The following is a 144,179-nucleotide window of genomic DNA, read 5'->3' as shown; positions in this document are numbered from 1 at the left end:
TTCCCACTGGAGAGGCCGGCAGCATAGTGCTGAACGGGTCTCTGCGCATGCGCCAATCTGTCAGTGCCGAGATTGGCGCATAGGTAGTGGCCCTGTCTGCTGGCTTCCCAATTGCTAGCCAGCTCGATCAGTGGCCAGCCCTGTGACCCCTGCATCACTGCCCCCCGCTTCCCCCACACCCATGGCCTGATCGCTGGACCCCTGAAAATTCCCAGGCCAGCCCTGAACCCCACTCCCGGCCCACCCTTATCTCCAGCCCACTCCCCGATTCTCCCACCCACGACAGTGCCAATTCCACCCACCCCCTGCAGTCCCTACACCCCCTCCCCGACGCTGCCCCAGCAGACTGACCCCCCCCTCCTCCAGCCGGCCCCAATCACTAGCTTCCCTCCTTGCCCCTCACCGATCCCGACTGCAGAGTGGCAGCAAGACTCCCCATCCCCACAGATTGCCCCGCCCCCATAGGCACTGCCACATGCCCGATGGGCAGTGCCAAGGTGCCCCCTGGGCATTGGTGCTTTGCCCCTTGGGCAGTGCCAGGGGGCCCAGGCTGGCACTGCCAAGGTGCCAATGCCCAGGGGGCAACCCCCCCCCCCCACTACGTAACCCTCTGGGCAGCCCTGATTCCCCCCCTTCACTCCAGTGGGGTTTAGCCACTTGTTCCCTGTTAGTGAGGTGCTCATTCAGAAACCACAGGCCTCACATGTCGTAGACCAGAAATCAGAGACTGTATTAACTGTAATCTGTAAAAGTGTACTATCTTTATCTGTATCCAATCTTTGTGTATGTGTGTGTGAAACCAAGTGTCTGATTCTGCGTTAATTTGGGTAAATACACAAGAATAAATAACCTTCTTTATTTTGAATGCACAAGAGCTTGCTGCTGAATCATTGAATTGGAATACACACTGCAATGGTGAGAAAAGGCTCATTTCTTTCCAGACTAAACATACTGATCACAGACAGTGAAAGAGTAAACACAGTCTATCCATGATATTTGTCAATTAAGAATCTATCCAACAGCCTTAAAAATATTCAATGACCTAGCCTCCACTGCTCTCTGGGGAAGAGAATTCCACAGATTAACAACCCTCTGCAGGAAAACTATTCTCCATATCTTCATCTTAAATGAGAGACATCTTAATTTTAAACTGTGTCCCCGTTGCTCTAGTCTCTCTCATAAGGTGAAGCATCCACTCTATCAAGTTCCCTCAAAACCTTATATCTTTTAATAAGACCACCTCTCATTCTTTTAAACTCCAATGGACACAGGACCAATCTGTATCCTTGTTAGATAAATGGTTCAATCCAGCAATAAGCCAGTTAGTGTTCTCTGAACTTCTATATCAATTTTCAAAGGAGACAAAAACTGTACATGAAACACCAGATATGGTCTCACCAATGCCCTGTACAGCTATAGTAAAGCTTCCCGACTTGTATTCTATTTCCCTTGCCATATATACCAATCTACATTTGCCTTTCTAATTATTTGCTGTATCTGCATACTAACATTTGGGATTCGTGTATCAAGATCCCTCTATATCTCAAAGTTCTGCAATCTCTCTCAATTTGAATCATGTACAGCTTTTCCATTTTTCCTGCCATAGTGGCAAGTGCATATTTTCCCAAGTTATAGTGATAGAGTCATAGAGGTTTACAGTATGGAAACAGGCCCTTTGGGCCAACTTGTCCATGTCACCCAGTTTTTACCGTTAACCTAGTCCAAATTGCCCGCGTTTGGCCCATATCCCTCTATACCCATCTTACCCATGTAACTGTTTAAATGTTTTTTAAAAGACAAAATTGTACCCGCCTCTACTACTTCCTCTGGCAGCTTGTTCCAGACACTCACCACCCTCTGAGTGAAAAATCTGCCCTCTGGACCCTTTTGTATCTCTCCCCTCTCACCTTAAACCTATGCCCTTTAGTTTTAGATTCCCCTACCTTTGGGAAAAGATGTTGACTATTTAACAGATCTATGCCCCTCATTATTTTATAGATATTTATAAGATCATCCCTAAGCCTCCTACACTGCAGAAAAAAAGTCCCAGTCTATCCAGCCTCTCCTTATAATTCAAACCATCAAGTCCCAGTAGCATCCTAGTAAATCTTTTCTGCACTCGTTCTAATTTAATAATATCCGTTCTATAATAGGATGATCAGAATTGTACACAGTATTCCAAGTGTGACCGTACTAATATCTTGTACAACTTCAACATGACGTCCCAACTCCTGTGTCCAATGTTCTGACCAATGAAACCAAGCATGCTGAATGCCTTCTTCACCATTCTGTCCACCTGTGACTCCACTTTCAAGGAGCTGTTAAATGTTTGTCCACTCACTTTCCTTACCTATATCCCTTTACACAATCCTTATGTCCTCTTCAGAACTTAGTCTCCTACCTATCATCATGCCATCAGTAAGCTTAGCAATAATATATTTGGTCCCTTCATCCAAGTCATTCATTTAAATAGTTCAAGCCTGCACTAATCCATGTGGCACTCCATGAGTTAGAGCTTGCCAACCTGAAAATGACCCATTTACCCTATTCTCTGTTTCCTGTTAGCCATCCTCTATGAGTCTAATATATCATTCCCTATGTCATGAGTTCTTATTTTGTGTAGTAACCTTTGATATGACACCTTATCAAATGCATTTTAGAGATCCAAGTACATCACAGCTGCAGTTTCCCCTTTATCTACTTTGCCTGTTATTTTCTCGAAGAACTCTAGTAAATTAGTCAAACATGACTTTCTAGGGTACAGACTAGCAACAGATGGAGTAAAGCCTACACACAACAACATCAAAGCTATTCATGTGCACCTGATAACTGTGGAGGAGTTGGTATTGTTCCTTGATGCTACCAACTTTTATCACAAATTTGTTTCTAAGTACACAGAGATCATGAACCTCTTCAGAAGTTACTGTGCAACGATGCACAATAGGGATCCACAATTGCACAGCAAACAGCATTTGTCATTTCAATCCACATGCGGAAATGTCTGTCACAACAGATGCATCAGAAAATGTGATTGGGGATGTATTCTCAAAGCATGTTGAAGTACCAACAACAAATCACTATCATGTTGCATCTGTTGTCAGAAAATTAATGTAAGTATTCTAGTGGAGAACAAGGAATTCTTGTGAACATTGGCACATGTATCTCTACAATAGGAAGTTTACTCTCCGTAGTGCTCACCAAGTGCTGACCACATAGTGAGCCTCGTCAGGATCTGGTCATTGACCTCTATGTATCTACAGATGCTCAGATTGTCTTCATCAGCATGATTTTGAGGTTAAGTAACTCACAAGTTCACACAACCGAGTGGCTACATGCTTAACCGCATTATTGGCACAGACAATGTTAACGATAGTGATACAATTTGTGACATTGAAGATCCCACCATTGCAGTGATTTAACATGCAACCTCAGATTTTGTTACACAAGAGGAGTTGAAGGCAGAATTGACAGTTGACAGTGTACTGCAGAAAGTAAGCCAGTACCTAAAAACCAGATGGCCACATTAAATAGAGGAAGAACCTATGAAAGGCATAGATAGGGTGAACGGTGGGAAGCTTTTTCCCAGGTCAATGGTGACGTTCACGAGGGGTCATAGGTTCAAGGTGAGGGGGGGGAGGTTTAACACGGATATCAGAAGGACATATTTTACACAGAGGGTGGTGGGGGCCTGGAATGCGCTGCCGGGCAAGGTGGTGGAGGCGGACACACTGGGAACGTTTAAGACTTATCTAGATAGCCACATGAATGGAGTGGGAATGGAGGGATACAAAAGAATGGTCTAGTTTGGACCAGGGAGCGGCGCGGGCTTGGAGGGCCGAAGGGCCTGTTCCTGTGCTGTATTGTTCTTTGTTCTTTGGCCTTGTACTCTAGAATAGGCAATGAGTTTGCATTGTTTGATGACATCTGTGGCGGACGGGGAACTCGAGTGATTACTCTGAAAGTGCTACAGCATTATGTATTGCATCTTGTCCATGACAGACAGCCCGGTGTCATTAAGAGGAAACACTGATCCTGTGAAGCAGTCTGGTGGCTGGCAATAGATCATCACATAGCAGAGTTTGTTAGAAACTGTGTATCTTGTATACTCAGTGAATAATCAGTTAAACTGTGCCCCGCACCTCTACAGCTGACCCCATGGCCAACAAAACCATGGCAACAACTCCAAGTAGGTATTTCTGTAGAAGTGCGAGCAGGCCCTAGCAATCAATGTTCTTTTGCTTGTCGTTCATGATCTACAAAACAAATTGCTGGAAATCGCTACAACAAATTCCATTACCACCACTTCAGTCTCTGACATTCTAGACAAATTGTTTATAAAATGCAGTCTGCCAGAGACTATCATTACAGACAGACTGTAGGCAGTAATAAAAACTGAAAAGCGGGTCTGCCAGCATGTGTGGGGAGAGAAACAGAATTAACATTTCGAGTCTGTATGATTTAACTTTGTTTTGAGCTTTTCGAGCATCTTCTGTTTCTATTTCAGGTTTCCACCATCCACAGTATTTTGCTTTTATTTTAGACTACAGACTGCAGTTTGTTTTCAGTCTGTCCATGGAGGTCTTAGCAAGGTACAGAATTCATCACCACGTGTGCAACCCACAATCAGTATCGTTGGATGATTCAGCAGAGTGATTAAGAAGAGTCTGTCAGGGAGGAAATGTTTGAACTATTCATTCAAACCCCACTTCACACATATCGATCCATCCCACTCCCACACTTGCTGAGCAAAATGACACTGGCCGAACTTATGCTGATTCTTAAGCCATCACTGCTATCCAACAAAAATGTCAAAGTGAAAACAGAAGAAACCACAAGGTAGGCAAAAGCATACTTCGACAACCAAACTTGCGCAGGGAAACCATGAATTGAAGTGGGAGGTTGGGTTCACATCAGACAGTCTAAACTTGCATCATCTCTATCAGGACAAACGCAGCTCAAATGATTACTCAGTGTCAGCACTTATCTGTTGGATGACAACAGAAAATAGAAAGCAAAACACAAGCAGACTCCAGGAAATTAGAGATGCACGCGATAAAGAAACATCTATAATTATGGATGACTTTAATCTGTATGTAGACTGGGCAAATCAATTTGGTCACAATACTGTAGAGAAGGAATTCCTAGTGTGTATATGGGATGGCTTTCTAGACCAATAATTGAGGAACCAATGAGAGAACAGGCTATCATAGACTGGTTATTGTTTAATGAGAAAGGATTAGTTGGCAATCTAGTTGTGCGAGATCCCTTGGAGATGAGCGACAATAATATGACAGAATTTTTCATCAAGATGAAGAGTGATGTAGTTGATTCTAAAACAAGGGTCCTGAATAAAAGAGACTATGATGGCATGAGGCATGATTTGCCAAGACGGATTAGGAAATGTTATTTAAAGGGATGACAGTGGCTAGGTAATGGCAAGCATTCAAAGGTCACATCGATGAACTGCAACAGTTATTTATGCCTGTTTACGCAAAAGTAAAATGGGGAAAGGTGGCCAAACCATGGTTTACAAAGGAAATTCGAGATAGTATTAGATCCAAGGAAGAGGCATACAAATTGGCCAGAAAAAAAAGCAGACCTGAAGGTTGGGAGCAGTTATGAAATTCCCTGCCCCCGAGACAGGTTCCCAACTATCCGCAGTCTCACTCTGTACTGGCACCAGCAAGATGATCATAGAATGAAGCCTTGAAACGAGAAACCAGGAACAATTAGCCCGCGCCGCTCCCTGGTCCAAACTAGACCACTCTTTTGTATCCCTCCATTCCCACTCCGTTCATATAGCTGTCTAGATAAGTCTTAAACGTTCCCAGTGTGTCCGCCTCCACCACCTTGCCCGGCAACACATTCCAGGCCCCCACGACCCTCTGTGTGAAATATGTCCTTCTGATATCTGTGTTAAACCTCCCCCCCTTCACCTTGAACCTATGACCCCTCGTGAACGTCACCACCGACCCGGGGAAAAGCTTCCCACCGTTCACCCTATCTATGCCTTTCATAATTTTATACACCTCTATTAAGTCTCCCCTCATCCTCCGTCTTTCCAAGGAGAACAACCCCAGTTTCCCCAATCTCTCCTCATAACCAAGCCCCTCCATACCAGGCAACATCCTGGTAAACCTCCTCTGTACTCTCTCCAAAGCCTCCACGTCCTTCTGGTAGTGTGGCGACCAGAACTGGACGCAGTATTCCAAATGCGGCCGAACCAACGTTCTATACATCTGCAACATCAGACCCCAACTTTTATACTCTAATGTAGGGTTGATGAGGGGGAGCCAGTGGATGTGGTTTATTTGGACTTTCAGAAGGCTTTCGACAAAGTCCCACATTAGAGATTAGGGTGTAAAATTAAAGTGCATGGGATTGGGGGTAATGTATTGAGATGGATAGAAAACTGGTTGGCAGACAGGAAACAAAGAATAGGAACAAACGGGTCTTTTTCCGAATGGCAGGCAGTGAATAATGGGGTACCGCAGGGATCAGTACTCGGACCCCAGTTATTCACAAACTATATTAATGATTTAGATGAGGGAACTAAATGTAATATCTCCAAATTTGCAGATGACACAAAGCTGGGTGGAAAGGTGAGCTGTGAAGCGGATGCAGAGATGCTTCAGTGTAATTTGGACAAGCTGAGTGAGTGGGCAAATTCATGGGAGATGCAGTATAATGTGGGTAAATGTGAGGTCACCCACTTTGGTAGTGTGATAAACCCCATGAGTTCCACAGGGAATGTCTAATTGATCTCCCTGTAGGGTTGGTTGAATACAAGTTCCCTTGGTAACAGGCAATGGCGTGGTCAGGTAGAACTTGTCGCCTAAGCCCTTTATAAGGCAGACACCTGGAAGGATCAGTAGAACTGTGAACCATCTGGGACTTATATATACAAATCACAGAGTAGTGGCTTTATTTTGTGTTTAATAATAAATACCATTCCTTTCCAGTTGGGCTTCCTGAGTTATTGCAAGTAACAAAAACAGGAAGACAGATTATCATCTGAACGACTACATATTAAGAGAGGGGAAAATGCAATGAGATCTGGGTGTCTTTGTTGACCAATTGTTGAAGGTAATCATGTAGGTGCTGCAGGCAGCGAAGAAGGCAAGTGGTATGTTGACCTTCATAGTGAGAGGATTCAAGTATAGGAGCAGGAATGTCTTGCTGGATTATATAAGGCCTTGGTGAGGCCACACCTGGAATATTGTGTGCAATTTTGGTCTCCTTATCTGAGGAAGGATGTTCTTGTATAGAGGGAGAGCAGAGAAGGTTTACCAGACTGATTCCTAGGATGGTGGGACTGACATATGAGGAGAGATTGAGTTGCTTAGGATGATATTTGCTAAAGGAGGAATTTTATAGAAACCTGTAAAATTCTGACAAGACTAGAGAAGGTAGTTGGATGTTCCAGATAGTGGGGTAATCTGGAACTAGGGGTCCTGGTCTAAGGATATGTGGTAAACCTTTTAGGACTGAGATGGAGAGAAATTTCTTCACCCAGATAGTGATAAGCCTGTGGAATTCGCTATCACAGAAAACAGTTGAGGTCAAAATATTGTGGCTGGAATTTTCTGGCCATTCACGTCCCAGTGCCACTACAAGCAAGGATGGAGAATTTGACGCTCAGCCAAATCTCCATCTACGGGACCAGAGAAACTCTCTGGCACAAATGGCTGGAAAATTCCAGCTTGTATGTTTTCAAGAAGGAGTTGGATATAGCTCTTGTGGCGAAGGGGATCAAAGGATATGGGGAAAGGTGGGATCAGGCTATTGAGTTGGATGATCAGCCATGATCATAATGAATGGTTGAGCAGGTTCAAAGGGCTGAATAGCCTACTTCTGCTCCTATTTTCTATCTTTCTATCTCTGAATAGCTCTGAGACATAAAGCACGATATGGACATGTGAATCAATATTAAATAATCCTCTACCGTACTACACTTGTGGGGAGGGAAATAATCTGACTGCAGCAAATCTAAGTTAAACTTTCTCCCCTAATCCAATCTCTTCTGCAATCACATCATATTAAAATAATCATATTCTAAACTTAATTTCCCTACAACCTTCATATCAGTTATTTATCACCGCATCATACTTCCTAAACACATAGAAAATTACATTCTCAGTCCAATAATTCTTTCCCACAATTTCCACTGTGTCTGCCATGCCTCAGGAATGTTCCTGATAGATAACTAGCTTTATTTCTCAATATTGCAATACAGCGAAAGCAAATCAGCAATTTTTCACTGACGCTAATGCAATGAAACTGAGTAAGCAGATTGCAACATTCAAAATTCACCAAGTAGCCCTATTCCCTCCTTATCATTCTGCAGCAATCATTGGCCAGGGCTGCTGTTTCAAGTTGCATACCCTGCTCAGAACATGTTGTTTCCCTATATGAACTCCACTCCCATCGCTCTACCAGCCTAGAACAGCATTGGAGACACAGTGATGTGTTCCTGCTAACAGGAGCATATGTTTTAAGCAGGTTGTACCTGGTTGATCAGCTGCTTCTCATCTTCATTTCTTACGAGCAGTGGATTCACAATATTGATCATGCTGATTTGCCTGTCTTATACTGAGTGAACCTCCATACATTATAAAGGTGTTGCATCTGCACTCCACGTAATTTAGATCGAGTAGTTGATTTCTTGTGGCATTGTACACAATCAATCAAGACCGAGGGGTGATTTTAGACTTTAGTCAAAACGGATGATAACAACTTGGCAACTTCAACCCTGGAAAAGATTCATCATTGAAAGTTTTATGTTTGAATTTGAATTTCACCCTCCACATGTGCAGCTTACAGGTTATTGTTCACACTCTTCACTTCAATAATTGTGGTAGTATCCTCGTTGTTCAGTTATAAGTGACTTCATCGTTTTCTGTGGGTCCCCTTAAACTAAAGAGTTCAATGTGGGATTGACATGGACGTTCACAGAACTGGCAGTTGATATTGTTGGTGCTTGGGGGAATCTCTGCAGCTGCATCATCTCTGGCCTTCCTCTGGACATGTAGGATGTTGTGAGTTTGGCTTGGACAGTCCTCGAAACATGCTGTGCCAAATTTCAGTGCTTATCTCCATGTGGGCCAGTTAACTGCAGTGATTTCCCAAGGGAAGTGATCTGCGATGCTGAAGTTTGTAAAGGTATTTTTTAGGGTGCCCATGAATGGAATTTTACTGGCTCATTCGCCCATTGATGAGTGGAGCAAGGCAGTAAAAGCATGTGAGAAATCAGGATCACGTCCGAATTCTCGGCTCTCACGATTTCACGAGAGCCAAATTTATGGCAAGGTCAGCCAGAAATGGGCGAGAGGTTGAATAATTTATTTAAATATATTGAAATTCCGATTTTCATATGTTTAATGAGCCTGGTGCTCAATAGTCCGGGCTCACTTGCCTTTGTAGCCTCGCCGGGAGAGGTTCTTTCCAGTGAAGAAAACACTTGCTCTCCATGAACGGGGAACAGTCCTGTTGGCCTCGTTGGTAGAACCAGACGCCATTAAGGCACTGCCACCCTGGCACCTGGGAAATGCCCAGAGGGCACCTTTAACTGCCCACCAGCAGTGCCAGAGGGTGGGGCCTATGGGGCGGGCTTATGGGGGGAGAGGAGCTTGCTGCACACTCTGCAACGGGATCAGATCGGGGTGGGGGGCCCGATAAGTTTGGGCGGCGGGGATTAGATATCCATACGTTGTGGGACTTGTGGTCAGCTGTGGGTCACTGAACTGTGGGGGGGAGGCGGGGGGAGGATGGTGAGTTTGTTTCAGGCTGCTTGCAGTAGCAGGGGCCTGACAGCTCTCTTTCTGTCTCTCAGACCCCTGGTGCTGCTATTGAGCATGTGCAGAATCAGGGAGTGCAGCTCAGATGCTGGAAGAGCAAGATAATTATTCATTTTAGCAATGTAGTGTTTACTTAAACAAGAGCTCATGGATTTTTGTTCATAGCTGAAGGTTTCCCCTGGGGTTTTGATTAGGTTAATCGACAGTGTTATGTGATAATGTGGTTAATGGGAGGAGCTGAGTATATAACAGAAAAACAGCTTTCAATTCTGGCTGGGGTTTGTGAGCTGCTCTGAAACTCAAAATCTCTCTGAAAGCTTCAAGATGAATTATACCCTTACAGCCAGTATATTTATGATTGCTAACTGTATTTAAAGTGGAATTTTAAGACTGGAAGAGAATGTTCCTTATTTGGAACTGTGCAGTAGCTCCCTCTATAGACTGGCTGAAGAATTAAGCCCAGCCCACTTCCTACAGCAGCTAGAAACTGTCTAAACCATTTTTTGAATGATGAAGTGCATAAGATTGGGTGTGAAAACTCACCCAAAAAATGGATCAGAAACTCTCCCATTTTCATGCTAGCTGGACACTTAAGGCGGTATTTTACTACCTCACTCGAGTGAGACCAGAAATTTCTGCCCAAAGTCAACAGACATTTCCATTGTCCACCCCTCGCCCACTCCAGTTCTGTGGCAGTAGAATTCGGACATTAGAGTCAATCTCATAAAATTCCGCCCCGTATATCTTTTGTCATTTTCCCTGAGATAATTCCCTGTAGATCTGCTTGGGGAATTCTATAATAATCCATGTGGGAGACAAGGTCTGTCCATCTGCTAGGGCCCTGGACCAGAATCCCAAATTACATTAGAAAGCCAGACTAGACACTGACAATCTTCCTACTTTGGCTTAAATGTGAGGATTGGATGCTTCATTCCAGGAGTAATTCCGTTGACAGATTAGGGAAGTTTTTAAATCTCTAACAAAATGAAGCACCTTAACTCTTAACAGTTGAACAATAGTTAATAAATGAAAAGAAACAACTTTAATTTCTAACTTATTACTTTCAGTTCCAAATAAGGAACATTCTCTTCCAGTCTTAAAATTCCACTTTATATACAGTTAGCAACTATAAATATACTGGTTGTAAGGGTATAGTTCGTCTTGAAGCTTTCAGAGAGATTTTGAGTTTCAGAGCAGCTCACAGACCTGTCTTTAAACAAACTCCAGCCAGAACTTAAAGCTGTTTCTCTGTTATGTACCCAGCTCCTCCCATTAACCACATTATCACATAACCCTGTTGATCAACCTCATGAAAACCCAAGGGGAAACCTTCATCTGTGAACAAAAATCCATGAGCTCACTCTAAAGTAAACACTACATAGCTAAAATGAATAATTACCTTGCTCTTCCAGCATCTGAGCTGCACTCCCTCCAGACATACTGACTGCCTGTAGAAAAAACTGAATTTTAAAACATGCCCCTTAAACACAAACATATACATATATTACTATTATCACACCATCTAAATTAAATTTTTTGAAAGGTAGGTACAATGATAGTTTGAAATAGTGGAAGGATTTGCACACTCATTTACACTTTAATAGGCTACAGCGTGAAATACCTTTCATGATTGTAAATCTTCATCAGAATCATGAGTTTCTTCTTCTGTGTGGATTTAACTAAAACCACAGTAATCACTTTCTCCCCTCCTTAAGATGCTGAATACCTTACTGTGCATGTCCAGCACACTGCTTTAATTACACTTAGAATCATTTTTGCTGCAAATATTTTCAGAATCTAACAAATGGGCCAATGTTTAATTGACCAAAAGGCAGATTTACACCTTGCCCTATTTTTCTTATCTAGTTCCCCCTGTCCAGCTCAGATCATTCTCATGCTTGGTAGTTTTTTATATTTGATCAAATTCTCATACTCTGCCTATTTCTGTTGATGTACAAATCCTATTTGTCCAAAGTATTACAGAGATGGAAAATTTAAACTGATGCTGATTCTCAAATATATCCTGGCAGAAACACCAGCATTGAAATGTGGATTGCTCTCTGTGCTGGAATCAGATAGTACTATAAAACTTTTGGTTGGTGTACATCTGTTACATCCCATAAAATAGGTGTGTGTGGTCAGCGAATGAAGGAAATAGAGGGAAAGGCCTTTCTGCAGGCATTCTCTTACATTCCTGTTTCTGCAAGACTTCCTCTGACTAAGAATACAGGGAGTAGCCTAGGTCGCTGACATGGTCGGGACATTATGTTAATAAGGGATATCGAAGCACTGTGGCCTTGCCTGATGTTTAGGTTCATGAAGCCTCCTGTAATTTGCAACAATTTACAAGTTATTTTTTGCCAGCTAGTGTCTCCTATTTGTTGAAATCTATCAAACAGACCAGGTTTCTGGCGAATCCACACAGGTAGAGCCAAGCTCACTTGATATAAGGAATACATATTTTTTCCCCATTGGACATCATACTTTGAATCATAATGCCTTAATAACAAGACAGAATGGTGGCAGAGAAGGAAGTAAATCCTGCACTCCGCTCCCATCACCTCATGGGACACACTGCCCCTTGTGTTCAAAGATCTACAGGTCAAGGTTCGACCAGTTCAGTCACATGGGGACCCTTGGCTGAAACTCACAACCCTGAGTAGATGTCATCCTCGAATTAAGGACTAGCTGCCACCACTGCCAACGGCAATGATTTTTCTCCAGTGAACCCCAGTTCAGAAAACCTAAGCATAATGTGGCATGAGCAATGGCTGAGCGGTATTGTTAGAGTTTAATCAGTTAAAACTGAACAATAGGGCACTGTTCAGCTTGCCCAGCCACGATCACTGTATCAGTGCAGCTTTATCTGGAGCCAAATGGGAAGAATCCCAACTCTTAGATTTGCACTCACAATAACGAGCCAGGCCAGTTGGTCATTTATTAATCATGAGAAAGAAAGATTTGCACCTTTCATAACTTAAGGTTGTCCCAAAACACTTTACAGCCAATTAAGTATTTATGAAGTGTAGTCACTGCTGTAAGGTAGCCTACCAGCAGGCAATGTGAACACAGCAACTCCCACAAACAGCAATGTGCTAATAGAACCATAGAATCGCTACAGTGCGGAAAGAGGCCATCCAGCCCATCGAGCCTGCACCAACTCTGAAAGAGCATCCCACCCTCAGTCTTTGGAGTGGGACCTGAACACATAACAATTTTGACTCAGAGTATGATGAACTCTGCCAAAGCTGACATTAATAGTTTCCTGGGATATTGTGCATTTACTTGGCTTGGATATCGGTTAATCAAATGGGAGCTCTTTCAGTTCCAATCCCCACCTTCATGTGTATGATTTGAAAAGTTCCCAAGTGTGGTGGTGAAATTGATGCTCAGAGGGAGTACAGTACAGAATGGGTGATAGAGAATCTCTCTGTGCTTCCCATTGGAGCTGGGCAGATGTAAAATGGGCCACAGATTTGCACCTCCCTCGAAGAACACTTTCACCCCAAGAAAGTGGTTTAAAGTGGAACTGGCAGGTTTTGGTGTTCCTATTTATCTGCTGGTCACAGATTTGGAAGGTGCTGTTGATAGAGCCTTAGAGAGTTGCTGCAATGCATCTTGTATATTGTGCACAGTGTGTGTTGGTAGTGGAGGGTGAGAATGTTAAAGGTGGTGAATGGGGTGCTTTGTCTTGGATGGTGTCAAGCTTCTTGAGTGTTGTTGGAGCTTTACTCATCCAGGTAAGGAGAGAGTATTCCATCACACTCCTGATTTTGCCTTGCAGATGGTGAACAGGCTTTTTCAAGAGATGAGTTACTCGCCACAGAATTCCCAGCCTCTGACTTGCTCTTGAAGTCACATTATTTACATGGCTAGTCCAGTTTAGTTTCTGGTCAATAGTAACACACAGGATGCTGATAGTGAGGGATTCAACAATGGTAATGCCATTAAATATCAAAGGGAGGTGGTTGGATTTACTCTTGTTGGAGGTGGTCATTGGCTGACACTTGTGTGGCACAAATGTTCCTTGCCACTTATCAGCCCAAGCCTGAGTGTTGTCCCATTGGTCTTGCTCCATATGGGCACAGAGTGCTTCAGTCTCTGAGGAGCTGTGAATGGTACTGAGGAGCTGTGAATATTGTGCATTCATCAGTGAACATCCCCCCCCTTCAGACCTTATGATGGAGGGAAGGTCACTGATGAAATAGCTGAAGATGATTGGGCCCAGGACACTACCCTGAGAAACTCCTTCAGTGATACAGGGGCTGGAATTGACCTCCAACAATCACATCCATCTTCTTTTGTGCCAGATATGACTCCAACCAGTAGAGAGCTCTCCCCCCCCCCCCCCCCCCACCGATTCCCATTGACTCCTTAATGCCATACTCGGTCAGATGTCGCCTTGATGTGTAGGGTAGTCACTATCTCAGTTCCTGACTAATGAGATCAGGAACTGAGTGACTCTGACAGAACCCAAACTGAGCATCAGTGAGCAGGTTATTGCTGAGTAAATGTCAGTTAATAGCACCGTTGATGACCCCTTTCATCAGTTTACTGATGATCGAGAGTAGGTTGATGGAGTGGAAGTTGGCAGTGTTGGATGTGTCCTGCTTATTGTGTGCAGGACATATCTGGGCAGTCTCCCACATTGCTGGATAGATGCCAGTGTGTAGCTGTACAACTTGGCTAAGTGTACAGCTAGTTCTGGAGTATAAGTCTTCAGTGCTATTATCGGAATTTTTCAAGGCCCAAAGCCTCTGCTGTTCCCGGTGCCTTCAGATATTTCTTGATATCTTGTGGAGTGAAATGAATTGGCTGAATACTGGCATCTGTGATGGCTGAGAGGAGGCTGGGATGGATCACCTACTCGACATTTCTGGTTGAAGATTGTTATGAATACTTCAGCCTTTCCTTCTGCACTGATGGTCTGGATTCCTCCATCATTGAGGATGGGGATATTTGTAGAGCCTCCTCCTCCAGTGGGTTATTAAATTGTCCACCACCATTCATGGCTGGATGTGGCAGGGCTGCAGAGTTTAGATCTGATTTGTTGGTTGAGGGATATCTTAACTCTGTCTATCGCATACTGATTTCACTACTTGGCTCATGAGTTGTAGCTTCACCAGGTTGACACTTTATTTTTAGGTATGCCTGGTGCTGTAGCTGGCATGCCCTCCTGCACTTTAGGACCCGACCACTTTGGCCTATGGTGCTACAAAGCCACTCTTGGTGATGGACATTGTACTCTGGGTGGGGGACTTCATTCTACGCTCTTGCCACCTTCAGTGCTTCCTCCAAGTGGTGTTCGACATGGAGGAGTAATGGTTTCTCAGCTGAGGTGGGTATGTTACAAGGTTTCCTTGCTCATGTTTTAGCTGCTCCAATGAGACTTCATGGGGTCCAGAGTCGAGATTGAGGATTCACAGGGTAACTCCCACCTGACGATATACCACTGTTTCACCATTTCTGCTGAGTCCGTCCTGCCAGTAGGACAGGGCATGCCCAGGAATGGTGATGGTGGTTTCTGGGGTGTTATGTATAAGGTATGATTCTGAGTATGACTATGTCAGGCTTTTGTTTGACTAGTCTGTGAGACACCTCTCCCAATTTTGCAAAACCCCAGATGTTAGTAAGAGATGTTAGTAGATGTTAGTAAGGAGGACTTTGCAGGATCGACAGGACTGTGTTTGCCATTGGCGTTTGAAAATTGGTGATCTGTCTGGTTTCATTCCCTTTTGTAGACTTTGTAGCAGTTTTAAAGCAACTGAATAACTTGCTACAAAAGCACACACACACACACACAAACACACACATGTAACTTGCTAGGCCATTTCAGAGGGCATTTAAGAGATAGACTGGACACGGTAAGGATGGCAGGTTTCCTTTCCTGTAGAGCATTCAGAATCAGAGATGCTTTTACAACAATCCACAATGGTTTCATAGTCACTGTTCCAGAGACTAGCTTTTTAATTCCAGATTTATTAACTGAATTTAAATTCCACTAGCTGGCCTGATGGGATTCAAAGCCTTGTCCCCAGACCATTAGCCTGGGCCTCTGGATCACTAATCCGTGGATATTACCACGATGCTACTGCTTTCCAGAAAGTGCTGGGAAAAAGGCAGCAGGTCTGGCAGCAACTTTAGAGAGGAACAAGAGTTAATATTGTTTCGAATATGACTCTCCTTCAATTGGATCGAAACACTGGGGGCGATTCTCCCAAAAGTGCTGAATTGGTAGGAAAACTATTCTAAATCCCGACTGTTTTGTCAGTTCAGCTTCTCAACTGAATCTCCGCACTCTGTGCACTGCAGAGATCCCAATCATGAATCTCATTAAAAACCCAGGGGGGGGGGGGGGGGGGCCCATTCGCACTGGAGTCTGACAGTTCTGAACTATGCGCATGCGCAGTGGCCCCGATCTGTCGGACTCCCGCTCATTGGCCAGCCCGGGACCCCCACAGTGCTGCTCCTCCAGCCCCCCCACGGCCCGATCACGGTCCCCAAAGCAATTCCCGGGCCAGCCCTGATCGCGCCCCCCCCCCCCCCCCCCCCCCCGCAAGTCCAGGAGTGCCCCGATGCACAGCCCCCCCCGCAGCAGTGGCGATCCCCCCCCCCCCAACCCCTCACCCCGGCAGGCCACCCCCGGGGTCACACCACCCCCCCACCAAGAGGCAGGCCATAAACCCGGCAGACCACCCCGCCCTTCCAGCCTGCCCCAATCGCTGCCCTCCCTCCATCCCAGACCGATCCTGTCTGCAGAGTGGCAGCGGGACCCCCCATCCCCACCGATTGCCTCTAGGCCCCGCCCACAATAGCGGGCAGGACCCCACCCCCTTGGTACTGCCCGATGCCCAATGGGCAGTGCCAAGGTGCCCCTTGGGCAAGCGCACTTTACCCCTTGGGCAGGGCCAGGGGGCACAGGCTGGCACTGCCAGGATGCCTATGTTGAGGGGGCACCAGCCCCCTACCGCCCGACCCCTTGGGGGGCCCCAATTGCCCACCTTTCATTCCGGTGTGGTCTCCCACTAGTTCCCCAAACGTGGGGGGGCTAGTCTGAACCCCGCCAGAATGAAGTACTCCTGGTGGGGCAGGAGATTCAATCAGGACCTGAAAATGTCCGATAATGAACTGCTAAACATATTTAAAACATATTTTTAAAAATTCAAATTACTTACCTGCCTTCCTACTGGTTTCCAGCGTGGTCTGACCGGCGACTGTTCGTCGGTTCTGGGAGATGCCCATGCGTTCCCGGCACATGTGCAAATTCCGGTACAAGGCCGGCGATGGGCACGGTAGCACAGTGGTTAGCACTGCTGCTTCACAGCTCCAGGGACCCGGGTTCGATTCCTGGCTTGGGTCACTGTCTGTGTGGAGTTTGCACATTCTCCTCGTGTCTGCGTGGGTTTTCTCCGGGTGCTCCGGTTTCCTCCCACAGTCCAAAGATGTGCAGGTTAGGTTGATTGGCCATGGTAAAAAATTGCCCCTTAGTATCCTGAGATGCGTAGATTAGAGGGATTAGCGGGTAAAATATGTAGGGAAATGGGGGTAGGGCCTGGGTGGGATTGTGGTCAGTGCAGACTCGATGGGCCAAATGGCCTCTTTCTGTACTGTAGGGTTTCTATGATGCGCATCTCCCACCCTGACCCGACAGAAAAGTTGTGGGTCACGAATGGAGAATCACAGCCATTGGTTCTGTTTCTCTGCCACAGATGTTGCCAGACCTGCTGGGATTTTTCAGCTCTTTCTGTTTTTACTTCAGATTTCCAGCATCCGCTTTTATTACTTATTTACCATCTCTGCGTTTTCCTTGTTGCCTCCATCTCTTAACAGCCCCATCCTTAATATATGACCTTTCACTGCTAATGTTTCGATGGAAAGCCTGTTATAGATTTTACTCATTTTGTTGGATATTCTCTTTAATATCCGCTTTGTAAATTCCCATTATTCTTTATTTTTGTTGGAAGCCTTTATCATCTGCCCAGTAAGCACTAAGTAGTTCCTATTTGTTTCAAATCTAAAATTTGATTTCTCTAGTCATCAGTGGCGACTCAGCCTTTGATGCATTTCCTTTTCTCCCCTAGCAACGTCCATGATTTGTAGTGTTTTTGTCTCCTGTGTAACTATTTTACATTGCTGATCTATGATAAAAAATACCAATTCTCCTCTTCTATTTAATTTGGCTAAAAGTAGATTTTTTTTTTGTCAGCACCATTTAAAAGTCCTTGGTTATTCTTTCTCCTTCTAAACTGAACCTAATTATAATGCGGTCACTGTTTTGCCAATATTTTTTGACTTTTAAGCTGCCTGTTTGCTCTGTGACATTATCCAGAATCAGTTCAAACAGTGCTTGAAATCGTACAGCGATAGATAATACACACCTCTCGCAATGATCTACAAATTTCCCGAATCCACTTGATACAGATTTAAATATTTTCTTTATTAATGGTTCTGAAGAAGAAATGCTGTAAATAAAATTTTAGCTTCAATTTTAAACATCCAGAGCCAGAATCCAGTGCACACACAACTGGCGTGAAACAGAATAAGCAGCATATGGAGCCTCTCCTATCTTCCCCCGACAATGCACTCAGAAGCGAAATAGAAGGCAATTTTCCTTTCTGAGCACTCTTGGTCTCCGACAAGCACAGCTTATGTGAGATTCACTGAATCTGTGAACAGAGAGGAGCACATTAATTTTCTGCGCCAAGTACACCTCCAGGACAAGCCTAACTGCTTATATATATATATATATATAGCACCTTCAGTGTAGTAAAATGCTCCACGGCACTTCAGAGGAGCATGGTCAAATACAACTTAGGATCACAGAGGGTCTTTGCACCGGGATCAAGGTAAGGAATAGGAGTGCAGCTGTAGATTGAGAAGTCTACAGCTCTCCTAGCATCGTAACTGCTACAATCAAATGGCCCTGAAGCTAAGATTGCTCTGGAGAAAGGTGGTGCAGGAGAATTCGTAATGGAATTAGAAAGACTGGGGATATTTCTCTTCGGGCTGCCTCAGGGATCCACACAGAATCTCCAGGCCTCTTGGAACGGCAATGGCTCAAGTAAAGATAAAACAGAAGCCAGGAACATTGCCACCTATCTCATTAGTATTCTTGTCCTGGGCCTGTTGTTATTTAGATGTAGGATCTAATTCCATTATTTTGGGCTGGCCTAGGGATATCTAAGGGCATTGTTGGAGTTGTGAGTCTTTATCCCTCTTTCCTCTGAGAGCAATGAAGAAATAAAGTTCAATGTTTTTAAAACAGTGTTTTTCAAACCATTAAATGAAAGGTTCTCAGTGAATGAGCCACTTCCAGATGGAAAACTGTGACAATTTGGTAGGAAGTTTCATGATTTAGATGCAGTGATGATAGAAACATAGAAACATAAAAGATAGGAGCAGGAGGAGGCCATTTGGCCCTTCAAGCCTGCTCCGCCATTCATCACGATCATGGCTGATCATCCAACTCAATAGCCTAATCCTGCTTTCTCCCCATAACCTTTGATCCCATTCGCCCCAAGTGCTATATCCAGCCGCCTCTTGAATACTCTAATGGAGAAGTATTAGATGGTAAAGTCAGGAAAGTGGCAATTTTCAAGTGCTGGTGTTCAAATTGACCTTGTGGCTTTTTGACTTTCGTGGTGATATAGGTGTTGTTGAAGTAAACTTGGTGAGTTACTACACTACATCCTGTATAGACTGTATATGGAGCACTCACTATACTTGACAATGCAAAGATATTGGTTCTCCATATGCTTTACCATCATGATGCAAGTTTCTCTAAGCAAGTTTCATACTCCAAATAGTATCATCTCTTTGTTTGTACCATCATGACAAATACGAACAGTCAATTGTACTTTTTGATATTCAAAACAATGGGTGTGAAATCAATGTTGGATAATAGTGCAAAATGGGCAATAGTGAATTGACAGCCTGTATTAAACTCCACCTAATTTTCTTTTCTATTTGTGCTACTGTAAAAGTTAATTTGCCTACCCCAGTGTTTTATTAAGCCAACTATGAACTCCACCCTTCACTGAAGGAATGCCTTTTTTGAGTTGAGGTCAGGATAGGTATGTCAAATAAGTGGGTCACATATTACTATGCCAAGATGTGAGCCACAATGCACAAATAAACTAAAATCCCTATTACACTAAAAGAGAAACTTTCAAACACAAAATGAAACCTACTTTATACAAAAAATTAAACTCACCTACACAGACATTCTGAGACATTATTCATTTAAAAAAATCAAGCCTACCAGACACAAGATTCAAACCTTTCCTTTTCCTCCAAAAGAACAGTCCAAAAAGGAAAGGAGTTTGCGTAGCATTGTTAATCAAGGAAGGTTTCAAGGCAGTGTTGAGTCATGATACAAAGGCAGTGGATAGTGATGTCGAATAGGTTTGTGTTGAAACCATGAACAATAGAAGGAAGACAAGGGTGGAAGCAGTCTATAGACACCCAAAATGTGACCTCTCAAGAAGTCAGAGCATAAATGGGGAAATATCAAGGGCATGTTTGAAGGGGACTGCAATTATCATGATATTTTAATCTGCATATTGATTGGAGAAACCAAATAACCAAGGGTAGCATAGAAGGAGGATTTGTGGAGTGCGTCAGGGATTGCTTTTTAAAGCAGTACGTTGTAGAACCTACCTGGGCTATTTTAGACTTGGTTTTATGCAATGAAGAAGGATTAATAAGGGAAAGCTTGAAGGGCCTGGTGGCCTATTCCTGCTTCTATTTCTTGTGTTCTCTCCTACCTCTTCTGTCCACTCATTCATTCCCTCCCACTTTCCTTTTCCATTGTGTTTCCTCCTTCCTCTCCCCAAACCAAACTTCAATGCTTCAACTTTATAAATTTTCTGTTCCTGGAGGAGTGGTAAATGCTGATCCATGATTAACCGATTAGGTAAGAAGTTTAACAACACCAGGTTAAAGTCCAACAGGTTTATGTGGTAGCAAAAGTGTGGCTTTTGCTACCAAATAAACCTGTTGGACTTTAACCTGGTGTTGTTAAACTTCTTACTGTGTTTACCCCAGTCCAACGCCGGCATCTCCACATCATAACCGATTAGGTGGCAGTCATTTTGCACCAATCAGTTCACAACCTTGTCCAGTCTTCCAGGCCCAGGAAGTTTACAAAGAAGCAACGTCTGCCCTTTGACGGGGGTGAATCTGTCCTTTGAGCCAAATCAAAGGACAGATTCACTCCACCCATCATGTCTTAGATGGCCCCACCTCACTACACACACATTATAATCTTTACCCTGTGAATTTCATATGCGCAACAATTGAAATTTCCTAAGCTTACTTCAGCTGAGATTCTTCCAGCCATCAGTGACTGGGGTGGCACAGTGGTTAGCACTGCTGCCTCACAGCACTAGGGACCCGGGTTCGATTCCCAGTGTGGGTCACTGTCTGTGTGAAATTTGCACATTCTCCTCGTGTCTGCGTGGGTTTCCTCTGGGTGCTCCGGTTTCTCCCCACAGTCTGAAAGACGTGCTGGTTAGGTGCATTGGCCATGCTAAATTCTTACTCAGTGTGCCCAAACAAGTGCTGGAGTGTGGCGATTAGGGGATTTCCACAGTAACTTCATTGCAGTGTGAATGTAAACCTACTCGTGACACTAATAAATAAACTTTAAAACTAAATAAAATAAACTTTCAGTCTGAACTAGATTTAAACACAGGTCTCAGCTGCAAAAAGGCAATGTTCAAACCTTGTATATTACATAGACTTGCATAGAATATATGGCACAAACAAAAGTCACTTGCCTCAACTAGTCAATGCTGGTATTTATACTCCACACCAGCCTGTGGTGTTCGCTCTCCATTATGTTTAAATTTTAAATAGTGTTATAATGAAACATTCACTTATTTGTTCAGTCTGATATTTTGATGGCAAATGATGCATTGAACAAAAGCTTTTCTTTATTTGTCAAAAGAAAATGCACTGTATTATCTTTACTTTCATTTAAAACAAATGGAGATTTCTAAAGGTTCATTCACAGATGACCATTGCTGTATGATAATTGACTTGAAAGCATTAATGTAATTGCTGCATATTCTGTTACTGTGGCAGGCCCTCACTAAAAGGTTTCTTCTGCACAGTGTTTCAGTAACTCATGTAGGCTTGTCATCTCTAAAGAAAATCAGGCTTTTACAAATAAGGGGGAAATGTCACGAACTGTAAAGCATCTGAAATAAGAACATGCTGGAAAACCTGGTCGAGAAGGCTGAGTCAGTGGAGAGAAAAGCAGAGAGTTAACGTTTCATCATAAGTCTTTCAGAGGCCAATAGATTATAGAGTGGGTAAGGGGAGTAGAGAAATCGAGAGGGCTGATGCCACGAGGGTACAAGGATAGAGGGAGGGTTTCAAGTGGAACAAAAACTCTGAAGAAAAGGGTCCACTGTGCGCTGGAAAGGCTCCTGGCCAAATAAGTGGACACAAATGAGAAGGTGATGGAAGAATAGGTCAGCATCATGTTGCAATCAGCTAATTGTGATGGTATAAAGTGATGAAGCTGAGGTTGTTACTCATTTCTGAGCAATCTGAGGGTATAGTGAAAATGGGTAACTAATGGTGCAATTGGAAGGAGGGATGGGATGAAAGAGAAGATTTGATTTGATTTATTATTGTCACATGTATTAATATACAGTGAAAAGTATTGTTTCTTGCACACAATACAAACAAAGCATACCGTTCATAGAGAAGGAAATGAGAGCATGCAGAATGTACTGTTACAATTACAGTTACAAAAGAAGGATCTGTAGGGGCATTGGTATCTGAGCTTGTTGAAGCTCATGGTCCATGTCGGCTGGAAGAAGGGGAAAAAAGTGTTTTCAATACCAGATGATTCAAAGAAACCAACGGAAGACAGCTTGGAGATGGTGTGAGGCAGTGCTGCTGAGAGAGGTCAAGAGTGTGCACGTGGTTCTGCATAATGTTGAGCACGAATCTGAGGATGTGGCAAGATCAGTGGATCGAGGAACACGCAAGTGGCAGTGAATTCAGCACCAAAACAAATCTGAGATAAAAACTCAGAGTGCTAGAAACACTTAGCAGGTCAGGAACTGAAAGAAAATGCAAGGAAGGTTTATTGGAAGAAAGTCAACAAACAGATTTTTTATCCAGAACAAATGTAAGTGTTCATATTACATCTGTATAAATTTATTAGCTATTTGGCCCAACTAGTCCATGTAGGTATTCATCTCTGATGCGCGATTAAATCACTCGGGAGGCTGGATCGTACCCGGGAAATAAAGGCTTTTATTAGTAACAAGAATGGAGCATACTATATAACAATACAACCTCAGACTAAAGGGTCACCCGGCAGTGCAGTGACCTTTATACTCCTACAGGTAGGCGGAGCCAACCGGAGTGTACCACAGAACAATACCAACAGGTAGAACACCCCAACCCTAACCCCAACAGTGACAACAGTAACATATGTACAAGTACCCATAGTGCTAACCATCTATGGTTCAGTACCCATAGTGGTAACCATCTATGGTTCACCACAATCTCTAAAGTGAAAAGTAGTCCTAATCCTGTGTGTTCACCTTCTACAATATTTCTTTGCCTCTATTTCATTCAGTCACCTATCTAATCCATTCCTAAATGGTGAATGAGTGGGGTAGGCATTTAGGTATAATACAGCTGCAATAAGTGCCAACTCTGCAACAGTAGTTGGCACCCCATTGGTCCTTGTTGCTTTTGTGTATCCCTGACAGCAGCATTGGATCAATTTATTATGAGCTGTTGCCAGACCACACTTAAACATTCCCAGTGTCCCCCCATACTGGGGAACATCTACTTCACCAACGAAGCTTAAATCCAGGCTAGTAGTAAATATAAAATCACCAAGCTAATGGTGAAACATAAGTTGCTGTTTTGCAAATGCTACCATTAGTGGTCAAAATCTGTGTGCCAGTGGTTAGCAAAATATTATTTTATTTATTATTTATACATTATTTATTATTAACACATGGCATAGCTGCAGGATTTCTATATGCCTGCCATCAACTACCCATCCACTTTATAGTGAGTGCTTAAGAGGTTTTTCATAAACAGGTTAAATAAAAGTTGAGTGGTTTGTTGAGTTGATTTTGACAGAAATGGATTCTGTAAGTAACCACAGGATAACACTATTAACCATCTTCAATAACATGACCTTCTTCAGGCCATAAAGTTGGGTCTGATGAAGCTGAGGCTAAGCTTAACTATTATACTTTTGAATAAGATGTTTGCCTGTGTAGGTGGATATTTCACAAACCGTGGTATTGTTTTTAAAAAGTCCAATAAGTGTCCTGGCCAATATTCATCCCTCAACCATTAAAACTGACTTATTAGTCATTCACCTTCATTGATGTTTCTGAACTCATGCTGTGCACAAATTATGTACCACATTTATCGACAAAACAACAGCGGCAGAACTTCAAAATGTAATTGATTGCTGTGAAGCACTTTGGGATGTCCGGATGCGTCACTTAAGTCAAAATTATTTTTTCTCGTTTTTTTAAACAGCACTTTTCTGTGATTATTTCTTTCCTAATTCAGATTACCAGCTTTTTGAAACATACTTTTCTTTTTATTCTTTGATCTCTACTGAGGCATTAGAAGTGGCATATTGACCTATCCAATTAGATTGCATGGCAGTAGTTGGAATTATGAATATTAGTAGTTTGTTCAAAATCAACTCAACCAGCCACTCTAGTTTTAATTCATCTGTTTATGAAAAGCCCCTTGAGCACTCACTGTAAATTGTGACAAGGTTTTGTTTATCAAGTGCAAATGAAAGGACTATTTTTTTAAGGACTCTATACCACAGTGGGGACTTGCTGGACCCATCACATCCCTGATAATAGGCAAATCTTAAAACAGTTTGAGAAGATCTCACTAGCAGCACAACGCCCAGATTTTCAGGTACTGCAATTCTAGAACTAGCATGTTATCTCTTGTAATAAAAACAGAAAATGCTGAAAACAAGTTAGGCAGCATCTGTAGAGAGAGAAACAGAGTTAACTGCCAGGATTGTATCGATTCCGGGACGGGCGAGGCTCGCAGAACGGAAATCTCCGTTGGCCTCGGGCAGGATTTTACGATCTCACCTGAGCGAGGTCATAAACTCCCAGACAACATTTCAGGTCAAGAACCTTTCATCAGTACTCCGCAGTATATTGCTTTTCAATTAATGTTAACTATTGTTGTATGCCAATCAGATGCTTGTGAATTGGATTTACAAAACCTAAAAGTCACTTGGACTAGCCTTTCACTTTAAACAGCGATGCCAACAGATCAGCTGCCGATCATCCTCACTGCTTGATTTTTCCTATCATAGGTGCCCATAATCAGGCAGAACTCAAGTTCAAGGTGCGAGTGACATCCTGACCTTTGTAAGTGTACCTGCAGGATGCATGTTTGTTCATTAACACATGGCATAGCTACATTTCTACATGCAGGAATTCTACATGCCTAACATCGACCACCCATCCACTTTAAGAAGTGCAGCAGGGCAGTGATATTGGACAGCCCTGTTATTTTGATGTTGCTATTGAGTGGGAAAGTGCCCTGACAATACAGCAGTCAACTGATATAGCACATTGTTTGATACTATTCATGATTCATATTCTGGCCAGGGAGGAGGCAGAAGGAAAATGGTAAGGGGGGAATTGAACTTGGCAATGCCACCCTTATGATGTAGGCATGGTGTGTCTCAGCATGACCAGACAACCTAAGCTAAAACAAAAGCTTGCTGGATTTGAGTAAGAGTGATAAGCTGCCATGTGATGCCAAGACAAAGTTTACCCACATGACTTGCTCCGTCTGGATATGAATGGGCCCAAGAGACACAAATGCGATGTCCCTTTCTTATCTATGGCTGGTTCTGCACAGCATGAATTGGCCAAATGATTGGGTTGTTACAACCAGTTTTGAGCAAGGTTACCACATGCACAGTGAAGGATATTTCTACTTTTTCAAAGACCATTCAGGAATTGCATGTTGATAGCAATGAGTGCCCATGTGCTCCTTTGACATTGCTAGCCTACTCACCAATATTCCACTTAAAGAAGCCCTAGATATTTGAGCTGCAGCACTAGATCAAGGTGATCTAAACCTGCCACTACTGTGTGAATCAGTGTTCATTGAGTTTATGAAATTCGCAACTCACGCAGTTGAGTTCAGCTCGAACAATACCATATAGTCCAAATAGATGGCATAGCCATGGGATCCCTCCAAGCCCAACTCTCTCAAACATCTTTGCTGGCTTCCAGGAAAAACCTGTCTTTGATGGAATGATACCTAACCTCCTGCTCCTTGCATATTTCTGATTTGTGGATGATACTGTATTTGCAGCATGTAATGATTTCCTTATCAGCTTCCTGCGCTCCTTCCCCGAGTTCACCCCATAATGAGGGGGCTAGTCAGGCACCGAAATCAGCAGCCTGTCCGCCATATTTAAATGGATAATCAAGTGCCATTTGGGCTTGTTGCTAAGTCAACTGAGCTTGATAATAGACTGCCCGTGCCATAGAACGGTTGGTGTGGGCAGTTGGGTGTTAAGGGGTTGGCCCAATTTTTTTTAAATGATTCAAAAGGCAAGAAGAAAGAAGGTGTTCTATCTTTAGGGAAGATAGATCCTGTCTGCCAGATCCACAGGGCTTCCTTCTCCTTTCTGGTTGTAGAGTTGACTTTGTCCACTAATGAGCTCTTAGTGGTGCAGTGACTATGGAGTTGGTGATCAGAAGGATTGGTTGGCAGGTCCTCAAAGGTGAGGCATTCTCCCTTGTGGGAGGCTAAATTCCCACACTACCCTTGTTTAGCCTGCCTGGCATTATGGCTGTGGAACAGACTGGCATGGAAAGAGCCACCCCTATGTCAACTCTGGTTCCGGGGGTGAGGAATCAAGGTCCATAGGTTTTCTGCCTTCAGAGATTAGCAGGCTGACTGTTTCAGGGTGATTCATCTTTCCAGAACTGAGGACTTCCATGATGGGAGAAGACACATAGGGATGAATTAGTCTTGAAGGCACAGACACAGAAGCCTCAATATTCCAGTTGTACCCAGTGTGAATTAGGGCCAAGCAATTTAGCTGGACAGAGCACTTTCTGAACTAACCTGCTCAATGGTAAAATGGATAAGTGACATCCCAGGTTCAGTTCCCCATGGCAATTACAAGTTCTAGCAGCTTGTGGGAGGTCATGACCCCCCAAGCTTTTTTTAAGGTGCCAGGAGACATCAGTGGGTTACACATAGAAACATAGAAGATAGGAGCAGAAGGAGGCCATTTGGCCTTTCCAACCTGTTCCGCCATTCATTACGATCATGGCTGATTATCTAACTCAATAGCTTAATCCTGCTTTTTCCCCATAACCTTTGATCCCATTTGCCCCAAGTGCTATATCCAGCCGCCTCTTGAATACATTCAATGTTTTGAGAAGATGAGGAGAAGATAAGGAGAAGATGAGGAGAAGATGGAGCAGGCCATCTAGCCCCTCAAGCCTGCCCTGCCATTCAATAAGATCATGGCTGATCTGATAGTGGTTTAGTTCCACTTACCCGCCCATTCCCCATAACCCTTAATTCCCTTATTGATCAGAAATCTATCTACCTGTGACTTAAACATATTTAATGAGGTAGCCTCCACTGCTTCAATGGGCAGAGAATTCCAGAGATTCACTACCCTCTGATAGAAGAAGTTCCTTCTCAACTCTGTTCTAAACTGACTGCCCCTTATTTTGAGGCTGTGTCCTCTAGTTCTTGTTTCCTTTCTAAGTGGAAAGAATCTCTCTGTCTCTACCCTGTCAAGCCCCTTCATTATCTTATATGTCTCTATAAGATCTCCCCTCAGCCTTCTAAACTCCAATGAGTACAGGCCCAATCTACTCAATCTCTCCTCATAAACTAACCCCCTCATCTCCGGTATCAATCTGGTGAACCTTCTCTGTATTCCCTCCAAGGCCAATATATCCTTTCGCAAATAAGGGGACCAAAATTGTACACAGTACTCTAGGTGCGGCCTCACCAGTACCTTGTACAATTGCAGCAAGACCTCCCTGTTTTTACACTCCATCCCCTTCGCGATAAAGGCCAACATTCCATTTGCCTTCTTGATCACCTGCTGTACCTGCAAACTGAGTTTTTGCGATTCATGCACAAGGACCCCCAGGTCCCTCTGCACAGTAGCATGTTGTAATTTTTCACCGTTTAAATAATAGTCCATTTTACTATTATTCCTTCCAAAGTGGATAACCTCACACTTGTCAACGTTATACTCTATCTGCCTTTGGCATCAACTACTTCCTGTGGCAATGAATTCCACAGGCTCACCACTCTTTGGGTGAAGAAATGTCTCCTCACCTCCGTCCTAAATGGTCTACCCTGAATCCTCAGACTGTGACTCCTGGTTCTGGACCCCCCACATCGGGAACATCCTCCCTGCATCTATCCCTTCTAGTCCTGTTAGAATGTTATATGTCTCTATGAGATCCCCCCCTCATTTGTCTGAATTCCAGCGAAAACAATCCTAACCTAGTCAATCTCTCCTCATATATCAGGCCCGCCATCTCCAGAATCAGTCCGGTAAACCTTCGCTGCATTCCCTCGAGAGCAAGAACATCCTTCCTCAGAAAAGGAGACCGAAGCTGCACACAATACTCCAGGTGTGGCCTCACCAAGGCTCTGTATAATTGCAACAACACATCCCTGCTCCTGTACTCAAAAGCTCTCACAATGAAGTCCAACATACCATTTGCCTTCTTTACCGCCTGCTGCACCTGCATGCTTATCTTCAGTGACTGGTGCACAAGGATCCCCAGGTTCGCTTGTCCCAATTTACAGCCATTCAGGTAGTAAACTGCCTTCTTGTTTTTGCTTCCAAAGTGAATAACCCCACATTTATCCAAATTATACTGCATCTGCCATTGATTTGCCCACTCACCCAACCTGTCCAGATCATTCTGAAGGATCTCTGCATCCTTGTCACAGTTCACCCTTCCACCCAACTTGGTATCATCTCAAACTTTGAGATGTTACATTTTGTTCCCTCATCCAAATCATTAATATGTATTGTGAATAGCTGGGGTCCCAGCACCAACCTCTGTGGCACCCCACTCGCTACTGCCTGCCAATTTGAAAAGCACCCATTAATTCCCATACACCATCAGGCCTGTCCCATCACAGAATGTGGTGCAAAATGCCCGGTTGCATAATTAATGAAGTCAAGGCGTGGTTTCCCACCAGCCTCTACAGCAGGAAACACTCCACATTCCCATTCCTGCCACGGAACCTAGTCTCAAATGGAAGAATTCCGCCCACCTTCTCCTTTGGCCAGAGCTCTGCCTTAGAAATGTAAAAAGGTGTTGTTATATTTCTTTGGAATTTGATTGTTGCTGTCACAGGGGGCATTAGCGCCTCTTTAAGGATAACGAGATTCCTGTTGGTTTCCTGAAGGTTAGAAATTCCTCTGGTACGAGCATCTATCCTTGACTCCAGGGTAAATCATTGTCCATTTTTAAAATAAAATTAATAAATTTATAGAGCAGCCAGGTTGACATAAATATATATATATTTTCTTCCTGTTCTCTGGCCGGCACTGAAATTGACTAGCCTAGCCCATCATCTGTGAGTAGCCTGATTTAAAAAGCTATATTGTTTAGCTTTGGGGTACAATTATCGGTTTCTTGATAAATTAAAATCATGGAGACAATTTTAAAACAAGCCTTTTTGTGTCCTTGCATCAAAATGAACCAACTTAATGTTTAGAGCCGCCTCAGTCTCAAGCCCACGAATAAGCACCATTAGTGGAAACTCCCAGTGGTGATTAATTCAGTCTGGAGGCATGGCCAGTTTCCATAACAATGTTTTAAACCCAGAGCAAAAGATCACAGCAACATAATTTGCACTAAACGTAATCTGAGTTTCAAATTCCAGTAATCTTTTGTGATTGTATCTCCAATTTTGGGTGGACTGTGCCATAAAGAAACACAGCACACCTGAGTAGAAACACGAGGCAATTTCTCTCTGCTTCCATTGTCTGTTCAAGATCCATGTAACAGCACTACAGCGGCTCCTGTCCTTGCAATAGCTCATCATCCCTCACTTCCAAAGTGTTAATTTTCTCAAGTGGTTTGTTTGCTAGCTTTAGTCAGGCCATCCTGAATGTAGAGAGGGTGAAATTCAACTTGTGCCCGTTCCAAATGCGGAATGGGTGATGCAATCTGAATATCCAACCAGGGGTGGCACGGTGGCACAGTGGTTAGCACTGCTGTCGCACAGCGCCAGGGACCTGGGTTTGATTCCCGGCTTGGGTCACTGTGCAGAGTTTGCATGTTCTCTCTGTGTCTGTGTGGGTTTCCTCCAGGTGCTCCGGTTTCCTCCCACAGTCTGAAGATGTGAGGGTTGGGTTGATTGGCCGTGCTAAATTGACCTTAGTGTCAGGGGGACTAGCTAGGGTAAATGCATGGGGTTATGGGGTTAGGGCCTGGGTGGGATTGTGGTCGGTGCAGACTCGATGGGCCACATCGCCACCTCTTGCATTGTAGGGATTCTATGATTCTATGTGATGATGAAACTGGACCTTGGGCATCATTTATGTCAATGTAGTTCACTGATCAGAGCCTGACTCAATTCCAGCTAGCTCCATGGATATGTAGTGTGAGAGTAGGCAGGTGAAGCAGATGAGTTTGGAATGGCAGCATGTCACAACACTTTTTTGGAGCTCTGGCTATACAAAAATGAAACTTACAATATTTTCTAACTTATTGGAGTTGCTGCTCGGGATTCCACTAAGGATATCTGGTTTGGGTGTTCAGAAACCAAACCGTTTTAGTGGCGCAAGAGGGGTACAATTTCCAGCCCCTTCCTGCCCAATTTCAATCAAGGTCCTCCAATGAACATTAGGCTCTCATATTTGCAAATACAAGGCATCTTGTTCCAGTTTCAGTTGAGTGCCCTGTATACAGAATCCTCCGGCTTCCAATTTCACAGATGATGCACATCTAAACAAGATCAGGGAGGGAGGTCACAACTCAAAATATGTCCTTCATGTGATGAATTAAAGTCCAGAATAAGAAGTCTCACAATACCAGGTTAAAGTCCAACAAGTTTATTTGGTAGCACGAGCTTTCGGAGCGCTGCTCCTTCCTCAGGTGAGTGGAGAGTTGGGTTCATAAACAGGTCAGATACAGACAAAATCTCAATTGCAAGATAATGGTTGGAATGCGAGTCTTTACAGATAATCAAGTCTTTACAGGTATAGGCAATGTGAGTGGAGAGAGGTTTAATCACAGTTTAAAGAGGTGTGAATTGTCTCAAGCCAGGACAGTTAGTAGGATTTTGCAAGCCCAGGCCAAATGGTGGGGTTACATGTAATGTGACATGAACCCAAGATCCCGGTTGAGGCCGTCCTCATGCGTGCGGAACTTAGCTATCAGTTTCTGCTCGGCGATTCTGCGTTGTCATGTGTCTTGAAGGCCGGCTTGGAGAACGCCTTGGAGGCCTTCAAGACCCACGAACCCAACTCTCCACTCACCTGATGAAGAAGAAGTGCTCCGAAAGCTTGTGATACCAAATAGACGTGTTGGACTTTAACCTGGCGTTGTGAGACTTCTTACTGTGCCCGCCCCAGTCCAATGCCAGCATCTCCCCATCATAAAGTCCAGAAGGTTAACTATTATGCGTGTTGATAAAACTAAATTAACAGGACAACTGTTTATTGAAGATAATCCAGCAGTTACACATTCAGGGCGGAATCTTCCTGTCCCATGGGAATCATAGTGGGCAGGATAGGACCATGCAAAGGTCCATTGAGCTCGGGCAGGATTTTCCGGTCTTAGGGCGAGTGCGACTGGAAAACCCTGCCCTCAGTGTCTTAGACATTTTTTTAGCAGCACAATATTTCTTCGGTTTGAAATTCCACATTGATCCCATTTCGAAGTATTGCAACAGGTTTATTTACAAGAGTTCTAAAATATCTCTGCAATCCCAACATGTCTGCATTCATGCTTACAGCACAGCTTCAAGCTGCTTCTGCAGTGTCTGTCAACTTTGTTCTGAGTCCTTCACCCAGGCTTAACCAATCAAGCACATTGAGCATTGATCAGATATCAGATTCACATAATCAAACACAGAACATTTGGACACTGCACTGTTGAAAAGACAATAATTAGGAAGACAAATTGTGTGTTGCCTTCAATCTGGGAAGGGCAAGGCCTGCTAACAAATAACAGCCAAAATAGGCACAAAGGAGGAACGCATGCTAACCCTTTGCCCTGATTATGCTGCAAATTAACTTCCTCTGGCTTCTCTGATGTCTGCACCTCATTGCAACTGAGAAGGGCTGCAACAATGTAAATTTCAAATTACTGAAAGTCAGAGACCTCTGCATGTAAGTGTCCCCTAACAGTAATTCAGGAGCTACTGATCCCAGGGCTGCTGTTAGTCATTGTTTGTCTTGGGGATAGGCTGGTACTGCTTTGGTAGATTTTTTTATTTTGATATTTAAAAAATCATTGTGCTGCTTTGTACGTGTTGTTGAATGCTGCTAGTCTGTTATAGAGTTGGTGATGGAGACTGTGTTTAGTACTGGGCTGCCTGCTCTTTTGATGATGTGGTTAATTTGGAGACAGACGAGGGGAAAACAACCACAAGCTCCTTTGATAGTCATTAACTCAGCCACTTCCTTTACTATAAACACCTGTTTCTCTATCTGTAGTGGAGATTCTCAGTGCTCATGTCGGCTGCGCCCCCCACCCCCTTCACCCCTCCTGCTGTTATTCCAAATAAAAAGAGAAGCCTCACAGTAACTCCAGAACCCTCCTTCCTCTTCCCACTGCAGCATCATTCTTCCTAACTGCACTAGATGTTTCTGCTCTGGAAGCTTCTGCTTACTGCTAACATTCTTATCGGATTTCTATATGGTAGATGAGCATTATCCATTTGCTGCTATCTATCAAAGCCATGGTCTAATGGCACACACTCATTCGCCAGGGTCAGATCTTTCACCCATGCAAAAAACCCCCAACATCTAACCTGCAACCTGTGATCCCCAAATTCATTTTTTAAAATACCATTCTTCATCAGATAGTGTCCAGAGAATAATCCTGTCCCATTGTTTTCACAAACTCTTTCCCATGGTACTTAAATTTATGCTCTCTTTTTTGATGGAGTCATTATGGCTTAAACTGCATCCAGACTTAGCCAAAGCAAATGTGCCCACTGATGCCTACTATATTTCAATGAGAGCTCCGTGTAAGTTTGGATGCTCAGCTACTGGAACCTCTCTCTCTGGCACTGCAATGTTCTCTTTAATCAATACTGCCAACCATCCCCCATTGCTACCAATCCCCAGCACCTTCTACCCAGGAATATTTAACACCCGGTCCTGTCCTCCTTTGAGCTAGGTCTCAATGGTTATCTGTGCCTGTAATTCACCAAACCTATTTACCATAGTCTGTGCATTCACATACACATACAGTAACCCTAATTTAAACTTTATTACTTAACCCCTTACCTTGGACCCACCTTGTAACTTACTTTTTCTTACTCTAGTCTCTCTGTGTTCTGTGCACATGTTTTATCCTAATGCCTCTTTGTCTTCCTCCTAGGAAGGGACAAATCCTCATGGAAAAATATTTGGAGTATCATGCAGCTTGTGATGGAGAATGAGCTATCTGCTTTGTATCAATAAGGAATTATGATGCAGCATACTGATGTGTTTTAGGGCAGTCTTTCTTATCAAATCATTTGCTTGCAATCTACAACATAAATGGTTATCAAATGCTTTTCCAATTGCACCTTAAACAGCACCCATGTGCCCCCTAACTTGTTTGGTCTGGATTTTTGCAGCAGTAATGACAGGAAACTGAAGTCCTACCATATTTGCAGAGGTGGAAGTAGAGGCCCTTTGAAATTTGCTCATGCGCATTTCGTGGAGGCTGCCCATATTAAGCAACAGCTGCCTTCAGTCATGTCTGATTTTGATTAGCCTGGTGTGGGAAGTAAAACTTGCGCAGATTAGACCGAAGGGGTGTTGTTGGAACAAGGTCACTTTAAAAGTCTGATCCCGTGAAGTATTAATGACATCGTCCATTTGCATAGGCAAATGGGCGGTTTAACATAACAGCCTGTAGAGTAAACACTTTTCTAATAAAGCTCTTCTATTTTTGTACCTTTGTGGTCTGCAAGACTATCCTTTAAAAATACCACAAAGAGCAAGTCCCAACTTTGTGGAATACTTTGGAGAGGTGGGGTACCCTTTTGTATATGGTCCCGGGACACATTTCGTTAGGTCAACTGTCCTTTGAGAGAGGTAAGCTGCCCTTTGGGATTGTTAAAGGCAGACATGAATGTGCATAAAAAGTGCATAAACTCATTGGAACTGTTAAAAGAGCTCACAAAAGCAACTGTCAAAAGCATCAAGAGCAACTTGCAAAAGGAACTATCAAAAGGAACTATCAAAAGGAACTATCAAAAGGAACTATCAAAAGGAACTATCAAAAGCAACTATCAAAAGCAACTGTCAAGATGCCAAGGCTTTTAAACCTATTGCCCTTTACATATTTGAAAAAAAAACCGTGTTAAAAAATAATTGCTTGAAATTTCTGTTAATTCTGTCTTTTGACATCACCTAAGAGTAATGATTACTGGATCAGTGACACATGACCGTTTTCCCAACCTTCCATTATCTCAGAGGTGCATCTGCCGTTTCATAGTTTGATTGACAGCTACAAATAGTTATGGACTCCTTGAAGCGGGACTATGAATTCCAATGCCTGTTTTAATAAAAGATTAAGCACTTGAATGAGATATTTGTTTTTATAACGGATTATGTATTTGAAGTAAAGTAAATACAGTGAATGGGTTTTTATGAATGAGTGATTAAAAAAAATAAAGTCAGTAATAAACACTTACAATTCAGTTTACTGAGAGCTGGATTCTCCAACACTGCCCACAGCTGGATTATCTGGCCTTTTGCAGCAAACAGAGGCTTGACTGGGCACCAAATCCTCCAATCTCGCTGGCAGCAGTGGCAGAGCGTGGATGGCCAGATAATTCTGGCCATAATCTCAGCATGGGTCCTGAGGTCTGTCCATTGTGAATTCAGGGAAAAGGGTGGAAGTGTATAGTTGGCATGAGTTGGCAATATATTGGCAAGCGGGCTATAAAGGGCCACAGGGACTGGGTAGAGCGGTAAAGGAGCTTAGGTTGGCATGGAGAGTATGATGGACCATGGGGATTGATAGGGGGCATAGATTTTCATACAGGGCATGAGGGGCAATGGAGATTGGGTAGGGCCATGATCTGCCATGGGTGGGGCATGGGGGGTGAGGGCTGGAGAGCTGTGCCATATTTTATTGTTTTAAAAAAACTTCCACCCAGTGTTGAAGCACTGAGACAGGTCTTCTGCCAAGCACACCTCTGCACCTGACAGTACAGCAACTGTCCCAGCATTGCCTGCCACAACTCCTACTTTCAGTCACCCAAGCTCCCCTGCCCCCACCCTACGACCAAAAATCCCACTTTCCGGAGCCCCCTCTCCCACATTCAGACTGTGGAGCTGGAAATTGTCCCAACTCTCTGTTCCCAACCTGGGAGCGAAAATTCAAGACATTGGGGGCGATTCTTCCAGCCCACTGCGCTGCTGTAGTAGTGCAGCGGGCCGCGAGACATCAGCGGAGGCCATTTTGCGGGCTTCCCACTGGGCACCACAGCCTCCATGAGTCTCCCAGCTGAGATTTCCAGAGTAATCAGCTCCTCACTGTAAATCGGCACAGAGCTGATTACCATATGGAAATCCAGATTGCCATTTCATTAGCAGGCCTGGGACTGAAGTCTGCGCCCGTTAGCATCCCACCTGCGCCCCCCCCCCCTCCCCCCAGGAGTGTTTCACTCCAGCGGGGTTTACAAGTGCTCCCCACTAACGGGAACAGGCGACCGACCCTGCTGGAGTGAAGAGAGGCCATTGAGGCCCCCCCAGAGGTCAGTTGTAAGGGGGGGGGGGTCCCCTTGGGCAGTGCCAGTCTGGGACCCTGGCACTACCCAACGGGCAAACTGGCAATGCCCACCGGGCACCTTAGCACTCCTGACCGAGCATCAGGCAGTGCTGAGGGGTGGGGCCTATTGGGGGGCACTCGGTGGGGTGGGGGTGGGGGATCCTGCGGCTACTCTGCAATCGGGATTGCTGGCAGTAGGATGGAGGATGGCAATCAGGGCTGGCCACCCAGGTGGGGGTGGGTGGTGGGAGGGGTTGGTGTTGGGGCTGCGGGGAGTGGGTGGGGGGAGTGGTGGGAGATCGAGAGATCGGGGCTGGCCAGGGGAGGGAGAGATTGGGAAATCAGGGCTGGCGGGAGGACACTGGGGCTTGCCCAGGACGCCAGCAATCGGGGAGTGAGGGTCTCTGCAAGGGCAGCAATGGGGGGTTGTGGAGTTGGCCAGTGAACTGAGGCCAGCAATGGGATGCCAGCACTGCACTGACAGATCAGCGCATGCGCAGTGGCCCACTCAGCGCACGAATAGACTCCACCCTCTGATTTTCAGAGGGAATCCCGCCAGGGCACTCTGTGGTGTACAGAGTGTCGGAAATTCAATCTGAAAATCACACTAAAAAAATTGGCGGGGGTTACTCCTGTTTTCATGCGAATTGGGGACTTAGAGAATTTTTGGGGGGAGAATCCGGGCCATTGTCTCCATGTATTCCCTGAGTTGATGTAAATAACACATGTCAATAAAACTCTACAGGGATCATGTGCAGAGAAAAAATAAACAGATCCATAAATAATCTTGCAAATGTACAGAAAATTAGCTTCACAGTTGTTTAAAACGGTGATGTCTTCATGGAAACATGTTGGAGAACCATTTGGTGTTTTGTTTGCAAACAGGCAAAGTGTACAGTGATAAAAGTCGCGTTGAAACATATTAGCATGTCATTTGCATAAAATGTTTTGCTCAACAAGAAGGGCTTTATATTGCTTCCAGCCTGATTGGCTCTCCAATCCAAAACAAAATGATTTTCCAATATGTTCTCCTGAAGAAGACACTGCTCTGCAAAGCTTGGAGGGGAATTACATTATTCTAAAACAAAGCTTGCAGATCCATGTTCAGGCAGGAAGTTAACAAGTTTGAATACGCCAGGATTGCCAGGGGCTGCAGCGAAATGGCGACACTATTACTTGTGTTGTCTTTCACGTGTCCATTCCGTGCCTCTCTAAGGGTTGGTTTACGAAATAATCTGAATGCACGCCAAAGACATAGCCAATCTTAAATCTAGAATTTTTTTTAATGCTGAGAGCTATCTTATTTGATTATCGAGGGGATGTCAGAGGAAGCAGCCTCAGGCTATGTGACATTTCCCTTGTGGCAGCAACTGGCTCCTTCAAGAGAAGTCACAAGTCTGCCGTGGCAGCCTTTAATTAAATAAATATTTACTTGTCTCATTTCTGGAGTAGCCTGCCCTCATTAAAAGAGCACAAACAGATTTTACATGGGCACGTTGCAACTCTTAATGGGAATAAATCACATGGTACCAGTTTTGGCAGCACAGAGATCTTGTTCCATTAAATCTGTGATTGCTATAAACAAGGAGAACTTTTATGGACTTCCCCAAATAAGATGTTATTTGCTGTTCTGTTGTTACTTATTTCCAAATCAAGTTCTTTCCTTCCGGCAGCTCTTGTGAACATGAACAGACTTGTGTTTATTGGGTTCAGTTTTCAACCATCCACACTTCAGCTGACACATTTAAATCTCCAGGGCCTGGTATTCCTCAAGTATACTCCTTGTTTGCTTCAACGTAAGTATAGCTGGTTCTAAAATTGCGGCTTGAAGATAATCTAATGTTACAACTCATCATTCCTTCATTCATTCATGGCTCCTAATAAAATTGTTAATATAACAGCTGAATAATAAATCCTGTGAATACAATATAGAGCAGATTGAAATCTAATACTCATGTTGCTTCTTCGCGCAGAGGGTAACGAACACGGTGGCACGGTGGTTAGCACTGCTGCCTCACAGCGCCAAGGATCCGGGTCACTGTCTGTGCAGAGTCTGCACATTCTCACCGTTTCAGTGTGAGTTTGCTCTGGTTACCTCCCACAGTCCAAAGATGTGCGGGTTAGGTGGATTGGCCAAGCTAAATTGCCCCTTAGTGTCAGGGGAATTAGCTAGGGTAAATGCATGGGGTTATGAGAATAGAGCCTGGGTGGGATTGTGGTCAGTGCAGACTCGATGGGCCGAATGGCCTCCTTCTGCACTGTAAGATTCTATGCCTCAATTTTTTAAATATTAATTTGTTAATTTTCCCTTGTAATTTTTTTAACTCCCATCCCGTGTTCTGGGCAAGATGGTGATTGTGACATTACTCCCAGGGCTCTTCCAGCAGAGCATTGAAACTAGCTGCTCGGAGGAATCAAAGAGAACTACTGGCGACCCATTCCTGCTCCCCTCCTCACCCCCGCCCCCCCACCCCCACCCTCATCCCCCGGTCCAATTTTACTCCCTGCCTGTGTGGAAATGCCCAATGTCCACTCAATGTTTCCTTATTCACATATTCTGAGGTATTGTGGTTGTGAGCTAACAGTTACTATGTGGAGAACCATAGCTACTAACCTATGTCCTGTCATTCTACCTCTCAAATATCTTAATGGAATTAAAGTCAGATGTGGATTCGTAATTAATCTCAATTTAGAAAATAAACACTGACGCAAATATAATGAAAGAATGGATAAACACGATCGTGTTAATGCATCCAGTGTCCAACATCCCTCCCCTTACTCAGAAAAAGAATCAGAATCAGTCCTTCATGCAAACATAATGTGTCCTTAAACTGCCAGGATGGTAATCAATTGTTATCCATCAATATCCCCGTGTTACTGTTGGTCTTAAGGGCAGTGAACAAATTTTTACATTCAGTATTCCATTGAATATCTTATGCCTCATCTTCAGTTACTAAGGTCCGTCAGTGCCCAGTGTTTCTCTGACATGAACCATGTCAGGCATTTGTTGGCTTCCAGCCTCATAACCGTGTCCAGTTGATTATTTTATTGTCAGTGCATGGGTCAGAATTGGCATCACGTTCACACAATTTGAAAGAATATTATTTTTGAGCCACTAAACCATTAGTTCAAATTCACGAGAATGTTAAAAGTCACAAAGTTGAGGAGGAGCCAGTTTTGATTTGTCTATAAGAGAGAAACTGGGTTGTCCACATGTCACTAAACAAGACTCAGCATAACAGGTCTCCATTTTGGAGCACCACTAATATTGGGAAGAAACATGTAGACCGACAAATTAAAGGAAGTGCAACATGAGCAGAAACGTCCCAATGAGAGCATAGGGAACCTTCCTGGGGTTAATTTATTTCCTCACGTGTTCCTTGAGTTTATACGTATGGTTAGTAGGTAAATGTGTTTGAGATTTGAGGCTCTCTGTATGATATCTGAATTTAAATCACTTGTTTGCTATTGTTGGATGGGGCTGCCTGACATTACATCAATACCAATACAGGATTAATTTCTGACGTGCTGGTAATACTTTCCTCAAAGAGTTCCAGTTTACAAAGAACTGTAATTTGTTTTAAGCGATATATTTGATGTTCAGTATAATTCAAGTGATGGGGAAAGTAATCTTCTGGCTGTGAGTACTAAAGAATCTGACATTTCACAGTATGGCGATATACTTATGTATGTGAAAGTCTGGATGCGCCTGGAGTTCATGCATCATTGATGTACCATTTCATTTATGGAAGAGCCTGAAATTTCAAGGGCAGTTAACTTTATTTAGTCATTGGTCTTGTTATAAACATAGTTTCAACCAAAAATCCCTGGTTTGAGATCTCTGCAGTGCACCAGATTGTGTCCCCCAGCATCTTCCAGTGCGTACCTCACTGGATCTGGGAATCCCAGCACCCATCTGCTTATGGGAAAAGGGGGTTGCCTAGGGTGCCCTCAACCCCTGGACTTAAGCCAATATTCCTCTCAATTCTGTAAACAATAAAGCTACTCTAGCTGAATTTGTTTTGAAATGAATCTGCTATGTTGGAGATCTTGCCGTGTGCTTGGCCTCAAACTCACCAATGGGGTCCCACCGATCGCACGCGCCAGACATGCGCAAAAGTCAGGCCCATGTCAATTCCTCAAGTGAACCATCTGTATCCCTCAACTGGGTGCCTCCGAGACGCTGAGGGAGATGGTTAATGATGGTGCTGCAAGGGCTTGTTCTTCAGAAATTTTCTTTATTGTTTCCTCGCACGTAACCTATTCAGGAAATAAATTGTGGTGTACTTCAGCAGAATTATAACATAATCAGCTACTGTATAGATTTCGTATAGAAAGGTCTGTGAAGAGATTCGAAAACATTAGGAAACAAATGTTATCTGTTCACAAAAAAACCCAAGGATTCTTAAACCTCCAACCTCTGAGTAGAAGCCAATTATGGCCTCTGCTACCTCTTTTTTAATTATTTCATGGGATGTGGGCGTCGCTGGCTGTGCCAGCATTTATTGCCCATCCCAAATCCACTTAAGAGTCAACAACGTTGCTGTGGATCTGCAGTCACATGGTGAGGATAACAAATTTCCTTCCCTGAAGGACATTGGTGAAACAGATGGGTTTTTACAACAATCGTTTCACAGTCATCATGAGACTTTTAATACCATATTTTTATTGAATTCAAATAACACCATCTGCCATGGTGGGATTTGAACCTGGGTCCCCAAAGCATTACCCTAGGTCTCTAGATTACTAGTCCAGTTACAATACCACTAGGCTACTGCCGCCCCCAATATGGCGTTATAATTAGGGATTAATAGATTCTCCTCTGGTGAGTTGGTGTTACCTCTCATTGCGTGCTGTTTTCTCCTGCAGAAGGAATGTATATCTAAGTTAACTGTGGCAGTATCCAGAACCTGCAGTTCCAATCAGAATTCATGAAATGGATGGTAATAAATAAAGACAGTAGGTAAGGAGTATAATAAATAGCAAGTTTTTTTTCTTTCCTTTCATTGTTAGGAGTAGGTGCCAAGCCGGCAGAACTCAGTCTTGTTCTGCATTTTCTGTTTAAGTTAGCTAACCTTGGAATTCTTGATTGCATAAACCTTCCCCAATTCTGGTGGCTATTAGTGGCATTCCACGAGGTTAATGCAGGGAGTGCAGGGCCCCAGGAATTTCCAGGCCTCTCGTTTCTGAGCTTAGATCCTGCGACACTTATCTTTGCTGCCCGAGTTTACAGAAGAATGCTTTCATCTGTCTCCAACATGTTTCCCCTTTGCTGCCTCTTTTAACTGGCAACTTGCTCAAAGTTTTGCCTTTTGCGTTTGTTCACCCGAAATGAACCTTTTCAATGATTGTATTTCACTCTGCAATCGTTTGATGTTCCTGGTTAAATGAAGGACCAACATTTAGGACCCTGGCAGATATTTATAGAAATGAAACAATTCAAGTTTTGCGACACACGTGGTCAAGAATTAAGTTTGTCAACGAATCCTCATCAGTCTATAGAGTAGAGAAAGGTCTCTGTGTTCTCTTCACTTTCTTCCCCAACGCCTCCTATGGAAATGCCTCCTTTGCATAGGAAGAAATGTTTTGGGCCCTTGTCATTTGGGCCCATTTTGACACAGTGAGTTTTACCTACATCATTATATGGGCAAGGTCCATCTCTGCAAATTTGTACTCATTATTATTATTCTGTACCTGCTTTCTGAAGCTTTAATGCTTCTGTAAGAAATCAGAGAATATTAAAAATGAGATAGCAACACTCAGGAATGCTTAATTACAGCTATTGGACAGCATATTATGGCGGGGGGTGGGGGGTGGGGAGGGGGGGGGGGGCGGCTAGACGGCTCATCCCTCCTCACCACTGCCCCTGGAAGCTAGGTGGTGTGGAGCCGAGTCACTAGGTGCCAATCTGCCCTACAGCCATGATGTCCTGACTGACTGGGGAGAGTCTCCCACCCTGGCAGCTGCTGGCCAGCCTAGATGGTTGGCAGCTCCACCAATTCCAGCAGCGCCAACAAAGCCCAGGAGAGGGGAGCACAGATGGTGTCAAACACCATGGCCCTAGGACGCACCCAGGCCCATCTTTCAAAGCCCAGGAGAGGGGAGTGCAGACAGTGTCAAACACCATGGCCCTGGGGTGCACCCAGGCCCATCTTTCAAATGGAGTTCTCGAGTCATCCACACTGAACAGCCGGAGCTTCAAACCTGAGAGGTCAGCTTTAAAAAATCAGAACAGTCAGGCTCTGCTGCTGCTTCTCAACTTCAGCCAGCTTTGTGGTTCCGATTGCCTTTTCTTGAAAAGTTTGCCATAAAACCACAAAGCTGCTGAAAGGTCAGCAGCAGCGCGGCAACTGTCACGAGAGTGCTCTCAGTTAAAAAATGGTCAGTGAAATCCCTGTAATCTGAAAATCAGTCGGATTTTGTGTGTGTGGAGAGGAGGTACCTGTGTGTGTGTGTGTGGAGGGGTTTTACGGTTAGTGTTAGGGTTGGGGGGGGACATTGGCGAGGAGAAGGTAGGGGAGGTTGGTGGGGAGATTGGAGGAGCTTAGAGAGCGGTGAGGGGGCTTGGGAGGGATGGTTGGACGGGGTTGGGGGATTCAGGGGGTTGGAAGTGAGGCAGATGGGATGTCGTTTGGATGGGGAAAGTTGGGGAGGTGGATTAGGGGAGGTTGGAGGCTTGTTGGAGGGAGGAGATTGGAGGGGGGGCCAGAGATGGTTGTGGCAGGTGGGGAGGAGGTTGGAAGTGCGTGTGGATTGGGAGATTGGAAGGGGAGTTGAATGTGGTTGGGGTCACTTTTAAGGCTTAGTACCACAAAATTAAATACTGTATACTTTTTGGAATTCTTAGAATTTAAACCAGCATCTAAAAAGCAGTTTAAATTTTTATTATGCTATAAAGTAAACACATTCTGATGACATACTGTGTTGATGTACCAGGGGCTTCAGAACCTTCGGCCTCATCAAACTAAATTTAAGAAACTAAAAACAGGGAATGATGCAACCCAGGGTGTTGACTCACTATCACCCGTTTCATTACTCTTGCAAACTCTGAGAATTAAATCCCTTTGTTTGGACATAATTTTGTGGGGCAGCATGATAGCACAGTGGTTAGCACTGCTGCCTCACAGCCCCAGGGATCCGGGTTCGATTCCTGGCTTGGGCCACTGCGTGGGTTTCCTCCGGCTGCTCCAGTTTCCTCCCACAGTCCAAAGATATGCAGGTTAGGTGGATTGGCCTTGCTAAATTGCCCCTTAGTGTCAGGGATGAGCTAGGGTAAATGCTGGTGGTTATGGGGATAGGGCCTGGGTGGGATTGTGGTCAGCGTAGACTCGATGGGCTGAATGACCTCCTTCTGCACTGTATAATTCTATGAATCTATGTTACTAAGGGATTGCTCAAAGGAAGATTTTACAAATCTCTGTTCATCCCCACCCTGCACCTTCCTGTTTAAAATCTAGCTGAAGGAGGTCACACCCATGTGACTAAAATGTCTCTGAAGCTAAGGACTCCCGATCACCCGTTGCAACTTCTGCAAAATCAAAATCCCAGAGAATCAGCATCAAGAGCTTTGACCATAACGAGTCCTTATAAAAATTCAGTCCTTGATTTAAGTGCTTTGAGAAGTGATTTTGCTCAGAATTTTGCTGTCGCATTCTCTATTTAAGCTGTTGCAGTTTCTTATTTATTAATTACCCCTTTCACCTTATTTACTTGTTTCTCTCACGCCTCAAACAACAAATGGAATTTTAAAAAATTATTGCGTACAAATGTAATCTAACAGCGTATAGAACCTGTGGATAAGTTGTAAATGCTCAGTATGCAAGTAGTTTGGACATCCGAGATGTCCGAATGGAAAGATTGAATTAGTTACAAAGCAGAATTGTTTTGTAAATGTAGTGATTTTTTTTTTGCAGCCACTTTCCTCACGTCAGCTGATTGCTCTGAGATTCATTATCATTAGAGAATCAGCACTGGGCCTCCAATTTCACCATTGCTACAATCACTGTGCCTACCGCATGCAAATGTAATGTGCATTTATAGAACACCTTTCATGTTGTCTCAAGTAGCTTTACAGCCAATTAATTCCTTTAGAGTTGTAGTCATTGGTATAATGTTGGCAATGTTATCAAATGATAGAGCAGGCTCGAGGAGCAGAGTGGCCTACTCCTGCTCCTAATACATATGTTCTTATGCCATTCTGGATGGATGAAATAAACTGAGCGAGATGGTTTCTGTCATCCATAATTATCTTGTGGAAAAAAAGTGGAATCATGGCTGGAGTTCTTTTTATTTGTTGCTAATGAAAGTTATTGTGAGCAAGCTTTGTGTGGTGAAATTGCCAGGACAGGAATGCATCATTGACTCGTAGTGAATCAATAACTTGTTTTATTTTTTGCACATGATTTTCAAGAGTCTTTCCAATTGCCTTCAATTTTGTCCTTTTATTGACTTACTTATTTTACCACTTTATCTTGGTATTTTTACGGATTTTTTAAATTATTGAAATATTGTGATAAAGTTATATTAGAAATTAAAAATAAATTGCAGTTTTGTTTAATAGTTTATTTATTAGTGTCACAAGAAGACTTACATTAACACTGCAATGAAGTTACTGTGAAAATCCCCTAGTTGCCACACTCCGGCACCTGTTCGGGTACACTGAGGGAAAATTTAGCATGGCCAATGCACCTAACCAACATGTCTCTCGGATTGTGGGAGGAAACTGGAGCACCCAGAGGAAACATTCGCAGACACGGGGCAAACATGCAGACTCTGCAGAGACAGTGACCCAAGCCGCGAATCGAACCTGGATCCCTGGCACTGTGAGGCAGCTGTGCTAACCATTGTGCCACTGTACCGTCCAGAGGAAAATCAACAAATGGCAGCCTTCAGACTAGCTGATCAAGAAAACACAGATACAATTGTAAACCATCATTTTGTCCTCTGACCTCTTAAACGTTTATGTCACACAGAGACATCTGAGGATTCCAGTGCTTCTCACTGTCAGTGAAGACCTATATTGTTCAATCATTCCACTTTGCACTGAATCTTTTCCCCAAATATGTATGTATTGTCATCATCTCCCTATGGTACAATGTGCAGAACATGTTAATGAGGGTCGAGGCAGTCACTGAAATCAATGTTGTCACCTGCACCGTGTTATAAATAACTAATGAGATATTTTCCCATCAAATTAACAATATTGCTTAATTTGTTAAGCTGTTAAAGTAAAATTTGTATTCTCTTTTTGTTTAATAGTCATGGTGGGATCACCTGTAAGATGCACACAAACTAATACTGCATTATATGGTTGCTGCTCTTGATATTAATGACCCATACTACATATATATCACTTGATATTTGTAACCAGATGCCAACAATGGGCATTATCATTTTACGAGGACTTTTCTATGATTGTTTGGTGAATTGATGGATGAATCTTGAAAAGGGAAAAATATAATACAGGATTGGGGGTGAGGGTTAAGTGTTGGGAGGAATAAGGGGCCCAGAAAGAGAAGCAGAAGAACACACGATTTCTCTCCATGGCTCTGGCATTTATGGGCACCGCGCCAGGATTCTAACCAGTTCCAAACCAGTTGGATCCAAGAGCAAGGTAAGTACAGGGTATTGAGCAGAGAGGGTTAAACTCTTTAGGGGGACGTGTCAGTGGGGTGGGGGTGGTGTGTTTTACAGAGCATGTGGGTAGGAAGGAGGGGGGTTCCATTTTAGGGGTCTGCACCCTACCTTTCCACTCTGTGAAAAAGTTTTTAGAAGATGGCCTGCCCACTCCCACCTTACTGCCACGCCAACCATATTTTGGTATGGGCAACACATTTTCAGCATCAGTTGACTTGTTAACAGTTGTCCCTTCATTATTTAAATACGGCTGGTGAGCTGCCAATCTCTGTGCCTGCCCAACCCTGTATTATGGGTGTGAGCTTGACGTTGGGCAATGTAGTGTGGGTGGCACCCATCCCATTTTACATGCCTCTCACCAAAAACAAGCTTGGAGTAGGAGCACATAAAATCCGGTCCATTGGCCTTGATACCAATTTTTCATGGAGGCAGGAACAAGACAATCTGATGAAATTTTATAAATGTGCACAAAGGTATCCATCCAAACAGTGAAATTAAACCATTAGCTCCATATTTCTAGTGTGAGAAAATCAGTCAAGGAAAATTGTTCTTGAAGGAAGCACCTCAGTAATAAATCTTCCAATATTTATTTTTAATATGAAAACATTCCACCCACCAGGGACGGCACGGTAGCACAGTGGTTAGCACTGCTGCTTTACAGCTCCAGGGACCTGGGTTCGAATCCCGGCTCGGGTCGCTGTCTGTGTGGAGTTTGCACATTCTCCCTGTGTCTGCATGGGTTTCCTCCGGGTGCTCCGGTTTCCTCCCACAGTCCAAAGATGTGCGGGCTAGGTTGATTGGCCATTCTAAATTGGCCCTTAGGTGTCCCGGGATGCATAGGTTAGAGGGGTTAGTAGGTAAATATGTAGGGATATGTAGATAGGGCCTGGGTGGGATTGTGGTTGGTGCAGACTTGATGGGCCGAATGGCCTCTTTCTGCACTGTAGGATTCTATGAATTAAAATCTCTTGCACCACGTACTTTCACATAACCAGAAAACTTTTAACACTGCTTCTTCAGTCTATAGTCAAGTATTTTTTAAATTCACTCAAGGGGTGTGAGAGTCACTAGCTAGGCCAGCATTCATTGCCCATGCCTAGTTGCTCTTGAGAAGATGGTGGTGAGCCGCCTTGTTAAACCACTGCAGTCCCTGAGATGTAGGTACATCCACAGTGCTGTGAGGGAGGGAGTTCCAGGATTTTGACCCTGCGACAGTGAAGGAATGGCAATATATTTCCAAGTCCGGACGGTGAGTGGCTTGGAGGGGAACTTCCAAGTGGTGGTGTTCCCATGTGTCTGCTGCCATTGTCCTTCTAGATGGTAGTGGTTGTGGGTTTAGAAGGTGTGAAGGAGCCTTGGTGAATTCCTGTATCTTGTGGGTGGTACACACTACAGCCACTGTGCGTCGATGTTGGAGGCAGTGAATGTTTGTAGAAAGGATGCCAATCAAGCATGTTGCTTTGTTCTGGATGGTGTCCTGTGTTGTTGGAGCTCCACTCATCCAGGCAAGGGGAGACTATTCCATTGCACTCCTGATTTGTGCCTTATAAATGGTGGACAGGTTTTAGGAAGGCAGGAGGTGAATTACACACCGCAGGTTTCCTAGCCTCTGCCTGCTCTTGTAGTCACAGCATTTATATGGCTACTCCAGTTGAGTTAATGGTCAATGGTAACCCCCAGGATGGTAATGCCATTGAATTTCAATGGGTGATGGTTAGATTCTCTCTTGTTGGAGATGGTAATTGCCTAGCACTTGTGTGGCATCAATATTAATTGCCACTTGTCAGCCCAAGCCTGGATATTTATTGAATCATAGAAACCCTACAGTGCAGAAGCAGGCCATTCGGCCCATTGAGTCTGCACCGATTCTCCGGAGCATCCCACCAAGACCCTATCCCAGTATCCCCACATATTTAGCCCGCTCATCCTCCAAACCAACACATCTTTGGACCCTAAGGAACAATTTTGCATGGCCAATCAACCTAACCTGCACATCTTTGAAATGTGGGAGGAAACCAGAGCATTGGAGGAAACCCATGCAGACACTGAAAGAACATGCAAACTCCGCACAGACAGTCATCCAAGGCTGAAATTGAGCCTGGGTCCCTGGCACTGTGAGGCACCAACACTGATCACTGTGTCACCGTGACGCCCAGGTCCAGATATTGTCCAGGTTGCAAATGTTGAACATCGTGCAATCATGAGTGAACACACTCATGTCTGACCTTGTGATAGTGAAAGGTCATTGGTGAAGCAGCTGAAGATGGTTGGGCCCAGGACAGCCCGCTGAGCAACTCTTGCAGTGATGCCCTGGAACTGAGATGACTGACCTCCAACAACCACAACCATCTTCCTTTGTGCTAGGTATGACATAAAGCAGCAGAGAGTTTTCCCCTGATTTCCATTGACTCATTTTGCCAGAGCCACTTGGTACCACACTGAGTCAAATGCGGCCCTGATATTAAGGGCAATCATTCTCACATTGATGCGCGATTGATTCACACGGGAGGCGAGGACGTACCCCGGGAATAAAGGCTTTTATTCACAACAAGATTGGAGCACACTACTTAACAATACTATCCCAGACTAAGGACTACTAGGAAGTAGCAGTGACCTTTATACTCCTGTAAGAAGGCGGAGCCGAACGGAGTGTACCACATAAACAATAACAGGTAGAACACCCCAACCCTAACCCCAACAGTAACAAGAGTAACATATGTACAAGTACCCATAGTGGTAACCATCTATGGTTCACCACACACATCATCTCTGGAGTTCATTTCCTTTTTCCATATTTGAACTAAGGATCCTGCAAAGTGCTGAAGATCAGAGGAACGTTGGAGTACATATCCACAGATCCCTGAAGATGGCAGGGCAGGTAGATAAGTTGGTTCAGAAGACATATGCGATACTTGCCTTTATTAAATTTATGTTTATGGAATACAAGAGCCTGAAGGTCATGCTGGAATTGTATAATATGCTGGTTGGGCCACAAGTGGAGTGCTGCAGGCAGTTCTGCTCACCACATTATAGGAAGGATGTGATTACACTGGGAGGGTGGGTAGCATGGTAGCACAGTGGTTAGCACTGCTGCTTCACAGCTCCAGAGACCTGGGTTCGATTCCCGGCTTGGGTCACTGTCTGTGTGGAGTTTGTACATTCTCCCTGTGTCTGTGTGGGTTTCCCCCAATTGCTCCAGTTTCCTCCCATGTTCTGAAAGACATGCTGGTTAGGTGGTGACTAGGGGAATTTCATATTAACTTCATTGCAGTGTTAATGTAAGCCTTACTTTTGACTAATAAATAAACTTTACTTTTACTTTACTTTAGGGTGCAGAGGGGTTTTACCAGGATGCAGCCTGGGTTAGAGAGCCTGAGCTATGAGGAGAGATTGGATAGCTGGAATATGTTCCTTGGAGCAGTGAAGGTTGAGAGGAAACCTGATGGAGGTGTATAAGATTAGGAGTGGCAAAGATGGGGTAGATAGGAAGGCACTTGTTCCATTAGTGAAGGGTCAATAAGCAGGGGCCATATATTTAAGGAAAGAGGTAGAAGGCTACGAGGGCAGTTAAGGAGAAACATTTTCACTCGGAAGGTGATGAAAGTCTGGAACTCACTGTCTGAAAGGGTGGTTGAGTCAGAAACTCTCATAACATTTAAGCAGTATTTAGATATTCACTTCACTAGTCCTCCAGGGCTATGGGCCAAGTGCTGGAATGTGGGATTAGCATAGTCAGAACTTTGTGCACCTGTGTGGACCTGATAGGCCTCCTTCTGTGCAGTAAACATCTATGAATCTACTTATGCAAAGAGGTCAGGAGCTGTGTGACCATTGCGGAACCCAAATGGAGCACGAGTGGGCAGGTTATTGCTAAACTAACACTTTTGATGACTCCTTCCATCAAGTAAACTGATGAGCTGGTAATTGGCGGGGTTGGATTTGTCTTGCTTTTTGTGTTCAGGACATACCTGGGCAATGTTCTACATTGCTGGATAAATGCCAGTGTTGCAGTCATACCAGAATAGTTTGGCTAAGGGCGCGGCAATCTCTGGTGCACAAATCTTCAGTACTGTTGCCAGAATATTGTCAGGCCCATTGGCTTTGCAGTATCCAGTGCTTTCAACCATTTCTTGGTATCAAGTGGAGTGAATCGTATTGCCTGGAGAGTGACATCTCTGATGCTGGGCATCTCTGGAGGAGGCTGAGATGGATCATCCACTCAGCACTTCTAGCTGAAAGATTGTTGTGAATGCTTCTGTTTTATTGTTAGCACTGAGATGCTGGGCTCCATCATTGAGGATGGGGGTATTTGTGGGGCCTCCTCCTCCTCCAGTGAGTTTAATTGCCCACCACATTCACAGCTGGATGTGGCAGGATTGCAGAGCTTAGATCTGATTGTTAATAGTGGGATTGCATAGCTCTGTCTATCACTTGCTGCTTCTATTGTTTGGCACGCAAATAGCTCTGTGTTGTAGCTTCACCAAATTCACACCTCATATTTAGGTATGCCTGGTGCTGCTCCTGACATGTTCCTCTTCATTGAACCAGGGTTGATCCCCTGGCTTGATGGTATTGGTAGAGTGGGGGATATGCCGATTATGGTTAATTACAATTCTGCTGCTGCTGATGGCCCACAGCACCTCATGGATACCCAGTCTTGCGTTGCTAGATCTGTTCAAAGTCTATCCCATTTAGCACAGTGGTAGAGCCACAAAACACGATAGAGGATATCCTCAATGTGAAGAGGGAGCTTTATCTCCATGAGGACTGTACAGTGGTCACTCCTACCGATACTATCATGGGCAGATGCATCTGCAACAGGCAGGCTGGTGAGGATAAGATCAAATATATTTTCCATCTTGTTGGTTCCCTCATCACCTGCCTCAAACCCAGTCTAGCAAGTTGTGCCCTTTAGGACTTGATCAGCCTCATCTGTAGTGGTGCTAATGAGACAAACTTGGTGATGGACATTGAAGTCCCCCACTCAGGGTATATTCTGCACCCATGCCGTCCTCAGCGCTTCCTCCAAGTGGTGTTCAACAGGGAAGAGTACTGAATCATAATCTAAGGGGGGCAATATGTGGTAATCAGTAGGTAATCAGCTTGCCCATGTTTGACCTGAATCCATGGAGTTAGGAGTCGATGTTGGGTCGCCTGAGAACTAATTTTTAGCGTGGAAGCAAGTCCTCCTCAACTTCGAGGGACTGTTTAAGAAGAGGATTTGTTGCCTGTCCCTTATTGCCCTTGAACCCAATGGCTCACTAGGCTAGCCACAAAGCCACTGTGCCATCACCTCCTTGTTGGCTGTTAATAGGTGTACAGGAGGAGTAGATAATTTGCTATCTGAGTTTCCGTTCTCCTCAAGAAGGGTGAGTCTTCACTCCACTTGGTACTGTAACAGGACAGCACATCTGTGATCAGCATTGGACTGAGTGGGGAGCTAGCAAAATCCAAGCAATTTGTATTATTTAAGGTTGACCCAAACAGAAATCTGCAATCAACTCACACATTTTAATTAAATGTTGAGAACTGTGTTTAATGCTTGAGAAAGTTTAACTTTTCAAAACACTTTTTCTGGCTCTTGAATCCAGAAATGGGTGGCACTGTGGCACAGTGGTTAGCACTGCTGCCTCACAGTGCCAGGGACCTGGGTTCGATTCCCAGCTTGGATCACTGTCTGTGTGGAGTTTGCACTTTCTCCCCATGTCTGTGTGTGTTTCTTTCGGGTGCTCTGGTTTCCTCCCACAGTCCAAAGATGTGCGGGTCAGGTTGATTGGCCATGTGAAATTGCCCCTTAGTGTCAGGGGGACTTGCTAGGGTAAATGCATGGGATTATGGGGATAGGGCCTGAGTGGGATTATGGTCAGTGCAGACTCGATGGGCTGAATAGCCTCCTTCTGCACTGTAGGATTCTATGAAATGTTGCCATGAAAACTGATATTCCCTAAGCATGTGCAGTCCAAGAATTCCCCACAACTGGAGACTTTCCTGAGTTCAGGTTGTGGATTATGGGTGTTGAGATGATTTGTGCTATTTAATATAAACGTAATTAGAAATGTGTGAAAAGTAAATTTAATTGTTTGAATTTTAAATTTGACTTTTAGTGAGCTGAAAATGCAAAATACAACAGAGAAGTCACTAACTTCCAGGAAGCCACTTGTCGCAAAACCTTGTCACCTTGAAACAAAATAATTTGGTCCCCAGGGCTTCATGTAAACATCATAAAATGTTTGTTCAGTTAGTGTTGAATAATTTTATGTAAACAATGTATTGATTTTTCTCCACCCAGGAGCTATATTTAGCCATTCCAGGCAGAAGTGTGTGAAACGTGTCTGTAGTGAATAAAAGAAACACAGAATTCAGGATCATTCCTATTAAAGGAATGGTGAGGCCAACAGGGCTCACTACTCACGTGTAAATGGGACAACAACTTCATGCAAGAGATAGAGGCATGGATAAGTGCAAATATCCAGAGTTGTTGGCCAAGTTGCACTGCTCCTCTCTTAGCTGCACATCTTTGAAATACACTGAATGGCATGATGTTACTGAGCTTGTGTAGAAGATATGAACTAAGTTCGCTACAGTAAGTCAAGGCTGCTCAGAAATGGTGCCAAGAGCTAGTTTAGATCTGTACATATTTAATTAAGCCTGAATTCGGACAGAGAGCTTTTTAGCTGTCAGTTATTATTTTTGGAAAGTGCTAAGTGTTAATTAGTGCCAATCAGCAACGCGATGGAAGGGATTGTAGACAGTGCTGTCAAGCAGCACGTACTCAGCAATAACTTGTTCACTGATGCTCAGTTTGAGTTCTGCCAGGACCACACAGCTCCTGACCTCATTACAGACTCACTCCAAAAGAGCTGAATTCCAGAGGTGAAGTGAGAGTCACTGTCCTACACATTTGACCAAATATGCCATCAAGGAGACCCAGCAAAACTGGGATCCAATGGGGGAAAACTCTTCACTGGCTGGAGTCATACCAAGCACAAATGAGAACAGTTGTGGTTGTTAGAGGTCACTCATCTCAGTTCCAGGACATTTTTGCAGGAGTCCCTCAGGGTAGTATCCTAGCCCCAACCATCTTCAGCTGCTTCATCAGTGACCTTCCCTCCATGATAATGTCAGAAGTGGGATGTTTGCTGCTGATTGCACAATGTTCAGTGTCATTCAGACTCCTCAGATGTTGAAGCAGTCCATGTCCAGGTGCAGCAAAACCTGGACAACATTTAGGATTGGGCTGATAAGTGGTAACATTCATATCATACAAGTGACAAGCAATGACCATCTGCAACAAGGAGGAATCTAACCATCTCCCTTTGACAGTCAATGGCATTAGCACCACTGAATTCTGCAGTATCAACATCCTTGGGGTTGCCATTGACCAGAAACTGAATTGGACGAGCCACATAAATACTGTGGTCATAATCTCAGGTCAGATACTGGGAATTCCGTGTTGAGTAACTCACCTCCTATTTCCCCAAAGCCTATTCACTATTTACAAGACGTAAGTCAGGAGTGTGATAGAATACTCTCCACTTGCATGGATGACTGTAGCTCCTACAAAACTCAAGAAGCACGAAAGCATCCAGGACAAAGCAACCTGCTTTATTTACAACCCATTCCACAACTTTAAACGTTCACTCCCACCACTGACACACAGAAGCAGCAGTGTGTATCGTATACAAGATGCACTGCAGCAACTCGCCAAAGCTTCTTTGACAGCACCTTTCAAACTCATGACTTCTCCCACTTTGTTGGACAAGGGCAGCAGATGCTTGGGGACACCACCATCTGCAAGCTCCCCTTCAGGTCACTCACCACCCTGACTTGGAATAATATCCCCATTCTTTCATTGTTGTTGGGTCAAAATCCTAAAACTCCCTCCCTAAAAGTACTGTGGGTGTACCTACACCACATGGATACAATGGTTCAAGAAGGCGGTTCACTACCACCTTCTCGAGGGCAATTAAGAACGGACAATAAAAGTTGGCTTGGTCAGTGATGCACACGTTTCATGGAAGAGTAATTTTTTAAAAAATCAATCACTCTGGCGTTGAAAAGCAACATCTACAAAGATATTGCTGAAAAGAGACATATTGGTAAAGCTTTTTATTTTGCACTCATCAGGACAAACTAAAGAATGCCAAATTTCAAAATGGTCACAACAATTTTGCAAGTCCAAAGATGTGCGGGTTAGGTTGATTAGCCATGCTAAAATTGCCCCTTAGTGTCCTGAGATGCGTAGGTTAGAGGGATTAGTGGGTAAAATATGTAGGGATATGGGGGTGGGGTCTGGGTGGGACTGTGGTCAGTGCCAACTCGATGGGCCAAATGGCCTCTTTCTGTACTGTAGGGTTTCTATGATTCTATGAATTTATATTATAGGAGAAAAAGGTGCTGATTGGTTAGTAAGTCAACACTTATTGACCGAGATGTTGCCATGGAGAAAGCAAATGAGAACTGTTGGCTCACCAAACAGGGTAACAACTCTGGGGAAAAAGATTAAAGGACAATTCATCAGGAGGAGGGGGTGGATGCTGATGAGATGGAAGGAGCAGGAGTGGGGGGGATGTTGGTGAGACTTGAGGAGCAGGGAGGTTGCAAATGGAATTGGCAGAGCCCCCGGACTCAGGCCCAAGAGTGTGGTCACCACCTGACCTGACTTTGGAGCATGCTCCAACTGCCCCAAGTCGGGCCTGAGTGCCACCATTGACAGCCTGACTCCAACCCTCCTTGCTTCCACACCTCACTGCACCTCCCCACCTGTGAAAGCCAGGGGTTCCGGCCAGTGCTGCATGCACGGACACCAATGATGATCAGGCAACAACAAGAGGATACCTTGAGCAGTCTCCTCAGTCAATGTCCGGAGAAATCGAGGATATATGGAATCCTAGGAAGTCTGTATCTGGGACACAGAATAGTTAGCCAAATTCAAATTCAGGATGTTTGGACACTCTGGCCAGAATTTTACTGTCCTGCCTGCCACGGGAAACAGAGAGGGTGACATGGAAAGGCCCATTGACCTTGGGCAAGATTTCACACTTTTGGGATGGAGGCCTTAAACTCCTGCCCTCTGCCACCAAGCTCCCAGATAGTTCTTAAAAGTGCAAGGCTTAAACCTACTCCTTTTGTTTCTCGAGACTAGGTCCCTGTGTATGAATGTATATCAATTCGAGCAAGTGTGAATGACCCATGTTACAATCTTGACTGGAACTTAAATTGGTCGTTAGTGTAGCTATTCGCACACTGAGGACTATTCAGCAAGTGCTGCCCAATCGTGAAATCACATCTAACAGCAGCCATTTTATTTGGGTTTTTGTAAATGTGAGCTTGTTGAATATATCTGCACTTTGCCTATCATCAAAAATTGAAGGAACATGCTATTTGATACAATCAGCCAATCCCTAAGTACCTGACATTGCACCAGCATTGAAACTCAAATACAACGTTGCTCAATTGTGTGTTAGGCAGAATGTCTAACAACCGATTTAAGATAATCGGTCAAACTCAACATAGATTATTTATGCTGTTAGAAGCAACATATATTCATTAACAGGGACCCATTCTCTGCAAACAAAAGGAATATATTCATCCTTATATCTGTTTTGAATTACCTGGGAGCTATAATTCCCCATTCCTTTCTCCATGGCCATACCTCAGCCAGTGAGGATAAGAATAGGGAGTTGGTTCAAATGAATGCCTGGCTAAAGGACTGGTCCAGGAGGGAGGGCTTTATTTTCATAGACCAATGGGAGGTTTTCAGGAGAGGATGGCACCTGTACAAGAGGGAGGGGTCACAACTAAGTTGGAAGGGCACAAATATCCTGGCTGGGAGTTTTGCTAATGCAGTTCGGGGGGGTTTAAACTAGTATGGCAGGGGGGTGGGGATCAAACTATTAGGTCTATAAGTGTGGTGGCTGGGGACGAGCTTGGGGCTGGGACAAGGCCGGCAAAGAAGAAGAGCACTCTGGGGGAGGACAACCTCACTGAGCCTGGGGGCCTGGAGTGCTTATACTTCAATGCAAGGAGCGTAGCAGGTAAAACAGACGAACTTGGGGCCTTAATGCGCACGAGGAATTTGGATGTGGTTGCGGTGACAGAGACTTGGTTGAAAGAGGGACAGGACTGGCAGCTGAATATTCCAGGGTACAAGTGTTTTAGGCAAGACAGAGGAGGGGCCAAAAGAGGTGGGGGAGTAGCGATATTGGTTGGAGAGCATATTACAGCGGTGCAGAGGGAGGACAATTCGGAGGAGTCGTGTAGCGAGTCACTCTGGGTGGAGCTTAGAAACAGGAAAGGCGCAGTCACTATGTTGGGGGTGTACTACAGGCCCCCCAACAGCCCAAGGGAAGTGGAAGAATGGATATGTCAGGAGATACTGGATAGGTGCAGGAAATATAGGGTTGTTGTAGTGGGAGACTTCAATTTCCCTGGTATAGACTGGAAATCGCTGAGGGCAGGGACTCTGGATGGTGAGGCATTTGTAAAATGTGTACAGGAGGGTTCGTTGGAACAATATGTGGACAGCCCAACTAGAGAGGGGGCTATACTGGACCTGGTGCTGGGGAATGAGCCCGGTCAGGTCTTCAAAGTTTTGGTTGGGGAACATGTGGCAAATAGTGACCACAATTCTGTTAGCTTTAGGATAGTGATGGAAAAGGATGAGTGGTGTCCCAAGGGTAAGGTGTTGGATTGGGGGAAGGCTAACTTTATTGGGATCAGGCAGAAATTGGCAGCTCTTGATTGGGAGAGGCTGTTTGAGGGTAAATCCACATCTGGTTGTTAGGGCTACAGGACAAGCATGTGCCTGTAAAAAAGAAGGATAGGAAGGGTAGGATTAGAGAACCGTGGATAACCAGGGAAATTGAGGGACTGGTCAAAAGGAAAAGAGAGGCGTATGTTAGGTCCAAGCAGCTAAAAACGGAGGGAGCTCTGGAGGAGTATAATGAAAGTAGGAAAATACTCAAACGGGGAATTAGAAGAGCAAAAAGGGGTCACGAAATGTTCTTGGCAGACAGGATTAAGGAGAATCCCAAGGCATTTTATTCATACGTTAGGAACAAAAGGGTTGTTAGGGAAAAAATCGGACCTCTCAGGGACAAAAGTGGGGACTTATGCTTGGAGCCCAAAGAGGTAGGGGAGATCCTAAATGAATACTTTGCGTCGGTATTCACTAAGGAGAGGGATGTGTTGACTGGGAGTGTCTCGGAGGGGAGTGTTGAACCGTTGGAGAAAATCTCCATTACAAAGGAGGAAGTGTTAGGTTTGTTAGAGAATATAAAGACTGACAAATCCCCAGGGCCTGATGGAATCTATCCAAGGCTGCTCAGGGAGACGAGAGGTGAAATAGTTGGGCCTCTGACGCAAATCTTTGTCTCGTCACTGGACACAGGTGAGGTCCCAGAGGATTGGAGGATAGCCAATGTGGTCCCGTTATTTAAGAAGGGTAGGAAGGATAACCCGGGAAATTATAGGCCGGTGAGCTTGACGTCCGTGGTGGGGAAGTTGTTGGAGAAGATTCTTAAAGATAGGATGTATGCGCATTTAGAAAGGAATAAACTCATTAACGATAGTCAACATGGTTTTGTGAGAGGGAGGTCATGCCTCACGAACCTGGTGGTGTTTTTTGAAGAAGTGACCAAAATGGTTGACGAAGGAAGGGCCGTGGATGTTGTCTATATGGACTTTAGTAAAGCGTTTGACAAAGTCCCTCATGGTAGACTAGTGAAAAAGGTTGGATCCCATGGGATAAAGGGGGAGGTGGCTAGATGGGTGGAGAACTGGCTTGGTCATAGAAGACAGAGGGTGGTAGTGGAAGGGTCTTTTTCCGGCTGGAGGCCTGTGACTAGTGGTGTACCGCAGGGCTCTGTATTGGGACCTCTGCTGTTTGTGATTTATATAAATGATCTGGAAGAAGGAGTAACTGGGGTGATCAGTAAGTTTGCGGACGACACAAAACTGGCAGGACTTGCAGATAGTGAGGAACATTGTCAGAGGCTACAGAAGGATATAGATAGGCTGGAAATTTGGGCAAGGAAATGGCAGATGGAGTTCAATCCTGATAAATGCGAAGTGATGCATTTTGGTGGGAATAATGTAGGGAGGAGCTACACGATAAATGGAAGAACCATAAAGGGTGTAGAGACGCAGAGGGACCTGGGTGTGCAAGTCCACAGATCATTGAAGGTGACGTCACAGGTGGAGAAGGTGGTGAAGAAGGCATATGGCATGCTTGCCTTTATAGGACGGGGCATAGAGTATAAAAGTTGGGGTCTGATGTTGCAGATGTATAGAACGTTGGTTCGGCCGCATTTGGAATACTGCGTCCAGTTCTGGTCGCCACACTACCAGAAGGACGTGGAGGCTTTGGAGAGAGTACAGAGGAGGTTTACCAGGATGTTGCCTGGTATGGAGGGGCTTGGTTATGAGGAGAGATTGGGGAAACTGGGGTTGTTCTCCTTGGAAAGACGGAGGATGAGGGGAGACTTAATAGAGGTGTATAAAATTATGAAAGGCATAGATAGGGTGAACGGTGGGAAGCTTTTCCCCGGGTCGGTGGTGACGTTCACGAGGGGTCATAGGTTCAAGGTGAAGGGGGGGAGGTTTAACACAGATATCAGAAGGACATATTTCACACAGAGGGTCGTGGGGGCCTGGAATGTGTTGCCGGGCAAGGTGGTGGAGGCGGACACACTGGGAACGTTTAAGACTTATCTAGACAGCTATATGAACGGAGTGGGAATGGAGGGATACAAAAGAGTGGTCTAGTTTGGACCAGGGAGCGGCGCGGGCTAATTGTTCCTGGTTTCTCGTTTCAAGGCTTCATTCTATGATCATCTTGCTGGTGCCAGTACAGAGTGAGACTGCGGATAGTTGGGAACCTGTCTCGGGGGCAGGGAATTCATATGGTGTTCGTGGAAGTGGAAATGACTAGGGTTGGGAAGCATTTTCCGATCGGGGCCATTGTGATCTCCTGGACTCGTTTCGATCGCCTCAGGGGGTCGGAGAGGAATTTCCCAGATTTTTTTTCCCCATATTGGCCCTGGGGTTTTTCACTCTGGGTTTTCGCCTCTCCCTGGAGATCACATGGTCTGGAATGGGGGGGTGGGGGTAAGTTAATAGGTTGTAATGAACAAAGCATCGTAGCTGTGAGGGACAGCTCGGTGGATAGGATATTGGTATGTAGATAGAACATAGAACATAGAACATTACAGCGCAGAACAGGCCCTTCGGCCCACGATGTTGCACCGACCAGTTAAAAAAAAAAACTGTGACCCTCCAACCTAAACCAATTTCTTTTCGTCCATAGGCTGGAAAATTGGGCGGGGATCCTGGATTCAGGATTCAATCCTGGACCGGGGAGCGGCGCGGGCTTGGAGGGCCGAAGGGCCTGTTCCTGTGCTGTATTGTTCTTTGTTCTTTGTTCTTTGTTCAATCAGAATTGACTTGTCAACCAATCAGTACACCTCTCTCCTGTAGTATAAATTGTTGTGGTTGTTTGAAATTTGGTATTTTTGCATTTGTCCTGATGAGTGCAAGTTGAAAAGCTTTGGCAACATATCCCTCCTTCGACAATATTCAAGTTCTGTACTACCAAGCGTGAAGGATCATTCTTTCTGCTTTGAATTGTTGTTGGAAATTTGAGAAATTGAATATTTTAAATTGAATGTTTCCTTTTTTTCTCTCAATCCAATCTTCCTTTCACTTTCTGTACTTGATTTAACATTGAATTTACCTACTCGAGGTTACGCTTCCTTCTCAGCCCTTGCACTGTTCATTTCACAACCCTTCAATCTGATTGTGCATTATTTCACCAATTTCTTACCCGGTTTTCACAGATCTCAGATGTCCTGTTTTCCCACTATGATGTTACAGCATTTTCAATAACTTACCATGTAAAATGCTTTTATAAAACTGAATGTCCCAGAGCATATCTAACCAAGATAGTTGCTGCCACATGCCCCACTGCAGCAAAATTTGATCCACTGTTCTTGTGATCTGAGAATCCAAGCTGAATATGCAACTATTTTTGAAGTTTTAATTATGGGTGCATTTCAAATGTTAGAAACTTGTTGCAAAATGATGTATATGTTATTAAAGGAATGTAACCGGATAAAAAGGAGTTCCAAAGAAGAGTCATATTGGACTCGAAACATTGAGGGGAATTTTCCCATCCCGCCACGTGAATCGTAGCGGGCGGGACGTGGACCATGCTGAGGTCCATTGACCTCCGGCAGGATTTTCCAGTTTTAGGGTGAGCACAGCCAGAAAATCCCACCCATTAACTCTGTTTCTCGTTCCACAGATGCTGCCAGACCTCCAGAGTTTGTCCAGCACTTACTGTTTTTACTTGATGTAAAAAGGGGGTTGTCAAAGGACAGAAAGCATAGGTAGGTGTAAATGGATGGTTTTGATTGACATCTTTTAAAGCAATTGGGTGCTCTAGGATTTGTGCCGGAACTTATTTTTCCCCATTGATACGATTGATTTGGACATAGGCAGAAGAGGAGTGAGATGGAAGTTTGCTGACGTACCGAATTCAATGCCTTAGTAAACTGTGAGGAAGGAAACTGGAGCCTGCAGTGGAAATTAGACAAGTATATAGAGCAGGGAGCTCAGTAGGAAATTCTTTTTATACGTAGAGATATGGAACGGACAATTACCAAAAAAAGAATAACAAAATGAAATACACCCTCAATGGTGAGTAGAAGAATAGGGATCTAAGGGTACAGATGCATAGAATGATTATATTTCTTTCTAACCAGCTGAATTTTCAAAGTGTTTACATCTTTTTGTTCTTATTGAGAAACAAAATTGTAATTAGTCGCAAATGGAGCAGTTTTCTATGACAGGCTTCTGGGAAACATTATCATTTCAATGGCATCAGCTAAAGCACTTGAACATTCAGACATTACACTGAATGCAATCTCAGCACATGTGGGTATATTAATTTTACCTCCCACCCTTCACACTGCTGGTCCCTGACCTCCATTTGAAGAGCTGGACTTTATGTACAATGTGCCGCAGGCTCACGTCTATTGTGCAACAGATTTAATAGAATACAATTTTCTCAGTGTTATTCTGCTGTCACTGAAACAAAGGCCCGGACTTAGCGACGTGGGCGCAATGTGACATAGTTGACAAAAAAAAATGCATTTAATGAAACATAAAACAGACAATCCTCACCAAAGGTGGCTTTACTAAAAAGATTCAAAAAAATGCAAGTTAAAAGAACAGAACTGTTTCCTCAGCTTCTGAAATTCTGGATACATTTCTAAAATAGGTGCCATTGCAGAATACTCACATTTGAGAGAGGGTGGGGGAAGGGGAGGTGGCTTGGCCAGTTTTGTGTGGGCAGTGATACAAAAGGTCCCATGTTTATCAGCCTCCTTTCCCCTCTTCCAGCAAACCCTACTGACAAAGAGCTCCTACTTTTAAAAAAATTATTGCCCATCCCTGATTATCCTTGTACTCAGCCATTTTCGAAGGCAGTTAAGTATGAACCACATTGCTTTGGGTCTGGACTTGTATGTAGGCCAGAGCAGATAAGAGATGGCAGATTTCTTCCCTAAAGGGGTATTAATCAAACAGATGGGTTTTTGCAACAACTGATGAAAGTTTCATGATCACTATTACTGAGGCTCGTTTTCAATTTCAGATTTTTTTTACTGAATTTATATTCCACCTACTGCTGAGGTGAGATTTGAACCCATAACCCAAGAACATTAGCCTGGGCTTCCAGATTACTAGTCCAATGACATTACACCACCGTCTCCTCCTTGCTCAACTTGCTTAGCTTCAACCTTGGAGACTGCTTCATCTAAACCACACCAGCTTTAACTGGCCGTGAAAGTGAAAGCTGTGTTTCCTACGTACCTCCAACTTGGGAAGGCAGCAGCATTGTGGTCTTGAACTGGATTAGTATTCCAGAGACCCAGGCTATTTCTCTGTGGACCTGGGTTCGAATCCCCCAACAGCAGGTGGTGAAATTTGAATTGAATAAACATCTGGAATTAAAAGTCTAATGATGACCATGAAACCATTGTCGATTGTTGTTAAAGACCCATCTCATTCACTAATGTCCTTTAGGGAAGGAAATCTGCCATCTGATCAGGCCTGCATTTAACTCCAGATTCACAGCAATGTGATTGACTCTTAAAATGTCCCCTAAAGGGCAATTAGGGATTAGCAATAAATGCTGGCCCAGCCAGTGATGTCCACATCCCATGAAAAGAATTTTTAAAATTGCAAAGATAGCATTTAACATGTAATTAATTTGCATGCAATGAATACAATTAGTTTCATGTTGTGTACTACTGGCACTGCTGTCACACTTCCAACTCACCACCAGGAGAATTTGGTTCTATTATCCTGATGTTGGGAATTTTGAAACATCACCTTCCCACCCTTCTGAGTGTCCCACCTGCCATCCCCCTGCACTGTTTCCTCAGCCAGCATGAAATTACACCCAACATCTATAAAAAGGAAAGCTACATGGAGCACATGGTTTATAATCAATATTACTCGGAATGTGTAGAGGACATCTGCACTGAAATGGAGACTGGGGTGATGTGGGAGCCACATGTGGCTACGCTACAATCATGGAAATGAGGAAGGTAGATGACTTTTGTGTTTCACCCAGCTCATTTCCAATGGGAATGGGCACGGGCACATCATGAATCACACTCCCCCGTGCCCAAAACATCAGGGCAAATATATTTTGCCCCCTTCCCTTTTATTATACATGCTGTCACGGTAGCACAATGGTTAGCACTGCTGCTTCACAGCTCCAGGGACCTGGGTTCGATTCCCGGCTTGGGTCACTGTCTGTGTGGAGTTTGCACATTCTCCTCGTGTCTGCGTGGGTTTCCTCCGGGTGCTCCGGTTTCCTCCCCCAGTCCAAAGATGTGTGGGTTAGGTTGATTGGCCGTGTTAAAAATTGCCCCTTAGAGTCCTGAGATGCGTAGGTTAGAGGGATTAGCGGGTAAATATGTAGGGATATGGGGGTAGGACCTGGGTGGGATTGTGGTCGGTGCAGACTCGATGGGCCGAATGGCCTCCTTCTGCACTGTAGGGTTTCTATGATTCTATGATGATGCTCAAATCACCTGTGCTCTCTCCGGGGTGACCATCAAGGCAGGAACAGGGTTAATCATCCTTAGCTTTATCTGTGTTAAAATCATTTGATCATTTACACACTTAATCCTATCCAGATGCAGCACCATCTTGTTTTATTGTACATGTGCCAACAAACAGCTGAGGATCAAAGACCACCGCATAGAGGTCACATTGTAACTTTGTACAGGCAATGACTGTTGCCAGGTATGTGCTACTTCACATGCTAGCTCAGCTATGTTAACAAAAAAAGTCTTGCATAACAAGTTAGTTACTTTCATCACCACAGCCACCTTAAACCACAATCTTTAATTTTGGCTGTTGGGTTTTCAAATGTGCTTTGGGCATTGCACAATAAATTACAATTAAAGGTATTACTATTCAAATGGAACATGGAAACATTGGGGAAAAAACAGAAAAGCTAAGTGGTACAATTTCCATTATCAGCGTAAATCCCACTCAGTGGTGGAATCGAAGGTCTTCCCTCTTTGTCAGCCATAAGTGTCCTAAGAGATAGGCGCTGGCAGCAGATCTTCTAGAAAATCGACACAATTGTGATTTGTTAATCTGAAATTATCCAGTGGTAATTACTCGCAGGCTGGATATTCTATGCATTAGGGGTCATCTGTGGGAGTGATTTTCATTGATGGTCAACTCCTGTTCCGTGACTTGTCCTTCAGTCACTTGTGCCCTGGCTCACACTTGACATCTTACCATCTGTTTCCACTTCATGTTGCTTGCTGCTCATTTGTCAACCTATTGTAGACCAACAAGTACTTCATGCTCTACAGCATTTTATTTTCTGTTTGCTTGGCACTATACCTGTTTGCAGTCAGTACTTTCCATTGTTTGTTTTGCCCCGTAACTGATTGTTTGGTACATGTCCAATACATTCTTGGTGCACCTTTTACCCAGAGTATTATCTGTTGATCTGTGCACCCAAACTAGAATGCTCTTTTTTTTAATCCCCCAGCAGACTTTCTTATTTATGCTCCCAGGTTTTTTCTCACTAGTTCCTTGAAAAAGTTTGATTACAAAGCGAAGGACAGAATTACATCATCCTGTCAATCACCTCAGATTGAAGGGCATAAGAGAACCGTCTAATTCCAGGAATAATTCAAACTTAACTCGGATAAGATTACATTCCATTAAATGCACTTAGTTTCCATTATGTAAATAAATATACATATATATAATATGTACGCAATATAATTGTTGGTGTGACCAAGCACTTCTACATCAGCCTACTACATATATCATGCAAAACTTTTAAAGTACAGCATAGCTCCAATTGAAACTATTAAAAGAATACTGATGGAAAAAGTAAACATTTTCCAAAAAAAATCGATTTCAGAACATCTGGCCAATCACATTCCCAGATGTCACATTCTTCTAGTGAGACATCATGGGGCTGAAACTCTTGGATGATACTTTCCTGCCAGAAAGGGGGTGGGGGGACGGGTGAGGTGGGGTGGGGGTGGGGGTGGGGTGGCATGGGGAGTGGCAGGGCCACAAGGAAGGGCTCAGTCTTGCCGGCTGAGATAATTGATCAATTCAGAATCAATTATATGGCTGTAATTCTCCGGCCGTTCAAGCCAGCATGATTCTCCAATCCCGCCAGCAGCCCACCCCTGGCTGTGGGTTTCATGCTGCATGGGGAGGCTTCAGGGGGAAATCTCATTGACAGCGGCAGGACCAGAGAATCCGCTGCCAGTCATCAGCAAGCCACCTTCCACTGCCAGGAAACACGCAGCTGGGAGATTGGAGAATCTCACCCTATAATTTTTAATAAATGTATTCCTTTCTCAGAGTTACAAAGCCAATGCGCAGAATGGATGGGGCAAGCACCTAATCCATCTCCTTGCTTCCTCCAAAACCAATTCAATTCCATTCATGACAAGGGACATACCAGATCCAAACTGATAAGAACGGTATTGCACCTGACCACATCCATGATCTTACACTTGATCTTAGCCAAAATTTCCCTGGGGAACTGGTGATCAGAGATGCTATATCTTGTGAGGGGGGAGGGGGGGTCAATGCATGCGATTACATATTTTTCTTAGCTTTGCTGAACTTGCAGAAACAATTCAGGACTAACACAATAATTAGGGTATGAGTTAACTACTGCTTGTTTCACTTTACAGCTGACTTTTGCCAAATGTCTTGAGGTACTCCACAGCATCTTGGTTAGGACATTCTAGGGTCTTCTACTCAGACATTACAGCTGGCAGCCCATAGTCTGCACCGCTGAATTGCCTTTATTGGCATGATGGACCTACCTGATGTGCCTAAATAGCACCATACCAATAATTGGGGATGGGAACTGGGTCTCTATACATGGGTAGATTTGAGACCCATTCCAAAAATTGGACAGTTAAAGTAAAACTGATTGTATATGGGAGTGCCCAGTAGGGTGAATCCATTTCATAGTTAGTACAGATCCGAAAATTTGGCATTATCAGAGGCAAGTCGAGATTGGGCAGATCCCAGCGTTAACTTTAACAGCAAAGTGCTAAATATTGCTGCCAGTGGAAAACTGGGAGGCCTTAACATAAAGAAACAGAAGACAATAGACTGAAAACAGGGATATTAATACTGATGCTGAGCTGGCTGTCTGGCCTGACAGAAAAATACAGATCCTGCGCTTTGCGAATAATGTTAATGTCAGAGTGAAACAACCTTCACAAGAAGTGTATCCAAGGGAAAAACGAATCCAGTTGCATTAAAACTACTTACTTTACCAAGTGCTAAAAGAACATAATGTTTAAGATGACATATTCACCATGCACAAATCACTTTCCAATTCACTTTTCTAAAAATAGGCTTCCTTCTTAAATTATTAACTGTTAAATAAATAACATGTTTAAATGAATGGAAAAATCTAGATTTATTCATTTCAGCGTTTTACTGTTTCACTAGTACATTAAACTCTTTTTTTGTAAGCAGCTTTGCCATGTTGCAAATATTGCCCAATAACAAATATAACCCACATTTCTTTCTTCACCAGATTATACTTCCCACTTCAGGTAAATGTAGCGAATGGGCAACGTCCTACAGAGAGGACTCTTGGAATTCTATTGTAAAAAGAATCTGACAATCTGAAAAATAATTCTCATTAATTTAGTCCCTTTAAAATCATCCTGTGCAACATTTCCATTATCCAACCAACAGGGATCGAGATGCAAACTGTTTACAAGCCTTTAGGCAACATTTCCATTCACTATGAAGTGTGTAAGACTAGCCAGGAGGTGTCTTACCTTCTGATTCTCTGTCCCCTCTGGGGAAAACCTCTTACTCCTTTTCTCTGCTTGGTGCCCCTACCAGATGACCCAGGCCAATTACAGCGTGAGAAGAGTGAATGTAAAATTTCCATTCCAGGTCGAAGCAGGTTTGCATATACACTCGGGCTATTCAGGCACCTGAAGAAGGTGAGTTGCAGCCTTTCATTGGATTGTCATTCTCCGAAAGGTTGGTTGATACCAAATCCAGTGTAATTTTGATATATAGATTGATATAGCAAAAGATCATTTCAGACTGTCAGAAACTTATTGAGCTGACCTTTGTGAAAGTCATTAAAGGGACAATATCTAACTTGATATCCATGCAAGAATGAAACATGCACACAGTGAGAAAGTCATGTTTCAGATCACAAGTGATTTTTTAAAACAAAAGGTCAATGATAAATACAAAACCTTAAAGTTGTGGCCGTTCATTTTCTGGATGGAGTCCCCGCAGCCACTGCCTGAAGGCCCTTGGCTAAAAAACAACCCAGTATGATCAATAGACTATTAGTAGCTGCATGAAGAATATCTAGGGATAGTTGTGCCTTTGTATGTAATTTGTGGTCAAGGACTGACCAGTCAGGAATGCAATTTTTAAAAATTCCAACTGGAAGCATTCCATAGCGGTTACCTAAACTGCTGGAGCTCTGGAAATCCTTGACATTATTCAATACCAACCTCCCAGAGGCTAATTTGGAAAATGCTGCAGAACTGTGTTGTAGCTCAATGGAAATAACTAAAGATAACATCTTGCCTTCCTGACTTTAAATGGAGACTGTTTATTTCTGAATGTACTCCTTGTTACTGGTGATAATGCCAGTTCAATATCTCTGCAGCAGATATAATTTCCATTTGGGCAGTATTAATTTGCCTGTTTTTCAGGCCTGTTATCTTGCATTTCTTTGTGTAAACATAGGAATGTAGAAAATAGAAGCAAGGGTAGGCCATTTGGCCCTTCGAGCCTGCTCCACCATTCATTATGATCATGGCTGATCATCAAATTCAACATCCTGATCCCGCCTTCCCCCCATATCCCTTGATCCCTTTAGCCCCAAGAGCTGTATCTAATTTCTTGAAATCACACAACGTCTTGGCCTCAACTACTATTTTCTGTGGTAGTGATTTCCACGGATTCACCACTCTCTGGGTGAAGAAATTTCTCCTCACCTCAGTCCTAAAAGGTATACCCCTTATCCTCAAACTATGATCCCTAGTTCTGGACTCCCCCACTATCGGGAACATTCTTTCTGAATCCGCCCTGTCTAATCGTGTTAGAATTTTATAAGTTTCTATGAGATCCCTCTCACTCTTCTAAATTCCAGTGAATATAATCCTAACCGAATTGGTCTCTCCTCATATGACAGACCTGCCATCCCTGGAATCAGCCTGGTAAATCTTCGCTGCACTCTCTCTGTAGCAAGAGCATCCTTCCTCAGATAAGGACACCAAATCTCCTCACAATACTCCAGGTGTGGCCTCACTAATGCCCTATACAATTGCAGTAAAACATCCCAAACCCAAACCCAAATCCTCTCTCTGTGAAGGCCAACAGACCATTTGCCTTTTTTACTGCCTGCTGCATCTGCGCACTGACTTTCAGTTTTCCACTGCGGCAATTTTTAGCACCTTCATCTTAAAGTTAGTTAACGTACCTTTATTGTCCAACTTCTAGTCTTATGATAAAATGACTTGGGGGACTGTCTTAATGAAACTCTAGTGGTGATTTAAACAGGATGTAATTTTACATGTGGACTTTTCCAATCTTCGGAAAGGTAACTGATTGAGAAGAGGTCAATTGAGAAATCAACAAATCAGGCCTATTTTACAGTTGTCAAACGAGTGAGCAAAACAACATTTAAAATGAATCTGACCACACTTCAAATTGGATATTTCATCACTCCTCAAACCACTGAACATAGAGTTTACTACAGTGTCACTGAGGAGGTCTTGCGGTGCAGTGTGAAATATCCCTGCCTCTGAGCCAGAGGCTCTGGGGTCAAGCCCCATCCCAGGACTTGCTGGCCAAGGAAGGTTGAACATAAACCTGCAAAAAGCTAGCTATGAAAACAGATGAAAGTCTGTCTTGTGCCCCACGCAGTGTGGGCAAAGAAACAACAAGAGTGACACCAGTGAGCTAAATATCGCTGTTCTGATCAGCCATTGAATCATAGGGATGACCACCCACCTGTCACCTGTCTCCTCAACTGAAAGTGGAATTGGACTATATGGGTGGAATTTTCCCATCCTGCCAGCCACAGGAATCATAGCGGGCGGGGCAGACCATTGCAAAGGTCTGTTGACCTTTGACGGGAATTTCTGGCCTTGGGGGCGATTGAGGCTGGACAATCCTGCCCAATGTCTTTGTCCTTTTGTTTCGTAACTGGTTGGAGAGTCCACATCTCAACTTCAAATTCTAACACCCTCCCTGGCCATGACGTAGCCACTGGGACTGGCAGTTCATCCAGCTACCAGCTCTCATTCCTTCTAACCCCACCAGCTGGGAGGTATCTCCGACTGTTTTCTGGTGAACAGGACCATCATGGTAGAATGGAGGTGATTTCAACCGCCCGCCATCTGCTTCTCAACTGAAAAACAGGTGGGCAGCCATTGAAAGTGGCAGTGGGGGGAAGGGGGGGGGGTGAGGGTGACAACTTAGCCATCTGGATGGCACACAATGTCTATTAGTAAAGGAAGCATGCACTGTCCACTAAAGTCAAGGGGCTCTAAGGGGAGATGGGGTGTCATGATAATATAATTGGACTCCAATCCAGGCTCATGCTCTGCTGATGTTGCTCAAATCCCAGCACGGTAGTTGGTAGAAAATTAAATCCAGTGAATAAGTCTGGAATTGAAAGATAATGGCCGGAATTCTCCCATCCCACCCACCACTGGAATTTTAGCGGGCGGGTTGTGGACAATGTGAAACCCCATTGACGGTTGGGCGGGAATTTGTGGCTTTTAGACGAGCGCGGCCAGAGAATTCTGGCCGGTGTCAGTAATGTTGAACACGAAACTATTGTTAAAAAATACATCTGGTTCAGTACAGATCAACGGTCATCCAGACTCAAAACGTTAACTCTGTTCTCCCTCCACAGATGCTGTCAGACCTGCTGAGATTTTCCAGCATGTTCTGTTTTTGGTTCAGTAACATCCATCTTTTAGGGAAGGAATTCTGCCATCCTTATCTGATCTGGCCTACATATGGGGGTTCAATGTGGTTGACTCTTCACTCTGAAATGGCCTGGCAAGCCATTTCATTCAAGGCAGTTAGGGATGGGCACAAATGTTGGCTTTACCAGTGGTGCCAACATCCCATGAAAGAATGGGAGGCATTTGACGGAAAATAAATATGTACACTGACTGTCAGTTGTACCCTGCTTTTGAAATGATATGGACATATTGGAATGCCCTGTGTATGACTTTCCACAGCTGCGGATAAATAGAACCTGTTGTCCTCAAATGCGAACCTGCTATCCCTGACTCACCCATACAGATATAAAACTTAATCTGTGCACCTGCTCTATCACTGTATCTTGGCAATAAGAAAAGACTTTCACACAGAACATACTGCCATGACTGACATTAAAATAACCACGTCTCTGCTGTCCTGGGTGGCAGGACCACAGTCTGGCATTCCTGAAGATGAAGAGCAAGAGGAAAAGGAGGGATATTAAACCTCCACACATGTTAATGACAAGAAGTCACCGGTTTGACAGGAAAGGCAGATATATTTACTATTGGTGATTTACAATGCAAATTCTTAGGAAAGCACTAAGATGTGCAGAGAAGGTAAAATTACTCTGAATCTTCTTGAAGCATTTCTTAGCAGATTCCCTTGAGTAGAGGATACTGGGCATTGTGCGTGCTGCACATGCCTCATTTGGTTCCATAGGGAACATGGTGTGCAAGTTCAGGATGTTCTAAATAGGTCTGTGGCTACAAACTGAGCAGACTGGCATAGTAAGCAAGGAACTGAGGAATGCTTTTTCAATCTGAGGTCCACAGTGCAGCCAAGTGCCAGCAATGGTGCCTTGTCAGGTAGTTACTTTAGTGAATAAGATCATAACCAAAGCTACGGAAATTTTAGTTGCAAAATGATGAATGTTGTAAATGTTTTGAAAGCTTCAGCTAGGCAGGAGCAACATTGCAGAATGCCCTAAAGGAGAGATTGAGGCGACTCAGGATGCACTGATCTTTCACCTGTAGCCTATATGCCGCAGATGAGGACATGCTCCCATACAGTATAATCCAGGGTATTACATAGAGTTTGGCAGTTATTACTCTGACTGGAAGCAATCCTGTACAAAAACATAATCCAGAACAAATGTCATAGAATCATAGAACCTCTACAGTGCAGAAGTGGCCATTCAGCCAATCAAATCTGCACCGACTCTCTGACAGAGCATCTTCCCCAGGCACTCTTCCCCATCCTATCCTCGTAGCCCCACATTTCCCATGGCTAATCCATCTGAAGTACACATTTTGTAGGACACTAAGGGACAATTTAGCATGGCCAATCCAACTAACCTACACATATTTAGACTGTGGGAGGAAGCCGGAGCACCTGCGCGAAACCTGCCTTCCTGGATGTAAGAGTGACGGCATTTCAAGAATCTCCGATGCCTGATCCTGATGTATCAGATTTGTTTATATCTAAAGGTGGGTGACCTTCCACATCACCAAACATACAGAAGGTGTTTCATAGTTACCAGCCTTTTGTTAATCTCCTGGGACCATGGGACATAAAATTAGAACCCATGGGGCTAAGAAAGGATATTGGGTTGCCTACTGTAAATTCATCTTACTTATTCAGTTAGGAGTATCCATTTCTGTTACAAATACACTTTTGCCCATAAATACCCCTGTTCAGGCATTATATATCTGCTCACTCTCTGGTAAAGGTGCAAAGAGACTTAGGCCAGGACTTTCCCCTCTTGTTTGTGTCTGAAGGGTTTGGTAACAGGAGTGAAAGATCTTGCAAAAAGTTCCAAATCACATTTCATGCTGACATAAATGTGATTGTCCCCTACCCCCACCAGTGATGTAGTGTGTTTTGGGATCATCATTTAACTACATTATCTTCTCATTATCAGGCTTCTACACCTGAGTCACCGCCCCCCCCCGCCCCCCCCCGCCAAAAGAAAGTCCATTCACGTTGGCATGAGGGCAGACCTTCATGCAACCCAACTGTTCTCCCACATCATGCATCTGGTGAGCAGACTTCCAAAGGGAACCCAATGAGCGCATCATTCAGGCAGAGAGGGTTAGGCCCGGGCATTATCCCTGGCATTGCCCAGCCATCTGGAATTGCCCAGGTAGTGTCGGGGAGGTGATTCCAAGTAAATTATTTTGTGCTGGGGAAACTTTTAAAAATAACATCTCGATCTTCGAGGGACTAAGCTGCTGGCGGGATGGACTCCATCAGAGCCTGCCCCACCAGCGTCGCATCATCAGAACCCCCCCACAACGTTGTGTTTTTGAGACCAAGTCCGGAACAAAGAACAAAGAACAGTACAGCACAGGAAACAGGCCCTTCGGCCCTCCAAGCCTGTGCCGCTCATTGGTCCAACTAGACCATTCATTTGTATCCCTCCATTCCCAGACTGCTCATGTGACTATCCAGGTAAGTCTTAAACGATGCCAACGTGTCTGCCTCCACCACCCTACTTGGCAGCGCATTCCAGGCCCCCACCACCCTCTGTGTAAAAAACGTCCCTCTGATATCTGAATTATACCTCGCCCCTCTCACCTTGAGCCCGTGACCCCCCGTGATCGTCACCTCCGACCTGGGAAAAAGCTTCCCACTGTTCACCCTATCTATACCCTTCATAATTCTGTACACCTCTATTAGGTCTCCCCTCATTCTCCATCTTTCCAGGGAGAACAAGCCCAGTTTACCCAATCTCTCCTCATAGCTAAGACCCTCCATACCAGGCAACATCCTGGTAAACCTTCTCTGCACTCTCTCTAAAGCCTCCACGTCCTTCTGGTAGTGCGGCGACCAGAACTGGACGCAGTACTCCAAATGTGGCCTAACCAGCGTTCTATACAGCTGCAACATCAGACTCCAGCTTTTATACTCTATACCCTGTCCTATAAAGGCAAGCATACCATATGCCTTCTTCACCACCTTCTCCACCTGTGCTGCCACCTTCAAGGATTTGTGGACTTGCACACCTAGGTCCCTCTGTGTTTCTATACTCTTGATGGCTCTGCCATTTATTGTATAACTCCCCCCTACATTAGTTCTTCCAAAATGCGTCACTTCGCATTTATCTGGATTAAATTCCATCTGCCATTTCTCCGCCCAATTTTATGCCTATCTATATCCTGCTGTATTGTCCGACAATGCTCATCGCTATCCGCAAGTCCAGTCATCTTCGTGTCATCCGCAAACTTGCTGATAACACCAATTACACCTTCTTCCAAATCATTTATATATATCACAAATAGCAAAGGTCCCAGTACAGAGCCCTGCAGAACACCACTGGTCACAGACCTCCAGCCGGAAAAAGACCCTTCGACTGTTACCCTCTGCCTCCTGTGGCCAAGCCAGTTTTCTACCCATCTAGCCACCTCTCCTTGTATCCCATGAGCCTTAACCTTCTTAACCAACCTGCCATGAGGGACTTTGTCAAATGCCTTACTGAAATCCATATAGACGACATCCACGGCCCTTCCTTCGTCAACCGTTTCTGTCACTTCCTCAAAAAACTCCACCAAATTTGTAAGGCACGACCTCCCTCTTACAAAACCATGCTGTCTGTCACTAATGAAATTGTTCCGTTCTAAATGCGCATACATCCTGTCTCTAAGAATCCTCTCCAACAACTTCCCTACCATGGACGTCAAGCTCACTGGCTTATAATTACCCGGGTTATCCCTGCTACCCTTCTTAAATAACGGTACCACATTCGCTATCCTCCAATCCTCAGGGACCTCACCTGTGTCCAATGAAGAGACAAAGATTTCCATCAGAGGCCCAGCAATTACATCTCTTGTCTCCCTGAGCAGTCTAGGATAGATGCCATCAGGCCCTGGGGATTTGTCAGTTGTAATGTTACCTAAAAAACCTAACACTTCCTCCCTTGTAATGGAGATTCTCTCTAACGGGTCAACACCTCCCTCTGAGACACTCCCAGTCAACAAGTCCCTCTCCTTTGTGAATACCGATGCAAAGTATTCATTTAGGATCTCCCCTATTCCCTTGGGTTCTAAGCATAATTCCCCTCCTTTGTCCCTGAGAGGTCCGACTTTTTCCCTGACAACTCTTTTGTTCCTAACATATGAATAAAATGCCTTAGGATTCTCCTTAATCCTGTCTGCCAAGAACATTTCGTGACCTCTTTTTGCCCTTCTAACTCCCTGTTTGAGTTCTTTCCTACTCTTTCTGTATTCCTCCAGAGCTCCATCTGTTTTCAGTTGCCTGGACCTAACGTACGCCTCTCTTTTCTTTTTGATCAGATCCTCAATTTCCCTGGTTATCCATGGCTCTCGAATCCTACCTTTCCTATCCTTCCTTTTTACAGACACATGCCTGTCCTGCAGCCTTATCAACTGTTCCTTAAAAGACTTCCACATGCCAGACGTGGACTTACCCCCGAACAGCCTCTCCCAATCAACGGCCACCAACGATACAACAGAGAAAGCCACCAATGCTGTCAGGAGGCTTAAATGCCACTTTTCCTGCCTGCTATTGACCTTTCAGCCCTTAGAATACAGACACAAGCTTATACATAATTAAAACATAATACTGTAGATGCTGGAAATCTGAAATAAAAATGGAAAATGCTGGAAATACTCAGTGGCCTTGCCAGTATCTGTAGCGAGAGAAACTTAATGTCCCAAATCAAATACGACTCACCTTTAGAACTGAAAGCAGGTAGAAATATGATGGGTTGATGCCCTTGAAAGGGCACGACAGCAAGGAAGAACAAAACTCACTCTGGGCAAATGTTTTGTTTCTTTGCTACAACCATTACCACTCCCTTTGTCTTTTTTTCCATGACACCTTTGTCAGTTGATATTTCCCACCCTCTAATCCATCCCTGACCTTCCCTTTTGTCCTTCACCATCTTTCAACACATAAAATCAATCACGTTTCTATCTTGCTTCTAAAGATGGGTCACATTCCACTCAAAACATTAACTCAGCTCCTCTCTCCAAACATGCTGTCAGACATGCTGAATATTTTCAGCACTTCCTGCTGGCAATTTACAAAATTACACATGAGATTTTCATGACTGTTACTACCAATTATAACTGTTCCGTGAACACTAAAAGACACCAGGAGATGTGCTTGGAAAGCAAAGGTGCAACCGGCTGTAAAGGTATTTGTCCTTTAATGTTAAGGAAAATATTTTTGATAATAGTGCCAGATTGTTTAAGAGTCTGGTCACTTGATCAGAAGTGTAAAAGACTGGAGCAACTGAATACACATGCTGATCATTTTATAGCCTTGCCACCAAGGGTTGGAGACTAGCTGCCCCATAGTTCATTAGGCTGGAGGACAGCCAAGGAGAAATCAGAAATCTGAAGGCAGGGCACTCAGCTGTTTGAAAGGGCTGAGGTTTAAGGAAAGCCACTGACAGTATCTCAGAAATCCTGTAATACAAACTGGCAGATCCCTTGAGCTCAAAGTAGGAATTGGCCAGTTACCTTTGCAGAGAGCAATAGATCAGGTACTGGAAGACAAACACTGTATATCATAGAATCCTTACAGTGCAGAAGGAGGCCATTTGGCTTATCAAGCCTGCACCAACAATAATCGTACCCAGGTCCTATCCCCTTAACTTCACGTATTTACCCAGCTAATCCCCCTGACACCAAGGGGCAATTTAGCATGGCCAATCCGCCTAACCCACACATCTTTGGACTGTGGGAGGAAATTGGAGCACTTGGAGGAAACCCACACAGACACGGGAAGAATGTGCAAACACCACACAGACACTCAAGGCTGTAATTGAACCCGGGTCTCTGGCGCTGTGAGGCAGTGCTAACCACTGTGTCACCATGTCACACAATGTATTAATACAATACTTCCCTTCTGAAGGTAATAATACATTGTATTAAGGAGAATAAAAATGGTTTATTATAGGAATAGTGTTTAGTCCACTTTATAGAGCAAATGTGGACTTGATTGTTTATGCTTTGAACACAATGGGCATTCATGTGAAGGACTTCTGATGAGAGCTTGCTTTAAGATTCTGTTTATCTGCAAACAGAGCCAAGTATGTCTTCTAACCGGTTCTCAGTGGCCACTCCTTCCAATATTTGTGCTCCAGTTGAGCACATAAATCTAAATAGACACGTCATTGCACTAGAGATGCTGCATTTTGTATGAGATGCTAAACTGAGGTTCTATCTCCTAGTTTGGGTGAACATAACAGATCTACACCACTGCAGCATGAATGTCTCTGACTATCCTGCCCAGCTTTTATCCCTCAATCAACATCCACAAAACCAGGTGAAGTTGTCACTTTTATTTTATTCACTGTGCACAAAGGGCTGCAAGTGATGCATTGGCTTCAGAGTGAACAAACAAAGAACAAAGAACAATACAGCACAGGAACAGGCCCTTCGGCCCTCTTTGGAAAGCACTGAGAATGTGAAAGCCGTCATCAAATGCAAGCTCTGTTTTGTTTGCAAGTTGTGGGAAATCCAGAAGTTTATGTATTCTTGAATGTTGTAGAGCCTGTGTAGATTATTTTCTTAGCAGGACCAGCACCAGTAGCCAGTCCTGATTGACAGTTTTGGCTTGATATGGAGAGTAGGGAGTTGATCACAGTGGGTCGGGCAGAGGGCAGAGGCAGAGATGGGGGAGAAGTGTCTTGGGGAATGTGATTATAGGTTGGGAAGCAGGTTTGCTTTGGGGGTGGGGGAAACACTCCTTCTCACATGAGCCCACAGCCAGTGCTGGAAAATCACTTACCTCTTCAATGTGCAGCCCTTGCCTCTCTCTAGCTATTGGGTTTCCCAGGGCCTGGGGAACCAAACTGGCCAACATTCAAAATGGAAAAGGGATGAGGTAGAGGCACGCAACTCTACTGAAATATTGAAGTGAGCAATTTGCCTTCAGGGACCAGGTTGATTGCCCACCTCCTGTTCAACATCATTTAAAGCTAAACGTGTGTGGGTTCGAGTTGAAGATATTTTCTTACTCAATCCAAACGTACTTGTTTTTAGGAATTAAAATTTCCTTCAATGTTTCAGCAGATTTGTTTTGAACTGAACCTCTTTACCCCTTACATGCAGGTTTTCTCCCTTGGTTCTCCCATTTTGGACATGGTGGAACAGGTTGACTTGTTCGACATTATCTAGTCTCTTTAGAACTCTAGAAGTAACACTCATATTACCTTCTGTTTTTTCAGTTAAAATATGCCCAATTTACATAATTGCTTCTCACAATCACCTCTTTTCATCCTTTCAATAGCTGTAATATACTTTCAGTACTGCAGCAGTCAGAACTGCACACAATATTTTAAGCGCAGTTTCACTAATAATTTATAAAGTGGCAGGATTACCTCACGATTGCAGCTCAATATTAACATTTTAATGCATCCCCACATCTGATTTGCTTCACTCACTATCACTGAGCATCATGGCAATAGTTCCAATTTATTTTTGACAATAAATTGGAACTATTGCCATGATGCTCAGTGGTAGTGAGGACAGCCAGATCTCTTTAATTTTCCACGCACTTCAGATGAGGAGGACATTGGCCTTGGTGGTGATGGACGACATGAAATAATGAAGGAATTCTCCATTCAGGCTCCCACACAAAGTATGGCCACTTGAGTGAGGTACAAGAAGACTGCCAGCACTCAAAGAACCAAACCTCTCCATGAACCGCTGTTGGTGGGAGTGGAGAAAATTGCAGACAAAACAAAAATGGATATTGCAATGATTTAAATAATGTATCTGCCCAGGATCTCACTTTGCCTATTCAAAAATATCAAATTGTTGTTGTATGATGGTGTGGTGGTAAAGCAAAGGGAGCAGTAAAAGCAGGCACATTTTAAAAAGTTATTCAACCTACTGTTGACAATTAAAAGAAAATTCTTGTTCTGCTATCAATTTTAACCATATTTTTAATCATGAAACTGATAAATTAATATTTTAAATATATTTTAGTGCAGTGGAGTCCTTCCTGTATTACGTATAACGGCCACAATACCTATGTCCCTACAGCATAAAGTTCTATTAATCCATTAGGGCAGTCAGTATTCTTTGACTGAGTCATGGTCCCCAGATGGCACCTGTTTGGGTTAACTCAGCAAGGATAGCACAACTCATATTTTAGATCAGTCTCCTCAAAACTGAACATGTTCTTTGTCACAAAATCCAGTCTATCCCATAGGAGATCAACATGCCCTCCTTTTTTGTAGTGAGTGGTCAATTAATCTAAGTTTGTAGGCCCTTTAAATTCTTTTGTCTAGCTAAGCACGCATTGTAACATAAAGGGGCCAATTTGTGCAAGGCTCGTGCAGAACTTTTCAAATCTGCTGTGCAGCTCAGAGGGAGCAGCACAGCATCTGCTGGAAGCTACATGCCTGATTTCACAATCCACAAGGGTCGATGCTACTTACAAGGCATGGCAAAATCAGGCCTCAGCTACATCAGTACATTTAAACTCTTACTATAGTTATTAACAGGATAAGGTAATACAATATTACAGCACAAAGGGACTAATTTGGCCCTTCGAAGTAGCTATCCAATTAGTTGCACTCCCATGCTCTTCCCCATAGCCCTGTAAATCTTTCATTTTCAAGTATATATCCTGTTCCCTTTTGAATTCATTATTGAATCTGCTTCCACCACCCTTTTGGACAATATATTTCAGGTGATAACAATTTGCTGTGTAAAAAAAGATTTAATTTCCCTTTTGCTTCCTTTGCCAATAATCTTAAATCAGTGTCCTTTGGTTATTGACCACCTCCTGCCAGTGAAAACGGTGTCTCCCTATCTACTCAATGAAAACCCTTCATCATTTTGAATCCCTCTATCAAATCACTATTATCACATCAAAAAGATTACATTTTAATTCAACAGAATTAGGTGCACGGTGGCACAGTGGTCAACACTGCTGCCTTACAACGCCAGAGACCCGGGTTTGATTCCCGGCTTGGGTCACTGTCTGTGTGGAGTTTGCATGTTTTCCCCATGTCTGTGTGGGTTTCCTCTGGGTGCTCCAGTTTCCTCCCACAGTCCAAAGATGTGCGGATTAGGTGGATTGGCCATGCTAAATTGCCCCTTAGTGCCAGGGGAACTAGCTAGGGTAAATACCTGCGGTTATGGGGATAGGGCTTGGGTGGGATTGTGGTCGGTGCAGACTCGATGGGTCAAATGGCCTCCTTCTGCACTGCAGGATTCTATGATTCTATGAATAGTGTTTATGTGGGCTGTGAATTTGGACAGTGGTAAATTACAAATAACAGCAGTCATACTACAAATATTAGTCCAACATTGATAGGTATTTATTGGACCGATCAAAATTACTCTCTGCTGAGGTGAATTTATAATGAAGCCTGAACACGTGGAAGTTCATGCACACAGTCAACTCATCATCAAAAACATGATTCATAGTAGACTGGAAGAAACTGACAGATTACATTAAAAAGAATTGACATCAAAAACACCACTCCAACAAGGGATTTTGCTTATTTGACAACTAGCTACAAGATTCAGCATGCTGTTATATTCCTGAACCATGGTAAGTCAGGTTGGCATGCATTGACAAACAGGTGAAACCACCCATTGAGGACAGTTTAGCTTCTCTGCTGAACCTGTGCCATTGGCAATGTTAAACACATTACTCTAGCCATCTGAGCTAACCTGTCTGGCTTGACCTTTCATCAGAACCCCTGAATGATGTTTCTGTTTTTGGATCAAACATTTCGCATTTTCACAAAAATGGAACTAAAATGCAGAGGCACCCAAGTTCTGGGGCAAGATATATATATATATCAGAGCCATAAAAATGGGGACATAATCCATGATAGGGAAAACTTCCCCTTTACTCTCCATCAACTGAATGGTTATGCTCAATGACATAATGCCGTACCTTTCTGGAAATACAATAACTTTCATATTTAGCCGACTACCAGTAGCCGGTATGAGTGATCATGTATTTTCTCCAATACTACGGAGGAAATGGGACTAGGGTTAGACCACTTGGCCCATCAAGCCAGCTCTGTTATTCAATATGATTGAATCTTTGACCTACATTCCACATTCCTGCTCTATCCCCATATCCCTCAACTCCCTTAAAATCTAAATCTTGAATTGACGCTGAGCATCCACAGTTTTCTGAGGCAGAAAGCTTCAATAAAAATCACTGAGTGAAAAAAGTTTTCATTTTAGTCCTTCAGCTTATTCTAAGTCTATGACCCCTAGTTCAGACTCTCCTAATTAGGGAAATACACAGGGAATACCCTGTTAAATACCCCAGGCCAGGTGGCATGGTGCCACAGTGGTTGGCATACTGCCTCACAGCACCAAGGACCCAGGTTCAATTCCGGCCTCAGGTGACTGTCTGTGTGGAGTTTGCACATTCTCCCCCTGTCTGCGTGAGTTTCCTCCGGGTGCTCCAGTTTCCTCCCAAAGTCCAAAAATGTAAGGGTTAGGTAGATTTGCTGTGCTAAAATTGAGCCTTAGTATCAGGGAGACTAGCAAGCTAAATACAGGGATAGGGCCTGTGTGGGATTGCTATCATGCAGGATTGATGGGCCAAATGGCCTCCTTCCACACTCTAGGGATTCTACAAGTCATCTCCGTGTTTTTTATATGTTTCAATGAGACACCAAAACTCCAGAGAATGGAGGCCTGTTCTAGCCAATCCTCTCATCCACCATTCAACCTCGGGCACTTTAGTACCACTCTCTCCAAGGCAAAGTATAACACATGACACCACGTTTTTCCAGTCAGTTAAGATGGAAGTATGAATGACAGCACTAAGTGTAAAGCAGAATGGTGGTCATCTTAATGTATAAAAGTTATCTTTAAAAAGAAATTATTTGTATGATTTGTATTATTGGGATACATTGATTACAGGCGGATGGGTGAGTGTCGCTGAAAGTTTATGTTAGCTGGAAATATGTACTCGGAAAATATCGGTATTGAGTGAATTCTGGAGTTTAAAACTGCTCCATTGCCTTACAACATTTGGACCCACGTTACCAAAATCTTAGTTTCTGTATTATTGCGAGAAATGTGATTCACTTTCGATATTAAATAGTGAAACATTTATTTTTGTACCGAAAATATTTGATCGCAACTCTGACAAATTCCTTATACACCGTCAAAACGCGTCAGTACATATATCCCATTGAGAAATTGCGCAAGTACGTCCTCTGTAGGTTGTACTCTAAGCATTTACAATCCAATTACTTTATCCAAAAATAGGATAAGTGAAAACTTCTGCTGTAATGCCGCTAAGGAGCCTCTCCTGTGACAATGAAAGGAGAGCGGGCAGCAAGGAAGAAGGTTAATACACACAAGAAACATTATGAGACATGGATTCTGTGCTTGAATAAATATTTAACCTTCTTCCCCACCTGACCTGGTTAAATGGATTATCCACTAAGAAAGTCAGCGAGTTGTCAATTTAGACAATTGCAGCTATGAATCAATCCTTAAACTGGTGTAGATTTAAGGATCAGTTCAGGGCCTGGCTTCACTTCCTGTCACTCTGAGAACCACTGACACTCCGGAATCTGCTAAGTCAAAACCCAGGCGGAGCGAGGGGGGGGAAGTCTGATTGCTCGTGTGCCTTCATTTTTTGACATGAGACTACATGGCATTGCCCTCCATCAATAAGAGGTGATGGGCCATTGTAAGGGTGTACGTGGTATGGGAGGATTGCACTGTCATGAAAAGGGGATGGGTTTTGGTGTATAGAAGTTTCTGAACACCCCTCTGTCCTGTATGTGGGCTGGCCCATGGAAATGGTTACATGGTATCGGAGCGGCGCCTCTTCATCTCCTGCCTGAAATGGAAAGAGCTAGAGAAGTGGATAAGTCAGCCTGCTACCCACTGATGCTGCCTCAGTCAAACCCACTGCTGGCTTCACGTTCTTCCTATCGCACCCTGGTTGACTAAAATCATTTTTAAAACATATATTTTTACTGGGCTTTTCTTTTTGGTTAAAGTTGTTTCTTTTATTTTTTTTAAAAATAAAGACATTTTTAATAAAAACGAGCTGTGATCAGATCTACAAAGTAAAAGTGAGGAAGAAAAGATAACTCGGAAGGAGCCCTCTGGGGTAGTTGGTAAGTCTTGATTATATATGTGTGTGTGTGTGTAAGTGAGAGAGGAGCTGGGTTGCAAAGCGAACCACAACAACAGTCCAGCAACTTCTACAGGCTGCAGGAACTGCCAGGAAAAAGTGCAGAATGTGTCAAGGGTTCCCTTCTCCATGCGAGCAGCTGCTACAAGAGCCTTCATCCCCCCCACCCCTTCCTCATTCCATCCAGTTCATTTTGGACCATCGATGAATCGCAATACCCAAAAGATAGTATCGATAAAGTTTTGTTTTTTTGGGGAGGGAAACTTGTATTGTTTTGCAAGGGACGGAGCGAATGATTTAAAAATTCCCCGTTATTGGAAACACTAGTTGACAGGTTCCCCCCCTCTCTTGAGCGGAATTCTGTCTGGGTCGGCAGAGTGTTAGTGTAGGAAAGCTGATCTAAATGTCTGGGAGTTGGGTTGGACGAGCGTGTGTTTTTTAAATTCCTCTTGAAATTAAATCCTCCTTTTCTCTCGCTCGCTGACAGCGGTATTGTCCTTGTCCTTTTAACAGTGGCATGCATGCTTGCATTTTTGGAATGTGAACTTCTAAATGTACATCTTTCCAGCTTTATTGGATTAAGTGGGGAATCTACTTCGCAATGATCCACTAAAGACCCGTAAGTTTTGTTAAAAAAGTACCGTATACAATTATCTCAACGCCGTCCCCTGATGAGAAAAACAATATCCTGATTTTTCTTTTAAGGTAGTTTTATCCTAAGTTGTGGTCACGTAATTGTACTTGTCAGATATGGGACTCGATGCTAAAGAAAAATCTATTTTAGAGGGACATAAAGTTGCTGCACTTTAAAACGGTTAAAATATCATTAACATGGTTAAAAATACTTTGTACCTGTTGGTTCCCCGAGATGACCTGCATTAATCCGCGGATGAGATGAATAATCCTAACAAAGCTTGTTGAGTATAGCGGGCCTATGACAGAAATACACTGTGAAACGGCAGTTCAAGGCCTTCACTTAATGTTTCCTCATTGTACTTCCAGTAATCCAAAGCAGGCACTAGATATATCCAGTAGTGAGGTTAGAGAAATTGGTGGCAGACTTTGCTTAAATTATTAGAACAGTCAAATTTTCAGATTCAAATAATGTTTCCAAGGTGTCCACTTTTGGTGCTGTTAGCCAGTGCAGGGAACACTTTGAAAGTAATATTACTTCAGGAGCGCAAACATTTAGCTACATTTAAGTGCTCGAAACCTGATTGTGGTGGGTAGCTCTTCCAGATAGCGAATGCCTACTTGTGCACATCCTTCACAGTACTAAATGAAAACACTCCATTCCTTTACAACTATACATTAAGGGATGATTTGCAGATTGATAATCTTGACAGGCCTTGTAAATGTGAGTGTTATTCCTTGGCTATTTTAATACCTGCTTATAGGGCTGTTAATTCTTTGCAGTGACTAGGTTTTATGGGATTCAACATGTACGAGGGGATTCCATCAACTTTGCCTGTATGTTCTGGATGTCAGATTAAGAGCACTTTATTAGAATACCAGCTGCCTAACTAAGTTCAAGTTCCAAGATGACCTGGGATTCCTGGAAGCATAATTCACAACTACTTGTGGCTATTAAGATGAAAATGTTAGCGGGGGGATTCCATATGTGTGGTATCCCCTGATTATCTAAACACTTCCAAGGTCAGTTGTCTCACAGGCCAAGTTAAAGCTTTATCAACCACGCACAAATATTACACACTTGCCAAAGCCCCATCCTCCAGACTGCCGCTTCTATTCGAAAATTGAATTTATCTGTTTATTGTACCAGCTATTCCTGCCTTTTAATGAATGAATAGGACGACAGATGCTAAGATTGGCACAATTTATGGCGGACCTTTTACAAAAAAGACATTGAATGGATGATATCCCAATTCACTACACCCCAAGGCTTTTTCCCCCTCCTATTCCACGTTTTAAACGGGCATAATCTATTCTCCATGAGTCTGCTAGAGGTAAAAACGTTACATGATATTGTGATTATGAAGCTATGGGTGACGGGGCAGGATGGTGGCACTGCTGCCTCTCAGCACCAGGGACCCGAGTTCGATTCCCAGCTTGGGTCACTGTCTGTGCAGAATTTGCACATTCTCCCCGTGTCTGTGTGGGTTTCCTCCGGGTGCTCCAGTTTCCTCCCACAGTCCGTGGGAGGAAGACGTGCTGGTTACGTGCATCAACCGTGCTAAATTCTCCCTTGGTGTACCCGAATGGGTGCCTGAGTGTGGCGACTAGGGGATTCTCACAGCAACTTCATTTCATTGTTAATGTGCGCCTACTTGTGATACTAATAAATAAATTTTTAAAAAATATATAAAATCCCTACAGCACAAAAGGAGGCCATTTGGCTCAATTTGCCTGCACCAACAACAATCTCACCCCGGCCCTAGCCCCGTAACCCCTTGTTTTTACTCTGCTAATCTCCCTGACACTAAGGGGCAATTGAGCATGACCAATCCACCTAACCTGCACATCTTTGGACTGTGGGAGGAAACCGGAGCACCCGGAGGAAACCCACGGAGAATATACAAACTCCACACGGACAGAAGCTGGAATTGAACCCAGGTCCCTGGTGCAGTGAGGCAGCTGTCCTTGCTACTGTGTCACCCTTTCTATTTTATAGTTTTTTTTGCAAAGCAATACGGAGACCCAGCTCCCTTGATTTATGGGGATTGTGTGACTGAGTTATCATGGTTGGTGGGGATGAAGGTGAAGATGTACATTGAGACTGTGTTAAAATAGAATTTAAATGATTCTTCAAAATTGTACTCCAGACTGACCTAAGCATTTGGCTCTTTAATTGAGTTGATGATAAAATGAATGACTTGAGACATGCCACACTTATCTGGACTCTGTCCTCCAGTTACCTGCTAAGTTCACCCAGAAATAAATTAAAAAACGTATTGTCTCCATGATGTTGCTGGGTTAAAATCTGGGAACTCCCTTCAAAACAGCACCTTAGATGTACCTACACCACGTGGACTGCAGTGGTTCACGAAGACACCACCACCATCTTCTCCAGGGCGATTAGGAATGGGCAATAAAAATGCTGGCCAAGCCAGCAACACCCATGTCCATGAAAAAGCTTTTAAATATTAAAATTACATGTTTATAGGTATCATGTTATTAAAAGGAAAATAATTACCTTTATCAACATGTTCTAGCAAGAAAATGATTAATTTTCTATCAATAATATAACGCTTTTGAGGTATAATTGGATGCTTATGTTCTGAGGCTGCATGTACAGTGGCACAGTGGTTAGCTCTGCTGTCTCAGTGCCAGTGAATTGGGTTCGATTCCCAGCTTGGGTTACTGTCTGTGCAGGGTTTGCACGTTCTCCCCGTGTCTGCATAGATTTCCTCTGAGTGCTCCGGTATCCTCCCACAGTCTGAAAGACATACTGGTTAGATGCATTGGCCATGCTAAATGCTCTGTGTATCCAAACAGGTGCCGGTGTTAATGTAAGCCTACTTGTGACACTGGATAAACTTTAACATTAACAAATGGCTTTATTTGTATTTTGATTCTTTCTCTCAAGTCCAGTGCAATGTATAATACCCAAACTTGATGCAAGCAAGATTTCTGATCCACCCATATTTTCAAACCATTTATGTCAGTGTGAACAATTTGAAAATGAGCATATTTTAGTGATTTTTACATCCTATGTATTTAACCATCTTGGTCCCAATATTGAAAGTGTGTAGCAACTTGGTGCTCATTCGGTAATGCAATGTTCACGTGAGAAATTTGACTAAATCATGACTCCAACCTTCTGAAAGTAGTCTTTATTATGAATGATGGGTGCAGGAACTGTGAAAATTAGACTTCAGTTGTATAAATGGATCTGTAGATATAATAGGATTTATTATCCTTGTGGAATTTTAACTCTGCCAACCTAATTGTTTAATTCTGAGAGTATTGCAAAGTTATTGAGGTTTAAGGTTTTTATAATGTTTTTATTCGTATCCCATTTTAACAATTCTTCATTGCCAAATGTTGCACCTGGCGGCTTCAGCAGTATCGTTTTTGTTCTCAGTTGTATGAAAATTAAATGGTTGCTAGCTGTATAATTTGAACTCAGTCCCAATGAATAGGATCACCTAAATTGTGCATAAAAGTGTACACAGATTTGCATATGATGGTGGGTGGCAGTTAGGTATTGGATACCGGATTTCAGGAGTAATTATCTCAAAAACCAGAGAATGCATGAAGAATATATATGCAGAACTAAAAATACTTCCATGCCTTTTTAATGAAGATTTATACTGCCAAAATTAGACTAGGGCTAAGAAGCATGTTTTAATCTTGAAGATATTATTATCATTAAACTATATAGTACCCAATTCTTTATTCACTTTCTGATTTTTTAAAAAAAAATCCATATCCAATTTATTCACTTTCTGGTTTTAATCCATACCCAAACAATTAACTTTCACTATAAAAATCAGTTCAATCTTTACCTAAATTGTACATCAAAGTGAACTATCTTTGCATATTTTAGAACTGCTCTTAAAAGTAGCTTTTGCAAACATTCAATTTTCACCTGATCAGCTGAGATTAAACTAATGTCATTTGGATTCTTGAAGCCATTAGTTGCAGCATTTGAGAATCGAGGATTTAACAATACTAAATTAGAGCATCATCAATTGTTACCTTGGAAAAAATAACATTGCCGTGCACTCGATTTATGTGATTAGGTTGGCCAAGTTAGAGTCCACAAGGTTAATAAATCCTATTATGTCTAGTGATCCATTATGTAACTGAAATCTAATTTTGTTTATGTAATTTCTCCTTTATTTGTGGTTTCCCCACATCAGACAATTTATAGCCAAATTATCCTGTGAGTGGCTGACTAACATTGCTCTGAGTCATTGCTTCTGACCATTATATACAGGTGGAAGCTTTTTACCCTGTTTTCCCATGTGAGGAGATATCCGACTGATAGCAGAGATCAGAAACTCCCATGCAGGAAATTGCATCCAATATCACTAGTATCTGGAACTGTTCCACTTGGCGTAGTATAATAATTTATCTTTGTGGCTATTAAATGCTGAAATAAGCTCCATACAAAGTGTCACCCCTGGTTATATTTCTCATCAGTAGATGACAATTGTCCGTACCCAAAATATATTTTGCCCTCGTATCGATGTCGGACTTGAATTGTTAGCAAAAGTAAATTGCCCAGCTTAATAGGCTAGATACAAGAAATAGACTTTTTGATTTACTGAGGAAATCACACCTGAGGTTTTTGGGTCACGCGCAGGAATTGTGATGGCCTGTGGAATTGAATGTTTGTAGCAGAAGTTTCGACTTCAAATCCTGAAGGAGGGAATAAAATCCATGAGGCATACGAACCTTCAGGGAGTTTTTTTAAATATAAATTTGGTGATGTAACTCAGCTGCAATACTTTGTAAAGGTAAACACACCGGGTAAATGACAAATTATAAATTCACTTTATTGGCAGTTTGTGCAAAAATAACTTAAGATCACAGCCTGTCCACACTGTTCTAAAATAATGTACTTCCACAGCTAATCTATTTCATTAGAACCTTGGTAGGTGGGGAAAGCTCCCAGTAACAATACGGAAAACCTCACCACTTCGAAATTAGTTTATAAGGGCGATGGGGCTAATATTTTACCCTTTCCTACCTTCCTTTCTTGTTTGTCTGTTTAATAATGAAAATTAGAGAAGGGTCTTTTCTACTTTCCACCCTGGCATAAAGCCATCAAATGAAGAAACTATCCAATTTTAATTTGCAGCTTCCTTTACGCTAGGGCAACAAGCTGAAATCTACCCACCTATCTGCTCTATATGGACATGGCAATTTAGACATTGCAAAATGATCTTAACAGTTCCTGTATTATGTTGCCAGAACTGTCATAGAAAATAGTTGATGCAACTATTTTTGTATTGCTGAAATGCGTGCTGTATAATGTGAAACCAAGCAATGTAAAACTTTGAAGTATCAATGTATTTTGCATAGTGATGAAATATAGGCTCGTCTCCTTGAATTCCCATCAAGTGGGATCGCAGTCTTGGCCACATCATCAACAAAAGGCACCAAGCCAAGAACAAGACTGGTTACAGCAATTGCTCTTAGACACTTTTCTGGCTGAAGAGGTGCTGAAAGATGGCCAGCTATCCGTCCTCTGGGCTTGAGATTGGTTTATGACACCAGTATCATAGAGCAAGTGGAAGCTAATAATTAGTGTTTGTTTATGGTTGGACATGGGTTAAAACCTGCTAATTAGGTGATAGCAAGTGGTTTTGCATAATCAATTGCATTTAAAGCGGTGATTTTAATCGGCTCATTGGCATTTAACTGCAAATGTAGTTTTCTTTTGGTTGGCTGTGACTTGAAGTAATATAATAGATGAGAAGGTTTACTTTTAATGTCTCTCTTTGCTCTTTACAGAAAAAGCTCAGCACATATCAGTGTTTGTAAAGAGAAAAGATGGGGTATTTCAGTTGTGCTCTTCAATGCCATCTTAAAAGCAAGTTGTCTTTGTCACCAAATGACTATTTGTTGTTCCCAATTAATTAGTCTGATTTAAATTGAGTTAGGGTGGCACAGTGGTTAGCACTGCTGCCTCACAGCGGCAGGGCTGCAGGTTCAATTCCTGGATTGGGTCACTGTCTGTGTGAAGTTTGCACCTTCTCCCCGTGACTGCGTGGGTTTCCTCCGGGTGCTCCGGTTTCTCCCTCAGTCCAAAGATGTGGGGGTCGGGTTGATTGGTCATGCTAAATTACCCCTTGGTGTCAGGGGGACTAGCAGGGTAAATACGTGGGGATAGGGGCTGGATGGGATTGTGGTCGGTGCGGACGCGATGGGCTGGATGGCCTCCTTCTGCACTGAAGTGATTCTGTGATGGGAATGATCACACTGATTCACTTAATGCAAATAGACTCTTTCTCATTTCAGTATGGCTGGAAGTAAGCAGGCTCTTCTCCTTTTCTCCCACCCTATTCGAAACACAACAATTGCTTAAGCCAACGCCTGAACCCCAAACTTGCCTTGCGCCCAGTACAGTCATAACTAGATACTTGACTATCACCTGCAAGTAATGTATAATGAAATGTATGGTGGTTTCATAAAGACCATTATAGGACCTTCATAAAATGGAAGTGGGACCTCCATATAAAATGATTGAGAATCCAATTAAAAAGGCTATGTGTTGTGTGGAGTATGGGGAATTCAATTTTCAATGTTCCTATGAATAGAACAGCGCTATTTAATGTTTATAATTCTGTTGCACTTGTTACTGTTTACGATTTTAAATTTATACCCCTTTGTTGGGGTGTGGTGGGGGACATGGGTGCAGTTTACTTGTATCATATTTTTACTTGAGCCACATCCTTCCTCAGAATTCCCTTGAGATTTAAGCAAGTTCTCAGGCATTCCCAGCAACACTGTGCAAGTACTTTCTCACCTGTGTCCTGCTCTGCTGATTTGGTGCCGTTGTATTCTGACTTCAATCCAGACTCCTGCCATTTTTTAATGTTGGACACAACACTGTAGGATAAGAGTAGGGAGATTTATTTTTCGATCAGCGGTGGGAGCTCGGAGTTTGGTGCGGAGTTAACATTTTAAAATATTACTGCATTAGAGGAATGGAGCAATAGCTTGAAATCAAGCTACTGCAAATGAGAAGATAAACAAAATGTATTTGTGGACAGCAAGCAGTTTGAAGGGAAGCCATTTAGCAGATAGAAATAGTGGATGTTAACTCTCAGTGGATTTTCTTTGTGGGGACAGGAGAAGAATATAGATTTAGCTGGAATTTCTCAGGACTTGAGTACATATATAGTTACATAAACAGTAAATGAATTTCGATCATATACATCAGTCCACACTTCCAGTTTTTTAATTCCAGCTACTAAATGTGTTAGCTGATCTGGTCCTACAGAAATTGTGACAGATGGAAGGACAATTCATGACCATCCCAGATATTAGACATTTTATACAAGATGCACTTGAACATCAGACAATCATAAATGGATTCTGGAGAAAGTAGAAAGTCCATTTACTTGGTAAATTTTCCAATTTGAAACACAAACCTACCTATGTGTAGGTGACTGCTTCAAATGGAGGTCTGAGTAACTGTGTAATGGCAATATTTTGCTGTTTTATATTTGAAATTAGTTTGACTAGGCACAGTATCCCACCAACCTTTTGTTTCACAGGCACCTGAGGCCAATGCCAGAAGAATGGTCACTGTGCTGTCACTGGATTCTTCTGGCTTAATATGACATTTCAACAGCAGAGCTGAGACAAAGAAATCCAGACTAGAATCTTGGTGCTCCCTTCCTCTCCTGTGCACTGATTTGGCAACCTTCACTTTTTCCATTTAGTGTTTGTCATTGCAAACCCATCCTTAAAGTTTGTCTGCCAAATGTTGGAACATTCGAGCCAAGGTTACCAATGCTGTGGCTGCTTCAATTTGCAACTGTGTAAATAGTTTTGAAACTGGAAAACTTGGTTTTTCAATGGTCATTTACATTAAAAAGGAAAATCTGATTGCCCCGAGGCATAGGCGGACCCTTGAATCGAATGAAGTTAGATAATTGCACGTGAGGAGGCAGTTTACGATCAAACCATGAGCCGCCTTAAACTAAAACTACTGGCACCTGTAAAAAGAGGACCACTGATGCCAGTGCCCTGTTCATAGATTTCACTGTATTTGGATTTGAAAGAGCAATGTGGTTTATCTCTAGATCTATTTTTCCTTCCTTTTCCACTGCCCTCTTCTGACAGATGGCTCAGCTTGCTTCACAACTGTGTAAAAGGGATTTCGGAGTTTGGTCAATTGTGATGTTTTAACATTCAGATTAACATTTTTAAAAATTCTACTTCAGATTTGCAGTATCCATTTCAGCATTACTGTGTTTAACAATCATGTCCATTCCAACTGCATTTAAAGGTGGAGGAGAGAAACTGGGTGGTGAAATGGCTCACTGAGCTTTGTTGTCTGTTGCACCCCAAACTGATGGGATGAAGTTTCCCTCTGCTTAAAATGGTCCCAAGTGCAATGAGCTTGTGTTGTCAACCTGATTCTAGTAGATGTGGGCCTACAGTGCAAAACTCTCCACAAATGTGGTAGATTCATTTAAGCTATGAGGATTGTGGAGATAGGAAGATGAATAAGGCACTAGCAAAGGTTGCCTAGGGTTAAATGTAGGCACTCTATAGCTGAACTGTGCATAATGTTGACGTTGTCCAAATTGGGAAGTGAACGTTTTGTTCCCCAGCATCAACATTCCTTGCCTTGATGAAGAATAAATTCATCAGGAATCTAGAATTTTAAAATATTTTGCATCTTGAGTGAGGCTCATCGAAATGGCAGAATTATCCTACTTTCTTGTATCGCATTGCATAGATTTTAAGAAGTTTGGCAATAATACAAGAAAATGTGAATTCCTTGAATGCATTAATTTTTGAAGTAGAGTTGCAAGCCCTCCAGGTTGTGCTGGAGTTTTCCAGGAATTAGAAGATTAATTTCCTGTGTGTTGCTGGGAGATAAATTGTAAGGACGCAAAAAATATATTTTTTAATATTGTTTTAGTTGGGGATTGAGGTGACTGAATAGTTGTAAAACATCATGTAATGGAACCTACTTAAATAAAAGTGTCCAGCCAGAATTGATCCTAGCCTAAATGCTCATTACTATAAGGGAATCATTTTCGAATAAATCTTGAAACTACTACAGAAAATATGAGGTAAATTTAAAATCATTAGCTGCTTTTCAGGATGTAGGCTTAATTTTGTTGTAAAGATGCACTTTCACAGACTTCATTAGCGAACACAAAAGGTAATTAATGAGACTTGTACAGCAGCCGCATAACTATAGCTTGCTCCCAAAATGTGTCTGCCGAGGATTCTTTCTCGCTATGGGGCGATTCCACACTCTGGGATTCTCAGATCTTGTCTGTACCTGCCCTGCTGCCAGTAAGAATGGAGAACTTGGCACTCAGCCAAAACTCCATTCACTGCACTTGAGAATGCCAGCCATGGGCAAGGTCAGGGGTTTTCAGTATTTTGAGTCCCGAATGGTTACCCAGGCCATGTGACCCTTTTGCTGTGTTGCCCCTAAAGGGACAATCACCACAATTGTGGAACATGAGTTTTCTGGATGCCAGTACTGACCTCTGAATCTTGGATTACTTTTGTACCTATGAAAGCCAACAGGACTTCTCCTTGCGGGAAGTGCGGCAAAATAATTTACCATAACCGGGCATAAAATTTGCACCATTTGTTGCTTAATCCCACCTAATGCCATCTGTATTGGAAGTTATTTTTCAAAAGTTATATGGTGCAATGTAGACTCTAGATTTTATGGTGGTTATGGAGCTGAATGTGTCGACAAGTACCGCAAACACAATTCAAATTTTTGAATTCTAAAATGAATGGGATTCCTAAATAACTTATAACTGAAAAGAAATGTAACCAGGCCGTTGTGGTTTGCAAGGCAGAGTGCAAGTAAATATTTGATATTTTATCTTGATATACGTTCTCTAATGTGTAGTTTTTTTTTAAGAAACTGCCATTTGAACCATTCTAGCTCCATGCAATGATTGCTGTTCTTAGGCTCTGAAACTTGGATTCCGGGAATTTATTTTGTTTGATTTTGGATGTGTGATTTGTAAACTTCATAGAATCATACAGTGCGGAAGAGGCCCTTCAGCCCATTGAGCCCACACCAACACATTAGAAAGACCTGAACTCCCACCTAATCCCGCCTGCCAGCACTTGGCCCATAGCCCTGAATGTTATGATGCGCCAAGTGCTCATCCAGATACTTTTTAAAGGATGTGAGGCCACCCACCCAGGCAGAACATTCCAAGCCTTCATCCCCACCTCCCCCTGAACCTATGCCCCCATGTGACTGACCCTTCAACTAAGGGGAACAGCTCTGTCCATGTCTCTCATGATCTTGTACACCTTGATCAGGTTGCCCCTCAGTCTTCTCTGCTCCAATGAAAATAAGTAAGAAGTCTAACAACACCAGGTTAAAGTCCAACAGGTTTATTTAACTTGGACTTTAACCTGGTGTTGTTAGACTTCTTTCTGTGTTTACCCCAGTCCAACACCGGCATCTCCACACCAATGAAAATAACCCAAGCCTATCCAACCTCTCTTCATAACTTAAATGTTCCATCCCAGACAGCATCCTGGTGAATCTCCTTTGCACCCCCTCCAGTGCAATCACATCCTTCCAATAATGTGGCGATCAGAACTGCACACAATACCCTAGTTGTGGTCTCACCAAAGTTCTATATAACTCCAACATGACTTCCCTATTTTTGTAATCTATGCTTTTTTCACCACCCTACCAACATGCCCTTCTGCTTTCAAAGATCTCTGGACAAACAAGCCAAGATCCCTTTGTTCCACAGAACTTCCTAGTGTCCTAACATTTATTGAATACTCTCTTGTTATATTACTCTTTCCAAAGTGTATCACCTCACACTTTTCAGTGTTAAATTCCATCTGCCACTTATCTGCCATTTGACCATTCTGTCTATATCATCTTGTAGCCCAAAACACTGCTTCACTCTTAACCACCTGTCCAATCGGTGTCATCCGCACACTTACTAATCTAACCCACCACATAGTCGTCAATGTCATTTATATAAATGACGAATAATAGGGGGCCCAACACAGATCCCTGGATCTGGACACTGGCTTCCGGTCACTAATGCAGCCTTCTATCATCACCTTCTGTTTCCTACAACTGAGCCAATTTTGAATCCACTTTATCAAATTACCCTGTATCCCATGTGGGAGCTTGTCAAAGGCTTTGCTGAAATCCATATAAACTACATCGGCTGCACTACCCTTGTCTACACACCTGGTCACTTCCTCAAAAAAAATTCAATCAAATTTGTTAGCCGTGACTTCCCTCTGAAACCATGATGACTATCCCTGATCAAGCTTTGCCTCCAAGTGGAGATAGATGGTCTCGTTCAGAAGCTTCTCTAATAGTTTCCCTCCCACTGACATGAGACTCACTGATCTGTAGTTCCCTGGTTTATCCCTACAACCCTTCTTAAATAGCAGAACCACATTAGCTGTTCTCCAGTCGTCTGGCACCTCCTCCGTGGCCAGAGAGGAACTGAGAATTTGGGTCAGAGCCCCTGCAATCTCTTCCCTTGCCTCCCACAGCAGCCTGGGACACAATTCATCTGGACCTGCAAATTTATCCACTTTTAAGGCTGGCAACACCCCCAATACCTTGTCCTTCCCTATGTTAATTGAGTTAATATTCTGACATTTTGGTACAATTTGCTAATATTCAGTTGATCAAGTTGGCTGATCAGTCCTCTAAGTGGAGACACTGGTTACGTAGCAGGTATCATGTAAAAACATTGACAGAAATTTGTACCTTGCAAATGCATCAGAGGATTTCCTTGATCACCTCCCAACGTTCCCTGTAATTTCTCCTTTTGCTGTGCACAGCCAATTTACAGTCTGTGATTGTCGCACAGTTATGCATGAGTATATGTGAAAGGGATTGCTCATTGTACGCAGCCTATTAATCCCACCCACAGCACATTCCTGATTACTACACAGCTTAGAGGGAACTTTGCTCCAGACCGAACAGTCCTATTGGACTGTAGCAGTTCAATAAAGTATCTCATCACACTCTCCTTGAGGGCAGAACGATGAATAAATAACGTCCTCTGCAGAGATGTCCACACCTATGAGTGAATTGATAGCTTATGCTTGCTCCCTACAATAAACATCTGCCAGGATTCCCTGCTGCGTTCTAATCTTCAGCATTGGCCCCCTCGGGTGAGGTAGTAGAGGCCAACAGGCACATCTGAGAATATCTTGGCATAGGATAGACGTCTTCCGGTCAGGGTGAAAATTAGTTGTGAAAGAGGTGGAGGGCAAGGATGTGTAGCAGAGTGAAATAAAGCATTTTCATTGTTTGTATTGAAGTTGATTCTGGAACAAGTCTGCTATTGAAAATAATTTTGCATGTGCATTTCTGCATACCAATTAGCTACTTCAACATTTTTGAACTTTTGGGGTGGAGTATAATAGAAACTACATCAAATGGAAAATGTTGGCTCAGCCATTTCAGTTTATTATTAATCAGCATTGGTTTCTGAACTGTTGTTTTTCAGATAGTTTCCTTATTAAATGTTCTATTATTGACTTGTGGAGCACGGAGCAAATAAAACTATTTTGAATGGTGTAATGCTTCAACTTGGATTGACTGAAGTGGAGGTTTAGTGTACATTACTAGGGATATAAATAACTAGTCGAGGGAATAGTTTGCATGAATGCATATTTACTTAGTTGACATTCCTGTGTTTTTCATTTGGCAGTGCTGACTTGCATTGTCCTCAGTCTGGGACTTCCATCAGTCTAAAAATAGCTCATTCTGCTGTGCGGCCTTATCGTTCGTGAAGGCATGTTGGCTGTAAAAAGTGACTACAAATATTTGTTTCTACAAAAATAAATTGTAGCCTTTAAATTCCCTAATGAATGGCAAAAAACAATTCAATAAATTTTGTCGGGTGGCACAGTGGTTAGCACTGCTGCCTCACAGCTCCAGGGACCCAGGTTTGATTCCCAGCTTGGGTCACTGTCTGTGTGGAGTTTGCACATACTCCCTGTGTTTGCGTGGGTTTCCTCCCACAGTCCAAAGATGTGTGGGTTAGGTTGATTGGACGTGCTAAATTAACCCTTGGTGTCCTGGGATGTTATAGGGATTAGCAGGGTAGCTAAGTGGGGATAGGACTTGGGTGGGATTGGTGGGCACAGTAAGAAGTCTCACAACACCAGGTTAAAGTCCAACAGGTTTATTTGGTAGCATGAGCTTCATCAAGTAAGTGGAGAGTTGGGTTCACAAATATATAGACGGACTCAATTACGAGATAACGGTTGGAATGCAAGTCTTAACAGGTAATCAAGTCTTTACAGGTGCAGACAAAGGAAGTGGAGAGAGGGTTAAGTACAGGTTAAAGAGGTGACTAACTGCCCTGGCTTGAGACAATTCACACCTCTTTTAACCTGTGTTTAACCCTCTCTCCACTCACATTGTCTGCACCTGTGAAGACTTGATTACCTGTTAAGACTCGCATTCCAACCATTATCTTGTAATTGAGTCTGTGTCTATATATGCCCTGTTCAAGAAATGGCAGATATGCACAATTTTCTTTATTCTTTCAAGGGATGTGCACATCGGTGGCAAGGCCAGCATTTGTTGACTATCCCTAATTGCCCTTGAACTGAATGGCTGGTTAGGCTATTTCAAAGGCAGCTCAGAGTCAAGCACATTGCTGGGAACCTGAAGTCACATGTAGACCAGACCAGCTAAGGGCAGCAGATTTCTTTAAAGGACATTAGTGAACCAGATGAGTTTTTATGACAATCTGTGATAATTTCAAGTTCACCATTGCTGAGACTAGCTTCATATTCCAGATTTAATTGAATTTAATTCTAGCGGCTGCCATGATGGGATTTGAACTCCTGTTCCTAGGGCAATAGCCTGGGCCTGTGACATCTCCTAAACCCCTTTTTTGAGCTCTTTCAGTAACAAAAAATACAGCAAGAATGTGACCTGTATATGAACAGTAACGTTATTTTTACATGTTTTATGATAGGTCCTCGGGAATGCAGGCTATCGATGCAAAATGGTCCGATATAATAGTCTGCCATTCTCACTAGATAAGATACTTAATTCCAGAACCATGCAGATGCATTTTAGTTAATTGGTCCCTGATTTTAGTGCTAAACTAGTTTAATTGAACACTTGTTACCTGCAATCCTTCGTATTAGCGCTCCTCTAATTCTGGACTCTAGATCATCGCAGATGTTTAGTCAGGAATAGCTGTCTTTTACTGCCTAGGCCCTAACCTCTGGACTTCCCTCCCCAAACCTCTTTACCCCTCTACAGTGTGTGGCTTGCTGTCAAATTTTGCTTTGATGTTTTTGAAGCATCTTGGGATTTGAGAGTTTACAGGAGTATATTTGTAATGAACAATAATATATTTTGGAAAAATTAGTTAAATTAGTGTAAACTTTAGGAACATTCAGGCTTGGGCTTATAAGTGGCAAATAAGATTTATGCCACAAAAGTGCCAGGCAATGGCCATCTCCAACAAGAGAGAATCTAACCATTTCCCTTTGACACATCTTGAGAGTTTTCATTGACCAGAAACTGAACTTGACCAGCTGTATCAATATTAACTGCAAAAGCAGGTCAGGGGCTGGGAGCTCTGCAGTGAGTAACTTGCTCCCCAAAGCCTGCCCACCATCTAATAAAGCCCAAGTCAGTCTGATAGAATCCTTCCCACTTGCCTGGATGAGTGCAACTGCAGCTTCACGAGAAGCTTGACATCATCCAGGACACTGATGCCTGCTTGATTGGCACCCCATCTACCACCTTAAACATATGTTCCCTCCACCACCAAAGCACAGTGACATTGTATCATCTACAAGATGCATTGCTGCAACTTGAGGTTCCTTTTGACAGCATATTCCAAACCCACGACCGTTGCCATCTTGAAGGTAAGAATAGCAGATACCACTATCTGTAAGATCCCCTCCAAATCCCCCACCATTCTAACTTGTAAGTACAATACTGTTCCTTCACTGTTGCTGGGTCAATATTCTGGAACACCTTAACAGCACTGTGGGTGTACCAATGACTACAGTGGTTCATGAAGGCTGCTTATCACCATCATCTAGGGCAGTTTGTCTATCCAGTGATGCCCAGCCAGTAAGTAGCTCTGATCCCCAGTCATGTGATGTCTCTCTTGTAATGTACTCATGGACTCAACTTAGACATTACACTAGTCCTAGTAAGCAGAATGTTGCTATAATTACCTTGAAGTCTTGAACATTTAGTCATTAGTCATGGCTCAGATGCTAGTACTTGTCTATGAATCAGAAGATTGTAGGTTTTGAGTCCCACTCCAGGACTTATGGCACATGACTGAAGGTTAACACTCTAGTGCAGTACAGATGGAGTACTGCATTGTTGGAGGTCCTGTCTATCAAGGTGAATCTCTAAACTGAGGCCCCTTCTGCTCTCTGGAGGCGGACCAGAAATTCTACGGTACTGTTTAAAGGGCAAGGGAAGTTATTCTCCAGTGTCCTGCCCAATATTTCTGTCAGTCAAATTGGTCATTATCAGATTGAGAGTGCAAAATAGCTGCCAGATTTCTGACATGTGACCACATTTCAACACTCTTTATTTGGTTGCAAATGCTTTGGGATGTCTCATGATTGTGAAAAGCACTTCTATAAATTGAAGCCTTTTGTGCTTTAAAATGTTAGTTGATACATTTTTACGAGGCAGAGGCGTAGTGAAGTCACTGGACTAGTAATCGAGAGACCCAGGGTAATAATGTGGGGACTTGGTTTCAAATCCACTATGGCAGATGGCAAAATTTTAGTTCAGTTAAAATCTGGAATTAAAAGATAACCATTAAATCATTTGGTTTACTAATGTCCGTTGGGGAAGGAAATCCATCATCCTTGCCTCGGATGGCCTGCGTATGACTCCAGACCCTTAGCAAGGTGATTGACTCCTAACTACCCCCTCAAATGCCTTGGGGGGTGGTCAATAAATGCTGGTCTACACATCATATGAAAACATTTTTAAAAAGTATAGGTTTTTGTCAAGATGTGTCAAAGTTGCAGATTTGACAGACAAACTTCCATCAACTCCAGTTTTTTGAAAAACAAACCATCTTGCTCATCGTGTGCTATGGTGGTTCTCTAACCATCACATTTCAGTTTGGCAGATATTTATAGCTGCACTGCACCAAACCCTAGAAACACCAGACATCCAATGTGAATGCTCCTGCACACCAAATAGTTTCTATTTTCTCCCCCACACTGGATTAGAGGCCGACGCCAAAGGCCAGTTGAAGCAGTCAGAACTATTGTTTATTTTGCCCCTGCTCCAGTTTCCTCACTTCAAAAAGGTGTTCATGATTCTTCATCCTATCATGCAGAATCATATTGTCTCAGTAAGACTGTTCTCGACCTCCCTTTCCTCCTTTTTAAGACTACTCTTAAAACCTACCTATATGTTTCCACATCATTTTGTTTAATTGTTTGTTGCAGCGCCTTGAGACATTGGGCAGGATTTTATGTCCTCGCTCATCCCGAAACTGTAAAATCCCGCCGAGATCAAAGACCTTTCCGTGGTCTGCCCCTCGCCCACTCCGATTTCCGTGGTGGTCTGGACAGAGAAATTCCGACCATTGTTCTACATTAAAGGGGCTATATAAATTTGTTTGCTCAGGCATACTGATACTTCAATCATTTGGGGTAGTTCAAATTCACAAGAGTAAGATTTACCATGACTTGATTTGTTGGACTCTTTTTGGATCCAAGTGAAGTGGAGAATACATTACTGACATTTCCTGAGTTGGGAATTGGTTTTCTCTCTCTGCAGCATTATCCTGGTGCATAGCTAGATGATGATATAAAATAGGTGGGAAAGCAGTTTGCCATGAGGTAAGAAATTTACAAATGGATATGATAGGTTAGGTGAGTGGTCCAAAATTTGCCAGATGGAGTTTGGTTATCTATTTTGTTCGAGGGATATTATCTAAATGGAGAGAAACTTCAAAATGCTTTGGTGCAGAGAGATCTGGGTGTCCTCATGCATGAATCACAGCACGTTAGTATGCAGTTGCAGCAAATAAGAAAGGCAAATGGAATTCTGAGATTGCTAATGGATTTGAATATAAAAGTAGAGAAGTGCTGTTGCAACTGAGACTGCATCTGGCATACTGTGCCCCTTTAGTTGAGGAAGGATGTAAATGCATTTGGGGCAGTTCAGAGAAGGTTCACTAGATTGATTCCAGGGATGAAAGACTTTCTCATGAAGAGAGATTGGGCAGGTTAGGTCTATACTTGCTGTATTTTAGAAGAATGAGGAAGAGATCTCATTGGAGATATAGAAGATGCTAAAGAGTATTGATAGGGTAGACATAGAGCGGATGTTTTCCCATTGTTGGACGTTCTAGAAAGAGGCCATAGCTTTAGGCTAAGGGGTGGCAGATTTAAAACTGAAATGAGGAGGAATTACTTCACTCAAAGGGTCGTGAATGTGTGGATTTCCCTACCTCCGAGTGCCCTGGATGCCATAACACTAAACAAATTTAAGGAGATAGATCGGGATGAGGGGTGGGTAGGAAGGTGGAGATGAGGCAGAGAGGGAATCAGCCATGATCATATTGAAAGGCTAGAGGGGCTGAATTGCCTACTCTGAGTTCTTTTGCAACAATGGCACAGTATCAACATCCACTATTGACAGAAGTAGTCTTCAAGAAATCTTTTTTTGGCATGTCAATTCAGGTACAACACTTCCTGATGCTTGCTGATTCACCAATGGTCCAGCCCATAATTTTATTTAATTCCTTCACTCTTGCAATCTAATAATTACCTATCTTTACCATCAATCACAATTAACAGCCTCCCTCTGTCTTGTAAAACTATACCACACACACACTTAAGCTCATGGCATTTTCATTAGCTTTGCCATACCATGCATAAGCTATTTCCTCGTGTGTTTAATGGCTCTGCACTTAATCCTATTTTTTGAAGTTTCCATGTATGTTTGTCAATTAGGTTGTGAGTATCACAATAGATTCGCACCCATGCACTGACATCACCCAGATTTGCATGATGCTTGAAACTTCCTTCTACAAAAAGGATACAGACTGCCCTCATTCCATTCCTCCCTTTGTTTATTGCAAATTGCATCTTGTCTTTAGGTTTCCTAGGCATGCAGCAAACTGAGAAGTGGCAGCTTTCCCAGAATTCCTGCATTTTGTGTCCCTTGCCATAAAATACAGGTCCTTGACAAAATGTCCATCTTGCTTAGTGCAAAACTAATCTCCTCTGGGGTCGCTGCCAATTTCCTTGTGCCATTTCTATCCTATCAACTGCTGGCATTTGCATACATTGCCTCCATTTCCTATTCCAATTGTGTCTATATTAAAATGGGCTAATGGATTGACTGTTGAAGATGCCTTAAATCAAAGATTTCAAACTGACTTGAGATCAGTGATGGAAGAGATATCTGGGCTGCTGATTTAATTTATTTCTTTTCTAGGCAAATAATATGGTTGAGAATGTCTTCCCTGGCTAGTTACGAGTGGAAAGAAAGCTTTATTACATACTCTCCAATAGTGCCTAACAATTAAAAAGACTAGGAGAATAAAACTTGCCTTTTTTCATGAACGATTGGAACTACCGCAAGCATCAGACTGAAAGAACATACAATTTTATGGAGATTAGTGGTAGGTCAGAAGGATTTTCGAAACCATCAAAGAATGCTTTGGAAGAATTTTGATTTATTATTGTCACATGTATTAGCGCACAGTGAAAAGTATTGTTTCTTGCGCACTATACAGACAAAGCATACAGTTCATAAAGAAGGAAACAGTTGCAGAATGTAATGTCACAGTCATAGTTAGGGTGTAGAGAAAGATCAACTTAATGCAAGGTAGGTCCAGTCAAAAGTCTGACAGCAGCAGGGAAGAAGCTGTTCTTGAATCAGTTGGTAAGTGACCTGAGACTTTTTGTATTCTCTTCCCGATAGAAGAAGGTGGAAGAGAATGTCCAGGGTGCACGGGGTCTTTAATTATGCTGGCTGCTTTACTGAAGCAGCAAGAAGTGTAGACAGAGTCAATGGATGGAAGGCTGGTTTGTGTGATGGATTGGGCTTCATTCACGACCTTTTGTAGTATCTTGCGGTCTTGGGCAGCGCAGGAGCCATACTAAGCTGTGATACAACCAGAAAGAATGCTTTCTATTGGTACATCTGTAAAAGTTGGTGAGAGTTGTAGCTGACATGTCAAATTTCCTTCGTCTGAGAAAGTAGAGGCATTGGTGGGCTTTCTTAACTATAGTGTCGGCATGGGGGGACCAGGACAGCTGGTTGGTGATCTGGACACCTAAAAGCCTGAAGCTCTCGAACCTTGATGTAGGCAGGGGCATGTTCTCCTTTACGCTTCCTGAAGTCGATGACAATCTCCTTCATTTTGTTGACATCAAGGGAGAGATTATTGTTGCTGAACCAGTTCACCAGATTCTCTATCTCATTCTTGTACTCCGTCTCGTCATTGTTTGAGATCTGACCCACTACGTGTCGTCAGCAAACTTGAAAATCGAATTGGAGGGGAATTTGGCCACACAGTCATAGGTGTGTAAGGCATATAGTAGGGGGCTGAGAACACAGCCTTGTGGGGCACCGGTGTTGAGGATGATCATGGAGGAGGTGTTGTTGCCTATCCTTACTGATTGTGGTCTGTGAGTTAGGAAGTTCAGGATCCAGTTGCAGAGGGAGGAGCCGAGGCCCAGGCCACAGAGTTTGGAGATGAGTTTCGTAGGAATAATGGTGTTGAATGCTGAAGTCAATAAATAGGAGTCTGACATAGGTGTCTTTGTGGAAAAGTTAGAGTATGAGAGAAGCTAGCTGGAAAGATAAAAATGAACAGTAACAGCCAGATTTAGCCATAAAGACTCCAGAGCCATTAAAAATGGCGGGCAGAATTCCTGTCCCCTTTCGCACCATTTCCAATATTTGGTGGTGCAGGACAAGGATGTGGGCAATGAGCCTCCACTCCCAACCTGTGTGGCTCCATTGCAAGGGGTAGGCATTACTTAGCAACCCCTGCCTCTTCCAAATAATTTTAATGGAGTTGGGCCAGCTTCTCCATGATTTGCCATGTGGTTCACGACCTTTCAGAGGATCGTAAGGCATAGTCTGGATTTGGGAACTTTTGGATGATAAGTTTAAAAGGCCTTGCTCACGCCCCTCAAGCCAATTCAGGAACTTTCAAGATTGAGCTACCTGCCTCAGTAACAAAATTCTGCAGTTTTATGTAAATGGAAAAATAACTAAAGTGAGTGTAGGTTCCTTAGAGGGTGAGAGTGGGAAATTAATAATAGGAATTGAGGAAACTGAAAACATTAAACAAGTATTTTGTATCATTCTTCATTGTAGAAGAAGCAAACATTCCGAGACTAGTTGAGAAAGGCTCCCTTGCATTTCCCTCTTGATTCTTGGGTAGTGAGATAAAGGGACCAAATGTATGGTTTTTAAATTTGTTGATGGCACAATGATAGGCAGGAAAACAAGCTATGAAGAGGACACAAGGAGAGATGGATAGGTTAAATGAATGGCCTAAATTTGGCAGATTTTTAACAATTTATGGGATGTGGGCATCACTGGCTAGATCAACATTTATTGTCCATCTCTAGTTGCCTTTTTGAGAAGGGGGTGGTGAGCTGCCACCTTGAACTGCTACAGTCACTGAGGTGTAGGTGCACTGATAGTGCTATTAGGGAGGGAGTTTCAGGATTTTAACCCAGCAACAGTGAGGGAATGGGGATATATAATGTAGGGAAGTGTGAGCTAGTCCACTTTGATATGAAAAGTAGAATATCAAATGGCGAGGCTGCGGAACTCTGTACTGAGGGATCTAGTACATAAATCACAAGGTTAGCATGGCAGCTACAGCAAGTGAGTAGGAAGGCGAATGGAATCTTGGCTGCCTTTGGCTGACAGAGGGATAGATGAGATGCAGAAGAATATTTTGAAAGAGTGAAATTTTGTACACCATAGATGTGCATTCATTCTTGCAGCTAGGACTATAGTCTGTCTCTTGAGTACTTATTTTGTGAATAATTCCACTTGATTGGAAGGCGAGTACAATTTTACCACAATTTCTCCACTGAAGTTATAGGTATTTCTTTGTCCTACGTCCCTGTCACTCAACTACTTTGTAAACCTGGCTGGATTATATTCCAGACTCTGCTTTGGCACCGGTGAAAGTATTGGCCAGAATTTTCTGGCCAAACTTTGTGGTGTGATCTTCCCGTCCCAATGATGGCAAGACTCCACGACAGGAGGTGCATAAAATGGGAAACCCTGTTGACAATGGCAGGATCAGAAGGTCCTGCCAATGGTAGGTCATCTCTGCTGATGTGAAGCATACTGCCCGATTTTGGGGGGGGGGGGGGGGGGTGTTGAAATTCCCACCCATTCCAATTGTTTGGGCTAGTGAAATGACTATGTTCTACTGGTCTTCATTCTGGTTGCTATCCAATGGTCTCTGCTGAAGAAAGCTTGGATGTCATGATCCACAATGGTATTTATTTTCTTTTAAAGAAAAGCCAAATACTGCAGATGCTGGAAATCTGAAATTCAAAACCAAAAATGTTCAGCAGGTTTGAACCAATCTGACAAAAAGAAATGAAACTGAATAATTGGACTGGACTTTACAGTTGCCCTTACCCTGCCTGACAGCGAGTTTGCAACTGGGAGCCTGTAAATAGTGAGCACCATGATTGCTGCCCACCCCTGCTGCAGTTTGCCAGTGGTGGTGGTGTTCGGGAACCCATTTGTCCATGAGCTAATTGAGGCCTTTTAAGTGGCTAACCGATCATCCCACCACTGCTGGGATTTAACCAGCAGGCAGCAACGGCCCGTGGGGGAGAGACCTGCACCAAGCATCCAGCCCAGCAGCTTTCATGATGTGGACTGGGGAAGAGGAGACAAAAGAGATGCCTAAATCCAACCCAGTAATTCTGTTTCTCTCCCACAAATGCTGCCTGACCTGCTATTTCCAGTTACTAATTTTATTTAAGGATTTACTTAAAACTTGACTGTGATGTGCCCATCTGTCGTCCTCCACCCTTCCCACAGACACACAAATGCTCTGCTTATAATGAAATAGCCAGCTGTCATTCACATGGCCAGCAAAGAATGCAGTGCTCACATTGAGTTTCGTTAGTTCACATCAGTGTGGGTCAAAAGAATTCTTGACTATTTTAGTATTGAGTCGAATATTAGATGGGTTAGATCATTCATGAGGTGGGAGAGATTTTTTTATTTGTTTTTAATAGCAGTCTCCCAAAACAGGATTCCAACTTTTTTTTAATCACCACCCTGTCCCTGTGGAGAATGTGCTTTGCGTGAAGCAACTCCCAAGAAAATCCCTTGATCAGAGAATATACAGTTCCAAAAGGATTTGGCCATCTACTGACCTGTTAAATCCAGCTGTAAAAACAACATCCTAATTTCATTTCACTGCGCAGTTTAGCTTTGACTCCTTCAGTGAAAGTTTGTAATATGGGGCCAGTATGCTAAAGAAAAAATAGGCTAAAATTTAATGTGCTATTGCTTCACTTTCCTTTTGAGGGTGGGGTGATGGGTGTGGACTGAGGGGAGGTGGGGTTGAGATGGCGAGATGAGGCAAGTTATGAAACTACTTCCCCTGCTTCCTGACTTGAATATATGCCAATGAATATGACAAATGCGCTCATGAAACCATTGGCTAAATCTTAATTTTGCTGCTTGGCTTATGTTCACAAATATGGTTCCATGTGTATGCCGACCGCATACTGATACTGATCAGCTAAATGAATGTTACCCAAATATAGCGATATTAAAATGAATGTTTTTCGTAGAATCCTACAATGCAGAAGGAGGCATTCAGCCCATCAAGTCTGCACCGACCACGATCTCACCCAGGCCCTATCGCCATAAACCCCTTGCATTTACCCTAGCTAGTCCCCAACACTAAGGGGCAATTTAGCATGGCTAATCCACCTAACCTGCACATCTTTGGACTGTGGGAGGAAACTGGAGCACCCGAAGGAAACCCACGCATTCACGTGGAAAATGTGCAAACTCCGCACAGACAGTGACCCAAGCTGGGAATCGAACCCAGGTCCCTGGAGCTCTGAGGCAGCAGTGCTGGCCACTATGTCATTGGTGCATGGTGCACAAAATAAATGTAATTTTTATACCTGTGGATAAAAGCTTTTGTTTTGAAACAGAAGATGCAAAAGGAAGATAATTTCAGTTCATTCATAGGCTGAACATTTTCAAAGAGTGGAATTTGAGTTTTCCCATTTGGAGGTTGCTCTATTGCTATGTTCTAGGTGAGTGACAAGTGGACTTTTGGTACTTTATTTGGAATATTTATTTCCTCTAGTTGTGATTGGTTTGAAATCTTGTGAGCTCTAAACAAATGCTTTAACAAAAATGTGTCATACAAATGACTTGAATTGTAGTGAGGACACATTTCATTTTGTTGGAAGAAAATGGCGTACTCTTGTCTTTCATTTGTCCTTGCTCCAAGGGTTAGCGTCATAGAGGTTTACAGCATGGAAATAGGCCCTTCGGCCCAACTTGTCCATGTTGTCCCTTTTGTTATTAACCACTAAGCTATTCCCAATTGCCTGTGTTTGGCCCATACCCCTCTATAGCCACTTTACCCATGTAACTGTCTAAATGCTTTTTAAAAGACAAAATTGTACCCGCCTTTACTACTACCTCTGGCAGCTTGTTCCAGATACTCACCAACCTCTGTGGAAAAAATTGCCCCTCTGGACCCTTTTTGTATCTCTTACTGGCCCGATTGATCAAGATCCCACTGCAATCCTCGATAACCTTCTCCACTATGCCACCAATCTTGGTGTCGTCTGCAAACTTATTAACCATACCTCCTAAATTCTCATCCAAATCATTAATATAAATGACAAATAACAGTGGACCCAGTACCAATCCCTGAGGCACACCGCTGGTAACAGGCCTCCAGTTTGAAAAACAACTCTCTACAACCACCCTCTGTCTTCTGTCATCCAGCCAATTTGGTATCCATTTGGCTATCTCGCCCTGGATCCCATGAGATTTAACCTTGCGCAACGATCTACCTTGCGGTAACTTGTCAGAGGCCTTGTTAAAGTCCATGTAGACAACATCAACTGCACTGCACTCATTGATCTTCTTGGTTGCCATTTCAAAAAACTCAATCAAGTTTTTGAGACATGATTTTCCACTCACAAAGCCATGTCCCTAATCAGTCTTTGTGTTTCTAAATGCCTGATGATGTTGTCTCTCAGAATACCTTCTAACAATTTACCCACCTCACATGAGGCTCACTGGCCTGTAGTTCCCAGGCTTTTCCCTGCAGCCCTTTTTAAACAAAGGCACGACATTTGCCACCCTCCAATCTTCAGGCACCTCACCTGTGGCTGTCGATGATTCAAATATCTCTGCTAGGGGACTCGCAACTTCATCCCTAGCCTCCCACAAAATCGTGGGCTACACTTCAGGTCCTGGGGATTTATCTACCTTGATGCGCTTTAAGACTTCCAGCACCACCACCCCTCTGTTATATGTACACTCCTCAAAACATTTATTTATTTCCCCAAGTTCCCTAACATCCATGCCTTTCTCAACAGGAAATACTGATGAGAAATAGTCATTTAGGATCGCACCCATCTCTTGTGGATCCGCACATAGATGACCTTGTTGATCCTTAAGAGGCCCTACTCTCTCCCCAGTTACTCTTTTGCCCTTTATTTATTTGTAGAGTCTCTTTGGATTCTCCTTTGCCTTATCTGCCAAAGCAGTCTCATGTTTTCTGATTTCTCTCCTGATTTGCCCTCCTGATTTCTCTCTCAACTCTACTCCTACACCCTCTATGCTCTTCAAGAGATCCACTTGATCTCAGCTGCCTATGCATGTTATGTGCCTCCTTCTTGACTAGGGCCTCAATATCTCGAGTCATCCAGAGTTCCCTACTTCTACTAGCCCTGCCCTTCACTCTTGAGAGGAATGTGCTTATCCTGAACCCTGGTTAATACATTTTTGAAAGCCTCCCACTTACCAGATGTCCCTTTGCCTGCCAACAGACTCCCCCAATTAACTTTTGAAAGTTCCTGTCTGATACCATCAAAATTGGCCTTGCCCCAATTTGGAATTTTAACTTTTGGGCCAGACCTTTCGTTCTCTATAGCTATCTTAAAACTAATGGAATTATGGTCACTGGTCCCCGAAGTGATCCCTCACTAACTCTTCTGTCACCTGCCCTTCCTTATTTCCCAAGAGGAAGTCAAGTTTTGCCCCCTCTCTAGTCAGGCCATCCACATACTGAATGAGAAATTCTGCCTGAATACACTCAACAAATTTCTTTCCATCCAAGCCTCTAATACTATGGCTGTCCCAATAATTGTTGGAAAGTTAAAATCGCTTGCTATTACCACCCTATTTTTCTTGGAATTATCTGGCTCCAAGTTGGCTGCTCTATTCTCTACTATCCTCACTGCTTCTCCCATAGAGAGGCCAGAGCACATTCTGATATCTGTCCGTGCCATCTAGGGTCTTCTTTGTGCAAGTTTTCGGGAGTCAACCAGGGAGCAGGCTATACTAGATCTGGGAATGTGCCAGCTATACTAGACCTGGGAATGTGCAATGAGATGGAATTAATCTATGACTCCTAAGGATGATAGCAATAATCATAATATGATTGCATTTTGAGTGAGAAAATTGGATCGAAGACCAGTATTTTAAACTTTTAAGGGCAATTATAAGGGCATGAAAGCTGAGGTAGTGAAGTCAAATTGGGTTAAGGATGGATAGAGATACAGTAACAGATATTTCAGAATATACAGGTACATTCCAATGAGAGAGAAAGTTCAAGGGGAGGACCCACCATCTGTGGTCAACTGAAAAAAAGTTAAAGATTAACAAAAAGCATATCATTGTACAAAGGTGGGCTGCAGTTCAGAAGATTGGACAGAGTATTTTTTTTTTTAAAACCCAGCAAGCAGGATTAAGATTAATAAGGAAGGAAAAATTAAGAGCCAGCTAGAAATGTAAACTCAGTTCATAAGAGTTTTTATAGATTTTTTTAAAAATAGTTAACGGTGAGCATTAGTCCTCTCCAGTTTGGAGAGTGGTACTTGCCAACCCACAGTTCCAACAATTTGCTAAGTACCCAGGTCCTGATGAATTTCATCCGAGGATCTTAAAGTGCTGGTGAATTGTTTGATGCATTGGTTTTAATGTCCCAAAATTCGATAGATTTGGAGCAGGTTCCTTTGCATTGGAAAATAGTTATGTAATTTTAACTCAAAGGGAGGCAGAAAGCAAGAAACCATAGGTCTATTAGTTTAACATTTGTAGTTTATTAAAGAAATTATAACTGTGCAATATCAGGCACAGTCAACATGGTTTTGTGAAAGGGAAATCATGGTTAACCAATTTATTGAAGTTCTTGAAGTAACAGGTGTGGATAAAATGGAAGATGGCTCGGGTGATTGTCATGGTGCAGCTCTGGCCCATTCCTCGCACCTGTGCTACGTACAGCAACACTGAGTACCTCTCACCTGATAAACAGGTTCCTATGAGCAATGGAGAGGGAGCTTCATTCCCACATACCCAGTTTTTGTTTGACCATTGCTACCTGCTCCTTCAGTTTCTAACACCTGTGCCAGCTGAATCATATCCCCAGCATGGTCAGGCAGTCTGACTTGATGGTGAAGGGGACAAAGGATTGGTCAGCCCAGTTCCCAAAGAACATTGGCTCACTTTTGTGATTTACCTTGGCTCCCAAGGCCAGTTCAAACTGGTCGTGGATGTTCATCAGTCTGCACACTGACAGTGGAACTGAGCAGAAGATGGTGATATTGTTCATGTACAAGGAGGCTTGACCCGAGTTCCTCCACTGCCTGGGATCATCACTCCTCTTCCTGCTGGACTCAGTAAAGGGTCTTATACAACACGCAAACCAGACAGGACAGGGGAGAGAGGGCAGCCCTACCTGACTCCAGATTTAACTGGAAAGCTTTGATTCCCACCTGTTGATTAAAACTCTGCTATTGATGTTTGTGGAGCAGTTGAATCCAACTGTGGATTCCATCCCCAGAGCACATTCATTATGTAGGTGTGCAATACTCTCAAAGGCCTTCTCCTGATCCAGGCTGATGAGACAGGTTTCCACACCTCTGTCCTATACATAGGCAATTGTATCCCTGAGCAGCATACGGTTGTCAGCAACCTTCCTGCTGGGTAGAGTGCAGGCCTGGCCAGGGTGGATCATCAACTCCTGAGCAGGCTTTACCTGATTGGCAAATGATCTTGATCCAAATTCAACAGTGAAAAGTTTTTTTTTAAAAAGCAGTGAAGAAGCGATTTAAGCAGCTGGTCGTACTTCCTTCATAAATCGTGATTTGAAGTTCAAATGCATTTGCAGCTTTTTAATCATCATTATGACTTGTCTCCAGTGGCCTTGCCAGAATACACAGTGTTTGTGCAATTTATAATAAGTAATCTTCTTTTCATCAAACTTGAAATCCTGCACCAAATTATTTTTAAATTGAATACTTGGATAAAGGAAAAGAACAGGACAATTCTGTTTATGCTTTTACACTACAAACTTGAGGCTGCTGTATTTTGAAGCCTGTCTGGATGCTTGCGATCTCATATCGGTGCCAAATTGATCTTAAATGTCTAGCATTCATTGATTTTGTTGTGGAGGAGGAAATGTGTCTTAAATATTGGGCTAAATGTGAGCTTTTAAAGAATTTTTTCTGAAGTCAGCATGCCTTTAGATTCTAGATCACCAGAGTGTAAAAGTTCTCCTGGAGCTAGTGTCTCTTCTCTTTGAGCACCTATATCAAAAAAAATCTATCCAATTATAGAATGATGCAGCCTGGGAAGGGACCATTTGGTGTACCATGCCTGTATTTTAGCCGAGGGCAATTTGCCATTTCAAAGTAATGACCCAGAAATTGCAAAGCTGAATTTGAACCTGAGACAATGCCAGCAGTGACTCTCTTCTTCCCTATCCATTCTATTCAATCTGCATAACTTTGCCACAGCCGTTAAATGTATATTCTTCCTCGACATTCAACATCCTTTTTGAGAGATGACTAGTTTTTTTTTAGTGGTCAGGGTAGTTGCAATCAACTTTTGCCAATTAACTTTTAACATGGAAAAATAAAGATGACGTGTAAATTCCATTTCCTGACCAGTGAGCACTCTGGAAAACCTTTTGGATTTATTGCCTTCTTAAGAAGAACAGACTTTCCTTTTTAGGATTTACAGATGTTTACTGTAAATCTGCAGAAAATTGTAGGGTGTTTTGCAAAAGTCTTCATGAAGCTACAGTGGTTGTGGAATTTACAAACCAAAGAAATGTGAAATGTAATAATTTCACCTGCAACTAACCGGTGACCCTCCATCATTTAAATCAGTGCAGTGCATATTTGGAGAAAGCACTTCATTTTCTCATGTTGGAAGTGTTAGCCCTCCATGATTCACAGAAAATCTCCATTATGTCGCTTCCACCCTCAGTCCCTGCGCTGCACTCCTCTTTTTAATCTTGCTCTTTGAGGTGTTCAGTTGTATAAGTTGAGAATATCCTTATTATTAAACAGAGGACCAGGCTGAATAGCTCTTTTGTTCGAAGCCATCCAGCATGAGGATCCAACACATTCATTCCTTTCTTCCCCCCCCCCCCGTTTTTTTTTCTCAATTATATCTCTTTCCCACCCATCTCCTCCCACATCTTCTTCTTCTGTCACAGTTTACCCTCTGATTTCAACTTCTCTGCCGTTTGGCCATTCGCAATTTCTATTCTCTCTATGGACTGCCATTAGTACCTCTTGGCCTTTCCCCTTGTTTCTGTGGCTATGACTCATCTTTCATTCCCTCACTCTACAGTATAAATATCACCTACTTTCTATGCCTTTTAGCTTTGACAAAGGGTCATCTGGACTCAACGTCAGCTCTTTCCTCTCCTTACAGATTCATTCTCTTGCATACCTCTTAGAAATGTTACTTTGAGTAGTTGCCGTGGTGTGATGAAAGAAAGTAACTTATTTTTACAGATCTATTGATTAAACCATAGTTGTTCAGAGCGATGGTGATCCATGGCCTGCAGTAGTGATTGAAAATAAATAGTGATTTTTTTTTTTGCAGCAGTGGTCCTTTCCAACATTCCATTCCTATTTCTCCAATTTTCCCTTCTGCTTCCACCATTCTGCTAGAATAGTTAAATGAATAGTTTAAATGATGGCTAAATGGCAAGTCCCATTTCCACAAGAAACCTTTTTTTTCTCTCCCATTCCCCAAGGCTTGGATGCCTTGAAGGAATTTTGTATTTAAAAATGGACACTTGCACCCTCACACCCGAGAGCTGCCGGCCCAGATACACCGTGTATGTGAATGACCTACTGCTGCTCCACCTCTGGTGTTTGTGCGTTCTTTATGGGGATTGAGGGGGTGGGTATGACAGGGTAGGGTGGTCAGGCAGGTGGCTCTCTGTGACTTCTTGTCCCTCAATTGGGCACTAAGTGACTCACAGCAGGGAACCAACCACCTAGGAGGCCACAGACAAACCAGACTCGGTTTGCTGGACAGCCTTTGGGAGACTACAGGTGACCCTCTAGACTTCCAATTAAATCCCTGAGCCATCATCAAATTCCAGTAGGCTCGAATAATTGATACTGTGGCCTATTAATGAGACTAATTAACATCCTGCCATTGAGGGGTAGGCAAAATTCCCACATCAGGCCCTTCCTGCCCCCAACATATTGGTGACAAATTTTCCCAATGTTGAGAATCTATTGTAGTTTTCTCTGACCATCTCCCCACTCGCTGTCTATTCTCATGCACTCAATTAAATTCCGGGCAGAGATTCTGGACTCTCAAAGGGCATCTGGTTTCTACTCAGTTGAACAAAGCACAACAAAAAAGCTGAAGGTTTCCTAATTTCAATACATCTGCGTGCGTACTTTCAATGTTTGAACTTCACAGCTGCTCCAAAAAGATGCATAGAGGGCAGTTGTGTTTAAAGCATTTTTTAATCTTTCCAAAATGAACAAATTTCTGGCATGAGCTTCAAAGAACATACCTGCAGATGACATTTGAAATATACCGACATGAAAAAGCAACTTCAAAAGTGATAAAACCTTACTAAGCTTAATACTAAGTGTAGACTGAACCAAATGTTTACAACAGCTGTGTAACTTCAGAGAAAAGATTTTTTAAAATTCTATCTGTGGATAACAATGTTACGGTATTTAAAACCTTGTGTTCTAAAATAAATTAATTTTGAAATTGACTCGAAGAAATGGCATAGTTAGGGGCTTTTTTTGCCAAAATGTTCACTTGGGGTTTAAAAAGTCTTCATCCATCATCATTTCCACCTTCCATATTTTCAAAAGGCCCATTTTCCAACTGGTTTCTTCTTATTCTTATTGGCCTTAATCCCACCTCGCAAACCTATTCCTAGCCAAAGTAAGTCTTCTCATTCCTGAAAAGTATTTTTTCTTGTGTAGTATTTATTTGGGATTGGCTGCCTAACCATTGTAAGTTTGGCAATGCCCACATCACATCCAACTTCCAGCAAGCTTTTTTCCAATGTTTATCTTTATTTTTCTGTCATATCTGTTTTTTCTGAAGTTTCAAAATATTCAGCTCTCTGATTTATCTCGTTCAAGTTGTCTATATTAGATTTGGTTGGAAAGGTGTTTTATTTTGATGTATCTTGTGAACACTGGTGAGAGGATTCCTGCTCCCTCTTCAATGTTGTGGATTATTCATTGATTCAAAATATTAGCAAATGGAGAAACAAGAAGCATACTTCCAGAGTAGTTGTAGGCACTGGTAAACTTGAAATACATTGGATACGAGGATAAATCATGCAAGGAAAGAGTCCGGGTTGGGTTGGATTGTATGAAAAACTTGAATTTGTATTGCATTTTCATGAGCTCTGGGCATCCAAAATGCCTCACAACCAGTGAAGTACTTTGCATCATGACAGTAACCACACAAAGGGAAGAAGTATGACATATTAATTTTCAAGATCTGAGTGGAAGGGCAAAGCAATACCTGTAGTCGTGATCACCAGCAAAGCAATAGCTGTAGTAGTGATCACCACTAGAGTAACAAAATAATTGGTTACGGAGGGATTCTGATTAGCATTGAGTATTCCTAGAAAAAAGATGATCATTGTTAGAACCGAAGCTGCTTCCCATAGTGACCCCTTTCACGTGGAGAATCGGGATTGGACTGTCAAAGTTTTTTGTGTATTGGATATGGAAGGGTGTTGAGTCACGATCCATCCGTTTGCATTTGGGAAACCAGTTGATTCTCTTTGTTTTTAATAATTTCCAACATTTTAATGTGTTATGCCATCGAGATGAAGAGGCTTTTTTTTAAAAAAGAAAATCTATATCCCATATCTCTTGCCCTAGTTCTCATATCTGAGCTTTTTCAATTTGTGCTACTTGTCTTGAAGTTTCTGCAACGCAGCTTGTGGATGAGTGCCAGGTTACTATTTCTCAACTGTTAGGAATTCATGTATGCTCCAGTAGTCAAGAGCCATAATCAAACCCTCGTCATGTTGGACTTCTAGGAACCCTTGAATATGTGACCGACTAAATGGCTGATTCATCTCATGCTTTCCGTTTAATTTTGAGCATAATATGGTTGAAAACATTCATTAAAAATTCATAGTAAATTGCAATATTTGCATTTCTTTCCCCATTGACCCTAACAGGTCCCTTTTGACTCTTGAAACGTGACTGTGTACAAATTAATTTTTTAAATATGATAAAGCTGTTAACAGACATTACCTTCTCAAAAGAGGCAAAATTTGACTGGATTATTCTTGTTCTTTCTATACACTTGAATGGCCGTTAATGAAATTAACACTAAATTTATTCCTAATCTATTGTACTTTGTGCAATATTTGATCATTTTCCATACATCTCAACAGAAAACATATATTTTTCAATGGAATGGTGTTGATAATAGCTATATGTTTGGTAGTCCAGTTTGGAGATTAAAGATATTTTTACACTGTTTTCAAATCCAAAAATAATTCTGATCTAATTTTAAGAAAAAAGATTTTTGCACATTGCTAATCTGTGGAAAATTCATCATCTGCAAATGTTCCTGCAACATGTTGAAGGATTTTAAATGTATTGCAAGCCAAGGCACTACTGATTTTGATTATTTTGTGGTAATTCCATTGAAGATGATGCATTTTAAAGTGGTTAGGATTTCTATAAACCAACTAAATCTGCTGAACTGAAATTGTACCCCCCCTGTGTCCCATAAAGGGACTGTGTCACAGAGCTGGAGATTGTTCCTTTATAGAATAACTCCCCAGAAACCACTCATGATGCCTGCTGCATGCTCGTGTGCTTTGAAAAAGTGTAAATACCATTCAGCCTTCTGTTCAGGCTTCAAACTAATTAAAGTTATTTGTGGTAGATAATTACACCCAAGTAGAATGAAACTTGATATGCTTACACAATATCCCAACTCTGTTTCTAGACCTTGTCCCTTTCTATCTGCTGTAACTTTCTCTAGCCATGCTCCACTATTTGCCTGGTGGTGCCTTCAGCTGTCTGGGGCCCAAGCTCAGGACTCCCTCATTGTCTCCTTTTGGGACCCTTCTGAAGGTCAAGGCTTTTGGTCATCCCTTCCTCCTTTTGCCTCATCAATTAATGTTTATTTATTAGTCACAAGTAAGGCTTACATTAACACTGCAATGAAGTTACTGTGGAATTCCCCTAGTTGCCATACTCCGGCACCTGTTCGGGTCAACGTACCTAACCAGTACATCTTTCAGACTGTGGGAGGCACCTGGAGGAAACCCATGCAGACACGTAGAACGTGCAAACTGCACACACATAGTGACCCAAGCTGGAAATTGAACCCGGGTCCCTGGCACTGAGGCAGCAGTGCTAACCACTGTGCCACCGTGCTGCCCATTGTGTATGATTTGGACAATTATTTTTGTCCAAATCATATACAGTGAAGGACCTAGGAATGCTTTTGCATGTTAGTTGATAGCACTACAAGTTCAAGGGGAAGCGATGGTGTAGTGGTATTGTCACTGGACTAGTAATCCAGCATAAATGCTCAGGGGACCTGGGTTCGAATCCCACCACGGCTGATGGTGAAATTTGAATTCACCAAAAATCTGGAATTAAAAGTCTCATGATGACCATGAAAGCAAGTCAGTTGTTGTACAACCCATCTGTTCACTAATGTCCTTTTTTAAGGAAGGAAATCTGCTATCCTTACCTGGTCTAGCCTATATGTGACTCTTAATATGCCACCTCAAGGGCAATTAGGGATGGGCAATAAATGCAGGGCCACATCCGACAAAGGAATAATCCGAAAAAGTCCCACGCCAAGCATTGAGCACAGAAATCAATCAAGGGAGTGCTGCACTGTCAGAGGTGTCATCTGCTCAGGTGGATGTAAAAGATCCCGGCACTATTTTGGAGGAGTCAGTGGATTATTCCTGGTAAACTAGCCAATATGTCTCTCTCAAAAAAACACCACAGATTATCAAGTCATTATCAAATTGCTGTTTGTGGGGGGTTGTTGTACATGTCATTAGTTGTTGTGTTTCATGCATTACAATTGTCACCACCATTCAAAAAGTGCATTGTGATGTCTGGTAGGCATACAAAGCACTACGTACAAGTATTTATTTTCTTTGAACCACATAAGGAGATAGTGTCAGATGACCAAAACTTTGTACAAAAAGTCCCTTTTTAAAGAAGGAAAGTTAGGGACAGTTCCAGCAGAAGTAGGAAGGGTATTCCACAGCTTGGGGCTTGGGCAACTGAAGGCACGACCACCAGTACTGGAACAATGATAATGGGAATGCACAAAGGGATCAGAATTAAAGCCGTGCAGATATCTCGATGTATGAGAAGGGCCAAGGCCATGGAGGGACTTGAAAACCAGGATACCATGAAATCAAGGTGCTGTTTGAACAGGAGCCAATCTAGGTCAGCACAAGGGCAATGGGATGAGCAGCAAGATTTTTGGATGACCTCAGAATATGAATGACCAGTCAGGAGTGCACTGGAATAGTGGAGTCTAGAGGTAATGAAGGCAATGAGGGTTTTAGCAGCAGATGAATTAATGCGGGGCAAAGATGAAAGGTAAATAGGCAGCCTTAGTGATGGCATGAATGAGGATGGAAGCTGGTATCCGAATCCAATGTGACACTAAAGTTGCAAACATTTGTTTTCGATCTGAGATTGAAAACAATTACTTTAGTCTTCCTGATATTTAATTGCAGTTCACCCGAACAGTCTGGAGGAGTGGAAGGAGGTAGTGATGAAGTAGAGTTAGGAGTTTGAAGATGCATTTGAAAATGTGAAATTGTGATTGTTAAACAATTGATATTGGCCACTTGGCTATGTAAAGTGTGAAATGCAGTTTCTAAGCCAACTAGTGTTTCCTTTGCTATTGCCACTTGACCACAAAAGAAACTAATTTCTGATCAGTCCCTCGAGATGCCTAATTTTAATTATCTCTTTACCCACAGCATTCAAGCTGACCTGCACATTAATCAACATGCTTGCTACTACATGGTTTCTGACTGGGTGCTATGTATATTTTTGTGTATTTGATTGATGACTGGGGAGTAACAATCAAAATAACTCTAAGATACATTCCAGAACATCAACCGTGGTTCAGTTTAAGCTGAGACTCCAGCATGATACTTGGAGTACTGCAATGTTGGAGGTGCCATCTTTCAGATGAGATATTAAACTTGAGGCCCTGACTGACCCCTTAGTGGGATGTAAAAGATCCCATGGCACTATACTGAACAATGGAATTTACCCCAGTGTCTGGGCCATTGTTTATCCCTCAGTCAATGTCTCAAAAAACAGATTATCTGGTCATTATCACGTTGTTTTTGTGAGTTTGCTGAGCACAATTTGGCTGCCCCATTTCCTCCATTACAACAGTTGACTACACATCAAAAGTACTTCATTCACTTGATGCTTAGGGGGTAAGACATTTTATAAAAGCAATCCTTTATTATTATGCAACTAAACTCAGCCAGCTTCCTTTCAGCTGACATTTCCTCCCTGAAACCCCTCCCATGTTTTCCTTTAAAATTACAGAAATTTTCCATTAATGTTGCAGCAAGTACAAACATTCTATAATAATGTCCTTATTTTGCACATTTACTAGACAGGGTGATTATTCATTTTCCAGCTCTTGCTGCTCCTGGCATCTGCCTTGATTAAACTGATTGATTAATATCACAGGCTCCCCTAATTGGATCTACATTTCAAACCAGCAAATCAAGACTTTGAAGTATTCTGCATTTTTTGCTTAATTTTTCACTTTTGTGGATAAAAAATAAATATATTGAGGGAAATGTGATGTAGGAACATTGAAAGTATTGTTACATGTTGTAGAGAGGGAGAGGAAATATAGTGAGGTGACTGATGGAAATAAGACTGCCAGAAAGATGAGGTGAAGGAGAAAGGCCACAGACCAGATGGAAAGATAGTGGTGAGAGGATTAAACATGGCAGGATTCCTGCAGTGCAGAGGGGGCCATTTGACCCATCAGGACGAATTTTACCATTTCACCTGCCACAAGAATCAGTGGGCGCGGGGCAGACCTCGGGCAGGATTTTACAGTTTCGGGATGAGATCAGCCATAAAAGTTTGCCCATCGAGTCTGCAACAGCTCTCTTGCTCTATCTCTGTAACCCCACATATTTACAATGGCTAATCTATTAAACCTACACATCTTGGGACACCTAAGGGGCAATTTAGCATGGCCAATCCACCTGACCTGGACAGCTTTAACTGTGGGAAGAAACCGGAGCACCGGGAGGAAACACGCAGGGAGAATGTACAAACTCCACGCAGTCACCCAAGGCTGAATTGAACCCAGGTCCCTGGAGCTGCGAGACAGCAGCGCTAACCACAGTGCTGCCCATAATTGGAAGAGGAATGGATGACGGATGGGAAGAGATGGCAAAGGATGATCAACTAGCATTGTGGCAACCCCAAGTGAAACAGAAGCTGAAAGAAGAGGGAGATAAGATGTGACTTAAAACAAAAAAAACTTCTGCCTTGTTTGCATGCTCTGTAGGAGCAGCTTTGCTTATAAAACTACTGGGATTATTGCTGGGGACATGTTTGCTACTCCCATCTTTCCACTTTACATAATTAATCTCGCACTTTTGTTAAATAATGTACTTGTGCGTCCCTCTGCACCTTGGGTTCAGGACCCGGCTGATTGTGTTCCTGCCTAGCGATAGCATCCTGGGAAATGTTAGGCTGCAGTAAATTTAAATCCCGCATAGATGGGTTAACAGATGCTGAGTGCTGGGGAAATGTTGACTTTTGAGATGTACACTTCCAGTGTGACGGTTCGATTCATTCATGTTGGAGTGGTCATTGCCTGGTACTCGTGTGCAACATGGGAATAGGACATTCAGTCTGAGCCTGCACTGCCATTCAATACAATCATTATTGGTTGATCATCCACCTCAATGTCTTTACCCCACATCGCTTTCTGTCATTGGTATTTAGAAATCTATCAATCTCTGCTTTTAAACACATGGTTTCCACAGACCTCTAGAGTAGAGAATTCCAAAGATCCACAACTGAGTAAAAACTAAAATTCTCCTCATTGCGTCCTAAGTGGCTCCCTCCTTTACTTTGAAATGGTGCCCCCCACACACCAGGGGAAACAGGTTTCCTGCACCTATCTGTCTTTCCCGTTAAGTATTTTGTAGGTTTCGATGAGATCACCTCATCTTTGAAGATCTTGATGACAGGGTGGATGCTGAAAGGATGTTCTCCCTCATGTGGGAGGTACACATTAAAAAAATTATGGGTCTTTCATCTAAGATTGAGATCGGAGAAAATCGTTTTGCTCAAGAGGGTTGTGAATCTTTGGAACATTCTTCCCCAGAGAGTGGTAGGTAGAGTCAATTAATATCTTTAAGACAGAGGTAAGTAGATACTTGACTTACAAAGGAGCCAAGGGTAATTGGGGGCAGGTGGAATATGGAGTTGAGGCCCCTTTATCAATTCTGTTAGTAACATCCTCAGAAAATACTCCCAACAGATTAGTCAGGTGTGATTTCCCATTCACAATGTTAATAAAGTTCAATCAGGTCATCGTTAACTGTGTCCATTGATCGCATCCTTTAGAATAGATTCTAGCATTTTCCCTACTACTGATGTACGGTTAACAGGTCTGTCTCCCTTTTTTAAATAGTGGGGTGACATTTTGTTACCTTCCAATCTGCAGGAACCATTCCAGGGTGTATAGAATGTTGGAAATAGATCACTAATGCATCCACTATCTCCACAGCAACCTCTTTCAACAGAGATGTAGGATATCAGGTCCTGGGGATTTATCAACCTTCAGTCCAATTCATTTCTACAATACTGACCTTACTAATACTAATTTCATCAATTCCTTCTCTCTAGTGCCTTGGTTCTCAAATTCTGGGAGATTCCTTGCATCTTTCTCAGCGAAGATGTTAACCAGTTGTTAACCTGGTGTTGTGAGACTTCTTTCAGTGAAGACAGATACATTGAGCTTCTCTGCTGTTTCTCAATTCTTCATTGTAAATTCTCCTGACTCTGCCTGTAATGGACTCTCATTTGTCTTGGTCAAACGTTTCCTTTATTTGTTTTATAGTTTTTTTTTCATTTGCTAGTTTACATTCATACTCTATTCTCCTTTTATCAGATTTTTGGCCTTCCTTTGCTGTATTTTAAAATGCTGCTAATCCTCAGGTTTGCTACTATTTCTGGCAACTTTCAGCTTTTTCTTTTATCATGTTACTTGCAACTTATCAGCCCAAGCTTCAATGTTGTCCACGTCTTAATGCATGTGGACACAGATTGCTTCCGTATTTGAGGAGTTGGAAATGGTGCTGAACACTAATCATCAACGATCATCTCTCCTCCTGCCCATATGTTGGCAGCAAGGTTAAAACTACAAAGGCTACATTAAAAACACTTTGTAATTGCCTTGGGTTTGTAATGCATTGAAGATTATGTTCAAAGATTGACTTTGCATCGTGAATCCTCATGGGACCAAATATAAAATAATTACACACGTCACCATTAACACTGAAATCTAAATCATGGATATAAAGAGGTTATTGTTTGAACAATTAGTTTGAGAATTAGTCTTCAGACCTAGATCTCTGATGTACTTGGGTAAGATTAGAATCCATCAGATATAGATCAGCATCGGTGCCTCAAATTTTATTTCATGCATTGCAAGTTCAAAAGCAAATGAAAATTTGATAGCAACACTGATTTTTGCTGTTTGTGTACATAAAGCATTCTTCACATGTGGAAAAAAGACTTTCAGCAATATTTTTGTATATTACCCATGGATCTATTCCATCCATTCCCATTCTTGATTGATGAACTATGGAGGTCTCTTGACCTGGTCTGACTGTCCTCCATCAGCTCTGCGCGGCATTTGAACTAGGGAAGAAGATTTGTGCTATTCCTACAAATCAAAGTTGTTTCAGGCGATTCCTGTACTTGGGCAGTTGGAGAAATGAGCACCTCCTGCACTTGCAGCTCTGCATATCTCTCATCTCTGTGGCTTTTGCTACCAAATAAACCTGTTGGACTTTAACCTGGTGTTGTGAAACTTCTTACCATCTCTCATATTCACAGCTCTGTTTTCAAATTGAGTGCCTTTTCCTAGGTTTGTTGTTGAAACAAATATTCAAATGGCACAAGATGACTGCTTCCTGGTTACTTTCAGTCTTTTGCACTCTGTTCTTTCCACCTTGCAGCATTTGCATCTCAGCTTGGCTGCTCTTGGCTTACTTGCTGATTTCACCACAGGGTTGTTTAACCAAATTTGGCAGTTTGGGGGAAAAAAGACTGATTTGATTTATTATTGTCACATGCATTAGTATACAGTGACTGCTGCTTTATCAGTAAATTTAAGATTTCTCTATAAAATGCAAGGATAACTCCAATTAAGAGGTGTGGCGGGTATCAGCAGGACTCTTCAGGACACAGATTTCCTTTGTGGTTATTATGTTGTGGTTTGTGTACCATGTTGTAGTTGGTTTTGCAGTTGAGCAGTTAGTGTCTAACAGGGAGGAGTAGCAAGGCAGTAGCACAAGTGGTATTTTCACTTGACTAGTAAGCCAGAGACCCAGGGTAACACTTTGGTTCAAATCCCATCAGGGCAGATGGTAGAATTAAAAAACTCAGACTGACGTTGAGCATGAAACCATTGTCAATTGTCGTAAAAACTCACCTGGTTCGCTAATGTCCTTTAGGCTAGGAATCATATAATTCAGAATCCCTACAGTGCAAAAGGAGGCCATTTGGCCCATCAAGTCTGCACTGACTCCCTGACTGAGCGTCTTACCCAGAATCACCACCTGACCTATCTCCGTAACAGCATGCATTTACCCATCTAATCCCCTTAACCTACACATCTTGGGACACTAAGGCACAATTTAGCATAGCCAATCAACCTAATCTGCAAATCTTTGGACTATTGGAGAAAACTGGAGCACCTGGAAGAGATCCACACAGACATGGGGAAAGTGTGCAAACTCCACACAAGGCTGGAATCAAACCCAGGTCCCTGGCTCTGAGGCAGCAGTGCTAACCACTGTGCCACCCCTGCTATCCTTACCTGGTCTACATGTGACTCCAGATCCACAGCAATGTGGTTGACTCTTAAATGGCCTCAGATGGCCTAGAAATATATTCAGAATGAAACTGAAAGAACCACCTGGCATCAACCCTAAGAACGGGAAATGACAACGGCAGACCCAACCCTGCTAGTCCTTGTTACTAGCATCTTGGGTCTGGTGTCAAAATTGGAAGAGATGTTTCGCATACTCATCAAGCAACAGTCTAATTTAATCATACTCACTGAATTATACTTTGCAGATAATAGGTGGAATTTTCCCAAAAATATGACTTGTCATTTCGGGTGAGAAACATAGAAACCAGAAGCAGGAGGAGGCCATTAGGCCCTTCTGAGCCTGCTCCACCATTCATTATGATGATGGCTGATGATATTCGATACGCCTTTAGCCCCAAGAGCTATACCTATAGAAGACTGGTATGATTCGTGCCAGCATGTCTGGTATGAATCTGATTGTGATTCATCTGCACTTCGTCATTTGCACTGATCATTTATTTAGGGCGGGCTGAATTCCTTTTCCAATTTGTTTGGATGGAAACCTTTTCTGTTTGACCTGTTGTTGGATTTTCCCCAGATTTGGGAAATGCTTAGTAATTCTGTTCTTTAACTGGGAGGACCACAGGCCCAGTTTCAGCTTGAGCACATTCACTGCACTGATGTGTGACAAGCCTCTGTCCCTCCCTGAAGTTCATGGTTCAGCTCATTCAATTTTGCACTTTTGTCTGTAAGAGACGCAAAGTATAATTCAGTGAGTATGGTTAAATTAGACTGTTGCTTGATGAGTATGCGAAACATCTCTTCCAATTTTGACACCAGACCCAAGATGCTAGTAACAAGGACTAGCAGGGTTGGGTCTGCCGTTGTCATTTCCCGTTCTTAGGGTTGATGCCAGGTGGTTCTTTCAGTTTCATTCTGAATATATTTCTAGGCCATCTGAGGCCATTTAAGAGTCAACCACATTGCTGTGGATCTGGCAAACCTGGCTTCACAGAGATCCGATGGCCCCACGTCATCCCTTCTCCCCCATTGCCCCAGAGGGTCAGATCCTATAACTCCTGAAATCGTCTGAATTCCTTTTCCAATTTGTTTGGATGGAAACCTTTTCTGTTTGGCCTGTTGGATTTTCCCCCGATTTGGGAAGTGCTCAGTAATTCTGTTCTTTAACTGGGAGGACCACAGGCCCAGTTTCAGCTTGAGCACATTCGCTGCACTGATGATGTGTGACAAGCCTCTGTCCCTCCCTGCAGTTCATGGTTCAGCTCATTCAATTTTGCACTTTTGTCTGTAAGAGACGCCAAGTCTAGCAACCGCACATTATCTGTCCGCTCGCTGTACACTTCATTTCTTGATTTAAGAAAGGTGACCATTTCAACAAATCTAAAAATCTCTGGAGGACTTTTCCTCAACTGAACCACCTCACATCTGCATGAAGGACTAGCTCCCTATGTGGCATCAAGTAACAGCACTGTGCGTGTACCTACACCACATGGACTGCAGCAGTTGAAAAAGGTAGCTCACCATCACCTTCTTGAGGATTACTAGTGATGAACAATAAATGCTGACCTTGCCAGCAATGCTCACATCCCATAAATGAATAAAAATAAGTAACTGATGTTGCCTGGAGATAGCTTTAAACAACATGGCTCTGACTTAAGGCCCTACACACCAGCCCCCCACCCAGATCAATTCCTTTCAAAATCTCCCTTTCTCGGTTGTTCTAGGAATCATAGAATCATAGAACCCTACAGTGCAGAAAGAGGCCATCTGGCCCATCGAGTCTGCACCGACCACAATCCCACCCAGGCCCTACCCCCATATCCCTACATATTTACCCACTAACCTATGCATCCCGGGACACTAAGGGGCAATTTAGCACGGCCAATCAACCTAACCCGCACATCTTTGGACTGTGGGAGGAAACCAGAGCACCCGGAGGAAACCCACGCAGACACAGGGAGAATGTGCATACTCCACACAGACAGTGACCCGAGCCGGGATTCGAACCCAGGTTCCTGGAGCTGTGAAGCAGCAGTGCTAACCACTGTGATACTGTGCCGGAGTGGAGTGGAAACCTTTGTCTTGTTTACATAAGAATTACCCTGGTAATCTGGTGAATCCGTACTACACTTCCAGTGCCAATGTTGCTTTGGTCTTGTTGTGGGAAAAATCCACTAGTAGTCAGACTTCGAGATTCAGAAAGTACGATTTATTAAACGGAGCTCCGGGAGATAAGGCACATGTTCGTAGAACACCTTTTCTCACTAGTATGTCGGGAGCGGTTCATTTTTATACCCTTTACACAATGGGTAAGCCGGTGATTCAAATATTATCACATCGTTTAAGTGAGTACAAGCATTTAACATTTTATGAATGGGTACATTTCCTCATGTTTACATAAGTACAAACAGGTATAGACATTTAACATTTTATGAATGGGTACATCTCCTTATGTCTGTATCTATCAATGGCTAGTTTCGTCTCGTTCAGGTGCTAATCGGTTCCCTCGCATTCATATTTCCCGCGTTCCTCTAACGTTAATCTAAGCTCTTTGTTTCGGGTTTTCCTTATCTTAAAAGATGTTTTGACCCTTGGCTTGGCTTCCTGAGGTGTTTGTTTGCTATGAGTCACTGTCTGTGATTTGGAAATGGCTTGTCTGTTAGGTTTTGACTTGAAGTGATTTCTGAACAGCAGGAGCCTGTGTCTGCTTTTCTGGCTTCTTTCCCAGTTAACCCTTTATGTGCCAGGCAGCCATTTTAAAGTGTGCTTTCTTGTATTGCCATTTTAAAGTGTGCTCCCTTGTATTTTTCCCCTTACAGTCTCCAGCGAGAATAGGCCCCCCCCCACTGATTTTGTTTTTATCGTGATTCACATTAGAGCTCTCAGCAGTGCACAGTATAGAAGATATAATTTGGCACTTTTTGGAGAATCCCGGCCATAATGTTTTTAAAAAAGGTGGAAGTTCATGTCAGTTGAAACTGTTTCTACAGATTTCCATTTGCAGTGACATAAGTGTATCCTTTTGGATGAGCAAGGATGATGGTGATACCTAAAACTGTGCACAGTTCTGTACGCGTGATCCAAATGGGGCTTAAATAGGTAGTTCTGCTTAAATGTTTACAAATTTAAAAACCAGTCGTGCTCATTTTCAGAATTTCCTATTTTCCTTTGGGAGATGGTTTGTGTAGCCACTTTACACCCTTCAAGATAATTAACTGAAGAAACTACATAATCTGTGCAAATTTGAAAGCGGGGGAGTAGTAACCACAATGCTTGCACATAATCACAGAAACCTGAGTCGTTATAGCAATGGTTTAGTAACTTTCTTGCTTTAATTATGCCTTTAACTTCTGTTGCAAGGCGGGGAGGATGAAATAGCATTATTGTCAGTTTATGTAGCAATGCTATGGAACATTGATCAGTGACGATGAAATTAGTGTGGAATTGTCACTGACAGACTACTAGCTTAATGATTTTCATTTCTACAGAGTTTCTTCATCTTGAAGTTCCAATTAAAATAAATTGCAATACATTTTCCGCAATTAGTAGCTTTGGAGGAAAAGTTATTCCTGAGTCCTATCAAGCAGAATTCTTCAGCATGTGTCTTGTACTGGATAATTCATGACTGCCCAGTGATGCCAAGTCCATAGTAATGTGTTTGAGTCTTAACTGCCCTCTGAAATGACCTAGCAAGCCACTCAGTTCAAGTGCAATTAGGAATGGGCAACAAATGCTGGCCAAACCAACGATGCCCGCGTCCCATGAATGAATAAAGTCAGTTGGAATCTATTTCACAAACCCAAGGACTAATCAGGCAGCATAGGACCCACTGGTCTGTTCTCTTGAGAGAAAAGATTATTCTACTGTTTTAGGTCTCCTGCTTTGTTCCAATACAACCTTCCAGACGATAGATGAGATGCTGTCCCTAGAGCTTCTATTGAGCGTCAGTGTTTAACATGGAGTTCAAAAATTTCAGGTCATAACCACCCCCCCCTATTCTTTTTCAATAGCAGCTGTTGGTAAGCAAAATACCATGGATGCTGGAAATCTGAAATAAAAACTCTGTTCTGGTAGCATCTGTGGAGAGAGAAAGTGTTTTGAGTCAAATATGACTCCTCAACAACATCTGTTGGTTGATTTTGTTTATCCACACCAGCTCGAGACTCATTGGTATACACTGAAATATCATAGGCTAACTTGTGGAAATGTGTCAGAAATGGAAGTTTTTTTCTCTGTCCTAGCTGCATTATGCATTAGTAATTCTAACCATACACAGCACCTCATTTGACAAGGGACAACATTTGGGGGTGATTCTCCCAGCTCGCTGCACTGCTCGGAGACATAAGCAGAGGCCGTATAGTGGGCTCCCTGCTGGGCCCCAAGGAATTCTGGCATCGTCAGCATCATGTCAAATCAAATCAATTTCAAATCCATTAGTGGGCCCAGCCAGGAGTGTATAACTCCAGCGGGGTTTACAACAACTTCCGACTAACGGGGACCTGGCGGCCCGACCTTGCTGGAATGAAGAGGGACTATGTACGCTCCCCCTGGAGGTTGGGAGTAAGAGGGGGTGCCCCCTGGGCATTGCCAGCTTGAGCTCAGCACTGCCTAAGGGGCGAAGTAGCAATGCCCAGGGGCACCTTGGCACTGGCCACTGGGCATCAGGTAGTGCCGAGGGAGCGGGGTCTATGAGGGGGGATTGGTGGGGGTGGGTGGTCCCACTGCCACTCTGCACTTGGGATTGGTGACAGTGGGAGGGAAGGGCTGATCAGGGCTGGCCATTAAGGTGGGGGGGAAAGTTGGGGGATGGCAGAGGGGGGGGAATCTGAAGACTAGGATTGCTGGGGAGATGAGTAGAGGCTGGCCATGGAGATGTCCGAAAAGCCAGCGATCAGGGAGTGGGGGGGGGTCAGCAAGGGTAGCGATCGGGAGGCTGGCAGTGTGGGGCTACTGTGCATATGCCGGTCTCCACTCTGCAGGGGTTCGCTCAGCACTATGCTGCCGGCCTCTCCAGCGAGAATAGGCCCCGCGCACTGATTTTCTTTATCGTGATTCACACTAGAGCTCTCAGCAGTGCACAGTATAGGAGATATAATTTGGACTTTTTGGGAGAATCCCGGCCATAATGTTTTAAAAAGTGGAAGTTCATGTCCGTTGAAACTGTTTCTACAGATTTCCATTTGCAGTGATGTAAGTGTATCCTGTTAGATGAGCAAGGAATCACTGATGGTAACTTTTTGGTTTGTGTGTTTAACCACAGAGTGTGATTTCTAGAAGATGTTCTCTGTTTCTGTTAGAAAGGAATGGATGCCCGCAGTTTAGCTGTTGCAGCTGCAAAATCAGGGCTGTTAACCCACTTCCACTCTCCATGGATACTGTCAGATCTGCTGAGTATTTCCAGCGTTTTATGATGGATGCAATGATGTTAATAGAGGACTGGTTGCATATTCGCTGTTTATGTGGTGCTTTTTCTCTCACCCCTTTCCTTCTCTTAACCCCACCCTCCTTTCACTCAATCCATACATGTTCAATTACCTTGAGCACAGGCCCACTCTTGTCATTTTCCCTATTTGTCTAATCGTATTGAGATTCTTGGGTGACGGACACAACTATGGTATCTTTGCTGCGGGTTAATATTTACTTATTCTGCAGTAACACACACACTCTCATTTTCTGTTTTATGTAGGTTTGGGACAAAACCAAGAGGATGGGAAAGCAGAACAGTAAACTTCGTCCAGAAGTGCTTCAGGACCTGCGAGAAAATACAGAATTCACAGACCATGAGCTTCAAGAGTGGTACAAGGGCTTCCTTAAAGATTGCCCGAGTGGACACTTAACTGTAGAAGAATTCAAGAAAATCTATGCAAACTTTTTTCCATATGGAGATGCTTCCAAGTTTGCAGAGCATGTGTTCCGCACCTTTGACACCAATGCTGATGGAACTATTGACTTCAGAGAATTTATCATTGCGCTTAGTGTCACATCCCGAGGGAAGCTTGAACAAAAATTGAAGTGGGCGTTTAGTATGTATGACCTGGATGGGAATGGATACATTAGCCGAAGTGAGATGCTGGAGATTGTGCAGGTATGCCATTGTTAAGTTTGGTGTTATTTCTTGTGTTCCCTGACCCTAGGCCCCTCTCTTCTCCACCCTGCCCCCCAAACACAATCCCAGCTCAGCACAGATTGGGTAGGCCAGCCTGGTTACATGCACATGGCTGTGGCTTTGCTAACCCAGGCAGATTATATTTTTCAAAATTGTACCAATCAAGAATATTTGCAAGTGAAAATATATTGGATACAAAGATCTAGTGGAGCCAGGAGTGCGGGAAGGGCGCAGACATTTGGGAAAGTCTGGAATTTCAGGAGAATGAAGACAGGTGTGAGAGGCTAGGTGTTATTGTGATAAAGGAATTAGCAGTGGAGAGAAGTCTGAAAGAAAAGGGTCTTTGCAACAAATCAGATATGTGGATGGAAACTCCACTTAGATTTAAACAGCCAATCACTTGTCTCTGAGCTTGGCCTGAGGGAAGCCAAGTTATTGAAACTTGGGGCAAAGATGCAAGTGCAGGTCAGATTTTGACTATTGTTGAGGGATGCTTTATGACTTGATACTCAACCAGCAGATGCAGAGAGTAGCAGTAAATGGAAAGATTAAGTCGGAGTCTACTTTGTCCCCATGAGCCTATCTGTTTTAAATTCTAAAATGTCATCCAGGGATAGCATATAAATTATGTAAGGGGCCCAAGTGTATGAGTGGAACCATGAGAATAGTGCCATTAATGTCAATTGTGGAGAATGAGGAAAAATAAATGTAACATCAATCACAAGAGGTGTTAACAAATTTTGACCAGTTACTATTGCTGAAGGCAGAGCAGCAGCCATTTTGGGAGTATATTTGAGGAAAGGACCATACCTCTATTGTTTGGGAGGAATAGCTCATTCCAACAATTTGATAGAAAGGGAAGCATAATGGTGTGTGAGAGAGAGAGTTGGGAGTGTCTTTGAGAAGTGGATTCATGTTCATTTTGAAGGAGATGAGGGCACGTTGGTGAGCCTGGGGTTGAGGAAAGAAAGCTAAATGATTAGAAGCTAGGGTGGGTTAATTGGATCTTAACAAGCTCAGTAAGGGTGGGAGGAGAATATGTGGAGTTTGGATCGGGACGAGGACATGTGTTGGCAGAAATAATAGTATTGTGGGCTTCAATTTGAGTTGAACCCCTCATTTTTAATATAAAACTTCAGAGGGACAAGTTTACAATTTTTCTACTCTCCACCCATCTTGGGGGGGGGTGGGTGGGGGGTGGGTGGGAAGTAGCAGGATTTAATTGTGCAAAGGAAGCAGCTGTACGCGAATTATAAATTACAGATTATATTTTAATACTTTAATCTCCCAAACTCAAGAACTGAGCTTTCATCTGAAATCAAAACGATGCTGTCAAATCGGGATAACACTTCGATTTGACAAGAGTTGGATTTTCCGTAGCCTTTAGTCAATCTCATCTGGTGTGCCAACAACACTTTGCTAACCTGAAGAATTTAACTGGTTGGCTCAAGCAATCCCAGTGCTTCAGTGTGAAGATAATTGAAGCATTTCATCACAATCTGTTTTCACTAGCTTGTCCTGCAGACACTTGCAATGTTCAACTTTTTGAGGGTGCGTTTGGGAAGGTGCTGTGGTGTATCCTTAACATACTGGGAGGAGAACTGGAACTTTGCAGTTCTATATTCCATGTGTTCCCATCTATTTCATGTTACTTTTTCCCTGAAGGTTTTAAATCTATCTCGTTTGTTGTTGAGTACAACAAAGTTTCCGACGCCAAGTCTTTTGCAGGATATTAATACTTGAATGGGTGTGCAGCATGCTTCTGAATTCCCTATTCTTTATGCTTTTGCATTCCCTATAGCTTTAAATTGAGGGGTGATAGATATAGGACAGATGTTAGAGGTAGGTTCTTTACTCAGAGAGTAGTAAGGGTGTGGAATGCCCTGCCTGCAGCAGTAGTGGACTCGTCAACATTAAGAGCATTCAAATGGTTATTGGATAAACATATGGATGATATTGGAATAGTGTAGGTTAGATGGGCTTTAGATTGGTTTCACTGGTCGGCGCAACATCGAGGGCCGAAGGGCCTGTACTGCGCTGTAATGTTCTATGGTGGAAGGGGTGGGGGGATTTCCGCTCCCATTTCCATCAGATTGAATCGGTGACTGGAGCAGGAAATCCTGTGAGGCCCAAATTGCATTTTGCGCTGATGTAAAGGCGTGACACGATTGTCCTGGCCCCTGCCAGTGGCATAACAGGAATCCCAGCATTCAACATCGGGGATCCCATTACAATAAATTAGCGCCTAGTTATCGGGCCTGATAATGCTCCCACTCCATTACATTATCCGTGCACATTGGCGTGGTCTCCCATGGCACGCACCTGGTGGACAGAGGAGCACAGGTAATTGCGTCACTTGGGAGAGAGGGTCATGTCCAGGCACTGCCCCCGGGGTATGGCGGGTGGAGAGAAGAGGTATTCCATTTTTATTGTATTGGGCGCTGCTTTTAAAGCTAGGTTTCTGGCAGAGTGGGCTCTGCCAGTGTGAAGTTGTGGGACCTGCACCCTCTTTTTTTTTAAACTAAGTGCCTGAAAATATGACCGAGAAAGATAATTGGGCCCAGCTGCTTCAATGCTGCTTTTCCTGCCTGCTGAGACACTCTGCAAACAAAAATCATGTGCCAGTCTTATTTTGCTGATTTAAAAGTCCTGCTGAGAAAAGGTTGCAATTGTATATTACCATATGTGTCAGAACACAATTAACCCTTAAATCCTAAAAGTTCTGATTTTGACACTTCAGCAAAGCTTGATATTGTCCTTTGATAAAATAAAAAGGTGATATCTCAAGTTTACAATCCCCCCCACTCCCAGCATTTGATTGTTCAGTCCTTGGCTTGACATTTTGTACACTTTTTAAAGGTGTTGAAGTATTGTATATCGATTAAACTAACTATTTCTGTTCTTTGGTGTCAGGCAATTTACAAAATGGTATCATCTGTGATGAAGATGCCAGAAGATGAATCGACACCAGAAAAACGGACAGATAAGATTTTCAGACAGATGGACACAAACAACGATGGTATGTAACAAAGGAAATGGATCAGATGTGTAAGCAAAGAGTCTGTGGTTTCCTTGCAGCATGAAGCCAGTAACTAAAAGGATGCATGTTTATATTGGTAATAGGAGAGGAGCATTCACTGCACAGTGAAGTGGACCATTTGGTTTCACTATCTTTGAAAAAGGAGAAAGGCAAAGCCATAAATAAATCATAAGACAGTTTATTACTTGGAGGAAGGATGGATAGAAATGAGAAGTTGGAGCATTTTAGTCACATGAGAATGTCTGTTTGGAGTTTCAAAGCACAAGTCAGGAGTGCACTTTTCTGGCTGAATGCAGTTCCAACAACTTTCCAAGAATGGTGGTGGAGGTGAGCCAGGAAATCACAGACTGGTGAGTCTCATGTCAGTGGTAGGGAAACTATTGGAGAAAATTCTGAAGGAGAATTAATCTCCACTTGGAAAAACCATGGGTTACTTAGATAGTCAACATGGCTTTGTCAGAGAGGTCACGCCTAACAAATTTGATAGAATTATTTGAAAATATGATCGTGTGTGTGTGGATGATGGAAGTCCAGTTGATGTAGTTTTTATGGATTTTAGCAAAGTCTTTGACAAGGTCCCACGTGGGAGACTGAAAAGGTTGAAGCACATGGAATTCGGGGAAACTTGGTGAGATGGATCTGAAACTGGCTTAGTGATATGACACAAAGGGTGGTGGGAGTGACGGGAGGCTAGTGTTCAGTGGCGCACCACAAGATCCCGTGCTGGGACCTTATTGTTTGTTATATACATAAATGATGTCGATGATAATGTGGGGGGAATGATGAGTAACTTTGCAGATGACACCAAGATTGGTAGGGTGGTTAATGCTAAATAAGGTCGTAGGTTGCACGAAGATGTAGATGGGATGGTCAGAACAGTGACAGATGGTATTTAACCCTAATAAATGCAAATTGATGCACTTTTGAAGTAACAAGACAAGGGTGTTTTTAATGAATGGCAGGACACTAGGAAGCTCAGAGGAAGTGATGGATCCTGGAGTTGTACAGAATTTTGGTTAGGTCACAGCTGGAGTACTGTGTGCAGTTCTAATCACCACACTATAGGAAAGATGTGATTGCACTGGAGGGGTACAGCAGAAGTTGCCTGGGATGGAGCATTTGAGCTATAAGGAGAGACTGGATAGGCATGGATTGTTTTCTTTAGAGCAGAGAAGGCTGAGGGGGGATATGATTGAGGGGTATGGACAGGGTGAGCAGGAAACGGATGTTCCCCTTGGTTGAAGGGTCAAGGCGAGGCAGTATGGTTTTAGGGTAAGGGGCAGGAGATTCAGAGGGGATTTGAGGAAAAACTCTTTTCACCCAGAGGGTGGTGGAAATCTGGAATGCACTGCCTGGGAAGGTAGTGGAGTCTGGAAACTATGCAACTTCCAAAGTACTTGGATGAAACGTCATGGGGGCAATTCTCCCAAAAAAATTCTAAGTGTCGAATTTGCGTAAAAACTGGAGTAAATCACGTTGGTTTTTTCAGCGGGATTTTCAAAAATGAATCTCTCTCACTCTGTGCACTGCAGAGTGGACAGTGCCAAGATGCTCCCCTTGGGCAGTGCTGGGGTGGAGGCTGGCATTGCCAGGCTGGCAATTCCCAGGGGACACTCCCCCCGGCACCTGACACTCTGGGGGGGGGGGGGGGGGGGGGGGTCTTCGATGGTCTCCCTTCACTTCAGTGGGATCAGGCTACCAGCTCACTGCAAGTGGAGAGCTATACTAAACCCTGATGGAGTGAATGACTCCTGGGAAAGGGGTTGGGGGAGAGAGTGATGCTCCCGGGCCCACTAATACGATTTAAATGATGAAATTAGCATTTGAATACATTATACAGCTCCGCACTGATTTTCTGGCACAGAGTTGACAGAGGCTTGTGGAGACTGTGGCGCCCCTATAACACTCCAGGATATGGGATTAGTGCAACTTTTGTCGGTGCCGACCCAATGGGCTGAAGGGCTTTTTTTTTTGCACTAAGATTCTGTGGGTGGAATTTTCCCATCCTGCCCACCACGGGAATTGTAGTGGGCGGGACAGGACCATTGCAAAGGTTCATTGACCTCGGGTGGGATCTTCCGGTCTTGGGATGAGCACGACTGGAAAATTCTGCCCTATGACTCTCTATAACAACATCTCGACCAAACCTGCTTGACTGGCACCCCATTCACTACAGAAAGCATTCGCTCCCTCTCCCACTAGTGTAGAGTGGTAGCAGTATGTATCATCGACAAGATGCAGCAACTTTCAAACCTGCAACCTCTCTTCACTGAGAAAAACAAGGGCAGCCAATCCATAGGAACACCACCACCTTTGGCTCACTACCAAGTTGCACACCATCCTGACTTGCAATTACAGTGGAGCCCCGATTTAGCGCGAAATCGGATATTACACGATCGCGCGATGGACCCTTTTTACTATTTCCGGTTTAGTGATTTAGCGCGACCCCGATAACATTCGCGATCACATTTTATGGACCCCAACCATCGCATTAAAATGGGGCTCCACTGTATATTGATATTCCTTCAGTGTTACTGGGTCAAAACCCTAGAGGTCGCTCCCTAAAATCACTCTGTCGATACATGCACCACTTGGACTATAGCGACTTATCCTGGATGGTGTTAAGCTTTGAGTGATATTGTAGCTGGACTCATCCAAGCAAGAGGAGAGTATTCCATTACACTCCTGACTTGTGCCTTGTAGATAGTAAACAGGCTTTGGGGAGTCAAGAGGTGAGTTACTTGCCACAGGATTCCTTGACTTTGATCTGCTGCTGTAGCCACAATATTGATATGGCTGGTCCAATTCAAGTTCTGGTCAATAGTAACCCCCAGGATGCTGATAGTGAGGGATTCAGTGATGGTGATGCCATTGAATGTCAAGGGGTGGCTTGATTCTCGCTTGTTAAAAATGATCATTGCCTGGCAGTTGTGTAGTGTGTATGTTGCTTGCTGCTTGTCAGTCCGAACCTGGATATTGTCCAAGTCTTGCTGCATTTTGGACATGGACTGTTTCAGTATCTGAGGAGTCGTGAATGGTGGTGAACATTGTGCAATCATCAGTGAACAGATGGAAGGGAGGTCATTGATGAAGCAGCTGAAGATGGTTGGGCTGAGGGACAATTTTACACTTGGCAGTTTATTCTGTAAATTTCAAAGAAAAGCAGAGTACATAATTTGTCAAATCATTTGGAAAGAAGCCAGCGGTTTCCAAAAGGAGAGAGGAGGTGAAGCCAGAAATTCGAGCAGTATAGACCAGATTTCTATATATAAATTCATACACTATAGGATGTTCAGAAAATCAGTTTTACAATACAAATGAACTCTCTTTTTAAGGCTACCATTCATAATTCCAAAAGTCTGTACTCACTCTTGCTGTCCCATGATCTCCAAACCCATCAATAATGGTCCTTTCTAGTTTGACACTGCAGATTACATTCAACAGTTCACATAACTGCCAATTTCCATTAATCACGATTGGCTAAAAGCCAACTCCATGGGCCATTTTCTTTTATATGTTGCAAAAACTTGGTTTATTTGCACACCAGCATTTCACTCCAAACTACACAGAAGAGTTAGTGGGGAAAGTCCAATAACGTTGACTATTTTTAAAATGAGCAGTAATGCCCTAAACTCTTGTGATTTAACACCTATTGTAGCAGCAAGGCCTGGACAATACCAGGCTGGGGCTGACAAATGGCAAGTAACATTCACCACAGAAGTGCCAGGCAAAGATTTGCGGGTTAGGTTGATTGGCCATGCTAAAAATTGCCCTTAGTGTCCTGAGATGTGTAGGTTAGAGGGGTTAGTGGGTGGATATTGGGGTAGGGCCTGGGTGGGATTGTGGTCGGTGCAGACTCGATGGGCCGAATGGTCTCTTTCTATATTGTAGGGTTTCTATGATTCAATGACCATCTTCAAGAGAAAATCTAACCATTACCCCTTGATATTCAATGGCATTACCATCACTGAATCATCCACTATCAATGTAATGACTTCAATCGGGCCATTAAGGTTGGCCTATTGGAGTATGAACTCCCTGATTAAGGATCTCGGACCAAGGGCGCATGTGGTCTTGGAGGCGCAACTGTGCAGTGGGATCCCGCCTGAGCATGTCCCTGCTCAGATGGAATTTATGATGTGGAGATGCTGGCGTTGGACTGGGGTGAACACAGTAAGAGTTTTAACAACATCAGGTTAAAGTCCAACAGGTTTATTTGGTAGCAAATACCATTAGCTTTCGGAGCGCTGCTCCTTCATCAGATGGAGTGGAAATGTGCTCTCAAACAGGGCACAGAGACACAAAATCAAGTTACAGAATACTGATTAGAATGCAAATCCCTACAGCCAACCAGGTCTTAAAGATACAGACAATGTGAGTGGAGGGAGCATTAAGCACAGGTTAAAGAGATGTGTATTGTCTCCAGACAGGACAGCCCGCAAGTCCAAGAGGCAAGCTGTGGGGGTTACTGATAATGTGACATAAATCCAACATCCCGGTTTAGGTCGTCCTCATGTGTGCGGAACTTGGCTATCAGTTTCTGCTCAGCGACTCTGCGCTGTCGTGTGTCGTGAAGGCCGCCTTGGAGAACGCTTACCTGAAGATCAGAGGCTGAATGCCCATGACTGCTGAAGTGCTCCCCCACAGGAAGAGAACAGTCTTGCCTGGTGATTGTCGAGTGGTGTTCATTCATCTGTTGTACACACGACAGCGCAGAGTCACTGAGCAGAAACTGATAGCCAAGTTCCGCACACATGAGGACGGCCTAAACTGGGATGTTGGATTTATGTCACATTATCAATAACCCCCACAGCTTGCCTCCTGGACTTGCGGGCTGTCCTGTCTGGAGACAATACACATCTCTTTAACCTGTGCAGAATGCTCCCTCCACCCACATTGTCTGTATCTTTAAGATCTGGTTGGTTGTAGGGATTCGCATTCTAATCAGTATTCTGTAACTTGATTTTGTGTCTCTGTGCCCTGTTTGAGAGCACATTTCCACTCCATCTGACGAAGGAGCAGCACTCCGAAAGCTAATGGTATTTGCTACCAAATAAACCTGTTGGACTTTAACCTGGTGTTGTTAAAACTCTTACAGATGGAATTTCACATTGGCCCCAAGCCTAAACCGCCCGCCCCCCCCCCCTCCCCCCATCCTCCGAGTCAGGTGCCCCACAGCTTGAGCCAGCTCGTGGAAATGCCTTCCGTGCCCTTTGCTGCCGCACGGAGGCATTTCCTGTACAGGCTGCTGCTGCATACCTTCTACCGCATCCTTGCCCATCGCCCGGACACCTTGGCAGGCCTTGTTGGTGGCGGAGGGATCTCCCCCCCTCACCCCCCCACTATCTTGGGGACCTGGGGTAGAGGGTGCTGCACGCAGCAGTGCTGTACAACCGTATGTTTTACCAGTTCATGGGCTCCCAAGCGTGCCCTTTTTGCAATCTTGTGGAGTGCGTGGACCACGTCTATATATTTCGTATTATAGGCTGCACAACCTTTTCAGTTTTCTCAAAAATCTTTTTTTGATGTTTTGTTTGCACTTCAGCCCCACGCTCCTGGTCTACGGGCACCTGGTGTGGAGAGGGGGGTGGAGGAGGACCTCCTCCTGTTCCTGGGCCTGGCAAGGCGTGCCATCTATAGGTCCAGGCAGCAGGCGATTTGAGGGGGTCGTCCCCTCTACCGCAGCTATGTTCACGGCCAGGTGTCCCTGGAGTGGGAGCATGCGGTGTCCAAGGGCGCCGCCTTGTTGATGCCTTCTGTGCCCGCTGGGCACCGCAGGGACTGGGGTGTATTATTGACCCCATTAATCACATTTTAATTTGATGTTTAAGTTTCCTTTCTGCTTTGTCTTTTGCTTCAGGTGATTCCCCTCCTTTTAGGAAGTTGTCCCTTTTGAGTTGCCCCTAAGTTAATTTGATTTTGTTTGTTTTTTTTGGACACAAATATGTCCCTGATTAAGGATCCAATTGACGGGTCAATCAGGGACATCTTTTTTTGCCTTGTGCATAACCAAGAGTGTCAGTTCCTCTGATACCTCCAGAGATAGACTGCTAACTACTAACACTCTGTGTACTGCTGTTAGAGTTTGTAAATAAAGGAATTTTGCTGAAAGGACTTCTGCCTCCGAGGACTGATTACAATCAATATGAAAAATGACCATGCACGTGCACAGATTGGTGTAAACAATGGGGATAAGTGGCAGGAAATTCAACAGATCTGAGATTTGTAATATAAACACCCAAGTTTGAAAGACTTAATTAAACAAGGAAAGGAAGGTTAAACATCACTGCCACCCCAATCCACCTTCAAAAATGTATGGTTGGAAATTCTGAATGTCCGGGAAGGAGCTGTGCTGAAAACCTAGAATAGAAAGTCAGCATTATATTTATATCTTTCATGACGTCCGACATCCCAAAGCACTTTGTAACCACTTTTTGAAATGTAGTAATTGATGTAATGTAGGAAAGGCCAGTTCTTGCATTGCAAGATCTCCAAGAACAATGTAGTTGTGACCAGATAATCTATTATAGTGATGTTTGAAGGAAAAATTGGTCTGGACACTCGGGGTAACTCCCTTTGTTACTCTTCAAAGTAATGGCCTGGGATATTTGTGCTCACCTGAGCAGGCAGACATGTCTTGGCTTAACACCTCCCCCTTTGTCAGTGAAGCAATTCTTCATTGCTCCAAGATGTCAGCCTAGCTACTGTTTCAGAGATTGTCAATTCCAGGAATATAGTAGCAAACTTAGTCGATGTTGGTAAGGCACCTTTCGCCTTCTGTTCATTCAGTATATAGTTTCAGTCTGCAAAGGCTTTTGACACTGAGTTACATGAGGTTAAAGTTATGACTGGCCACTGTTTTGACTCCCTCTTTATTTAAGAGCTTTGCACCTCTCTCATTCTGTTGAGATAATGGATGGCTCTCTGATCCCCATAGTACAACAGTGTGTACAATCATTTCAAATGTGCCAGTTTGTTACAATTCCATCAACAGATGCCAACAGCCCAAAGCCACTTGTCAGGGGTGCACAAGCAATTGGCACCCTCGAGGTGACATTTTAATCTGCAACTTCTTTTGTAAATGGACAAGATAAACTATTGCCAAAATGGAATAGTGCAGGTTACAAAATTAGTTTGTGTTTCCTTGTGCACAATGCTGAACTATAAACTGCAACTAATGATAAATTAGGGCTAAAACATTCCCAGTCTGTCTGGCTGCACTGTTTAACATGCTTCAAATTGTAATACATTCCAATGAGCAAATATGCAATTAAATTGACATGGTGTTGAACTATAAGAAATAAAATTTTACCACCTATATCCATCTTAAGTGTTGTTCAATTGATGGAGTTTTAAACTTGGTGCTGGAAAGGTGGGTGTGTGAATGAAGTCTGTGTTCCATGTTTTGTGAGACAGCCATGACCCGCTTCTTAAAAATTTTATTTCTAGGTAAACTCTCTCTTGAAGAATTTATAAAAGGTGCCAAGAGTGATCCTTCCATTGTCCGACTACTACAGTGTGATCCAAGCAGTGCAAGTCAGTTCTGATTTGAGGAAGATTTGTCTGGACAGTGATAAAGAACCACTGGCTTGGCATTCAAGCTTGGCTTGCAGCAGATGCCTTTCACTCATTCCTAATGGTTTGGTGGACAGATTCAGTTGCCAGGCTTTACTGTATCATGCATTAAAGTGGCTGGCATTCTGTTCTTTGCGGTTACATAAATGCAGTAATGGAGCATTGCAACAGACAAACACAAAAGTTTAAGGTTATGTTTACATGCAGTTGTCTTGTTTTTTTTTTGAATGCAGTTAATGTATCTGATGTTTAGTTTCAAAGAATTATGAGTTGGGGGGGTTGTAAATATTCAGTGAATGACTATAGATATGTTTATTTGAGTCTAGATCATAGCCAGGTGTTGAAATAACAAATGTAGCTGATGGCTATAAAGCTTATCAAATAAGGCGCCTGTCACTTCATGGCTTCTATTCTGTAAGAAAATTGCTTGCACTTGAAAAATGTTGGGCATTTTTAAACAAATCTTTATGATGGAATGTAGTTTGATAATGAAGGCAAGTCTATATATTTAATGTAATGCTATTTCGCTTCCCCTGTTTTCAAAGCTGGTTTGATCCATATATTCATACTGATTAGTTTTATCTTACTCGGTCACGAGTGAGCGTGTCACAACTACTAGTGATCATAACATTTTAATATTTGCCTATTATGCAAGATATATTGATCACTAATTTAAGTCAATTTTTTTATTAAATCAAGGAAAATCTGTTTTTAGGGTTGCACGAGGAGAAGGCAAAACTTTCAATTTATGTTGGCAGAATTAAATGTTTAATGTGGTGGGGATTATTGGAGGAAAGGGCAACTTATCTGGAAATTATTTGCTGTTACTGATGTATTGCAACATTTTTTTTTGCAATGTTTCTGTATTTTCAGCTGTCGGTAGTTCAAATCTTGTGCATCTCAGTGTTACTAGACATCTGCCTACTGCTGAGAAATGTAGCAAAATAAAGCCTACCTTTTCTTGTCATTGTGTTTATTTTTAAATATCAATAGCTTCCTTCTGCAACATTGGGATTCTATCTTGCCCACCCGCACCCCTCCATTCCAGATAAATGGCATTTACCATTTTAGTGGTAACAAATCTGTACATCTTTGGACATAAAGGGGCAGTTTAGCATGGCCAATCCACCCAACCTGCACATCTTTGGAGTATGTGAGGAAACCGGAGCACCTGGAGGAAACCCACACAAACACTGGGAGAACGTGCAAACTCCACACAGCGCCAGGGACCTAGGTTCAATTTCAACCTTGGGTGTTTGAGAGGCAGCAGTGCTAATCACTCTGTCACCCGTATTATAGATCAATTTTAATACTGATATTAAATCTTCCAGAAAATGTCATCAGTTCAGAGGGTACAAAAAAATGCTTAACTTGTAAAGCAGATTATTTTTTTTAAATTCTTGCTCTGCAAGCATTGATATTTTCGTTGTCTTGAGACCGTAAAGTACAAATTTCAAAGCAACTGTAGAATTTGTAGATCAGATGATCTCTTTTATAAGGTTCTTATGGTACCTCACTCTGGCGATTGCCTGATTTCAGATTGTGCAAGATAATTTACTGTTCTAACCATTCTTCTACCCTGACATCTGAGTTTAATATCTCCCGGCAATCAACATGCCTTCAGTTTTGAATTGGCTGGAGAAAATTAAATTCTCTTTGAAAGATGTACCGTTCCCTTCTGCGCTGTCAACATATTTTTGTAGTAAGCTTCTTATTCAGCTCGTGTGTAGCATCAGAAGAGTTCTGCTCATGGCAATTACTGGAAAAAGTACACATTTATCAGCCAGACTTCCAATGCTGCCTGCTCCCAGATGCCTCCACCATAGAAACCAGAACAGTCCCGGTGCAACCTGGGAGAAGCCAAGTTCCTGCATGTCCCCTTTTTACAGCACTAATTGTCATATTCTAGGAAACAGGAGTTTGTGCCCCAAAGGGTGTTAATTTTGCTGGAAATGGGATTCCCTGTATCAACCAATCACTAAATATCTCATGGCCAGCATTTCTAAATCAAATTGCTTGGAAATTCTTCAATTTCTGAGACTAAGGGAAAAATTTCCTGGGTTTAAGATTGTCAACCTTGCCCCTGTTGAACGGGCTGATGCCACCTCCCTCTCTGTCAAAGTGGCCTCTTCCATTATCAGCCTGACCGCAGCCTGGGATTCCATTGAGTGGGAGAGGGGATGAGCATAGTGGTGGGGGTTGAGGTGTGTGTGGGGTAAGCTTTGCTGTAGTTTTTAGAGGGCTCTGACATTCCCATTTAAAAAAAAAAGTATTTTGCTGTTTCGATTGGCTCTGCCATTCGATCATGGCTGCTATGCTCCTCATCCCCATTTTGCTGCCTTCTCCCCATAACCCTTCAACCCATTACCAATTAAAAATCTATCTAACTCCTTAAATTCACTCATTGTCCCAGCATCCACCGCACTTTGGGGTAGTGAATTCCATAGATTCACAGAAGTAGTTTATCCTCAACTTTGTTTTAAATTTGCTAACCCTTACCCTAAGACTATGACCTCTCGTCCTAGAATGCCCCACAAGAGAAAGCATCCGTTCCATGTCTACTTTATCTATTCCTTTTATCATCTTGAATACCTCAATTTGATCTCCCCTCCTTCTAAATTCCAGAGAGTCTAGGCCTAAACTGTTCAATCTCTCTTCATACGACAAACCCATCATCTCTGGAATCAATCAAGTGAACCTCCTCTGAACTGTCTCTAATGCCACTACATCCTTCCTCAAATAAGGGGACCAAAACTGTGCACAATGCTCCAGGCGCAGCCTCACCAATGCCTTGTACAGTTGCAACAATACTTCCTGATCTTTATATTCTATCCCGTTAGCTATAAATGTCAACATTCCATTTGCTTTCTTTATTATCTGCTGTACCTGCATGCTAGTTTTTTGTGACTCGTGAACAAGGACACCCAAACCCCTCTGCACCCTGAAGTCTCTCCCCATTTAGATAAGTGAAGACCAGACCAGGGTAAGTATAAGGCAAACAGCCCAGAGTTTGTGGTTCAGGCAAATCACTGAGCAACCCAGGAAGGGTAAAACTGGCACTCTGAAGTTTAAACTTCCTACAAAAGTATGGGGGATGAGCTTGTGTCAAGATTGAGGGATTCCGCATGTGTCATTTGGGTTGCCTCCAGTCTCTGACTAGCTGGAGACCAAAAGATTTGTTTAATTTCTGAGGGGAAAGCTGTTGTGCAGATACTGTATATGCTATTCATTGATCTGACTGAACACAGAGCACTATTTTGGAATTACGCAAGCTCATCTTTCAAAAGGTACTTTACAACCTTCTGTACTTCGCACAATTTCAGATGATAACTACACCCTTTTTTCTCAGACCATTGTACTGGTAATTTTGCTATTCCTATTTACACTAGCTCAAGCCCCATGTTTTATTTCTGTATTTGTCTTGATCCATTATCTTTGTTTTAAATGGAATGATTCCTGCCTCCCACCCTATCCAGGGGTGCTACAAAGAAAATCCTTTTGTTTTTCCCTCCCCTTTCCCTGTTTCTGTACTTAAAATGTGGAGATGCCGGCGTTGGACTGCCGTAGCTTCTCCACTCTTGGGAAGTACTGGACGACGAAGGATACTCTGTCCACCATGTCCCATGTTTGTCTTCTGAGGAGGTTAGTGTGGTTTTTCACTGTGGCGCGTCGGAACTGCCGATCGATGAGCCGAGTGCCATATCCTGTTCTTATGAGGGCATCTTTCAGCATCTGGAGGTGTCTATTGCGATCCTCCTCATCCGAGCAGATCCTGTGTATACGGAGGGCTTGTCCGTAGGGGATGGCTTCTTTAACGTGTTTAGGGTGGAAGCTGGAGAAGTGGAGCATCGTGAGGTTATCTGTGGGCTGGCGGTATAGTGAGGTGCTGAGGTGACCGTCCTTAATGGAGATGCGTGTGTCCAGGAATGCAACCGATTCCGGAGAGTAGTCCATGGTGAGTCTGATGATGGGATGGAACTTGTTGATGTCATCATACAGTTGTTTAAGTGATCGTTCACCATGAGTCCAAAGGAAGAAAATGACATCGATGTATCTAGTGTATAGCAGCGGTTGAAGGTCCTGTGCGGTGAAGAGGCCTTGTTCGAACCTGTGCATGAAGATGTTGGCATATTGAGGTGCGAATTTGGTCCCCATGGCTGTTCCGTGTGTCTGGATGAAGAACTGGTTGTTGACGGTGAAGACATTGTGGTCCAGGATGAAGCGGATGAGTTGGAAAATTGCATCTGGAAACTGGCAGTTGTCGGCGCTGAGCACTGAGGCCGTTGAAGCAATGCCATCATCGTGGGGGATGCTGGTGTAGAGTGCCGAGACATCCATTGTGACGAGGAGTGCTCCTGGTTCAACTGCTCCATGTGTGCCGAGTTTTTGTAGGAGGTCCGTCGTGTCGCGACAAAAGCTGGGGGTTCTTTGTACAATGGGTTTCAGGATGCCCTCGACATAGCCGGAGAGGTTCTCGCACAGGGTCCCATTGCCCGATACAATGGGACGGCCGGGTGTGTTTGCCTTGTGTATCTTCTTGCCTTCAAACAACCGCACAACTTCAAACAGACCATTGTCCACAGCAAACTACCCAGCCTTCAGGAGAACCGTGACCACGATACCACACAACCCTGCCACAGCAACCTCTGCAAGACGTGCCGGATCATCGACACAGATGCCATCATCTCACCATCCACCAGGTACACGATACATACTCTTGCAACTCGGCCAGCGTTGTCTACCTGATACGCTACAGGAAAGGATGTCCCGAGGCATAGTACATTGGGGAAACCATGCAGACGCTGTGACAACGGATGAATGAACACTGCTCGACAATCACCAGGCAAGACTGTTCTCCTCCTGTTGGGGAGCACTTCAGCGGTCACGGGCATTCGGCCTCTGATATTCGGGTAAGCGTTCTCCAAGGCGGCCTTCGCGACACACGACGGCACAGAGTCGCTGAGCAGAGACTGATAGCCAAGTTCCACACACATGAGGACGGCCTCAACCGGGATATTGGGTTCATGTCAAACTATCTGTAATCCCCACAGCTTGCCTGGACTTGCAGAGTCTCACTGGCTGTCCTGTCTGGAGACAATACACATCTCTTTAACCTGTCTTAATGCTCTCTCCACTCCACTCACATTATTTGTACCTTTAAGACTTGATTAGCTGTAAGTACTCGAATTCCAACCATTATTCTGTAAATTGTGTTGGTGTCTTTATATGCCCTGTTTGTGAACAGAATTCTCACTCGCCTGAAGAAGGGGCTTTAGGTTCTGAAAGCTTGTGGCTTTTGCTACCAAATAAACCTGTTGGACTTTAACCTGGTGTTGTTAAACTTCTTACTCTGTACTTAAAACCCATTGATCTGTCATATCTTCCAGATCCGCTGATGGAGCACAGTCATGAAACATCTACTCGGCGTCAGACAGCATCTTTAGAGTTTTACCAGCATTTTCTGATTACTTCAGTCAGATTGTGATCGTTTCCTGTTTCACTCTGTCCTGTTTTAAGAGTACTTTGAGCTACAGTTGGGGCTAATGAAGTCTGTCAGAAATGCCCTCGAGCATTTGTACAAGTTTAAGTGCAATGACGATGGCGACCTTAATCACTTTATGCATCACAAGGTCTGACAAATGGCCATAAAACCAAGGACTAGTGACGCCACTATTCTGTTCAGAATGGAGACAATTGGATGATATTTTTCCCCCTCATTAATCACATCTGAAGATTACACTGTTTTAGGTGCCTACTCATGAATTTTTGTGCACCTAATTTGTGTACAACTATTCTCATTTCGCTGCAGTTTTATCTTCCACTTGTGCTTTTTTTTTGCTGAACTACTTTTGTCAATAGTCACTAATTTTGGCTGAGTTCTGTTTGTAGTATTTTGTTATAAATAGACTGTTCATTTGTAATGGACTGATTAAATTCTACTTGCTAAGGGTAAGTCTTGCCTCGCCTCCAACTCATTCTTTGAGTAGTTTCAATAAAGTCATTATGACACAGAAGGAGGTTGTCAGCCCATCCAAATCTA

The 144,179-nt window shown here is 43.2% G+C and overlaps 1 protein-coding gene across 2 annotated transcripts; it reads left to right on the top strand.

The window, feature by feature from the left end:
• Positions 1-80,771: 80,771 nt before the first annotated feature.
• Positions 80,772-139,105, top strand: LOC144493731 (hippocalcin-like protein 1). 2 transcript variants are annotated; one of them, XM_078213139.1, is made up of 4 exons: positions 80,772-81,101; positions 127,105-127,503; positions 130,438-130,543; positions 138,014-139,105. In XM_078213139.1, exons 2-4 carry the CDS (start codon positions 127,126-127,128, stop codon positions 138,109-138,111), a joined length of 582 nt encoding a protein of 193 aa, XP_078069265.1. In that variant the 5' UTR covers positions 80,772-81,101; positions 127,105-127,125; the 3' UTR covers positions 138,112-139,105. The 2 variants fall into 2 exon arrangements, with proteins under 2 accessions (XP_078069265.1, XP_078069266.1); XM_078213140.1 differs by lacking the exon at positions 80,772-81,101 and adding an exon at positions 104,940-105,061.
• Positions 139,106-144,179: the final 5,074 nt, after the last annotated feature.

The sequence above is a fragment of the Mustelus asterias genome, chromosome 5 (genome assembly GCF_964213995.1).
Source record: "Mustelus asterias chromosome 5, sMusAst1.hap1.1, whole genome shotgun sequence".
Taxonomy (NCBI): domain Eukaryota; kingdom Metazoa; phylum Chordata; class Chondrichthyes; order Carcharhiniformes; family Triakidae; genus Mustelus; species Mustelus asterias.
Note: the sequence above shows the minus strand (reverse complement) of the source record. Positions and strands in the feature narration are given on the sequence as shown.

Excerpts from the sequence above, each read along its gene's own strand:
- LOC144493731 (XM_078213139.1), top strand. The coding sequence starts at position 127,126 with ATGGGAAAGCAGAACAGTAAACTTCGTCCAGAAGTGCTTCAGGACCTG. Across the intron at positions 127,504-130,437 it reads AGATGCTGGAGATTGTGCAG|GCAATTTACAAAATGGTATC; the intron begins GTATGCCATTGT and ends CTTTGGTGTCAG. Across the intron at positions 130,544-138,013 it reads GATGGACACAAACAACGATG|GTAAACTCTCTCTTGAAGAA; the intron begins GTATGTAACAAA and ends TTTTATTTCTAG.